The sequence below is a fragment of the Botryllus schlosseri genome, chromosome 1, assembly GCF_051294905.1.
Source record: "Botryllus schlosseri isolate E-star chromosome 1, Bs_hap1, whole genome shotgun sequence".
NCBI classification, from domain to species: Eukaryota; Metazoa; Chordata; class Ascidiacea; order Stolidobranchia; family Styelidae; genus Botryllus; species Botryllus schlosseri.
The window spans coordinates 38,093,510-38,210,331 of record NC_137236.1 but is presented as its reverse complement, the minus strand read 5'-3'; the positions used below and the strand labels follow the sequence as shown (position 1 = coordinate 38,210,331).

The following is a 116,822-nucleotide window of genomic DNA, read 5'->3' as shown; positions in this document are numbered from 1 at the left end:
CCTAGATATAGACTTCGTGTGTCAGGATGGTTATAGAGAATATCATTGATCTCAGACGTATTCATATTTCGACGACTTGTCTTTTTTGATTCAGTTGTAGAAGATGTTGAAACTCCTTCAAACATAACAAGGTTACGGAGGTTGGTAACGGCTTCGATGTAGTCAAAACCAGATGCACAGTTCCTGTCTTATGAAGTTGATAACATCCCAAACTATTATCGGGCGTCAAATCAAACACAAAAAGAGTGTATCCATTGACATAATCTTTGCGTGAAATATTTAAAGGTGCCTCGGATTCCCAGCGACCTGTCTGAGAGAATAGTGCCATATATCCTTCGAGTCCGCCATGTTTATCAAAATCGAAATGAAATTCGCGTCCGTTAATTTGACGCCCATCCACACTTAACGAAAGATTTTGAACATCAAAGTGTTTAAAGTTGAATGGGTTTTTGGTCCGAACACCGTTAAATGTCGTGGTCTCAACTAAACCAATTACGATCTTCTTTGGCATGGTGCCGCTAACTAACTCTCTATCAATTTTCGACAAGCCCGCCGCGAATGTATGAGTCGACATTTGTAAGCGTATCCAGGGATACTTTGCAGTATTCTTCTGTAATACAGACTTGTGTGCCAAGCTTACACTTTCAGCGATCTTCATCTGTTTGACATACACCTCCATTTCGAGTAAAACAATTTGTACATCTTCCGCATCACCGAGCAGACAGAAATTATCTTCGTTACGTGTAAATTTTAATTTCATGTCGACATTATCCAACATACATCTAGACTGTTCAAAAAGACCCATTCGAATTTTTCCGATCAACTCTAACGGAGTGCTGTTTTTTGTAAGGTCTTTTCGTTTAACATATCCAGTATTCGCTGCACCAAGAACATCCATAGATCCAGCGACATCTTTATAAAAACCTTGTCCTTGCACAAAACTCTCCGAGGCCTCGTGAGTATCATTCAACAACCGAGAGATATAAGCTTTGTACGCATGACAATTATCCGAATTTGTGATAACCTCATTTGAAATAGTTACATCGATTTGTTTGAAAAGAGAATCCAACATGTTATTGACCAGGCCCACTTGTGTATCGTTTGCTAAATCAGTTCCATCGCGTTTAGTGAGCTTCAAACGTAATCTCAAGAACGTGTTTTGTAGATCCATATATCGATCCGTCCTTGGTAATTGTACTTCCATGACATTACCTAAACTATGGGGTTTGACGACGACATATTGCGATTCCTCAATACTGGTTTGTGTGTGGGGTATACTAAATATGTTTAATCCCGAGTTATGACATTCTCGGGAACCTGCGTGCATCAACATAGTTCTTAGTCGAATATATCCTGTTGTTTACGACGACGTTTGGATGAAGTGTTCTTTGACTTTGTTTTTTTCCTTTTTATAGCTTTTGGGGTTAAAATTTTATCAATCACTCGACCACCAGCTTGTTTACTTCTCTTGACAACACTAGACTTGATCGAGTTACCCCGTAATAGATCTCTCGCTATTTCACCTCCAGTCCGTAACAATTGACCGCCGGCGTATTTCGCAATAGGTGTCACTAAACGACCGAGTGATTTAAACAAACTCCCAATACCGGAACCGGCTTGAACTCCACCGCTAAAATATCCATAACCATCACCTGTCTGGTTATAATGACGATGGACAGAATGATGATCACACGTGAAAACAACTTTCATAATCGCTTCCTAATGTTAAATGTAGCTTGCAATGAACGACTTATTATATTTATAGGTTCCCCAAACTCATCCCTGAGGTAAAGACATACAGAATCTACAACATCTTTTGAAACAGGGAAATAATACGGATTTGTCGCTACCCAATTATGCGTGACATCACCAGGTGTCAGCGGTATAACTCGTAATAAACGCGCTAACACATCTCCAAGTAAGTGAGGGTGAATAATATCGCAATACACAAACAAATATTGACCAATCACCGGTTCGGTTAAAGTGAAATCGATCTCCATGAGGGCTAATTCACAATATCTTGTCGGGATGTTGTTGATGGTGAGTAGTCTGTGTTCAAAATCAACACCAAGCATAGAGGTGGTTAACGTCACTATTTTCATCGTGCGTGGAGTGTCAATGTGGTCTCTATATCATGCACTAACTGACCGTATTGATCCCGGATGGTGATTTTTATATCGCGGATGTGGTTAATCGATACTGGGAAATAAAAAGGTTTTTCATATACAACTTCTTGTCTCATACACGTCTCGTTATTTACTTGGATCACACGAAGCAATTGACTCATGTAATCACCCACCGGATGATGTCGTAGTACATTGATATACACAAAAAGATATCTGAGGTGGGATTGAGTTGGTTTAGGTTTGATTGACGTGACATTACATACTGGCGTCGACACTTGATCAACTACACTGAAATAATTCGTGAATATATCCGTGGGGTGGAGTGTGATACGTTTCGAGTAACGAATTCGGAAAAGTTCATCGTTGATTCTTTCGGTGAAACAGTGTTTGAAACTTTCAGCTAATATTCTTCGCGTCAACTCGAGGTTGTTTGCATAATTCCCAAGTGGTGTTAGGTACGCATCTACTATTCGATCTTTCTCATTATGTAGCTCCCAGAGTGCTTGATCGTGATTGATTATAATTCGATCAAGAGATTCACTGACAAAACTCATATCCATCAATGCGAGTTCATTACAAATAATTTCATTCGGTAACACCACCGAGAATTCACCTTGGGTGCCAGATAACGTGATGTAACTCATATTGAATCAACAGCTCTACGACGGAAGCGTAGGGTCACTGTCACTGGTGCTTTTCGAAATTTAATAGGGTTGCCAGCCGCATCACGTAGATAAATTCGTATTGTTCTAAAATTGTTTTTCGCTAAAGCAAAGAAGTATGGTTTTGGGAATATGTTGATTTGGTTTTCATTCGGTTTAGCGGTTACAGTAACCACCCGTAAAAGTTGTTGCAGCTTGTTACCGTGTGGTCTTGGTTGTATCAGATCACAATACACATAAACCTTATCAATCCGTTCCAACTTTATCGCGGGTGTAAATATAAATTCTACCACTCCGCGGCGACGAGATACAACGCGTCTAAATGTTATTGTGTCCAACACAGAACCAAGTGGTATCAGTCCGTAAGGCTCGGGTGAATCATGCGTGGTACGGGGTATGTGTTTGACGCTAGAGTCTGTGGTATCGGTATTTATGGGTACACCCCGCTTGTATCTTTTTTTACTCGTGACTAATCTTCTGAATGTGATTCTAAAGTCTCCGAATCCTTGTAAAATGAAAATGTCCCCCATGTAATATTTCTCGTACGATTCTAACATTTCACCGATGCTGTAATACGAGCCTTCGGGAATATAATACCGATCGGTGTATCCATTCGCATCGACAAATCCAAAACCGATACTTTTCGCTGTCACTTCAATTCGCGGTTGAAAATCATTGGGGAAGGTCAGCTCACATAATCCTAGCTCATGGCGATTCATTTCTAATTCTTTGTAAAGTTCCGTTTGAAAATCTGTGCTAGTATTCGGAAATTTATCCAAACTCGCATTCGAAGGTAGAGTCAACAACATTTTATTGTTTCTTTCAACATATACGATGAGGTGATGGATTCGGTAATAAATACCCAAGTGAAGAAGACAGTAGCGTTAAATATATCTCACGATCCACCCCGACAGAAATTTGATATAAGGAAAACACGATTACACACACTAACATACAAATCTGTACAATAAACACAATCTGGTTTTTCAGACTGTTCGAGACTTGGCCCATGCGAGATGAGACGGAATCAGAATCCATAGTTTGGTTGAACAACATTTTCGGTGTCTATTTATACAAATCCGAGACCCAAGAATTAAATGTAGACGGATAACCCAACCATTTTACAAGATATTGCGTTTTCTTTCCTTTCCTGCGAGTAGACAGGATTTTTTCGATATTGTAAATATTATTATTTTTCGTTATTGGTTGTAACTCTTCACCCTGAAAGCGACCGTCTATAACTTCACCATGGTAGTCTTTCAATTGATAAGTAGGAGGGTCACCTTTACGACATTGAGATACGAAAAAGATTTCTTCGGTCCAACTCGCCAAGGCACTTTTTACAAAATTACCACGTGATTTCGAAATCCTGACCGGTGTGCCGATAGTTAGTTTGGGTTTTTTAGGGGTCATGTCACCGTATAACCTGTGGAAAATTTGTTCTTGATTTGAATAATCAACATCTGCTGGAGGACACCCTATAGCAACGTGAAAAGTAGTGTTATACCCCCGGCATATCTCAGACAGGACACTGACATAATTCAAAGTCTTATTATGCGTGAAATAACGGTATAACACTTGCTTCACAGTACGAATAACACGCTCGCATATCGATGCTTTCAGTTCACTATTTGTATGAAAATGTCGCACATTGTTCTCTTTCAAGAAAGTCTGAAACGCACGGTTAGTAAACTCAGAACCTTGATCACTTTGAATAACATGAGGTATACGTTCCTTAAATATTTCCTTGAATCCGCGAATAATACCTTGCGAGGTTTTGTTCTTGAGCGGATACAGATATAAAAATCGGCTGAAACAATCGATCGTCACCAACACATATTTAAAATTATCGTTTTCTTTTGAAAGGTTTTGCATATGCATGAGATCGGTTTGATACTGAACACCAAGACCGGACGTAATCACTCTAGGTCTCTTAAATTTCTTTCGATATGGAAAATGTTTTGTGTACGCGTCCTTGCCCGAAAGAAACTCCTTGACTTTGGTTCTATTCCGCCCTCTAGAGAATACGTATGCACCGCGGTAACTACCGGGTAGCCCTGGCGTGAAATACTTAGTATGGCTCCCATCCGTATCGTCTCGGGGTCTTGGGTGTACGACCGCTTTTCGTCTTGGCATGCTGAGTCTTTACTTTGCTTCGTTGGCTACTCGGTGATGGTATAGGAATCCTTGATGGTTCACCCTTGATCAGGCGTCGCAGTGCGTCCAACTCACTAGCCGAAAATAGATTCCTTTGTTCTGATATATCGATTTTCATCGGTTGATTCAGTGTGTCGTGTTTTGTTTGATAACGATTTAGTGCGTCGTTATATAAGGCTAATTTTCGTTCTTGGGGTATGTTCATCTGTAATATGTCGCTCATACATTTGTCGATATCCAAATTCAATTTCTGAACGTCAGCTCCGTTGATCGGGCTCGGATTTATGAAGATTTTTTTAAAAGAAGTCATTTTTTGAAAAGATTACCGAGTAAACCAGTGACGACGGGTAGGATGCTTGATAATAGAGTCATAAACATACCCCCATTCTGGTTGACCATACGTTTTTTATGTCGAATAGGGATGTCTTTCCTGACAAGTCGACGTAAACTACATTTATGAGCTGATAGTCGCTTTCTTTTATACTTTGAAAGAGGGATGTTACCGTTTAAAATGTTCTTTGTACAATCGCATATACACTCGATCAATTCTTTGCTGGCCCCCGATATAATTTGCTTGCGTATCTCGGGTTTACTTTTATGTAGGAACTCTAGTGTGGGAATATGCCGCCGTGTCCGAGCTGGTACCTTGGTCATTTTGAGTTTAAAGTCGTCTCTGTGCTTGGCTATTTATACCATCGGGCTATAAACCACCATGGTTTCACCAGGGAATATATTGGTCATAACGCGTCGATTTTCAGGTGCTTCTTGCGTGAGATCGAGGAATAAATAACTATGAGGTCGTCTAGCAGCGTCACGATAAGCCTCTGTTAAAAATCTAGAGTTTGGGTACATTTGTCGACCAAGAAAACTGATCTGCTGTTGGTCGCGCGGATTCTTGAAAATCACCATATACGAGCTTGAAAGACTCAAGTCACGTGCTCCTTTACCCTTGTGATACAGGTTCTGTGTGATATAGCAAATTGACTTTGCCGAATGATGAGAAAATCTTGTAAAGTAGTCTGCAATTTTCGCTGTCTCAGTCATGAAATCATCCACTATAATCAAGGTGTCTTCAGAGCAAACCTTCAACTCTTCTAAAATATCTAGACCAGCGTGGAATTCTACGTTATGCATCGTCTTGAAAACCTCCTGATAATTATTGTAACAATATACGACCCTGGACACACTAGGTTTAATCATTGATGTCGCATGTCTAATCAGCTTGGCAACGAAAGTAGTCTTCCCACTTCTTGAAGGACCACTCACAATACACGCGAATGGGTGGATCAATTCCATCGTTTGTTGTTTATTGAAACTCGATAAAGTGCATGTGTTTATATATCAACAAGGTTGGGAATATCCACTGTTGTAGTCATCTTGTTCTAGCGGAATATATAAACCCAGTAAAGTTCGATTTAGCAATTTTCGCCGGGTTATGAAATCTTCATCTGTTTCTCATCGTCAGTGGAAGTTGTAGCGTTACGAATGCTTCAGGTCGTCAAGCAGCTGATCCCAATCTGTAAAATAATAAATCACATAAGAGGATTCATAATACGTTCATAGCGCTTTAAAATCTAACAGTGTTACTATACCAAACTATAGACCTTACCACGATCACAAGTTTTGGTGGTCTGCTTTTCATCAATCGGGTATCATCGACATTGGGGGTTGTTTGGTAGAACCAAGAATCGTGAACTGTGGTAATTCCCGCTCCAAGGTAATCATCTCTACATGTAAACCATTAAAATCTAACGACATGACAGACTTTAGATAGGTAATAGTGTTATCCATCTGGAAAACAAATGATACATGAACACACAATACAAATAAATCACATCAAACATACAGTATATACAAATAAATTAAAGTCACACAAAATATATACAAGTACACCACAATAACATTCAACGCCGTGATTTATTTTATCTTGGGTCACTGTGAAAGCGATTGAGAGCGTGGAAAGATGCATCGGCGTCGTATCTCACTTCCATCAAACCAGGTTGATGAAGATAATGAGCATACGCATCTTTACAGCATTGTCTCGAGCGGTCAAAAGAAATCGGATCAGTCAAGAATTCGTTTCGATGCTCATCACAAAAATAACGCGGAAACCAATTCTCGTAATCACAGTAAAATTCGTTCCTTTTCTCGGAAATGAGAATATCATCGAGCGGTGCTGAATGCGCGATGAAAAACGAGTTGATATCCATCGAAAGTAGCATGAAGCAGTCGGCTCGAAAATATTTGCATAAACAATCATAAAAAAACGACAACATCCGTAATTTGACATTATTATACAACCAGAACGATACTTGAATGCAGTTATCTTGCTCGATCTTTTGAGGATGCTTCGTTATTTCAAATAGATCTGTGTTTAATTGTTCACACTTGATGAAAAAGCGATCCTCCACATTTGCGTCCAATTCACTTTTATCACAGAACGTGGTTTGTTTGAGTTTACGCGGATTCATTAACTCGCAATCATAACAAGAATTCGCAGCGAGTTTTTGCGTTAGCTCAATTATATCCATGTTAGGCTCGCGATCCCCAGCGCGTCGACAGTCTGAGACATTTTTCGCAAAGTTGTCTCGAGTGACATTCGATCTACATCAAAATTACCGGTTATGATAATGTCTGTGGATCGATGTTTGTATACCAACACATTGCATGCAATGTCACACACCTCCATTTGCGCGTATACTGGTGTGGGCAAACAAGCGCGATGTATGTCTGGATGGTATTTTGTCGTGGAAACACAGGGTGTAACATGTTTACTTTGAATATTGTTCATTGGTTTATCGATTCACAGTTGATATCCGGATCCGGTTACGTACTTTATCAGGGTTTCCGATTTCAAACTGAATGTCGAGACATACAGTGACCAATAAAGACACAATATAGTAAACGTGCGGGAGGAAAACTCGACCTGGAGTTGTTATCGCGATGGGTTACATAAATCCAACCGTTTTCCGAACACCGTTATCCACATACCAACCATCGTCAAGGAGGTGTTTTATTCAGACATTTTGACTCTGGAAAATCCAAAGCACGAACCCGGACATCACAGAACTATCGAAGCCTATTGTCCAATTTTCCAAAACATGTATTTCGGTGTACAAGAGCATATTGTATGTGGTTAACCGATGATATTGATGTGATACGACTGATGCAGGTATACTCTGAAACCGGTAGTCTGTGTATATTTCCGTCACTGTTCGTTGTAATCTATTTCAAACTATCGTCAATACAACAAATACCAAATTGTCAGGCGTGTTTGTCAGATTTCAAAATGAAAATGGTTTTGTTACTCTAGGAAAAGCTAGATGACCAAGAGAAAATGTATTGTTACACTGGGTAAACGCCAGATCCCCAAAGGAAAATGATATTTTTACTCAGGTAAACGACGGACCACCAAGTGAAAATGGCTTGTTGCTCAGGGAAAAAGGTTTGTTACCCGGGGGAAAAGGTTTGTTGTCCAGAGAAAAAATATATTTCCAAGTGAAAAAGGTTTGTTAACCAGAGAAAAAATATATTTCCAAGTGAAAAAAGGTTTGTTAACCAGAGAAAAAATATATTTCCAAGTGAAAAAGGTTTGTTACCCAGGGAAAAAATAGATTTCCAAGTGAAAAAGGTTTCTTACTCTTGGTAAACATCAGATCTCCAAAGGAAAATGATATGTTTAGCCAGGTAAACGACGGACTGTCAAGTGAAAGTGGTAATTTTACATAGGTAAACGTCGTGGGTTCAGTGTAGTTGGTCTTGTTAAACGCCGCTGTCGATGAACAAAAAAGCCGAGTTGGCGGTATATGACTACGAAGGGAGAGAATGAAATTGTTATTTTGAGTACCAGAAGGTTGTTGTATGTAGATTTGACAGTAACCCTATCATTCGCATATGACAAACACAATCATGGCCATTAACTAACTTGCTCGGTCTAGATCAACGCAAAAGAGATGATTCGTTTTTTGAAACCATAGCGAAGACCACATGTAAATCTATGCGATAGACTTCTATCTCCTTACATTCAGTCGTGTCGTGTCCATTTTAATACGGTCCCCACGTGTATGACATGCGCACACTAACACCGTAAACAGAAGTCGATGATTTTGATTAATAAAAATTTTTCTTGACTACAAGTATGTTTTGGGAAATTAAAATTTATTTTTCTGTAGGCAACGAAATGAAAATAGATTCGTGGTTTTAATTGAATTGTGACTGTGTTGTTTTAATGTACGTTTCAACAGGTAGACTTGGCACTGAACAGCAATTCACCTCACAAAAAATGTTTGTTGTATGATTTGTCACTGGTGCGCAAAGGGTTAGAAATATTTTTGTATGATAATATCTTCTAGCTGTTTTGTTGTGAGGGTAATCATGTGGTGACTCAGCACTTTTCGTTAGCAAAGTAGATTGATCTATGTGAAATATGTAAGGACGGTGACTAGAAAACATATGTACTTTGTTGTTGGAGTACTGCTATGGCGTTGAAATAACCCTCTGGAAGTGAGTATGCTTTTCTTTCACGAAAGTTTACGTGGCTCCGTTGTAATAAATTTGTGTTAACTAAACTCGGATGGATACCGCAATTGTGCTGGACTTACACATGGTATTCGCATACTGTACACATACAAACTTTTGTGCAAACAACTCTGATGTTTCTGTTGGTACTAGTGCTGTGTTGAACTATTCGGTTCTTAAGACACATGAACAACCATTCAGACAATAAAGGTCTTGAGGTAACGAAACAGTTTGTAGAGTCAAACCAACCATTCTTTAGTTTCGTAATGTGAGAATATCGAGTAAAGTTGATTACTTTGTGTGATGTAAATATCTTTCGTACTTTTGTAAGAGTAGTGGGGGTCTCATGAAAAAGTAACTTGTTGACAAAAACAAAATATTGAATGAAGGTTCGTCTGTTGTTTTCGTAAGTCAAGAGAGTGAAAATTGTTGTTGTTGTTTTTGTTACAGTAAATCGAAATAGTGTGAAAGCGTCACCAATCATTGCGTATGTTCGTAGCATGAGCGAATATATTCGTGTACCATGAACATCTTTCATATACACTTAGTATGAAATGAGATGCGTGGAATAATAATTAGTGTCCTACAAAAGTAAAACTTGTTGCGTTTGATTGTATACTTTATATCGATGTCTTTGTGATGTTGAAAGACAGCTGTGTTTACATTTGAATATAGTAAGCGGAGTAACTCAAGTAATAAATTTTACTCGTTTGAAAATACCGAACAAGGGATAACAGTATCAATATGAGTGGTAATTATTTTTCGTGATATACAACCAATCTTCCAAGCATAACTTTTCCAAAGATCGTCGTGTCATAGTCGGCTGTTACGAATTCGAAACAAATGTACTTCGATTATCACGATGATGGAAATTACGACCAACACAGTATTTCGTAAGTGAATGTGTATCGTTTGGTATGTTTAGCAGTCACTAAATGACAAAAATAGCAAACTGATGCAACCCGGTAGTTAAACGATACAGTTACAAGTTGGATGTAATCTTGATTTACAGATGACAGCTTGATGAGTATTGTGATGACATTTACTTTAGCGAATGACAACGGAAAAATTTTCGATTGCATTGTCGGCGTATGTGTTACACAAATAATTCTAGTACACCTAACTATAGGATGCATTTGACAAACATCGTACAAATTGTTTCGTTGTGATGGTAACGACTTTCAGCGGTTTGGTTTCATGTCGGGAATTATTATTTGGGGGTTCAAAAACAATCAATACTACAAATGAACAACAATGCAAAACACGTTAAGTGAATTACAGTGTAGCAAGTATTTCTTTGATATTACGAGTGTTGTGTACTAGACACTTCTAGTTGAACAGGATGCTTCTAGCAAACATATACCAATTTGCTTTTGTAATGATCAAAGTGTTAGAGTGTAACCTCACGATATTTTACATTTAGCGCGTTCTATAGAGAGTGTGGACGGATTAAGTATTAATCACCCTTCGATATCCAAAGTGATATTTTCACACTGTGTAATGCGTGTATGTTTCAATTCGCCGTCACGAATTCCGACAGCAACGACACTGGTGCTTCATCTTTACCTTAATTCATAAATACCGCGACAGTCGGTACGGGAATCGAACGCATGCATACTTTTAGATAGGCGACACACCTGTGAAATACTTGAAACAGCGATAAGTGATTGTGTTAGCTATATTCATCCAAAGATTTCACAAAGATTTCTTAACTTTGGTTGCAACTCGCTCGTAACGAATTGGTCCGTGCAATCTAGAAAAGACACAAGTTGAAGACGAATGATATGAATTTAATCAACTAAAAAGTCCTTTTGTTTTGGTGTTGGGTGTAATACAATCTGTATAATCATGAATTACTTTGATTATAATCGAGTTGCCACGACTATTCGTATTTTCGTTAAGAGTTGATTTCGAAAATGGGTATGATGGGATTTCAAAATGTGTATAATGAGAATATCGGATTGTGAATCAATGTCATCGTAAAGGACTTACTTGTCTTATGATAGCTTACATTAAAGTATACGGATTCATCTGCGAAAAATTAATTCTCGGTTATTTTTCGTATATTCAAATCTCGTACACTCAATGTTAGTCGCAAGTCGCAAGCATTGATTTGTAGTTGTCGCGTCGTGAAAACTATCAATCGCTTTTACAGTACAACGGATTTACTTGGCAGTGTTTTCATAATTGACTCTTTCGAGTGTTGTAAGATGTTGAGATGTCGAGACGAATAGAGTTTGCATTTCCAGTTTCGTAAAAAATAACTAGTTCGTTAATAAAGTTGTAGGTTCTCATGAGTTGTTATTATTCAGATCAATATGTGAATATTACAAGCAAGCAACACTATTCGTGTTCACCAGGATGAATTAATAAAGTTTACAAGTTGTAGTAATATAATCAAGTAAGTGAAAACTATATTTTTAACATCGGTTAATATTATGAATAATTCTTTTGAGTATGGTAAGATGTTAAAATGTCTCTTTGACAAACCGAAAGTCGGATCGTGAATAGAGTTGTAATGTTCCATTACTTGTTTCAAATCAATGTGTGTATAATATCGAAATGGTACTTGGAAAGATGGTAGTCATGTTTGTCAATCCTATTTCAATTCACACTACGCCAAAGTCAAAATATTCGGTCTCGGATTATCTCAATTTACCTATAGAACATCTCGCGAATGGATTCCGACCCGTGCTATAACTAGATCGCTATGTCTGATGCATTGTCATGTCAGTGGCGTAGGGTTTTACAATTATTTCACACCTTTTTGAATAAGCGTCAACTTCCCAAAGGATTAGGGTTGGATCAGAAATAAGTGATAATTTGTCGGTATTCCAATCACCCGCTGCAACGGTTCTGTTATTCGTTACTTATTAAATTTTACCAGTGAAATCCGGTTCTGTGACAAACTACTTACGAAAATTTCAACGCTTGAGCGATCGATGTCTGTAGCGCCAAGTCGCAAAAGATGGCTATGACCGAGACATTATGTTGTCAGCGATTGCGGGGCTTTGCAAACTATTTCACACCTATTTGGAGTGTTAGCATGTTGTTGGTATTGGAATCACCGTCTACGCCGGCTCTGTCTGAGATTAATGATATTCTCTATAACCATCCTGACACACGAAGTCTATATCTAGGAACTTATCCAGTAGACCAGTTACCAAAGAAACCAACTAGCGGAAAATTCGCTATCATCATTAATTACGACGAGTCGAGTTTGCCTGGGTCTCACTGGGTGTGTATATACAGAGATGACGATACTCATTTTCATGATTCGCTAGGTTTCGGACCACTAAAACCTCGGATATTCCAATTCCTGGAGTCGGATGAATTTTCTGTGACTGGGAAACAGCTACAGAGTAAAACTTCGGATGTGTGTGGAGATCATGCTATCGCATTCTTGATAAAAAGAGCTCAAGGGTTTTCAACCGAGGAATACTTGGATAATTTTGGTGATGATAAAAAAGTGAATGATACGATTGTACGTGCTTTTGTGAAGAGTTTGATTTCAGAGTAATAAACGAATGTGTAAATGTGTATACTTGTGATTCTTGTTGCGACTGTGAACAGCAGACTATTCTATAGGTGCGAAACAGCGAATAAGTCGAAAGTATTATTCAGGTGGCAATCAATAGCGAGGAACACGATCGGTCATTTGACACGACTAAACTACATCATATATTATAATTTACGATCAAATTATTTCACACTGACCGGTCTATAGTGTAATCATCGATAGTAGCGGCTGGACGAGAAACAATTCCGCACGCAGGTCATTCGAAATATAGGTCGCACTGCTTAATCCTCACAACAAACCGCGTTTCCGTTTGTGCGGTTATTGTTGGTGACTCGTACATATTCAACACCACGCGAGAGATGTCTGAAAGTGCGAATCACGACCGCACCCATAAGAACACATGGTGAATCACCACAGATACCGTAAGAATACACGACAGACACATTTATCGTCGTTAGCATGTCGCCGCACGTATACCAAAAACATTAGCATGTCACCACGAGTTTCGCGTTATCATGCGACTGCACCCATAAGACGAAAACGTTAGCATGTCACCACGAGTTTCGCGTTATCATGCGACCGCACCCATAAGACGAAAACGTTAGCATGACACCCCCACCATAAGACGAAAACGTTAGCATGCCACCCCCACCATAAGACGAAAACGTTAGCATGCCACCCCCGCCATAAGACGAAAACGTTAGCATGCCACCCCCGGTTTCTCGTTAGCATGCCACCCCGCCCATAAGAGCCCCATAGCCCGTCACGACCGATCTATATAACTACTCGCGAGACTGTTATGCAGACGAACTTTTGGATGTCATAAACATGATGCACACGGAAAAATTTGTGAGAAGAGTCATCCATTCTCCAGCAAAAGCATCCAGCATAATTGTATACACCGATGATCAAATAACAGATCTTAAAAAGATGTGTTGTACTGGAAAAACTGTACTTGGAATTGACAAGACATACAACCTAGGCAATGTGTACGCTACTGTAGCAGTTTTCAAAAACGTGAAGATGATTAGCACCAGAACGCAGGAAAATCCGATTTTCATTGGTCCCATATATCTCCACCATAGGTCAGATAGAGGGACATTTAACGACTTCTTCAGTCATCTTAGCTCCGTTATAGGAGGTACTTTCGATCACCTTGTCGTGGGGACAGACGACGAAATTGCACTACACTCAGCAATAGAAAATTCGTTCAAAAACTGCAAGCACGTTCTCTGTGTCAATCATTTAAAGACAAATTTGGTCGACAAACTTCAGCACGGCATCGGTGCAAGCAAGCATTTGAGAAAAAGTCTGGTGAATCAAGTCTTCAATCTGTTGGATAGCAAGGACGAAATTGAATTTAATCGAAGAGAAGAAGACCTACTCACTAGGTGCCATAGCATATGCCCAATGCTGGTCACATACTTACAAAATAGATTGCTACCGTTGTTGCGAAAAAAGGTCTGGCAAATGCGTAGCTTTATCGGCGCCGAGCACAAATGGTTCACCAATAACAACTGCGAGAGCATGAACCATGTTCTCAAGCGATTGACAGATTGGAAAAAGAAAAAGTTACCAGATCTAATTAATCTACTCAAATCAGCGATCACTTCACAATACTTGGATGTACGAAAGAGTATCACAGGCCGTGGTACTTTTACCCTTGCTGAGAATTGTAAAAAGTATTTGGTATCTCCTTGGGATTGGGACGACATGCCAAAAGACGAGCAAGACCGTTCATTTCAGCAGTTAATGAATTTTCCCGCCCCGACAGCCTGTAAGCTGCCTAAATCATTATCACTCTCCACTGATGGGCAATTGATGGCGCATAATCCTTCGAAACGAAGTGGCAGCAAGCCAGGAGGAACTAAATGCAAAAGAAAAGTTCGTTGAGCTGTAACTAAAGAAAATCAAGTTCATAAATGCACTGTACATTTGCAGCAATTGTGCCTATACTGCCAGCATGAACAATTGAACATATACAACATGTACAACATTTTCTGTCTGCAAGTACTGAAATCCCTGTCCATTTTGGCGTATTTCCTTTCGTTGTCGTAATTTTCTGCAAGTGAATGCTCAGTTTCGTTTTATATGTTGCTATATTTTTCAATACAGTGTTACGCTTGCTCGTGTTTCAAAACTGAAAATTATCACCCAATGACATGAACAGCAAGGATGAGATGGCGTATTTCGGTTTCTCCCGAATGTGAGGTTGCCTCAACGAACCGGTGATCCGCTAAATGAGTTGACAGATTTTTTCACGACGGATTCCTTTTCTGTCGTTATCGTACCTTTTTAACCAGACTGGATATCGGCACTGATGTTACGCGCCTGCGGCTATGGGTTGTCGGGACAGCTATCGTTTGGTAGAGTACAGGTTTAACCAGAGCAAACAGTTCGCAGGAGAGAAAAAGTTCTATAACTGGTCTAGTTAAGCAATGTAGGGTCAATATATTTTGTAAAGAGAAAGCTACGTTTTCATTGGCACAATGTTCAACCTAAAATCGGCGATGTGTAGTGGTTCCAAATATAATAATTTTCATAGTCATTGGGAACGATAAAGTAGCAACATTTTCATAGTCGTAAATGAGTATATCACGAGTATTTTCAATAATATCGCGAGATAGTACTCGCAGCATAGTTTATTTATAAACGAGGCTGGCATTGATGTCGGTTAATAATTATTATTTCAAAGATACCAATTCAGCGTCAATCAACAAACGCACACATTTAGCAATTGCAATCAGCGAAGTTTTTCGATGCGTGGTGTTCAATTAGCTTCCTTGTTACATTAGCTTCATTAGTTTTTCATTACCTTGTTTCATTAGATTTTGATTAGCTTACTTTTCATTACCTTAATTGCTTTTAATTAGCTTCATTAGCTTTTCATTAGCTTACTTTTCATTAGCTTACTTTTTCATTAGCGTAATTAGCTTTTCATTAGCTTAATTAGCTTAATTAGCTTTTCATTAGCTTACTTTTCATTAGCTTACTTTTTCATTAGCTTAATTAGCTTTTCATTAGCTTAATTAGCTTCATTAGCTTTTCATTAGCTTACTTTTCATTAGCCTACTTTTTCATTAGCTTAATTAGCTTTTCATTAGCTTACTTAGCTTTTCATTAGCTTAATTAGCTTCATTAGCTTTTCATTAGCTTACTTTTCATTAGCTTACTTTTTCATTAGCTTAATTAGCTTTCAATTAGCTTTTCATTAGCTTACTTAGCTTTTCATTAGCTTAATTAGCTTTTCATTAGCTTTTCATTAGCTTAATTAGCTTCATTAGCTTTTCATTAGCTTACTTTTCATTAGCTTACTTTTTCATTAGCTTAATTAGCTTTTCATTAGCTTTTCATTAGCTTACTTAGCTTTTCATTAGCTTAATTAGCCTTTCATTAGCTTAATTAGCTTTTCCTTAGCTTAATTAGCTGCATTAGCTTTTCATTAGCTTGCATGTACAAAATAAAGGCACCCCTAGAAACTATTCAGATTTTCCGAATTGGATTAGAAGTTTAATTATTGCCATTTTTTTTACATATAAACGGAAGATTTTGACCTAAAAAATCAAAATTTTAACATTTTTTATGTTAATAAGCTTATTTTGACCTCATGTATGCAAATTAGTTGTTTTCCCTCATAATGTTAGAATTGTACTGCTTATCTTCATTTCTGGTTGTAACTGTCTGTCCTTACGAAGTAGTTTCGCCTGAAAAACTTCTTTGACTCGAAAACTGATAACTTTTTACAAGAAAAAAACATAACGGTAGAAATAATTAGAATTCGTTGTAGTACAACGAATGATACTTCTCTACAATCTCGGGTTGAAAGTGTCTGTCCTTACTAAGTAGCTTGTCATGAATGGAGAAAGAACGTTCAACAGCGGCAGTTGTTGGCGTACGCTGCTGGTGACACACCGTGTTGCTTCATTCTGGCAATGGCGTCTACATCACAATTTTCATCACGCGCTTCTTGATATAACAACCAATGCCCATGCAGTCTTCCCTCAGTTAGGATATCGCGGTACGTTGAGCATAACACCATGTCAACCTATTTGTTTCATTTGACCGTTTATGGTTTACGGTGATCAGACAATGGTAGGCCTATAAAGCAGGCTACAAGCTGTAAATTGTCAAATGATAAGTTCATCGACAGTGCAAACATCTACGATACAAACGAAATGCAGATGAAAAATTTCTTTGACTTCGTAAACAATTTTGACATGTCAAAAAAATCGCCCTGATTATAACTAAAGTTATTTTCTGAACTAGATTAGAATTAGAATAACTGAATTCGTAAACTAAATTCGTTATTCATGATACAGTTCTCCTGTGGCATTTTCAGAAGTGCAATAGAATTAGAACATAGAAACATTTCACAAATTAGATTGGATTTAGATTACCGGTATTTTACTTCAAATTACTTTAATCATACAATTATAATTATCTAGTCCAAGTGTGCTTAGCGCGCAATTTCTGCCTATGTGCGTCCAGAGCAGTGATTCCCAAATGCGGCTCCAAGGTAGCCTTGTTGCGGCTCTGATTGTCTTCTGGATATGCCACAAAAATACAAAGACAATTTCTGTGAATGAACGCTATAATGAGGGGATATTAGTTATGTCTAAAGCCGCCCAAGGTCGCTTCTAAAAGCTGGGAAGAGAGTTCTTGCAGATTGGCGTCAAACGCATAGATGAACACTCATCAGATAAGGACATATCTTGCGTTCTGCTGGTCAGTGGTCATAGATCTATAACAAGGGTCACCAACCCGCGGCCCGCGACCTGATTTGAAATTTCGGAAGAACGCTTAGTAAAACATTTTGAAATGCTGATGATTTCAGTTTGGACATATTGTTGCTGTCATTCAATGTGAGCTATTCTCCTATGCCTCATCTTACTATTGCCTACTAGCTGTTACGGCTTCGGCGATTGTAATAGCATTCCATGGAGGAAGAATTTCCTGATATGAATGAGCATATTGCCGTGACGTGCAATGGCCCACCACTGCCCAGACCGAGACGCTTAGAAAACGACTTCGGGCTCTCCAAAACACCAAGCTTTACGAGGAGATAGTTTTCCAGCAAGTAAAGTGTCTATCTAATCACAGTATCGATTCTTTAGTCCATCGATGGTAAATCTGAGGCAGTAGAAGGGCAATTATGCGGCCGTAGACACTTATTTTGAATAGGATGTGTTGGCAGCCGTCAATATTCAAATTGAATTTACGAATTGACTCCCTAATTGCTGAGAGGCTTGCATTATTCTTGAAATTCTGAAAGGGACTATAAACAATTTGGCCACCCAAAGATGCAGCAACGGCATTAATAACTTTGCTAAATTTTCTTAGACACCCCCTATGCATCAACTCTACCGATGAAGGATAAATATTTGATGTAATATGTGAAAATTTACTAATATTAATGATGAAATACACTCAAGAACATGAGAAATTTTTCGCGCTTCGCGCGACTATAATACGTATGCTTGTGGTCATTCATAAATTGACTAATCACGATGTGCTCGTCGCCCAAGTTATCGTTGTACTGACAGAGTTATCAAAACGTCGCCGTTAACCAGCGTTGCCTGTTTTTATATCGATATAGAAGTCATGCGGCCTCGGCAAATTTTGAAAAGTGGCCCGTGACCCGTTTTGAGTTGGCGACCCCTGATCTATAATATGGATCGTCTTTGTGAAGAGTACATTTCGACTCAATTTTACTAACGTCAACATAATGTCTCATAGTGAAGTAGAAATTGGGTTTACATGAACAGGGGCGACGTACCTGAAGTGATGCAGCAGTTCCATTCAGATTGAGCTCGGGGAGTGTGCTACGCCAGTTGCAACCAAGCGCACCTTGCCTATATTTATCCTGGTTAATGTAAACACGGCGCAGGCCATTTACGCCCATGCGACTCGCCGAAGTGGGCTGCCAAACAGATCGGCGGCGATTAAACTTTGACAGCAGTGTGTTGCCGGAAGCCTCTTCGAATTGATATGTATACACTGTACAAGCCCCAAAATAGCCGTGGTCGAACACTATTATGCCTACAGTCCGAGCCCGTGGTACAATTGCGGTACGCAAAGGCGAAGAAGCATTTGAAGAAATACGAATTAGCTATCGCGCGCCTCTCACGAAAGATGTTTTTTTAGTTTGAGATTCCATTATAAGTTGAGTAGGCTATAGCGAGAAAGTAATGAATAGTCTTCGCCGCTTGTCATGGACAGTGGAAACGCTCGACGACTGGTCGGATTGACGTAGAAATATCGTTTCACAATTGTAGCCCGGCGTAAACTTGATAGTTGGCAACGACTGCGCGCGTGTGTTGTCTGTAGGGTAGGGTGGAGTGAAAATGACTTTTTTTTCAAATCAAAAAAAAGGCCTTCCTCAATCCTGACAAATGACCTAAAACTTCAATAAAAAGTGACTTCAGGGTGTTGCCCCCATTTTCCAGCCGGCAACCCCCCAATTTCTGCGCGTGGGGGGGTAAAATGGCCCATCTCGGCAACCGCTGGTCGTAGAGTCATGATATATAGCTCAAAATCTACGGAAGCATCATGTTTCTATCTGTCTTAAGAAGAAAGTTTTCTCTATTGTGAACACAAAATGAGTTATAGCCAAAAAAACAATATATACGCACATTTTTGTTGAAATTCAGCATTTATTCTGACGAATTGTGATCTGTCATCAGTTTTTTTGAAACTAAAAGTAACACACTGGCAATACCGAATATTGGGTCCATAATACAAATATATTCATAACACAGTCATTTTAAAATCAGTTCAAAACATCATAATGAAACACCCACATTTAACAGCTTATCGAAAAAGCATTTTTGTGTCAAATTTTTTCATCAGTTTACGAGACTTAATTTTTTGGCAATTGAGAGGCCATCTCGTCTTTGAAATCCCGAAACTTGTGCTGATGCTTCTGTTACGAGCTTTACATGTCGTTCCACTGTTTGATTGTGACATGGATGAAACAAAATCAGAGGCTTCTCGCGGCATTCTTCCAAATCTGCATCAGTTAAGTGCTCAATCGTTGGAGGAAGTTGTTGATAAGGTTCAATATCAACCAACTCGTGGTATGCCTTGGCTTTGGGACACAGAATAAACGAATAGGACCCAAGTTCAATTGGTTGGAACTGTTATGACTTTCAATATCCACAAGTGAATTTCATTCAGCGGCATGTTTTCGAAACGCAAGCACCTTGGTCACACCCTTATTTCGTATGTCTTCATTATCATCTACCAGCATTGCAATCATAATATTTTCGGGGTGTGCGGAATAACCGTTTCTTATCACCACATTCAAAGTAATTTTTCGAACGTTTCGGTCAGAGAAATTCAAAACCTGTTGAATCAAGTTGAAGATGTTTCTGGGTCCATGTGTTATATGTTTGTTTCCCTTGATCTCAAACCAAGTCGGAAAATATACTTCAAGGCAAAAACGAACCAGAATCTCTAGGTTCAAAGGCGGTTCATCAACTGTTACATAATACCGTAAAACTCTGCACTGCATCCTGTTAGCCATCTTGAATGCGCAACTGGTGGTCCAACCTCCAAGTAAGCCGGATCATCATCAGCATTTCCTTGAATAATTGCCCAGCACATTTATAAGCATATAACTGGTCCTTAAGTCACCAACAATTTCCGATGGGAGCTTTGGAAAGGCCATAAGTGGTGGCGAGAGCTTTTTGAATTGAGTAACTGGCCAGCAAGATACACTTCCACGTAGTTTTTTTCCAATTGGGTGTGACCAAGGTGCTGGCGATTCGAAAACATGCCGCTGAATAAAATTCACTTCTTGACATTGAGAATCATAGCAGTTCCAACCAATCGAACTGCGGTCCTGTTCGTTTATTCTGTGTCCCAAAGTTGAACTTGGAAGCAAAGGCATACCACGAGTTGGTTGATATTGAACCTTATATCAACAACTTCCTCAAGCGATTGAGTTCTTAACTGATGCAGATTTGGAAGAATGCCGCGAGAAGCCTCTGATTTTGTTTCATCCATGCCACAATCAAACAGTGGAACGACATGTAAAGCTCGTAACAGAAGCATCAGCACAAGTTTCGGGATTTCAAAGACGAGATGGCCTCATTCGCCGAAAAATTAAGTCTCGTAAACTGATGACAAAACTTGACAAAAGAATGCATTTTCAATAAGTCGTTAAATGTAAGTGTTTCATTATGATGTTTTGAACCGATTTTAAAAGGACTGTGTTGTGAATATATTTGTAATATGGGCCCAATATTCGGTATTGTCAGTGTGTTACTTTTCTTAAAAAAAAACTAATGACAGATCACAATTCGTCAGAATAAATGCTGAATTTCAACAAAAATGTGCGTATATATTGTTTTTTGGCTATAACTCATTTTGTGTTCACAATAGAGAAAACTTTCTTCTTAAGACAGATAGAAACATGATGCTTCCGCAGATTTTGAGCTATATATCATGACTCTACGACCAGCGGTTGCCGAGATGGGCCATTTTACCCCCCCACGCGCAGAAATTGGGGGGTTGCCGGCTGGAAAATGGGGGCAACACCCTGAAGTCACTTTTTATTGAAGTTTTAGGTCATTTGTCAGGATTGAGGAAGGCCTTTTTTTGATTTGAAAAAAAAAGTCATTTTCACTCCACCCTACTGTAGGGTCGCGTTTAAAACACTTTGTTTAAAATATGTTTTCAACAGTGTTTTAAACAAAAAACAAGTTAGTGTTTTTTTTTTCAAACGTCTAATTATTCCGCAATTGTGTAAATATACGTCCATAAAGCCATGTAGAGATGAGCCTACGGACGATTTGCACCCATAATAGTTGACGTATACGATGTGGGGTGGTGGAGCCCTCGAAATCGTTGTCGGTGCAACAGATTTAGCAACCTAGCTAGACATAGATCATTGGTACGGAATGGGTGTTCTGATAATGATTACCGCCGACTGTAAAAATGCAGCATAACGGTGTAGTCCTGGTTAAATATATTTTTGGTTTGTTTATGACAGTGGTTGGAAGCCATTTTCGTCGAAAGAGCCATATTTATCCAATATTTTCAATTGTCAATGTCAATCAACTGTGACGTCACAATTAAATATTCGTGACGTCCTGAGTTGAATAAAAAACATGTTTTAAACATGTTTGCTTTAAATTGATTTTTGTTTTAAATGCAACCCTGGTTGTAGGTAGCCTACTTATGCGCTTGTTATGATGGGGCAACAATAAGGCAAGGAATTTTAACCACGCATTTTTGCCTTAAACGACACTAATAGTTACGCCCTGGGTGGGTTGAGCGGTTTGATTTTTTTCATCCGGATTCAAGACCGTAAATTTTAATTTTGTGAGGAGTAAATGGATACTGGACAGGTTTGTTCCTGACTAAATGCTTTCATTTGGACGTGAAATATTAGTCGGTTATTGGTTTAGCGAGGTTTCTGTTTCTGGATGCGTTAAAGCCCCCCGACGTATAGAGATGGCCTCACGTTTTGAAGTTTGCGAATTCCGTGACACATCGCTACGAACTATTTATTTCATCGCCCGGTTAGAACAAATCCGGAAATGTCTAATTGATCTTTTGCATCGGCACGCGGAGTAACATCAGTTCGCTCTTTGATCGCCTTAAAAGATTGCACCTTGTCATAACAGCGCGTTCACTGTTGTTTGAATCCGACCGGTGCACTCAAAACAAAGGCACTCCCGCCTCCTGATAAACATGTCGCTGAAATTATCCATGAAATGAAGCCGCGCCCTGTTCGTGGTTTGGAATACCACGTCTTCGGCAATATTTCAAAGTGGTTGAGATTGACCTGAAGGAGAGAGGGATCAGGGTTATTTTCGTCTGCGCCATCGCGGTGCTTTGACGATTAAGATGTGATGCAGCCTTTATGCGAGGTTATCTAGTTTACATCGTTATTATTGAAGCAGAAAACAGTCCGCATGTTCTGTTTATTGACGAAGCGGATCCGGTGTTTTTGTTACTCATCAGTTCAAATTTTTCACTTTTCTTCGAAACGGAATTTGCAGAGTGCTTTGACATCCTACTATCTTTTTTGATCGCTGCGATTCACCGGCGACGAAAGTATTCGCCTCTTCGAAATAATCGGTTCCGTCGTGGGATGCCCGACATTTGAGTGATACAATGAAATCGACTTGAGCGTGTGACTTTATTAGCGAAAAAACGTTAACCCACGTACTCAAGTCCTCTCTTTCTGGTCAATATTTCTTACTTTGCCGTGATTATACAATTCCGCAATGATGATCGGTAGGTCGTGGGTTCGATCCCCGGCCGGATCAGACCAAAGACCTTGTTGGTACTGGTATTCATGACTTCACTGCTTGGCGCTCGTGCTGGTTCCCCAGAAAGGGCGACAGACACTTTAGCATGAATATTTGGCGTCCCGCTAGTTCATTTCGACTATGTCCCGGAATGCGGCCGTAGGCTACATCAGTGGTCGAAATGCGGCCGTGAATGGCAAAACGATTGGCGCCCCTATTATATACTTATTGTAGATATCTGTTCTGTACCGTGTAAAATCTTGTCGCAGTTCAAACAGTTGCTGGGAAATAGGAACTCGAATCGTTATATCGCAGAAATTCACGGCGTATTTTCGCTGTATGCTTGATATGCGCACACTCAAAAATGATTAGTGATGACTTACTCGTAGGATAATTCAAACACATATCACACATATTCGAGCGACTAAATGAGATGAGTGCATGTAGCCGTAGAATTGCAGTATTATAGTTGACTCGTCAAAAACTTTGGCTGTTTAGTTTCAGCCTTTGCGTTCGACTGCTATCTTGCAAAATTTACGCAGCAAACAATCCAGAACACCACACGACTGCGATGATAGGCTCCGTGGATATACTCAGCTATCACCTTGGGATAAGGGTTGGGGGAGACGATAGGAGGGAGTACTCCCAACCCAAATCTTGGCCCTTGGGATACCCTAACCCACCCTAATATCCCGTTCACTAGCCCTAATATATCCCACTCCGACTCGAATATCCCCTTCCCCAAACCTAATATCTGTCATCCCCAAGACCCCAAAACTAGCATGCCTCACCTATATAACCCCAACATTAGGATGCCCTAACCCACAGGCAACCCTAATATACCGCACCTCTAACCCTAATCCCAACGCGATAGGTGAGTATATCCACGGGGCCTAATTAAAGATAGGAATGTGTCGAAACGATTTGGAGTAACTCTTGGAAAATCAGACTCATAAATCATAACAAGTATATCAAATAACACCAACAAGACGTTCTGCGTGGGGTTGATCGACCACAAGTACAAACCGCATCGATTGCGACTTTGCGAGATCCGAGCAGCATGTATACTCAAAGGTACACGCTGATCCGACTTCACTTTCCGGCTTAGCCCGGTGGTTTATCAAAAAATTCAAAACATACTCGCTACGCATCACTGGAATTATTGCGCAATCACGGTATCGCATGTCGCATTGTAAACATTGTTTACATTCTATAGTCGTGATGCATTAGCAGCTGCGGCTACGCTGCATTCGAAATCGAAGCAATGATCGCTATATGAGCTGAGTTTTAAGTCGAGTAATTGATTTATATGGACACGAGCGATGTATATATTATTGATTCGAGCAGAAACTTGCGCGCTGTTCCTGATGTGAAATCGGCGGTAATATTGGAGGCGGCATGACCGGTTTGCTACTGGCACTAGCACCATATTTTCAGATCATAAAAAGAGGACACTCTTTTCAAGTTGCAGTAACAGATATAAAAACTTTGGAATTTATACACGTACTTCTGATCGCGGGTAAGCAGTAAGAGGGCGTCCTCATCATCATCATCATTGGTTTATTAGCAATTTTATCAGTTCAATACACCACAAAAAATGCGATACAATGAAGAGAAAGGAAGATGTCGAAGCGACTAGGAGTTGTCTAGATAAAAAGAAGACATTTGGGGACATATTACTTAAGAAGATTGCAATATTGGGAACGAATCCGATTTGTTGTACTATACCATTTAAGCAACTGGTTATCAGACTCCGGGAAATCAGACCAGACTAGGTTTAATGACGGTAATCTTTTGCTGCAACTGCTGGAGTTTTTCAATTCGTCTCTCTGCATCTATCCTGACAATGGAACTGTTGGATTGCTGTCACAGTGTTTTTCCTGTTTTACAGGATTCTAACCGAACTGGAGTCCGGCCGGTTTTCTGAATTAGAATTCGATGCAGATTTACATTTTCTAAATTGACTGCTGAATAGTAAATACGCACTCATTTTGTTGAAAATAATGACTCGCGATTTGAAAGTCTGACGCAAAAAAGAAAAGAATTGGATTTGTGCATCAAACAGCTTGCGGATATTGTCACGTTGCTCGGGTCCAAGGATGTTGTGAGTGGAACGATATTTAGAATGGTGTTTGGTATAATTCAAACTAGTATAATATGTTTTTTTCAAATAGGGATCTATAAACGGATAAGGAAGTGGTGAACACTAGCCTATATGTTTCAGGCTCTGATCCAGACGATTATTCGACTTCAAGATAACGGTACTCCACATGCAGTGCGTGATGTGGGTATTTTTATTTGAATAATATATTCCAATTGAAATAAACCTGAATATTTTTGGGTGTCACTCTATAGCAGTGATTCCCTGCCGTGGCTCCCAGCTTCCCAGTCTTCTTGCGGCTCTCATTGACTTTTGAAAATTCCACAAAAATATTGAAAAATTGATTTATTTAACAAAGAAATGAAATTGATATAAAAAAATAACCCTTGCTTCCTAGGCTTGGAGTCTGGAGTCCTATAATTATGGGGAGAGTTGTGATTAGACTGCCATACATCACTGTTGTTTCAAAGCAATGTCCCATAACTTTCCAGTTGAGCAGCAGCTATATATATTTAAGGCAAAACCCAGCAGCAGCTGTCTAGTTCTTCTCGATTTTACTCATTTTTGTGGACTTTTTATTGAACTTGATATAAAGTAGTTACAAATGCCATGAAACTGCAATAGGATAATTAATAAGCAGTCATTTGCTCAAGTCTTACATATATTCAAGCTTCAAATTATGTCTGAACAGCCTTCAAAAATAGCACGTTCAGGACAAACGTGTTTTTCAAAGCGATTGGAAATAAAAGTATTTTCAAAATGAGGTTGACAACCAAGCCCGTTGCCTTCTTTGTCATGTGGTGATAAGCAGTGCAGCTGAGTAATACTGCAGTAACACGGTGCATTGAATGAAAAGCAAACGACCAACATGATCATCTTCTTGTGAAATCAAAAATTAAATTTGTGCTACTCTGTCGTGCGTAACAGCTCAAATGATCTCACTGACATCGAGCAATTAGCTGTGTATATTGAGGGAGTCATCCCGGATTTTACGATTTGTGAAAAATATCTCACTTTGCTGTCCATTCATGGCTTAACTAAAAGAGCAGATATATTTCGTGAATTTCGTGCTACTCTTGAAGAATTACATTTCAAGCAAGTCTGGTTGCTAAGTCACTCTACATGTCTAATGCGATGCATGTGGTAATAACAACAGTGAAATGGATTAGAGCAAACACACTTGAGCATTCGAAGGCTAAGCGGCGCTTCATGGCTCAAAAGATTGTATGACCTTCTTCCACAGATTAAAACGTTTGCTGAAGGAAAGAAATATGTAGCTGACGATTAGACCTTCAATTCTTAGCGCTTCTCTCGATATGCCCCTAGTTCAATCGAGTGTTCCCAATGACATCAATAAATGTTTCCCATTAAGGTGTCAAAATTTATAAACATCAAAATAAATTGTTTTTCTTGTTGGGATTGGAGTTGTGGGTGAGGGATATTAGGGTCGTGGGTGTCGGACATTAGGATTGGAGGATGACCGATGTTAGGGTTGGGGTGGGGGGCGTTAGCGTTAGCTTAGGGATATTATCAAGCCTACGCATGATGTCGCTAACTCCATCTCCGACCGAAAATACTGAAGTTCATGTAGTGTTTTTATATTATCTAGTTGCATATTGAAGTTCTCTATCTCCAAGAGTCTTGTATCTATAAAATGAATCCATATTAATTATTCGTATTTCAGAATTTCTACAAAGTAATCAACCTCTCCGAGTTGTACGTCTGGTGCATTTACAATCTGGACTCGGAATGCGATAAATGCACAAAAGCGGCCCATTGCATTTTGATGCATGCCAAGGAATTAAAGGTATGCTTCTCATGGGTATAGTGCAGTGGCTCTGAACCGCCGGTACGCGGCAACATTTCGGCCTGATATATTGAAATTTTACAACTTTATTGCAATTGCAAATGCAAGATGTTGACGTCTTGTCCATTGATAAAAAAAATGAAATATCAAATTTAAGCTGATTCGGAACTTCGTCAGTTCCTTAATTTATAACATTGTGGTGTAACATTAGGCCTTGTAACATGTTCGATTTGACGTTTAGTTAAATCCGTCTCCGCTGACAAGTTGAATCCGTCTCCACTGACCACATGCGAGCGACAACTTAAACTAAACCTAAACCGCGCATTTTGCATGATCATTCGTTTTTGATTCAATAATTTTGTGAATATCCGTCTGACCCTGTGTAGGGTGTTTTCGTGTGTCACATTGCATTTGTAGTATGTCTAGATAGCGCGACGAGGTGTTTGGTCTGTTTTCAAATCTTAATATTGTCGAAAAGAAGAATATTATTGGATTTGGCGTAGTCGGTGGATCCACAGCCATCTACGCGGAAGACTAAGCAAATCTCGACGAAAGCACGTTTATCTGGCAAGGCAATTTAACTTCGATTCAGCAGACACACTACCATAAAATTACACCGTAAACGTAACGAACAAAACTCGCAAAATGTTACTCTGTTGAGACTGTGATGCCATTCTTGCAAGAAAATGGTTGCATATTTTACACATTTTGGGTTGATTTCAATTCTTGAAGGTCCACTGGTCCGCCAATTATTTGTGTAATTTTGCCAGTCCGTGAACTGAAAAAGGTTGAGAACCACTGGTCTAGTGTGCATTCTTACCTACAATAACATGACGATCGGCAATCAGTGTTTCCCATCAACATGCCAAACTTCTGACGTTTATAATTGGGGTTTAGGTGTTGGATTAGGGTTGTGGTACCGAATCAAGGTTATTGTTGATATTTTCTCAAAAGGTTGTGAGCCATAAAAATACCAAAGGAATGTGAATCAGTTTGAAACGTGTTATCAACGGCACCCTGTTATGTATGCTTCGGAAAACTGTATTTATACTGGTTGGTCTGTGCTGCTCCCTATATGCCATGGGGTGTCTGCTGACTCGATCCCGCGAGAGCCTTGAAGGTGTGGTTTGAAATACATGGATCAAATGTAGACCCCGAGCGATTTATCAGGCTGATGATAGTGTCGAGTCTGTATCACACTCTGGAAGAAATATCGGTATAGGCGATCGGAGGTAAAAAAATATCGGCAACTTCCGTGCAGGCACAACATAGTAGAGATAGAGAAATCATCATTTTTTAGAATTTACATCAAATCAAAAGACCACATGTTCAAGCATATCAAGTGCTGTAAAGTTGTTTGGATAAATTTTTTGAATATTGGCTGAACATATCGCGATTTTCAGAGAACGTGCTAAGTGTCAGTATTGGTATCGGTCCAATTGCGGCCCTCATCTAATCAAAATGCGATGCGACAAAAGCCTGAATTTTCACTATTACTAAAGGGAATCAGTCACTCTCTATATATCCTCTACATGTAGGCCTATGATAGAGGCTCACATTGCCTTACTTGTGACCAATCAACTATCCTGTAATAATGGGGTTCTTAAACTGGGGTCCACCACCTTGTTTTAGGGCAGTGGTTCTCAAACTGAGGGGCGTGAAGGCATCTGAAGGGGTGTGCGTCTGTGCGAAGCGGCAATTACCCGAAAAAATTTCGCGCTCCACACGATTTACCTTGAACTCATGGTTATTGTTCTGTATATTGTCCGAATTTCATTTTGGAGAATTCTCTCATCAACAGACATAGCCTTTCCCGCCATCAAACTACCCCTTGGGATCGCTAATATTCTGATTGCTCTCTTAAATATTTTATGATGTCACTGTAAAAAAAAAGCGCACAATTTTTCAATGTCATAAAGTGGGGCGTGTCTAAAAACTTTGAGAACCACTTTTTTGGGGGCTCCGTGAAAGTGCAATAAGTCGTCAAGAAACGACAAAAACAGATTATTCTTTCAGAATGATGTTCTTCGTAGGAATGGTGACTACATTTTCTAGTCATTAGTTATCTTATTGTAGGCCTGGAATAGCTTAAATAGAGTTGAGTGATGTGATGACCTTCCAGTCATCCGCTCTTCTGAAATGTTGGGGGTTCTCGTAACCGCCAGCAAAACTTGAAGGGGTCTGCAATCAAAAAAGTTTGAGAACTCCTGCCATAATACTTTATCTACATTTGCAATGTACATAATTTACCAACTCACAAGATTGATGGAATTCGAATGATATACGGCAATTTGTCGGGAATATTGACAGATGTGTTAAAAACGTAGCTACTATTATCGTACTGCTTTGGACTACATTTGGATTAGTAATTATTATCCAAGTGAAGTATCTTGTATGTTAGAGGCTGTTATCATGACTAAAAACAGTTTTACCCGCGGCTCGAGCATTCATTGTTCCACAAAAATTTAGAATTGAAGTTATACTTGGGCATGCGTCACTATTGGATCGAATGGATTGTGCGATAAATAGCATTGTGGTCCCGTCACATATCATGAATTACGGATTAGTTCTACTTCCATATGCGAATACGACTCGAATTAGTGAGCGCCCGTTAAAATTTACTAATGACTCGCAGTAGCTCGGTTTATAAAACCGCGAAATTGTCGTGATTGAACAATGTCTTTCTTCTAAACGGGGATCCTAATTGACATTTTACATGAACCGATTGATTTCGCGATTGTTGGAAGGCTGATGAATTGTGACTTGTTTGTTGCTGTAATTGCCCGGGGCCGTCGCATCTTGGGACCGCAAAGATTCTGCTGATTTCGTGTGATTATTTACGAAAACACAAGCTTTATCGAGAAGTGTCGACAGCCTACGGGGATTGAAAAACGTGTGATCGCGCGATACACAGATACATAACGGAGAATATGATCTATACAACATGCGTTAAACATAGAGGGTGCCTGATAAATTTCTCAATTCTTAACCATGCTTATTTATGGATTGACCATTATGATGTCAATTTGCATTCAGTGCGAGAATATTTTCAGCTGTTGGCAATTAGATTACAGTTGATATTGTAGCTACACATTTAGAATTACTGAATTCGCTAAAACCTGGAAATTGAATTCAGTTCCGAATTAAAATGCAGTCGCTTCTACTCAATCTCGAGCATAAATTCGTGAAGTTACTTCTAATTTAACTTGAGCACAAGTAAGAGTAGCCATTTCTAAGACAGGAAGGAGTAAGCATTCTAGGCTTTTAAGTTTTATCAAAAGAACTGAGGTTTACTAAGTCACAGCTTGCGTCTCGTCTAAACTCATAACTCGGGCGATATTTTTACATGTCAAGAAATTGTTGCCACCTGCATTCGGTTGTATCGTAGATATTTGCACTTTTGGTATTGACATTTTACAGCTTTTAGCCTAATTTATAGGCCTACTGTTGTAGACGGCTCAATGTCTGCTCATTGTAAATCAGAAACGGTCAAATGAAAGAAATATGTTGATATGGTATTATGCTCAACGTACCGCAATATCCTAACTGAAGCAAGACTGCGTTGGCATTGGTTCTTATATCAAGAAGCGCATGATGAATATTGTGATGTAGACAACATTGTCTGAATGAAGCAACACGGCGTGTTACCAGCAGTGTACAAACAACTTCAGTGTTGGCAGCCAATAACTGCTTGTTGAACGTTCTTTCTTCATTCGTGGCAAGCCATTTAGTTAGGACAGACACTTTCTACTTAGGAATGTAGGAAAGTATCTTTCCAGATTTCGTCAAAATAAAGTACCGGTATACATGTATTGCTATATAGGTTTCTTTGTGAAATTCAGACGCATATTAGCCCAGCAGATCATAATGTAAAATCTGCGTTTATGTTCACGACCTATCATCTCTTACCTTCTTAATGATTTGAATATCTTATAGTAAGTAAAATAATTGGCTAAGTAGCTTGTGTTATTGAATAAAGTAATTAGCGCGAGTTAGCTTTTTTGCTATAAGCACCATACCATGATTTTATTTGTCAATATTAACAATATTCTCTGACCTAGAGGGATAATTGATTACTAAAAATCTACTAATACTAATGGTATGTTCATAGATAGCTTGGTGTATATGCTCTACCGTGAAAAATTATCCTGCATAATCATTTCTACACACCTAATCAATTCATGTCATTAGAAATTATGTTAGCTTATTAACTTGGTGTTGGCCGTGTGATGCGGTATCTGTATCAGACACGCAACATGTTTTTATACCCCAGAATATTAATGTGATTCGGTTTCGTAGTTACCGTAAACCGGGGTAACTTTGGACTTAAGGGTAACTTTGGACACTAAGCAGTAAAAGATTTAAATGGTTATTGATGGAAAAGGGTTGCCGCTGGATGTCCAATTCTTTTTCATGTGGCAACAGTGCCACAAGTAGTCTCAATAGAAGGTGGATTCATTTCACTACCAGATAAACTTGACCCAACATTGATAAATTAATGGCTGGGGTCAATTTCATCAAAATTAATGGCCATTCAACTTCTTACAACCAAACATGGATAGCATGTGATTCATCGATTGAAAACTTGGCAGCAGATACCTCTCAGCAGTGGCGGCTCGTGACAATATCGGGTGGTGGGGCAAGGGCTGCATGCGACTTTTTATCAAGATGACGTCACAATGGCGTTTTCCTTAACGTGAACTGGTGAACAAGTAACTTAATGATGGTACGGTAACATGAATTTCCTGATCCCGAGATTCAACACGGTTGACGTTAGCACTAGACCTGACTAATTATCTGCAGAAATGGAAATGACTATAACTCGAGAGATTGCGTAAGCCTAATTGGAAAGGTCAACGAGTTCGGACACACACATACGCAATTGTTATCTCATACATTGGGCCTGCCATATTGAATCCAAAACATCATTCTGAAGAACTAAGAATAGCAGCCTCGGAAATTCGGTCTCGGTACAGCATAGGAGATTTTGGCCTTGAAACTGGAGACTGTAACACGACACATACGGCTTTATTGCTGTCTATAGGTCTGCTGCGAAATCGCCTTTAGAAAATATATTACCGAATAAATACGTGGATGAAAGCCGTAAATTTAGTGCACTGTTACATGACATCATCGAGAAGTAGCCTCATGGCCCTTTCGGTATGGTACACTGTCAAAATTATTGCGAACGACCGAATTTTGCGTAAAATTTACTGAGGAATAGGCTGATCAAGTGATCAGCCGTTAGCCGCCATCGAAAACGAAATAGCTATCGCGCTTGACAGGGGGTTGTAAGCAAATGGCTTGGTGAAATTGACATTGGAGAATATAATATCAAAGTAAATATTTGAATGCAAACTGAGAATGATATCATCATCTCTTCACCTATCTCAGTATGGAACACAGTTAACGTTACCACCGATACACCGGCTTTTGCGGGAAATCCGCAATGCGTTGTAGGCTAAAGTGTCAGATCAGAGCACATCTCTACCATACTCGACCTTGATAACGAAATTACTGCCCTAATCATTGAGCGTCAACCTTGAGACTTGGCACAGTGTTCGATACTAAAATCAAGACATACGCTGCAAAAGCTTATGACGGATCTAAGTAAGGAGCATCGTTAAAATCAATAGAGACCAATACCGGCTTTGCGTAAAATCTGTTAGCGATAAATGACGAGTCAGCTCTCACTCGACTTACGAAACGAAATTACCACTAACGTAGTTCAGTGACAAACTTAAAACTTGGTACAGCGTTCGATACTAACATTAAGACTTACCGTACCAAATGTCATGACCGATCTCGGTATTGAACATCGTCAAAATCAATGGATACCAATACCGGCTTCGGAGTAAAATCTGTTTGCGATACATGACGGATCAGCACATACTCAACTTCGGAACCGGAATTACTACCCTAAACTTTAAGTAGAAACCCTGAAACTTGGGGCAGAGTTAAATATCACCATCACGACTTGACATACCAAGTTTCAACAGTTTTCATGCTGTGAAACACCATCAAAATCGACCTATACCAGCAAAGGTCGATTAAAAGCATATGACGGTAACCGAGTTCAGATATAGATACGATTGTTACATCACACCTTAGGGGCACAGACCTATTGTGCCCCGGTTGCTCGGTAATTTTATGAATATGAGAGAGTAAATTAGTGTTTCTTTATTGTGCGCGGCTTTGAGAGAATAGACAGTGAAAGCTTGTTATGAGCGCTACCGGGGCATGCCCCGGCTAGGCATTCGCAAAGCGAATACACAGAAGAGAATTCGATTTTCGCAGAGACTTCGCTATTTATGGGCATTTACAAGCGAAAGGACAAGAAGAATACGATTTTCGCTGTGATTTCGGTATATATAGATTGCTGTGAGTTTATAAATGGTAAAGAATTGTTATTGAACAGAATGTTTGGTGGGGCAATGCCCCAGTTGCCCTATAGGACGAGCCGCCACTGCCTCTCAGCAGTCTTAATCCATGGCAAAAATCTCAGCGGGCTCATCCTTAGATCACTACAAGAAAATGTGATGTCCAAAGTTACCCCATCAAATTTTATCAGAACGGGGTAACTTTGGACAGTGGAAAATGTGATATTTAGAGCTCTGGAAAGTGGCTGCTTCATCTGTGTCAAAGTGTATGGTCAACTATATTCCTTATTACCGGTCTGATGGCTTTTTAAAATAGAATGAGAAGGTTACTAAATAAGAGTTTTCCAAAATATTAAAAAATTGGTAGGCAATGAGCTGAGAGATTGTAATCCGGTGTAAGCTACTTCAAAAACTTATCACATACTCCTAAAGATGCGCCTGCTGAATATGGGATATTGTAAATGACGACAAATATATCCATCAGAGGAGATAGGAAAGGGAAAGTGTATCTTTTAAAGAACAGTAATATATTTGAAATCGGCAATAAACCACGTTAACATGTTTAACGTTCGCTGTCGATTGCTGACACTGCCAGTGGGATACCCCTTATCACCATACGTTATTTATAAGTTCCAATTGGCGAAGGCATGAGGGAAAATTGAGATAAGAGATGAATAAGAGCCCATTAGCCTTCATAAACTACCTATATACTTTTTTTTTGGGGGGGGGGGGTAGGTAAATATCATGCAATAGGCCAGACATATACTATTTTGTTTCAGTTTTTGCCACTGCTCTCATCAACTCTTACCAAATAAGCCTCATTTACTAGGTTTCATAAACAATTGAGTGTAAAGGCATACAAAAAACTACATTGTCCAAAGTTACCCCACATGCAGGGATAACTTTGGACACGGATAATTTACAAAAATAAGGTACTTATTTATGACCATGAAGATTTTGGATTAGGTAATTCTAATCTATGCTCCATGACCCCTAAAAAACACAAAACTTGCCTCCCCTACACTCCAGCATTTCCGAGATACAAAGCGGAATTGTTGAAAATTGTCCAAAGTTACCCCGGTTTACGGTACTAAAGAATACCGGTCCGAATTACATATTGGAAGTAGAAAGTAACCTGCTAATTATCTTCCGCATATTGATCTTCGAAAAAATGGAAAATTGTATCCAAGTCGAGAAATCTATGAGACAAATTCTAACATTTTTTTTTCTCTTGCGTACGGCAGCTGATATTTTATAAAATATCTCGGTACGCCAAGAGCCAAATCATATAGCCTAGACTTGAATGTAACGAATGCTCAATTTTACTGCAAAATCTAAGAAAACTGGAATATACACAATACTATGCTCGATATGCGGATGCGGATATTATATTCACTATGCATCGTAGCAATACTATCAGCTTCAGGAGTCTTCGCTGAAGGTAAAAGTTCATTTTTTATTCCGTCTGTTGATTCTCATAGTATTAGCCGCTGCCTTTGGGAATTTCATGATGAATATTCCAATTATGTCATAAACTTTATGTGGGCTGACATGTTTTAAAATGAATACTTTCCGTCAATGGTTGTATTTCGATACTATTCGTAAGTTAATCACTTTTTGTACCCTACCCCGGCCGTGGCTTGTAGCAGCCTATCAACTTTAGGTTTAATACACGGTAAGACTTAAAAATATCGGAAACTCTGTCAAAAGTATAAATGAAAGCGATTTTTGGAAGTATAAGAATGCGATATCAACTACTCTTGAAATTTCATGCTCGACTGGATAAAATATTTTGTTTGAAAAAAATTGGAACATGATAATAATACATTAAAAAAACAAATAAATAGTAATAAATGGATTAATATATAGGCTAGGCCTAGTAAAACTGTATGTAGAATTTTGCGAATGAAAAATAGAAGAAATATTAGCTTTCGCTGCAAAGCTTCGATTTTTTTCATTCCATGTCTGACAAAACAATAATAACGTGGCAGGATCAGCACATTCATTATGCACTGATACCAAACTCGCGAATATCATAATAAAATCTCATCTCCAAAATTTAAAGAGTCGACAGATTCTTTGGTGAGCAAATTGCGAGCTGATACGTTGAATTATCATCTTAAAACCTCACTCGAGTCCGCAGATGCAATAATACGCTTTGTTCACCAATAATCAGCATTATCGCACTTCATTGTGGACGAGTTATTAGCGACGCACACATATTTCAGCAAGCCTTATCTCGGGAAAATCACTTTCAATGATACGTAAACATACATTTTGTCATCAACTTGAGTGAAAGGTCAGTATTCAGAGGCACGCCTCGATCTCACACTCGAGTCGTGCTCAACGGAGCACAGGCTGAGTCCAGCTCACTTCGAGAGAGCGTTTGGTATTCGATGAAGATTTTAAGCAAGGTTCAGTTTTGAGTCTTTTTTCAATGGGTTTGACAGCTGATGATTGCTTGCAGACGGCTGCAGTTTTCGTTAATTGTCTGTGATCTCGCACTCCGTGGGTGTGGATGTGATGTTGGTTGCCTAGTATTGCCTTCAATTATGTCACCACATTATATTAGGATTATACGAAATAACACCGTGCTATCTGCAATTACTACCCGCACTGTCCTTATAGCTCTTATTCAAGTATAATTCGTTTTGCAGTCCACATACTATGCATTTTATGATTGGTAAATATTATGATATGCGTCTTCCAAGTTCAATTGCTATTTTATGGACTATCTGTCATATTTATGACAAAGCGAATCTTTTCTGATAATGGAACATCACATTTCAGGCATAAGCACAAGTTATTCATTGGTTTACTGGTGACTTGGCAAGTGTTCACCTGTGGCTGTCCAACTGTTGGCATCAATGTTTGATCGCTTTCGTCGCAAATTTCCCGAAATGTTGATTGACACAAATTCCCATGCAGAAACATTTAAATCATATATCGTTATTATTAAATCCGATCCACGGTTTCATAAAAGCCCGTTACTTTCAGACGAGGAAGAGTGTCCGCTCGGAGGATGTCACGGCGACCAGAAAATGATTCGCGACAACAACCTAGAGGCGACTATCCTAAAACCCGAAAATAATACTGGCTCGAACGCCGCAATCAGCCACTTCAGGCAAGTGTTTGAGGACTACGAGGAGACCGTAGAAGAAATTGAGGAGAAGGATGAAGACTGGGAGAAAATTACAAGGTTAGGATCACATTGTATATTCCTTCTGATGAATACACCAGTCTGCATGTGAAATTCGTTTATGGGCACAAAGCATCCCTGTTAAAAATGGCTGGAACACAAAACACAGCTAGAGAAGGCGGATGGTTTTTCTCGCGTTCTCACCCAGTCTTTTTTCGTTCTCCTAACCGTATCAACCCATGCCTTGTTCCATACGGGTTCAGACTCTTTTATGGGGAACGCATGCAACGAAACCTTAGTTTCTGTACTGGGATATATAGAACTCCGGGATGGCTGACTTCTTTTTGGCCGTTACCTAAGTGGGTCCAAACACTATCCTGAAACCCACTTTGACGTATGCTTCTTTTTGGAAGCTAATGATACAAATATTCAGAGAGTGTGCTTCCTTAACCCTTAGCAGTCTTCTTAAAACAGTTAATTAGTGACTAAACTAGTCAAGTAGGTAAACATTGGCTTTTCCTATACCCCAGGCCCAGTAGTAGGCCTATGTACAGACGACCAAGCAAACTCTGCAGACTACGAATATAGTCAGTTTGATTCAGTAAACCATGAACGCAGTTGTTAATTTCAAATCAGCCTATATTCAAGATTAAGTCATGATTATCAGATTCGATAAAGAATATAATAGCATTTTCATGGGGTTTGAACGCAATTCCTTGAAATTGTTCAGTCTTGGAGGGCGTCTGTAACAGGATTAGTAATCAATGCTTTGGCTCACATTTGGCAATGTGTTTCAAATTTCCACATTGTGGTCAGTATTTGATGATATCAATCGGACCTCGGAAGTATAGTTTACTATACACCGATGATGTGCGGTACAGGCTGCAACATCGCATTTCTTTTCTGGAATCTGCGATAAAATATCTTGAAAAATACGCATTTTCTGCCAAAACGATATATATTTCCAAAATCAGTGGAAATATATCTACCGATTAATGGAAAGTCGATTTAACCGATAAAAACCTTCGAGCGTTTTACCTCGCAGCGTCGCAGGCCTTATTATATGATTGGGTAGGCTATCGGTAAAAAACTAGTTGACTTCCTGCTTGAGCTCGAGGCTTATTTACGCTCCTCTCTGACCCTTGATCCGCATAAGCAGTCGCTTACAAAGTCCTAGAAGGAAAATGGTAGAGAGCAGGGCTGTAACCAAGTCACAAGGGTCCGAGTCGCAAGTCAATTTTTCATTTGTAGTTTAGACTCGAGTCAAGTCATATTTGATTCATGAGTTAAGCCCGAGTCAAAGTCATGGTGTTTACTGTTCAAGTCGGGTTCACTTGACGTCAGTGAAACTCATGGGTGATATCGAAGGCCTCGGATTCATAATATACTCATTTTTGTCACTCTTAATATGATCACGCGTAATATAAAAAAAAAAAACATAGATATAATTATTCATTGACAATCAAAGCATTAGGATAGTACAAATTGAAAGCTGACAAAGAGTTCAGGGAGATATGATGGCGAAGAGAGAGAAATTAGCCAACCAAGTGCTGGGAAATTGTTCAGGCATGGCACACCAATGATACACCTGTGCATGGAAAACAAATGGGCCGTTTTAAAAGTCGCCAGCTCATAAATCTTGGTACAGAATTTAGGCGTGGTGTAATGGAAAGACCATTAATACTAACATTAGAGTGAGGAGTGTGTGTATGTGAGTTACCAGCAGCAAACAAGGGAGTCTCCGAATGAATAATAAGCCGAGCATTTCTTTCAGAACTGTCGAAATCCGTCATTTTGAGGAGTTCGGACAGCAAGTGTTTGAAAGCCGTCCTATCGACCCGAACAACCCCGAAGAGTTGTCGAAGCACAATCAGTTACGAACCACGGACACATTTTCACAGATATTAAAGGAAAACGAAGGTGTCATTATGAATGCTACGATTGGTGTGTTTGAAAGTGTGTCATAGTGTGACGTTTTGTCAACATTACTGGCTTACTGGTTTGATTCAAGCATCTGATTTTTCAGCTGAAGTCGACAGCGATAAAATGAGCGGCTCGGTTTTAAATTTTACTCAGAAAAATGCCAGTTTATATTCTCTCTAGGGAATAATTCTTTCATGCCTTCCCTAATCGTTGCTGTTTATGATTTCAGGCATCAGCGTGTCTGGCATCGTCGAAGGAGACATGCGTTTCAATATTGTAAGTGTGTGACAACGGTATTGGCATTTATCCAACCACAGGTGATCCAAGTAATCAGTGTAGCTACGCAAGTAGAAGTAATGCTGTAAATTATAGCAGGAGTAGTAATTTCCAAAACACGTCAGAATAACTTCAAGTGGAGGTAGTTTCAAATAGTAGAATTGATCGAGGGTGTGAATACTTTCAGCAGTTTATTGGCGGGGGGGGGGGGGGGGGCTACTTTCAAAATTGCAGGATGAATCCCCGCTACCAGCAGCCAATGACTATATTCACTGTAGAATAGATACACGATAATAAATTCATTATTCAATCGTTGTGATACAGGGAATATTTCACACGATTCTTATGGCAGTTTCATTCACAAAAGCATATGCGGACTTATCACAAAACTATTTCCTCCTATTTCTTAATGCAGAGTGTGAGAGGTAAGCAGGTATGCGCCAAAATCCGCGAAGAACAAGTTGAATTGTAGTCTGAAAACAGAACCACTTGCGAAATAATGCAAGCTTGTTAGTAGGCTACATGACTACGACGAGATAGCGTAATGGTGGAGAGTCTAGCTCTCTTTTTGATCGCTCGGTCGTGGGTTCAATCCTTGGCCGGGTCAGACCAAAGACCTGATCAGTCAAATTGGTATCTGTGACTTCCCTGCTTGGAGCTCAGCATTTCCGGGATAGCATGGAGGGGTAGTGCAAAATTTTGAAAGCCTTACAAGGCTATATCTGCACCTTGTTGGGTGGCATATGCTCTTCATGCACTCATGGTATGCATACGCATATGCGCAGATCGTGTGTATGTATATCGTGATTCGTGAGTTAGTTTATACGCCGCAAAAACATCAAGAACAGAAGCTGTATAAAGTACTTTTAAATATTAAACTGAACTGAAGTGATAGTCTAATATTATATGTCGGATCATAGGGATTCTAATCTATAGCAACACCGTTATCCGTAAATAACGTAATTGGCTGAATACGGTAATTGGCTGGTTAAATACAGTAGCTCTAACGATGATATGAGTTGGCATATTTCAATGCTCCCTTTGATCTCGAGTTAGCCATGAGTGTACGTTATCAGGAATACAGGAAATTCAACTGCAAACGTAGTCTGACCATTTTGTGTAACTATATTTTAGGCCCCATGTACCCGCCATATTATTGTTTCCCATTGGCGTCTTCGCTTCTGTGAATAACTACATTTTGTTCCTCATTTCCGTAAAACTCTGAACTTGATGTGCCATTTTTGCCTTCTTGGGAATGGGTCTCAATACCACTGACTTGCTCCTAATGAGGACTATATAGTGAAACGATAACAACACTGTCGTATGGTAATAATACGGCATATGTGAATTAGGGGTGTTCAAAAATGACTTTTTTTCTCAAATTGTACTGGCTACTTGATAAATTTGTTAGGTTACCTAATTTAAACTTACACACCGAATTTGGTTCAATTCCAGCCAGTAGCCGCATTGCTACAGGAGAAAAAAGTTTCTATTTATTATATAAAAATAAATAACAAAAAATTTGAAAATTTTCTGTTCACCCCGTGAAAGTGTTAGGCTGCCTATAGAAACGATGCTCACCAAATTTGGTTCAATTCCAACCAGTGGAAGCGGAGTTATTGCCGTCGAAAAAGTTGGATTTGAATAAAATAGTATTTACGGTGAGCACCACTTTCATAAATAATTAAAGAATTGGTCACCGTAAATTAGGCTTACCATATTTTGGAAATGTAAAAAGAGGACACTTTTTCAGAAATTTCAGACATGCAAAACTGGAGAAGAATTCTCAAAAACCGGTAAATTTTTCCCACTTCGTGATCGGTTGACTAAAAAAAAAAGGTCATCACTTCCGCTCAGAGCTCAAAATAACGTTTTTCTCTCCACATTGCTAAAAAAAGCTAAAATCACCGCTTTTCCCTCCGAAATACCCGCCGCAGCTCCACTTTTGCGCTAATTTGCGGCATATCACTCGCAATTTCCTCTAAATCTGACCTAAATTTTCAAAAATGAGGACAAAATCTCAAAAAAGAGGACAAAAGGGCGTCCTCCGAGGACACTTTCAAAAAAGTCAAAAAAGAGGACAAATCCTCTTAAAAGAGGACGTATGGTAAGCCTACCGTAAATACTATTTTATTCATAATCCGAATTTGACTTAATTCCAATTAGTAGAAGCGGGGTTATTAGAGTTTTTCGTTGATAATTCTCGGCTTATGCTTGATCGGTGGATAATCCGAGAATTATCAACGTAAAACTCAATAACTCCGCTTGTACGGATTGGAATTGAGTCAAATTTGTTTTGCAGCCTTTTTGAAGACAACTCGACAATTTCATGGGGTTGACAGAAAAATTTGAAATTTTTGTTTTATTTTACGTAGTAAATTGAAATTGTTAATTGGCTCTGCGGACGCTTAGACTTGTTAGAATTGAACCAAATTTGGTGTGCAGCCTTTGTTATGGTAACCTGACAATTTAATCAGTGAATGGCTGGAATCAGGAAAAAAAGTTATTTTTAAACAGCCCTACTGTGGAGTGGAGCTGGTTTCTTTTATCACAGACTCCGACTCGAGACTTTTCCAAGATACCGACTCCGGGAATTTTAAATTCATCGACTCCAGCTTCAACTCTTGATATTTTCTTCACAGAACTCCAACTCTGGCATTCCTGTAAATCTACTCGGAAAATTATGCCTCCATTACATTTTTTAGACATGTATGGTTCACAGAAATTATGAAAACTGTACTTACAGAGAGAAATTGAGTTTGTGGTGGTTCAAAGACGTAAAAACTTGAGGAATTCTTTAGTTGCAACGGCACTTTTTGGTAACATTTGGTTCGATTTAGTCGGAGCATTTTAACAAACTCGACTCCAACTCCAGCCAGTGTATGCTTCCCCGGCTCCGAGGAGTGCTACAAATTTTTTGGGCCTCCTACAACAAGAGAAAATTTACCGAAACCCCAACTCCACGACAACGCAGCCCTGCGTGACGCACACGATAATGGTTGGCGTATGGTAATCACCAAATTTTCAAAATCATTTTTGATTTCAGTTCCGCAACGCTGCTGGCGACACTTGGCCGAAAAGCAGATTTGGAAGCCTGGCCGGAATGGTTCCGATTCCCTACAAGATTAACAAATATTACAGTGAGTTGAGATCGCTATCAGAACATCGTCGTGCAAACAGCCGTATTACATCTGTTTTAGACAACACTGAGCGAGCGATCATAAAGAGCGCAATGTCTCTTTTCCACAGGCACACTTGCATCAGATTTGTGCCCGGCAAGTCGGAAATATCCTACATTTACATCACGGATAAAACGGGGTGCGCGAGACTTCTCAACAGCGGTATCTGTAGCTGAATTCAGTTTCTACTGAATAATAGAACGTTCTAGATTACTGGACCACGATCTGTATCAATCACCGCAAGTAGTCTAAACCTGCGGGGTCGCATACATTTAGCAGTTATCAAAGGTGCCTACTTGTGAGATTGCCAGACTCTTCGCGAGTGACGGTCAATGAATAATGACACTACAAATACTGGCAGTTTTCAAACACGGTACCAGGACTATTTTGTCCTATTGGTCATGGTAGTTTCAATCTTGCGATGCCAGAGACGCCTTGTCGCGAGTACCATTCAATTCACGAATGCGGTTTTCATTCAATCACTGATGCTCATTTCTGCAGGTGCTGGGCGTACGTCGGCAAGACGGGCTACTCTGCTCAGACAGTTTCTTTGGGAAGGCCCGGCTGCCTCACGAAAGGAATAATCGCTCACCAATTCATGCACGTACTCGGATTTTTACATGAACATTCTAGAAGTGACCGTGACAAATACGTCACCATCCTGAAACAGAACATTCTTAGCGGTAAATAGCAGACTGTAGCTTTGGTTCGGCAGTTTCTCAGACATTTCCTTGACATTCAGATATGTGGCCAAATTTCGAAGTGCACAAGAACACGAGAAACTTGGTCATCTACGATTACAACAGCTTGATGCACTATAGCAAACATGCCTATTCAAAGTTCAAGTATCTACCAACCATTCAGGTGCGTGTGTTACACAAAAAATCGATACACTTTACTAACGATATGAAAAAGTTAAAAACCACTGGTTTAGAGCTTCGAGCTTCGTCAAGGCATGCGATAAAACAGCTCTCAGACTTTCCGCAGATAACGCCGAAACGTAGGCCTGAACCGGACATCGGCCAAAGTCAAAGAATGAGCCCATATGACATTGAAGAAGTCAAATATCTGTACAACTGTGGTGAGTTTTCAGTGATTATTTACCCATGATTAGATAATTTCATGCCCGCACGCTGTTCCTACTTATAAATACTCATATTAAAAATCTTGATATGTCGAGTTCAAATACATCATAAATCATAATGAATTGTTTTCATCAGCTCAAGACACACAATCATTTTATCTTGAGGGCGTAAATTTGTGTCTATGCTTTGAATAACAAGAATTAATGTTGTAACTAACTTTATTGACCTTCATTATCTCGATTGTGCACGTTGAATGGTGCACCCCTGGTTTACGTTTCTTTTCTGGAGAAACCGCCTTTTGAGAGCTGAAGTTTTATCATTTACGGACAAACTATCCAATACGGAAACTGTCATCTGCCTGATTGTCTTGTCTATTCACTATCCCATTTTCCTTCCTAGAATCCACTTACTTGAGATGCTTGTTATAAATAAGTAGCCACACAATTAATCCAGGTGTTATCAAGTAATCAAGTCCCGATAGTATTTTCTACTGCGAAAGCCTTGAAACGGGGTTGTCAAACATACCGGCCGCATCCGGCCCGTCAGACGATTCTATCTGGCCCACGAAGCAATTCTGATTTCATTGGAAAATGCCTATATTATCCGGCTCACACATTTGTAATGAATGTTGAGATGTTTTGATGGAAATACTTCCGTTAATCATCCCCCAAGACTACAAATGTCGAGTATGTTCATAGGCCACATTATAACCACCTGACTGCGGTATCGTGATTTCATTCTAGTTCCCACTAGGCACAAATCGGTGTCATTGGCACCCCCAAGAAGGAAAAGCGCACTCTAAGTTGAGAGTTTTATGGAAAATGAGCCAAAGGTAGATATTCACAGAAGCCGAAACACCGATGCGAAACCGTTATATGCAGTTGCAGAATATATTAGGTACACAGAAATCTAATTCAATTATCTGTGGTCACGCAGTCAAATCAAGTGAAACCTGAATTGTGATTTTACAGCTGAATCTCTTGCATTCCTCAGAACGCATACACAAGGCTAACACCACATTAGGACTAAAGGGAAGGGAGCATAGAAACATGTCAAATTATATTGTCGTTACCGCCGCTGTTTACATATGCATTCGACCGGTCCGTCATCGTATTTTTACGATTCCATTGTTCGCGACTGAAGGTAGGCTACTAAAATAGTGAACTGATGCAGCCCGCGAACAATTTAAAGGTTTGAACCCGGCGCTCGGAAGTCGCGATCAACTCTCCGCATTGTCACTAAAGTGAAATCAAGTAGGTATGGTTGGAAAAATAAGAAATTATCTGTAAATTGATTTAGAACAGGCATTATATGCTTTGAGGTCGCATAAAAGGTATATGAGTGATCATTAACTGTTCCCTGAATTAATTCGCTCTATGCAAGATAGCCTCGCAACTAACAGTTTGTTGATCGGTAAAAAGAGGCTGGATTGCGACCTTTAAACCAAATTAGGATTACAGCCTATTGCAGAACTACTCAACTATTTTAAGAAAACGTCCAGTTACACAACTTGAAAACTGGTTAGGTCCTTTGTAACTATCATGAAATGCGGTATCAGCAAAAGCAAGAAGCGAAATGTATTTATTGTTCTGTTCTAGGGTAGAATTGAGATTTTTTAAATGTCTGGCTCTTGATTTAACGGTTTTCACTGGTCATACAGATGAGAAATCTATTCTTTACAGAGCTCGCGTTGGAAAACGCTCCCTGGCAGCTGTAAGTAGAGCAAAACATAGTGAGAATTTACACTCTTGATTTGCGAAAAGCAGAAAAAGTTATTTTGGATATTACCCTGTTAAAAGACTACGTAAACTGAGACAGATAAGGTCGGAACGGCTTGCGAGTTCACCAGCCCTGACCTATTTCCCATGTTCTTCTTTGGCGGATAAAAGATTTTCAAAATCCTTAACCCTCGTGCTACAAGGAAGCTTTGAATTCTCATAAATCAGAACAACTCTTAATCTACAAACTATGTATTGTCTTCATTCCGCAGCTGACAAGACTTACGAGCGTTGCGGTCGAGATTTCCAGGCCGTCCGAAGCGGCACGTTCACGAGTCCAAATTTCCCGAAACCGTACCCGACAGAAGCCCACTGCACCTGGAATATCACAGTTCCGAAAAACTCGTACGTTTCGCTGGTGATTACCAATCTCGACATTGAAGGCAAGCATTATTGCTATCATCACATCGCTAGCGTTATGGTGATTTTCGAACGATTCCAAATGAAATTATTAGAGCCAATTTGGTAGTAAAGTTGGATAACTTGTAAATTTTCGTAATTCGTAAAAACTTGGATATTGCATTTAATTTTGAATTAGGAAGAAATGCAATAAAACCAAGCTCAGCCCATATCAACTCAATAGCTGATTCTGATAAGCAAGGGAAAGGTAGATATCTATAGGTCAAGCTTGAGACTCTTTTCGTAGTACACAGTTTTGTAGAATTTTCGTTAACCAGAAATTAGAATAGAATTGGAATGAGAGCTAGAAGCCTTCCTCAAATTCGATTAAAACTAAATGACCGGAATTTCGCCCTAATTAGTCAAGTTAGACAATGAAAATTATCTAGTTGTCCTAGTTTGTTTGGTATAGGGACTGTGCAATTGTTCATCTCGCTCAAGACCTATATTTTCGTACGTTACAGATTCTAAACTTTGCCAAAAAGATGCGATCTTAGTTCACGACGGAAACAACGCTGCTGCTCCGAGACTAAAGGCTGTCTGTGGCACTGACAAAAAAACGACCACGGTGAGTTGGGTCAAGATTCACGCTGATGAACAACAGTACAATAATTGGTGCCTTATCGCAACTTTTTATCACTCATATGACGTCTGAACGGTGTGATAGATATTGAAAGTCGAAATATGTACCTTTTATGCTATGACACCACCGGTCTGGTTTCAAGGCTGCTAGAATGGAAATTACCGTGGAAACTACAATTTTTGTTCCAAAAGTCATCAAAACTTGAACCACTAACCATTTGCTCCAGCATTTTAGTCTGTAATGAACATACAATATGATTGGATAATATATTCAAGTTTATTATGCCATTACTGTAACAATGTTCTTTTCCATTTTCTGCTAGTTGCTGACGATAACCCCTGACAAGTGTCAGCAGATAATATTTGGTTTAATTTCAATGTGAATGTCGTCGGACCTGTGGTCTGTTCTACAGCCTTAGACACTCCATGCCGCGCTGGGTCACTAAATCCTTATTCCAATCGAAGCTACAATATGGTATCATCTGCTGGGGAGCTGCCAGAGTTATCGCACTCAAACCACTGCAACAACTTCAACATCAGGTCCTCCGCATCTAACTAATCAACGCTCAAAAGATTCGATGTCATAAACATGAAAGATATGCAAAAACTAGATGATTGCCAAGTATCAGTTCCATTGCGGTCACTGCCCCGAAAATTTCCAATACTTCTTTGCCTCTGTGTCAAAAGTACATAAGTACAACACACTTGCGTCCTCGTCGTCCAAGTATCATATGATCGATGCGTTTTATCAAGTATACCGGACCTGAATTGTGGAACAGTATCTCGCCGGCTATCCGACAGTCGGCGAGCATGTCCTGTCCTCATTCAAGTCGAAATACAAGCAATTTCTACTAAATCAGTAGTTCCCAACCGGCGGGGAATTCGATAGTTTCTGGTGGGGAATAGACGCATTTTTTAAACATTATATACAGGATAGTCTACATATTTACACAGACACATCCGCGATAACCGTTACAAGATAACTGCTCCGGAATGTATGTATAGAAAATTATAAATTGAAAGCGTCCTCGGAGGATGGCTAAATGTCCTCTGTTTTTGGGAACTGTCCTCTTTTTCTCTGAAAAGGATTTAAATGCCGTAAAAAATGCGATTCCGTCGCGGCGAACATCAGAGTTCCGCGAAAAATCGGGAGCCGAGTCAAATTGATGACTTTTTTTTAGTCAATACAATACTATCGGTCGAAAAAATTTCAAAATCAGCAGTTTTCTTGGAGCTTTCAGAATTTATAAAAAGTGGCCTCTTTTTAGGATCTCAAAATACTGTAACTCTATTGTAAAGAGTATATAGGAGTTTTGGGTAGTGGGGAATGAACACTCGGAATAAATCTGAAGCGGGGAATGAAGACAAAAAGGTTGGGAACCACTGTACTAAATGAATACTATCAGGTATCAGCCTTCAACATGTGCCGGACTACGACCTGACATCGATCACGCCTTCCGTCACATGCCACCTGATTTTGTTGTTTTATACTATCTTCTTTACTTTTTATTCAGTGAGTATGCCTCCTCTTTACATCGCTTAGGCCCATGTGGGTGTCTGATCTCAAAGACTACTCCAAGTCGTTTCGGCACCTTCCTATCTTTCTATCATTGAACTTGCGTGAATAATGGAAAAAAAAGTTGCAACAAGTTGCATGAAAATTTGAAAAAAAAAAACTTACAGAAAGCTGCATGAAATATCGAAAATAGTTCCATGAAAAATCATGAAACGTTGCAACATAAGATTCCTCCAAACAGCATAAAACACGATAGTACGTAACCTCTGATTATTTAGAAGGCTGCCGCCTGCCGGAAGCTGTAAAAAAAGTTGCCAAAACTAGCCCTAGTGATGATACTAAAATCTCTCACTGTACCGGGCACCGGACACTTTGATGCAGGTCTACTTATTTGTGATATTCCTGATCGTGTTTTTACAGATTGTAAGCACCGGCAACACCGTGTTTGTCATGTTCACTTCTGACTCGAACAAAGACGGAAAGCACACCGGATTCAAGGCTACTTTCAAAATGAGTGAGTAACCGAACACTTTGTGCGGCTCCCGGTAAATAAGTTACAGCTGGGATGTCCACGTGTAGGGGAGCTTTTTCATATTTGATAAGCTGCATAATTATAGCTACACATTTTTTCTAAATGAGATTAGAATTGGAATTCGCAAAAAACGTGGAAATTGAATTAAATTCTGAATATGAAAGAAATGCAACATTACCTGAGTTCAGTTCATGTCAAATAACAGTTTGTTTTAGTAAGCATGAGATTGTCAAACGTCCGTACACCAAAAAGCTGGGCTTGTTTCGCACTGTAAATCTCTTCTGCAGCATTTTCAGGAAAACCAGAAATTTCATTAGAATTGAAAGGATAGCGTGGAAAGATTTCTCAGATTATATTACCGTCAGTTCGTTGTTAATTAGTCTTTTTAGATAATTAGAATTATCTAGTTTCCCAATTCCGCATTCCAGCACGATTGAGTGCCATTTTTGAAGCAATATCCGATTTTCAGCAAGCAGGAAAGGAAAACTAACGGTGCAGCCCAGGGCACCGACGCTGTCACGGATCGCCTCAAGATCGAAGTGCTTTTCGTGCGACTTCGAGTCCGATATTTGTCAAATGACTCAAGACAAGCTGGATCAGACTGACTGGATTCGATACAAAGGCTCCACACCGAGCACAGACACCGGGCCGAGCGGCGATTATAACACCGGGAAAGGTGAGATTACGTGACAGAGCAGTTCAAGTTTAACCTTGCGCTGTCATTTCCTCTGATTCAGGGTATTACATGTACGTTGAGTCATCCCTGCCTGTGAAAATGGGAGATAACGCAATCATCCGTACTCCATGGCTTAAGAAGTCGCATGTGACCATAGAGTTTGCATACCACATGCTCGGCCAATATATGGGAACGTTGAGGTTGTACGCGTTTGAAAAGAGGTGAGCTTGTATGGAAACTCTGTGGCGGGCCTTGTTGCAGATGAGACACAGCCTGAGTTGGACAAGTAGAAAATGTTTAGCTTTTCACAATATGATTAGAATTGGATTACATCATTTCGCTCAAGTCGTGTTCCAAATTCAATTTGAGTGCGCAACAGAATGCCGTCGAAAGGGGTGCTGACAGCCGTGTAGCCAGGGGGGGTTTCGGGGGTCGAAACCCACTCCTTAAACGCGAAACCCCGGCCTTTTCAAATGACCGTTCGCTAATACTAAGTTGCAATTCAATAAGTCGTATGCGCGGCCAATTAACGAAAGGCGTGTTGCCAATTTGCGAGATTCGCCTGTGCGCATTGCACTGCACAATGTAACGCGGCATGATCTCCCGCTGAGATGATTGCGTAATTAGGTCATTCGCTGCCGCGCGCTCGGCAATCGTTGCTAGCCTGATTTATCACGTCTCCAACAAGCCTAGTTCCGCTGGCTTGAAGAATCATATCTGCAATAAGCGTGGTGCGAACGATATGATATCATCGCTAGCCTACAACATCTGCATTGGCTTGGTGGGCACGATATCATCGCTGGCCTACACAATCGCATCTGCAATAGCCTAGTACGAAAGATATCGCTAGCCTAACTGCAGCGTCTCGGGCCTACCATGCTTTGGCTCCTATTTCCCGATGGCTTGGATAAAATGCCGTTGAGTATATGCTGATTAGCGATTGTGATTAAAGAGTGGCGTCTCGAAACTGAATGACACCGAATGTCCGCAAACATGTGCGACGCGTGCGTACATGCGTAATTGATATCCGCTATTACTTGAACATAACCATCAGAAGCTTTGTGTCAAGGCTTGAGTTATAAAAGAGGTAAGGTATGAACCACCTGAAATCGGCGTCATCATAGCACATATTCGATAAAAACTCATACATTTTGACTTGTGCAAATGTTCGCTGAGGCTACATAAGACGTAAGACGCATTGATAAGCGGGCGGATTTAATTGTTCGACGCGTTGATAAGCGGGCGGGCGTATTTAATTGTTCACGTCAGATCATGGAGTCGCTAATTAACAGCACTTCCGGACTCGTCGGCAAGCTTATCGTACGCGTGTAATTGTCAACACGAGGATGATGTATAATCGGCATTTACGCATGTAATTAACCATAATGAATTGATGCTATATTACTAAATTCCAAAAGAATCGAAACCCCCCCTTTTATTTCAACCCCCCCTTATTTTCCGGCTGGCAACGCGCCTGGGTGCTGATATAACGTCTCTATTTCAGGAGATGGAGTCCGTACGGGCATGAAGTTCTGCTGTGGGAGCGTCACGGAAACCATGGCGATAAATGGCATCTTCAGTCCTACGATTACAAGCCGACCCCCGATGTCCAGGTATTTGATTTAATGCATTGACATTGGCGTAACTGCCTGTTACAAAAGCCCAGGAAAGAAACGTACTTCTAGCGAAAAGAGTGATTTTTGTACTACCTTAACGACGTGGATACACATGCGCATGTAGTTTGACTAAATGATGTATATTATGTGTTTGTTTTTTTCGGGAGGGATACTAAAAACAAGAATTCTAGAGGCACATCATCGTAAAGTGCGAAAAAAAATGAAATTAAATTAATCTACCGCTAAATACTTTATGTTAATGTACAAAGATTTAAGAAAACCTGCGGATGTCCCCTGTTAGTAATCCACATTCCGAGTTTTTAGATCAGGACATGGAAATAACCATAACGACGCCGTAAATTGCTATGGTCAGGCCACTCAAAGTTTTTGTTGGCTTTGTAAGCTCACACTATATTACGTAGGCAGTTCATTTTTTGAGAGTATATCTAATTTCAAAAATCACCGTGCGAGCCACTCAAAACCTTTCCTGGTTTAGAGTGTACCTAACCTGATTTTCGGAATTGCTTACGTGCTATCATTAATGCCACAGTTCGTGCAATTCTACTGGGAAGCATTCGTGCATTTTTACCAATCTGACTTTGGCTTGGACGACATCAAAATCTCGGACGCCAAAATGGGCACGGCGTGTGTGGCAAACGCTAAGGCACCACCGCTTCAATCATCACCAGCCCCACAAACGACAAAGCCAGCGCTAACGAAGACAACAGCGCCAGGATCGACCGATCCTGTTGCTGGTGAGTGTACGTTCAATAGCTGCTTTGATACGGCATTTATCAAGTGCATAGAAGAAGTTGCGAACAGTATTGAACAACTAAAAAATTCTCAGTTTTTTAAATTAGATTAGAACCAGAATCATACCTACACAGTTTTTTCCAAATTATATTTGAATTAGAATCATAGCCAAATATAAATCTGGATGTTGGCTTTCAAAAACGCCAGGAGTGAGTCATTTACGGGGATAATTTCATACTAATTTTCTGGTTGATAATGAAGCGATATAACAAAATTTTACAGAGAAAAACATGATTGAACATTTGACGGTATGCCCAGTAAAATTTAAGTTCTGCAATATCAGGGTTTTAATTAAGTCACAAGGCTCCGAGTCACAAGTCAATCTCAATTTTATAGTTTTGACTTGAGTTAAGTCGAGTCATTTTCAATTTACCACCGAGTCAAGTCCGAGTGCAAGTCAGCGATCAGCGGGTCGGGTCCGAGTCATGGTATTATGACCCGAGTCCGAGTCGTTGTGTTGACTGCTAAGTTTCCAGTTAAAGTCTTGTTAAACCCACTTTTTATAACTCTGTTTGGTGATATCGAATGGTTCGAATTTATAATATAATAATGTTCCTCACTTTAAGCAGTTTCTGGTCGCATTTTCAAGTACCAGTACCAATAGACGAAATCCCAATAGTCTGGCTCTATTACTATTTTTCGAAATTACAATGAAATGTCGGTCTTGACCGTCCGAGTCTCGAGTCATATGACTTGGTCCGAGTCATGCGCAATGACTTGAGTCCAAGTCGAGTCAATACACAATTGACTCGAGTCGAGTCATTTCCGTATTTTGAGAATTAGAGATCACCAACATTTCGTTCTACCAGTCTAATCGGACAACTTGAATCGTCCAGTTGCCCAAGTCTGAGGGCAGATATGTAGGCATATGTAGACGTATGTTGTCTTAAATATGGTAGGCTCACAACGACCTTGTGTTAACAGATGCGACAACGACAGTATCGCCACCCATCACAACAAAGCAATTCACACGTCTTACCTAACGGGGAGCAAAGCCAGCGCCAAAAACCACCCCTCGGACAACTACCACACAATACACTATAGCCGTGACCAAGAAAATAACAAGACCTAAACAAATTACTGTTATGTTCGTGCATTTTACGTTGGTGTCGTTTATCTCTAATTTGTCTAGGATTAGTAATTACCGCCAATCATTATTTCCTCGTGTGTCGTGCTTCGTATTTATACCCTGTGTTCTGTTGTCTCGTGCTCTTTCGTTTAACTGCACTCTGGATCGTGTCGCCTGTCCTAAGTTATTCTGCTGTTAATATACTGATTTCATATTGCAACCTCGTCGTATTGAGTTATTGTTCAAACAAGATCAAGAACATAACAATTACACGCAGACAGACGCACACTACAAAACAACCAACGGCTATAAAATGGTTACAATGGAGAAGAACTGCGACTACAGCTAAACCAACGGCCACAACTACAACAATCAGAAGACCTACTACTACATAACAGTGTTGGGATCAAGTCACTACCTTCGAGTCACGAGTCATTTCGAGTCATTGCACATTTTGACTCAAGTCAAGTCGATCGATTTTCAAAGATGACTCGAGTCAAGTCAAGTCACTCAATTTTTGCAGGTGACTCGAGTCAAGTCGAGTCAAGTCAAGTCAAGTCACGAGTCAAGTCACATTTCAAGTCAAGTTGCCTTTTCGAAGTATTTATGAGGCATGATTACGTCATTGCAATTTGCTAGCAGTCTGAAATACAGTTTGAGTGGTCATTGTTTCCGAACCGATGAGCGAATATAGAGTTAAATATACACACAAGAAGACGCTTTATCACTCACATATAAGTAGAACTGGTAAACTACGCAATTGCCTAGCCACAGTTTATATAGTTACCCGCCAAAATAGAGAATAGAGAAACGAATTGATAATATGCAATACATTACCCATTTACAAATACATATACAATTCGAGCCTACGCCAATGGTTCAGAACTATATAAACTATATTCGAATTCAATTTCAATAAAACATGTGGTTTGGTTAAGGTAAGAACAGAGAACAGAAATAGACATTTTGCTATTAAATTACTTTACTATACTAGTTTAAGATAACGTTAACTGTAAGCTTCGATCACTTCGTTTGCGGTCAATTTATTTGTGAGAGAACAATGGACTCTCAGTAAAACTCACGACCATTATTTACTGAATGGTCACCCTTACGGGTTACGTCAGCGTTTCGCGAACAATCCGAACATATGCAAGAAACAGTGATTTTTATTGACACCGATTACTTGATGACTTGAAATTGACTCGTAAAATTTACTTCGAGTCACGAGTCAATCCGCATTTTTGAAGCGCCGAGTCAAGTCAAGTCAAGTCATTTTTGCCAAGTGACTCGAGTCAAGTCGAGTCATGCGAAAAAGGTGACTCGAGTCGGACTCGAGTCAAGTCATGACTCGAGTCATCCCAACACTGCTACATAAACAACTGCAACCAGAAGACGAAGAACTGAATCAATTGGAATTGAAAAACATGACGTTTATTAACTCCAAATATCAATATATGACTGACTGCTCAAAATAAGACTGAAATTTTGAACTTTTTTTTAAATATATACACTGCAATTTTCCATGTATAATACGCACCCTTGAAATGACATGTCAAACTGGAAAAAAAAGCCTGTACCCATGTATGATACGGGCGATTCGCTGTCATCTGTTTAACCATCATGACATAACCATCGCTGATCAATGTAATCATTATACACTTATCGACATTGTCTCTAAACGATGGAGGGATAGGAGCTGAAGTATGCGAGGCCAAGGCGCGATAGTTCAGGCCGGCGACGATATCTTGCGCACCGGGCCTATTGCAGATGTGATTGCTCAGGTCAACGATTATATCGTGCGCACTAGGCCTACTGTAGATGCGATTGTTTAGGCCAGCGATGATATCAAGCGCACCTGGTCTGTTGTAGATGCGATTATTCAGGCCTATTCTTGTAGCGATATGCTGAATCAAGCCAACGAGAATAGCGCGGTCTTACAGCAATCAATGACCCAATTTCGCTGTGAACAAACTCAGCAGGAGATCGCATGCTGTCAGCACGGCGCAAGCGAATCTCGCTAATTGGCCGCACGCAACACTGATAATACAAATTACTGCTCATGCAGCATGGCTGAATGTGATGTGCGATTGACAGCAAACAAGAAGAAAGGTGTGATTTCAAGTTTTATTCTGAGGGAAATTTTTTCAAAAATGTTATGCCCATGTATCCTACGCACCCCCCGATTTTAGGACAAAAATGGGTTAAAATGTGCGTATTTATACATGGAAAATTATGGTTTTACTTGTTTCGTATAGCTCAGTGGTTCTCAACGTGGGCGATATCGCCCCCCAGGGGGCGATGCCACGTTAAAACGGCTATATTGGAGTCGGGACCGTAACTACCGCACCTCAAACCCCCCAATTGGGGGTAGGGGGCCCGAAATAGAAGGAAGCTCAAAATTATTTCGTGGATTAACATGAATGATAGAGTAATTTTTCAGAAATTAATGCGACTTCTTCAAAAAATTTTCGCGCTGGGCGCGATTTAATATTTTCATGTATCTTGATGTTGGGGGCCCCGTCACCCAACAAAAATACGCATGATTTATGGAAATGGGAGACTTCGGCGTCGGCCATTACTGCGTCACGACGCACCAATACATATGAAGTTAGAGGCCATGTAACATGCGACTCCGAGAAGTGTGCCAGAACGATCAGCAGCGAGAAGACCTTGGCCGAAAAGGAATGCCCTCGTGCTGACCGAAAACTTCGATATATATACATATTAGAGGTCGACCGATTATCGACATGGCCGATTATCGAGGCCGATATTTAGAGCTTTCCCGATTTACCAATATCGGCCTATGAAGGCCGATATTGCGGCCGATATTTTATATTTAAAAAAAATCAAAAATTTCGAAAATTCAATGCTCCGTAGTTCTCAATCTCAAGAAATCGACGACGCAAAGGGCGATATATGACAGATTTACCCTTGCAGGACGAGTTTAGATGGGTGAGCATGCAGAGAAACTATGCTTCCTGCATTACAATCTACCTTTTCTGGACTGATCTGCAATTCTGTATCATATTTTGCTTTTTGGCTTATCCCAAATTTCATCGAATGAGCACAATTGGGCAATAATTCTTTTCAATTTCAGTTTTCTCGTTTGTTGTTCAGTTTTCTGTGGCATATACAAGTGCCATCTTGCCTAATATATAATATATTTAGCGAAATGGTACTCTGCTCCTTCCATATTAATATCGGCCTATGATATCGGTTATCGGCCTTGTGAGTGTGTCGATAATCGGTATCGGTATCGGCTGCAAAAGTCAATATCGGTCGACCTCTAATACATATGTGTTTAATTGTCCGTAGGTGCCTCAATGACTGACGTCGAATGTTCCTGTCCTGGCGACCTTAACCTAGGGTTACCATATTTCTGTGATCCAAATTCCGGACACTCTTTAGCGCCCACTACTGGACTTCAATATGAGCTGTGAAGTCACACTAGCAAAAGCTTTACTCACAGACCAGAGGTGGTCACGATTCGGTTCAGGAGTAGCCTATGTGGCTGTGTGTTGTGTAACCGGGACCGAAACCATTTTTTTCCATCCCCTTCCCGCCCAAATAAACAATGTTTTTGAGCCCACCGTAGGGCAATCGATGCCACTTTCGGGTGGGTGGGGTGGGAGGGGGGTCGTTGCTGTATGATTCTTACCTATGATTTTTTGAATGAATTCTGTCAATAATATTGGTTGTTCCATATATTAGTATATAGTTACTACTCTCCGCCCGCATGATCAGAGTTAGCGGTAGAGCTGGTGGAGGATGATGAATTCGAAAATACAGGGAGCGTAATTGTACATCGTTAAATCATGTTCAATGAACATTGTTCATGTCCCATCGATAAGATTGTTCATCAGCCTTAAGCCAACCTTTTATGGTCGCGACTCCATCTCCAATTTGAAAATGTTCCGTGGCCCAGATCAAAATTTGACGAGCTGATTACTAAAAGAAGTCAGCACCTTTGCCCACACTTACTCGCGGGCTATTTTGGAAGCTGATTGCGTTCAGCATGTTCACGAACCCCAGAATAAAGGCAAACGACCCCCACGTTTGGAACCACTATCTTTGAATGAAGAATTTATACTGCCTGAACGATTTTAAGGAATATACCGTTCTCGTATAATTGCGATTAAACTTATTCCAGTAAATGAAGGTCGTTTTTTCTTCATATTTTATTGCAGTTTTGGCGAGGGTGGTAGTGCCCATATTACAATCAATAAATGTGATATTGAATCGCGCGCGGCGCGAAGAAAAATGTCGTGTATCAGCATAAATCAGGGCGTAATGACTCGAGTCATGACTCGACTCGAGTCCGACTCGATGAGTCACGTTCTTCAGATGATTCGACTTGACTCAAGTCATTTTCTCAAAATACGGAAATGACTCGACTCGACTCGAGTCAATTTGTGTATTTACTCGACTTGGACTCGAGTCATTGTGCATGACTCGAACCAAGTCATATGACTCGAGACTCAGGAGGCCAAGACCGACGTTTCATTGTAATTTCGAGGAATAGTACAGTAATCACACTATTAGGATTTCGTCTGTTGGTACTGGTACTTGAAAACACGCCCAGAAACTGCTAAAAATGACAAAAAATAGTATATTATAAATGCGAACCATTCGATATCACCAAACAGAGTCATAAAAAGTGGATTTACCAAGCCTTTAACTGTAAACTGGGAAGTCAACATAATGACTTGGACTTGACTCGAGTCATACTACCATGACTCGGACTCGAACCTCTCCTCGGTGACTTGGACTCGGACTGGACTCGGTGGTGAATTGAAAATGACTCGACTTGACTCGAGTCAGAACTAAAAAACTGAGATTGACTTGTGACTCGGAGCCTAATGACTTGGTTACAACCCTGGCATAAATATTCCCCAAAATAATGTTTTTATGTTGATTTACGAAAAAATTATGAACCTACGTAAAAATTCCGGACATTTGGCCTATTTTATAAATTCCTCCCAGACGCTACTTTGAACAGTGAAATTCCGGACATGTCCGGGAAATTCCGGACGTATGGCAACCCTAATGTACCCTCAAATTTATAAGTCCGAGCCTAAATCGAAACGTGATTTTATGACGACATTTGAGTTAATATTTATTCTATTTTTTGACGGTTGCGACCAAACATTCTTTTTTGGCTTACTGTAGCTTAGATTATAATACTGAGCAAGAAAAGTTGTCACATCTGAGTTTTTTAGGGTATATGTGTCATAGGTCCCAGGGTTGTAATGACTCGAGTCATAACTCGACTCGAGTCAGACTCTAGTCACGAATTTTTGGTGACTCGACTTGACTCGAGTCATTTTCTTGAAAATGGAAAATGACTCGACTCGACTCGAGTCAATATTTGGATTGACTCGACTTGTACTCGAGTCATTACGCGTGACTCGACCCAAGTCATTGACTCGGCACATTTTATATGACTTGAAGATGAAGAAATTTGCGAATCGTACTGGCTAGATCAACGCATATGACGAATTCTGCCAATATCGCTATTTGACGCCACTGCTTTCGTTGCACTCGTCTGATATCAGATATGCCGCCGTAAAATAAACAGACAATGGCACATATAGGAGCAAAGCATTGTACAAAATTATCCTGTGATGAAGAGGTAATAGATCCTCCGCAATAAAAGTACTCGATACTTTTCAATTGTACAAGCGAGCAATCGAAGCAAAGTTCAATTAGAGGCAATGAAATGACTCAGATGGTCAAGTACTTGGAAGAGACTGATAAGCTCATGTGTAGATTTGAAGGCGATGATTCTTTGCATTATTGGGCGATCAGAAATAATGAGTATCCAGTGCTCTTCAATGTGGTTCAAAAATGCTTGTCAATTCCTGTATCTAGTGCACCAGCGGAACGTGTTTCAGTAGATGTGGATTTATTCTAAGGTCATGCCGCTATAACATATATGAGGATCTCCTTTCCACTTTAGTATTTTTGAATTGTAACTCATCATTGATTTGATCTGCTGTCAGTGAAAACACACAATACACTCCATCCATTTGACGTTTTGTTAGGTATGTGCATTGTGCACGTGAGTAATAATGAATGCCTAATGTTGTGTGATTTTTTTACAATAGGGTTGTTCTGAAAAAATAACTTCTTATTTATTTTACTGGGTGGCTACTTGGTAAAATTGTTATGTTGCATAAAAAAAACACTGAATCTGGCTTAATTTTAAAAAGTAGAATCAATGATATGAAAGGAGAAAATTCTATATTTGAAAATAAAGGGAGTGTTTTTGGTGAGAAATTATTTCATATAATATAATTACATGCTAGTAGTAAGCCGACTATTTTTTCATATCCAAAATATTCCACTCTAATAAATTCGCTTTTTCTAGTTGGAATTGAGCCAAATTTGCTATGAATCATATTTTTACACAATATAACAATATCATGAGGTGGCCGATAAAATTCGAAAATCTCTATTTGTAGTTAATCCAAACTTTCCTCTCATATTAGTAACGCTCCGGGGCTGAGCAGGAAAGCTGACCTTTTTTCAGTCAACCACCTGACAATGTGAAAGAAAAACTGTACGTCTACATAAACATGCATCTGTTGATTCTCTATCAGCTGGTATCTAGACGTGAATTCGTTGGTTCTATATCAGATAGCATGTAGATGTAGAATGAATTCGTTGATTCTCTATAAGGTATAAGCTAATTCAGGATTGAAAACATGAGTTGAACATGACTTCAATACTGTGACTTGGACTCGACTCGAGTCATAGCACCATGACTCGGACTTGAGCCTTTAAACGGTGACTTGGACTCGGACTCGACTCGGTGATGAATTGAAAATGACTCGACTTGACTCGAGTCAAAACCAAAAAAGTAAGATTGACTCGTGATTCGGAACAATGTGACTTGGTTACAACCCTGATAGGTCCCCGGGTCGTGTGCCATTGGACCCACCGGGTGAGGACCGATGACACGTTCGAGCAACAAATTTTAAACGTCCATAAATATTTTTCGAAAAGACGGATATTCATGTATATGGGCGCGATAGGTAGAGCTTGTATCAAAGTGCTGAGCCAGCAAAAGATCTGCTGTTTTCGGCTGAACATTTTGGGGCCAGCGATCATTTTCCAATTTTTGATCCATCAGTACCACATCTCCCCTACGTGCAATGTTAGTGGAATTCGTCTACAAACCAATCCGCCAGCAAGTTCGTAGTGCAGATGGAGAAGATCTATACTTGGGTATAGTCAGATTGGATGCAAATGGAGGATTTTGATACAACTAGATGCGCCAAAATCACGAACTGGCCATAAACTCGTGGCCGGCCACGATGAATTCATATGGCCGGCCATGAAATTCACTGTGGCCGGCCACGAGACAACTCTCGTTACTCTCTCGTTTCGCCAGACAGCATTGTTGCGTCCCAATGCCAATCTCCATAACAATGAAAAATTCGAGGCTGATTGTGGGAGTTCCAGGGCCACGAGCGGAATAAAATTTATATTTTCGTCATCAGTGCAGAGTCAGCTTTCGATTGATACACGTTTTACCAAATTTAATGCTCGGCAAGCTGGTCAAAAATGACCGTCAAATTGCCTGTAGCCAAATGGAAATTGTGACGTGATACAATTTCACTGAGCCGTGAGATTTGCTTGTGTCGACACCATATAGGACACTATGGTGTTATCTATATTTTAATTATACAGGGTGGGATATATGCCGTGTTTGAATGATTCATACATATTATGTTATAGTTCATGTTATAAAAACTGATAAAATATGAAAAAAGCAAATATTTCATACATAGTGAATAATTCGAGCTGTGCCACAATGAAACAATTTCACATGCCATCGTTAATCCTATGTTTGCATAGATCTAATAGGTATATGATAGTCATTTATCCGTCCATGTGGCATAAAATTTTCGAAGTAAATTGGTAATACTGTTGGAGTCAGGGTTGGAGTCGGAATCGGAGTCGGAGTTGGAGTCGGTAAGTTTAAAGACTCAGGAGCTGGAGTCGGAGCCGGAGTCGGTACGTTTAAAGACGTCGGAGTCGGAGTCGCAGTCGGTCCATTGAAAATATGTGGAGTCGGAGTCGGAGTGGGAGTCGGTGGTAAAATTTACCGACTCCGCAGCCCGGGTGTGTATGGCTCCTCTCTTTACTTCACCTATGCAAAGGTGGGTGTCTGATTTCAAAGATTACTCCAAAGTCGTTTCGGAACCTTCCTATCTGTTGATTTGTATCACAATCTTGTATTATATTGACTGGTTGAAACTTTAATATTTAGTTCAGCAGATTGATGAAGCAAATAAAATAAAAATATTCCCCGCACCGCTTGGGAAACAAACTTCGAGTAGGCCTACCTGAGTGATTGTGTTATCGGGAATCGAGCAATAGAATACTCATGTTTCTCTAGTTTATAAGTTGACCTCAGTGGGAAGGAGCGTATATTACACTGGTCAACCCAATTTTTGTTGACTTTGATCAGACAATTAATTTTGTCTAACTTTTGGGCGCTGAATTCAAAAATGACTTCCGTTTCTCTCTATCACGTCAAGTTTTTGGGTTGGACACCCACCACATTGTCTCATAACCCACATAAGACGACTACTTTTAATATTTTGTGTTTATTGTATAAAACTTCGCAAAAGCCACATGCAGTCGAAAATAGGCCTAATATAGACTATAGCTTTCTTTGGCTGATTTAAACTGATATTGCTTCTGCAGGACAAATAATGTGTGAGTTTCAGGCAGGGATATTTAGAACTATATAACCCTGGTTTCAGGGTCCACATTTCCGCTAATAACTCATAATTCAGTGGATTGTCTCGTTTGATAACAGAGCAATAGTCAGCTAACATAGCCTACGTAAGCTCCAATCTACTCTGGTATCGTATATACCCTCCATCATCTTCATATATTGGGCGACACTTTGTCCTTGTCCATCGCTGACTATGCCAAGGTTTTCCGTGAAATTATTTAGATACTCAAGCCTTTTTGAATGTCTGCTGTCCGACATAACATCTGGAATTCGCACATGTGTATCAGGGTTACATGTGCATGTCCCATTGTGCATTTTTATTGTCTGGTCACAAGAAAACACAATATTTCAAATGTGACACATATAATCCAATCGGGAAACAATTCAATGTTTCTGTATCATTCACGAAGACTAACTGAAAGTGCAATTGCTACCGCGCCTAAGACGTTACTATTTTTGACAATGCCACACTTTAGGATCCTTTATGACAGTGGTCGGGAACCTTTTATGTCCGAAGAGCCATATTGGCCCTATTTTTTCCATCTCAACTTCCAAAGAGCCATACATGCCAATCAACAGTTACGTCACAATTGAAAATTTGTGACGTCATAGTAGCAATAATTCGAACTCACTACATGGGATTCCTCGTGTGCGCCATATTTTCTCTGTAAAAACTGGAATTTATTGTTCGAAAATAAAGCTCGAAGCGAGAGGTAAGTCACAGACGGGCCAAGCCTCACCATTGATAACGCAATTCATCGTAAGTAGCTTAGAATTCGTTATAACTGATATTAATCGAATGTGACTGTCACAGTGTCACACTGATTCCGAAAATCTAAATGCGTATAGACTTCTCAATTCTCAAAGTATTCGGCGGTAACATAACGCTGCGCGACACGCATACATTTTATCGCCGGTACTACACAGAGCTATACTTACCAATCACGTTCGTGGATAACTATGGCGTTGTTTGTAATTCAGTTTTTAATTGTGAATGTCACATCCACAACAGTTCATTTCGCACCGTAGATCAGGAACAGAATGGGTATTTGAAAACTTCGTTTCGAAATGGTCGTCGCCATGTCTAATGCTCTTTGATTAATCAACGTATCGCACAGTTCAATTTTTCGAGTCGGTACATAGAATTCGCGAGTGATATTGGCCGCTGGCGTGACAGTAACCTAAATTTTATGATTTTGAAAAGAGGGGGTCCGAGCCCCTAAACGTGAAGACGGCATTGTCTTTACCTCTCAAAGACGTGTTTATACTGCCACGATCATAGTTATTTTAGCCGTGATGAAAATTTACCAACAAGTCGCTGCAATATTGATCAATTCAGTACAAAAATAAACATTTGGCAAAGAGCCATATCTTACACCCAAAAGAGCCATATATGGCTCGCGAGCCATAGGTTCCCGACCACTGCTTTATGAGCTATACCAATAGACTTTTGCCATTCACTTGAGTTGTAAATCGGGATTCCTAACTCCTCCAGCAGCCCATGGTAACAATATCGTGCCACTGCCAGTATCCCAGCAATGCACAAGTTACCGAAAGTAGCCCTACGATAAAAACACCGTTTCTCATGATCGAATGTGAGATATCTTCTCTCTCTCTCTTGCCAAGTAATCTTTTCTCAATTCGCAAGGATGCTTGTAATGTTGCGAATATTTCTATTCCAAGACCCAAAGCCCAGAGCCCATGTCAGCTCATTTACCTTGTGTTGATCGACTAGCCTACTCTACTTTCTGAATCATCTTCGATTACAAAATCTTCATCATTATGCCCGCTATCCGTAAGATCTGCTTCTTCTTGATCCAAATTATACAGCGTATATAAGTTTCAAGTTACACTAGATAAGCTGAATGTGGCATTGGACCTATAGCGGATACTAAACACGAAATAATTTTCTTCCTATATCCTGCAGTTTGCATGGAATACTCGGATAATTGTATCCAACGACAGTAGCTACCAGTTCTAATAGCGCAGTCTGCTTCCGCCAAAGGTGACGACTGCACCGGACTTGCAGGAAGAGATACGGATCGAAAGTGTATAAATCGCCGGTCGCATAACAGTTTCAAAGTTTATGAATGAATTTGGTCACAAATATTGTTACTTGCATAAATGCACATATCACAGTACATGACGAGATTTGTAGTCTTGTCCTATAGGCAGTGGTGGCCTTACGAACGGGGGGGCCCTGGGCGAGACTTACCGGGGGGGAGGCCTATAAGTAGGCTATCTAACCGTAACTTATGGGGGGCTCCGCCCCCCAGACCCCCCTTTCCCGCGGTAAGGTTGAGCTGCTGGATTCGGCTATGTCTATTATTGTATGTGTCTAAGGATAGACTACATCAAGACTAAGTAATTCTATCGCATGCAGAGACGTGATGATCATCGGGATACGGGACTTTTCTAACAAATGCAGAGATTTGATGATGATTGACACATCCGTACGGAATCATATTCTTGCTTCGTACACGGATTTCCATGTTTATTCGTTATTATCCTTAAAAACGCGAATAATCCGAATAGGGGGGGCCCCTTCGACCAGGGGGGCCCCGGGCGACCGCCCACCTCGCCCACCCCAAAAGCCACCACTGCCCATAGGGACATATAGTTCCAAGGATAAACAGGCTGGGTGCCAAATGCCTCAGTCACCCCCTTCTCCCTATAGTTTCATATTCGCCTAGCTAGACATATGCAATAGCTTATTGTATTTGAAACGCACCGTCGTACGTTTATTTTTATATAACTTTTACTTGAATTCAATACAGTGCAGAGCCCTGTCTCTCTCTCTCCTATCCGTTATGGAATATTACCAGATCACGTGACTTATATTCGCCGTTGGTATAAAACCAAGTGCATACCGTATATTGGATCACTGAGAGGATGAGATTTATGTGTAATAGAAAACGTATACTGATTGATTTATCCGTACAATATATCTGGAAAAGGCAAATGGTCGTCTGTTGAACTACTAGTCAAGAACTCATTCGTCAGGACGTTCGTATCAGCTATACTTCCAGTTGAGTAAATGAGTATATTTGTATGTCGCTATCCGTAGACAACGGACTAGCTGTACACCCTCACAGGCCATCGGACACGACAAACGCTCTATAACAGTAACTTCCACGAAAATGCGTACATTGCATATTAGCCGACGTCGTTAATACCTCCGTAGAACCTTATCTGCCTATAAGACTAATATCTTTATAACCTCTGGCGTTGCAAACGATCCGTTGTGGCATTGCAGCCCGATTTTTAGGGTGAAAATCCGTGTGTTTGTTTATGAAGGCGCAGGCTCGATATCAGTTCCGTTAATTTTTGAATCGAAAGATCTTTTTTCGCTAATTCATTGCGTGAAAAAAAACGATCGCATCCCGCACGGAAACTGCACTCGTGTCTCATTTTGTGCCTTGCGTTGACAGCAAATCGGTATTACGTATAAAAGATATCTGTTATTCGTAGTGCCGACGATAATTAAAACTAATAGATGTTGAAAAATTAATTGCGAATAAACTTTGACAAGGAATTAACAAAAATTCATTTCTTCTTGAACTTCTTCCTGTTCGTATCCGGTGAAGAGGAAGATGAAGAAGAGGAGGACGAGTTTTCCTCCTCACTCCTCTCCGCCATCTCTCTCACTTCTTGCGGCGCCAACGACGGAACTATCTCTTGCTGGATAACCTGTAAACAGAAAATGCTGTGATGTTACTCTCAGACAGGGCAGGCCGACCCGGGAAGGTTTTGAGTGACCCCAGTCATAATTTTCGAAACTACTATTATTATTACAAAAATGAATTGCTGGGTAATTTATGGTGAACCAAAATTTTGACTAGTCTGACAACGAAATTTAGGATTTTTACGAGTAAAAAAATCAACAGCATCAACACACTGACCTGAATTTTTTCGCGTCTCGCGCTTAGATTTCTTGCCCCCGCAAAAATTATTAAAAGCTTGACTAATATTCGCAATTATGAGAAAACGAAATAGTCCCGGTATATATCGAGGCCGTTTGGATCCCTCAGGCTAGTGGTGTCCTACCCGCGGGGCCGGAATTTCAGCTCTAGTCATCTCCAAGTCAGGACGCACTAAGGTAGCCTATATAAAATTTTGGTGCACTTGCGACTCCGAGATTGAGCTCCCAGAATAATCGTCAGCGATCAAGTGTTTGCCAAAAATGATCGAGCTAGCAGTGTTGGCACAAATCTGTCAAGGCGCCATGTACTCTTGTCATTCCACTATGAGCCCCGCGGTACAGATGTGACCCGCAATATATGCAAGTACTGATATTATTGATCGAATTCATGCGTTACCTGAACTATCTTTGCGCAGATAGAACACGAATGCATGACATAAATGTCAACGATTTTGCTGCACATAGTAAGACAAGTCTTGCGTTCACAGTCTCCCAATCTAGCTCCAAACAAAAGGTTTTCAAAGCTCAAGTGGCCCGCACAATAGCTTGGAAAATGGCATGCGGTCACTTGGTCAAAAGGTTGGCCACCCCTGCTCTAGTACCAATCAGCCATGACCTACCTGCGACGTCACAACGTTGATTTCCTTGGTCACGTATTTGTCATCCGCGATGAAAGTCTCGGGAAGATGCAGCAATGCGACGCGGGCCATTTCCCGTTGCTCTTCCAAGCTCAAATCTGCGAATCTACCTGAAAATGCATTCTAATATAAAATATATTATTGAAAAAATATTACAATACTAAAAAGTAACAATACAGAAACAATATTAAGCCGAAAATGCGTAGGTTTATGTCAATGTGAATATATTATTCAATTTTACCTACAAGTCTCTTCAAAAAATATTATTGATCTAAAGAAATCCCAAATCGCTTTGTTTCAAATTACAGTGTCGGAATTATCGTGCTGATTGTAATTTTATACTAACAGTGACTCTAGTAGACATACAACATGCGACACTCAACCATTTGAGTGGATAGTGCGAGTAGAAGTAATTCTTAATGACCCCCCTCTGTATGTGGGTTGCGGAAATTCAAGTGCCTAACTGATTTGGACTCGAGTACGAATGACTTACAATGACTCGAACGACTTGAATATACCTTTAAATGCCGCTGTAGTAGCGCAGCGATTCAGCTGCAAGTCACCAAAATTCATATTGTACTTCTTTACCGCGATCATTTCATTGGGTATCATAAAACAAAAGTCCATTCCATCGACATACACAGCCTGGTGTCACATGTTATGCATGCTGTGACGTGGCCAGTCGAGGCTTAAAAGCGTCAATATTGAAAAGAAAGTATCGAAACTATAATTATCGGTAATAATATTACTCTTTGTGGAAAAGGTGCGTGTCATCTTAGTACCTACTCGATAAAATCGATTCGATCACTATACTTGACATGAATTTCCGTCGCACAAATATTGGTAGCCTTGTGCAATGGTTCCCAGCCTGGGCGATATTGTCCCCGAGTGGGAGATTTTGTAAAACAAGGGGGCGAAAATACCTAAGGGGCGATAAGGAAGTGAAAATGTTAGAGCTTCAAGGGAGATATATTCAATTAACACGGGCAAAAATGCACGTGAAGACGCGAGTTGACTATAAAAAGGTCAACTCATCGGAACGTAAGACGCAGAACCCTGTTTTACGACTTCCTACTCGGAAAATGACCATTTTAGGAGTCAATTCACGAGCGTTCGGATTTAGGCGAATAAATTTCCAGTTTCTAATCCCTCTTTTTCGAATCCGAACATATTAAAGGGGGCCGGAAGTGATTGGGAACCAATGACCTTGTGCAACATATTTGTCGATGCTAAACTACGGCTAATAGTGAATTCAATGCTTACTGCTCGACAAGATTCATTACAATCGATACCAAAATCGTTGAGCCAAAGATAAAGTTATGGTGAGGCTACTGTTAAAATGATGGTTTTAGTCAGGGTTAATTTGAGGGTTTTAACATCGCGTGCTCAAATATGGTCAATCATATTTCCGCTACTCAGCGACTAATTCTGCATGTGGCCGAGAAGATATTCACATTAACAAAGTAACTTTACTTTTTTTGAGTATTCAAGTGAAATTTTTCGTAGTTTCGCTACTTCTACAGCAGCTTTCTTCGTTTTTCAAGGCAAAATAGGCTTGAAATGCTTGCGTTCTATATACGCGGAATGCCCTACCACTACTTTCCCTCGTACTCGAGACGATGCTCCTATTTTTCGGAGTACGCGGGTAGGTTTCTGCTTATTTGTTTTACTACTGCTATTGTACTTGTATTGTTTTTTAGGCAAAACCAGGCCTAAAATGCTTGCGTTTTACTTGGAAAGCAGGGTTGTGATGACTCGAGTCATGAGTCAATTTTTCAAATGTGTAAAACGACATTGTGCATGACTCGAACCAAGTCACGTGACTCGGGACTAGGACTGCCAAGACAGACATTTCATTGTAACTTCGAACAATAGTAAAGTCACCATATTATTGACGTTTCGTCTATCAGTCCTGATACTTGGAAAATAGTGCCAGAAACTGTCAAGACTGAGGAAAATTACGGTATTATGAAGGCTTGAACCGAATTGAACTCAAAACTGAACAGTGAACATGAACATAGTGACTCACTGACTTGGACTAGGACTTGAGTCAGTGGTGAATTGAAAATGACTCGACTCGGGTCAAACTATTATAGTGAGATTGACTGGTGACTCGGAACCTTGTGACTTGGTTAAAACCCTGTTGGAAAGAGTTACTTTTACTTGTAATTGTACTCGAATGGGAATTTCGACAGTAGTACTACTTCTTCGGAATACCTCAAGTTTGTTTTACCGACTCGTAATATTTATACTTATGTATTTTTCGTTTTGGGGTCAAACCTTATCTACGTTGCTTTAATTTTAAATATTGTACGTGTACTCGAGTAGAACGAGCAGAACTTAACGACGTTCCGTCTACATCTTCGTCGTAAACGAGTGGTTTTTGCCTTATTGCAGTACACCTACTACGATTTTTTGATATTTCGGGAAAAGCCAGGCATAAAATGCTTCATTTCATGGTCGGGGTTATAAACTCGCATGCTTAACTGTCCCATCTAATTATGTCATCATGTCGCATGCTGAAATGCTCGTGAAATATTTCCGCTACATCCATACTTCTCCGCTTGGGTTTGCTTTTAGTTTTGGCTGTCTCTAAACGTAGGCAGAAATGCAAAAATATTGGTAAACACGCGATTTTGCAAACGGATCTACGTTCCGAAATTTCTCACTATTTTCCAAGCTGCTGGTAGATGATTTTTTGTGGGAGTCGATTCCTGAAAAAAAAGAAATTCGTTTCCGATATCCAGAAAGACTACAACTAAAGTAGTGGTTCTCAAACTGGGGGGGAGGGTGGCGCGAAGATGCCGTCAACTTATATTTGTTTCGCGCTGATTTACCTCACTTCACAGTTATTGTTCAGTGTATAGTCCGAATTTCATATTTGACAATTCTCTCATCAACAGTCATAACCTTCCACAGTCCCACAATCAAACTATCTGTTGGGATTGCTAGCGTTCTGGTTGCATTTTGTGATATGACGATAAGGGGGGCTTGAAATTTTCCACCATAATAAAGTGGGCGTTTCCAAAAAAAGTTTTAGAACCACTGAACTAACGGCATTCACTAATCAAGTGCTTTTTGCCGTAACCAAGTAGGTTCTGGCTGCTTGAACCAATCCCTCAAGTATGTAACTTTTTCAATAACTTCCCCTTTTATGTAACAGTATTTTTCCAGCAAAACTAGTTTCATTAGGCCTACACACTTGGGGTTTATAAAGCAGGAAATAGTTTAGGTCGCGGGCCGGATTTAGACCTTTTGATCGCTTGCGGGCCAGACCAGTAAATTGATTCTAATCAGTAAAATGATTCTAATATGTTACTTCCAAATCCATACTTTCGCTTTTACATGGAATGCCGTATTATCAAGCCTATATGATATACGCAGGGTTGCAATGACTTGAGTCATGACTCGACTCGAGTCACGACTTTACGACGACTTGACTTGAGTCATTTTCTCAAAATCTGGAAATGACTCGACTTGGACTCGAGTCATTGCGTATGACTCGAAATAAGTCATATGACTCGCGACTCTGACCGCCAAGACCGACATTTCATTGTAATTTCGCAGAATAGTAAAGTACCACGCTATTGAGATTTCTCGTCTATTGGTACTGGCACTTGAAAATGCGACCAGAAACTTCTAAAAGTGATTAGAATTAGTGTATTATAAATACGAACAATTAGATACCACTAGGGCAAGTTTTTGCAACTTTTGCAACTTTCAACTTTTTTGCAGCTTCCTAAATACTCGTAAAATATGTAGAATGCTGTTTTAAGCTGTTTGAAGGAATCTTATAGTGCAACTTTTTGCAACATTTTGCAACTTTTTCGATTTTTCATGAAAGTATTTTCGATTTTGGTGAAATACACGGCCAAATTCGACTGAAACACCGTAAATCAACACCAAAGTAACGTTTTCACGGGTATTTCGGAAGCTGAGCCGGAAAATTGACCTTTTTTTGTCAACCGAGCAAAATGCAACTTCTGCAACTTTTCAACTTTTTTCAAAAATATATGCTACTTTCCACACGGATTTAACTGCAACAAAAACTTGCCCTAGATATCACCAAACAGAGTTATAAAAAGTGAGTTTAACAAGACTTTAACTGAAACTGAGCAGTCGACACAGTGACTTGGTCTCGGATTCGAGCTATAAAACCATGACTTGGACTCGGACTTGACTCGGTGACGAATTGGAAATAAGAGAAAAGTGAGATTTGGCGCATTATTCCAGTAAACTGTTAGGCAGTTTTCCATTTACTGAGAATATTGCTTCGCGGGCTGGATGTTTGACACCCATGGTTTAGGGTCATGCATGCTTGCGTCAAGTTTAATTGTGGAATTGTCATGACGACTTGGCCATATGTCTGTTTGTTCCCAAGTAAATGCAGTCCATTTCTTAAAACTACTTCGAAGTAGTTTATGGAAAATCGGTAGTCTCGAGCTCAGGCTAGTAGTAGTAGTAGCCAGTAGTAGCATAAAATCCTTGCTCACCGTGTGCGCCCTTTTTACTATCGAGGCTTGATCGCGAATCTGTCAAAACAGAAACAAATTAATCGTTAGGAATAATTCATTAAAAATTTGTTGTGACAAAAACAAAACAATAGAAATTAGAATATAATTTGAATGCGTTGGAATTGAAATTCACCTTTCTTCACCTCCGCGACGTCACAAGAACTCCCCTTGGACGAGGCCGATTTTTGGCTGCTTCGAGACCGAGAGAGAAACTCCGACACGAGATCTGAAAACGTGACCCAGTTGAAAAAAAGTTGAAAAAAGATTGAAATTTGAAAGAAAACACACTTTTCGAATCTTTCAGCGCTGCACCCGATTTATCGAGCTCCTCGCCAATCAGAGGCTCCGTGTACTCGCTGCCTGACGAGCTCGACGAACTTTCACCTTTTGATTATAAAAAGATTAAAAATTGAAAGTAATTTCAAGTCTATAATGTCGAAAACATTGAAAGTGAAATCGAAATTTACCTTTCTTCGCTTCTGTGACGTCACACGAGCTCCCTTTCGACGAGGCCGATTTGTGGCTACCCCGCGATCGAGAGAGAAATACCGTCACGAGATCTGAGCACGTGATAAATTTATTAAAGTTGGAAAAAAAAGGAATTCAACAGAAAACGAACTTTTCGAATCTTTCAACTTGGCATCGGATTCGTCGAGCTCTTGACCAATCAGAGGCTCCGTGTACTCGCTTCCAGACGAACTAGACGAACTTTGACCTTTCGACGAATTGTCGCTTTGGAATTTGTTGAAACTGACAGCTGGAATCACTTCCGATTTTTCAGCTGCGTTTTCAAGAGGGATAAATGGATTTGCCGTAAGATATAACCAGACGCGGTTAGTAACGAAGTACTTCTACAAAGTACTAGGATTGTGATGACTGGAGTCATGACTCAAGTCGCGATTTCTTGGTGACTCGGCTTGACTCGAGTCAATTTCCACAACATGTAAAATGACTCGACTTGAGGCTATTATTGTATTGACTCCAACTTGTAGTCAAGTTATATGACTCGAGAATGGGACGGCCAAGACCGGCATTTCGTTGCAGCTTCGAAGACTGCATTGCTGGTAATTCGTCCATCAGTACTGGTTATCGTAAAATAGACCAGAAACTGCGTAAAACGCGGGTAACTACCCTATCATGAATGGGAGGCAGTCAATATTACCCAAACAAAACCTGAGTTGAACAGCGTCTAACTGGAACAATGAACACAATGACTTGGACTCGGACACGAATCTCAGCACTGTGACTCGGACTCAAAACCTTTGAACCCTGACTCGGACTCGAGCTCCACTCGAGTCAAAGCTATAATAGTAGATTTGACTTGTGACCTGGTTACAACCCTGCAAAGTAATTTTTTCGAGTACTGAAGCAGTTTTCACCGGCTTGTACTACTTCTACTTCAGTTTGTATGCTTGAATGTACTTGCGCCGGAGTAAAAATTTACAATGCTACTTCCATGATGTCTACTTGAGCCGGTTGTAGTGATGAGCGTGGAATGGAGAGTGTGGGCCGCATTTACATCAGATATGGATTTATGATTTATTTGCAAGCTACATTTGCTTGAAAATCTCAGCTATTACTGGATTTGGACATGAAAGAAAAGTAATTGAGGATTTTGATTTGACTTTAGAATCTGGAAACTAGTTTGAACTATTTGAAAACAATAAATACGGTAAGCTTTTACTACTGTGAGCAACTAAGCTTAAAAAATACACGGCGTACCCGAACTCTGGCTCGAAATCTCAAGTTTTCCCGAACTAGTTCTGTCTTCCTCTTCTTCCTGAATTGGCGAAGGCCCTTTCGGTAAAATGGAATCGTCCACGGGAAAGCCTGAAATGTGAAACATTGATTATGGAAGAAAACTGAGGCTACAATTCAGACAGATATCAATGCCATGTAAAGCAGGCATGCAGGTATTTTCTCAGGCAGATTAATAGGTGGCCGGCCATACTAAGCGTGAAGATCGCTTTCAGTGTGTTCAACTCGAAGATATTCCGTGTGCCTGGCCTGGGGTGGGTGAACTATGACAATTTTACTCCCCGAGAAAGCTTCCATAACTGTTTATCAAATATTGATAAAATTCGTAGAAAATATCGAATTTCTCTCGAAGTTTTTCCTAATATATTTGACCAAAATATCCCTAAGTTATCGTCTTAATATAGCATTTTTTACATGATTACTGCCGCAATAGCATGTGCTCGGGGTTATTTAAAAGGTTTCCAATTGAATAATATATTCATATTGAAATGAACCCGAATATTTTCGGCTGACACTCGTCAGGGGTAATCGTCAGCAACTAGTAGAGGTTTAAAAGGTTTCGGTTCCTAAACGTCCTAGAAAGCCAAATCAAATGACATAATTCGGATAACCAATGTGATTTTAGATTGAGTGCTTCAGCAAGTCTATTACTTTCAGTACTGTATTCGTAAAAACCGATGTGTGCATGTCTCGGGTAGATTCGTCCCCTGTATGTGCATGTGCAGTTAGGTACAGTTAGTTAGTAATGAGCTGTTTAAAGCTAGCTAAAAGGGAAAACTTGATTAGCTGAATGCTTTGCTTTCCATAAAGAATCGACTGAAAAGCATTTCAGTTTCGGCGTCGGAGGTAACGAAGTTTGTATGACTTGTCATATAATGAATCCGTTGTCGCAATTTGAGTAACCAATTTAAACCGGAATTCCTAATTACATGTACGACTTATCAAATTATGAGATGTCATATAAAGCAAACGAATTTTACATGATAAGACATTACACATTGGCTGAAACTTATATATTCAAAGGTAACATGGCTATCAGGCAGTGTTCAGCATCGTTCGCAGTTGATAAGTCTTACGTGTTATTTGATAACTTGTCATTGCAAACTTGTCGATTGCTTCACACATAAATGAAATGCAGATCTGCCTTTGGAAATTTCAGCAAAGACGGCAAGATTAACGCGATAAGTCAAACGCTACTACAGAAACGTTGTGAATACCTGCTTGATACGTCATAGCGTCGGTACTATCTGCAAGTGCGCTTGGCAAAGAAGAATCCGAGGAGCTGGAGGAGCTTGACGAATCGCCGGCTAGGCCTGAACAAAAAGGGTCACGCTGGTACGAAAAGAAACAATATCCATTCGAATCGGCAGGTCAGAGAATAATAATGTTAGAGTGGGGACGAAATGGGGCATTCATCCTTAGGCCAAGATCTAAACATAAACCAATTTATCTATTTTGAACATAATAAGGCTTAGGCATAAATACAGTTCTCTCAAATTCACATCCAAATAAACGGCACCTGACTCGTCACGCTCCACCGGACTCTCGCTTCTTGATCTTTGTAATCTGAAGGGATTTTCTGGCGGCGTGGTAGAGTCTGCAAATTTTTATCAGGAGGTTTTGAAGATTTTTTTCAATCTTGTAAATCGATGTAAAATGCCGACTTACCGACGAAATCTGTCGCCGTCGAGTTGTTTGCGTTCAGATTTGCCTCCAAGCGTTTTCCGATGTACGGCATCTGTCCTACTCGTGACGAGCGACTCAATATTGACGCGATCGTGGCTGGAACAAACGGATTTTGAAATCCAGATTTCAATTCAAATTCCGAAAGTCCGAAACAGGAAATGGTTGAAATTTGATTTGAAAGTCGAATATCGTAAACGATGAAAAATTCAAGGTCCAGTAACAATAATTCAGGAATCCACATCTGGAGATTGTCGAAGTAACACAGAAGGAACGACGTGAATTTTTACCCAATTTCATGATATTTAAGAACTATTTCAAATGAATATCTGAATACTGCACATGCAATTACTTTAGTACAGGGGCGGGCAACATATGGTATGCGGCAGGATTTTGAACGGCCCGCAGAGAGTTTCTACCTCGAAAGTGAAATTCTGATCTGAAAGTATTGACAAGTTTTATGCGTCACAGAATCAATCTAAGTTCGCCAAGCCGTGAAAGATGGTAATGAAACTACTTGCTCTGTTCGGGGCTACTATACATACATTTGCGAGCAAACATTTTCGGCCATGAACATAAACAAGACAAGGCTGCGTTCCAATACAACTGATGTTCACGTGCGGTCTTGAATTAGGGTTGCTACATCCTACAGCCAGCCAGAGCTCAAATAACTTGTTGACAACTTTGATCGATCACAATTGTTGGATTGATCTCAATAGCTATTAAAGTAGCCTACATTAGGTTAATAAAGTCATTAAATACTGTTTATGGTCTCTATGCTTCAAACTTGAGGTGTACATTAAAAACGATTTATTCCGTGGATATGTGGATACATCCTACATGCAGCCACAATTCAAAGAACTTGTTGACAACTTTGATCGATCACAATTGTTTGATTGACCTCAGCAGCTATTAAGGTAGCCTACATTAGGTTAATAAAGTCATTAAATGCTGTTTTTGATCTCTATGCTTTAAACTCAAGGTGTACATTAAAAACGATTTATTCCTTGTATAAGTGGATACATCTGACATGCAACCAGAGTTCAGAGAACTTGTTGACAACTTTGATCGATCACAAATGTCTGATTGACCTCAACAGCTATTAAAGTAGCCTACATATGGTTAATAAAGTCATTAAATACTGTTTTTGGTCTCCATAAAACTTATGGTGTACATTAAATACGATTTATTCCTTGTATAGGTGAACGAATACGCGATTAATGTTTCGATTCTGTATTCCGGCCTGGCAAGTAATTCATTTCCATATAACAGGCCAGCCGACTGGAGAAGTTGCCCGCCCCTGGTCTAGTAGGTAGGTTTGGTTGATGTTGCGCACACCTTTAGCAGTTAATTTAAGGAAGCTGCTATCGTAATTGCAATACGTATCCTTGTAGCAAATGTAAAATGATCAATTACAGTGATGAGTAAGCATTTTTCGAAAATATATTCAGCAGTCACTATGATACACATTGTGACGATTTCGCTCATTAGAATGTTTCATACACGAATGCACAGCCTACTCCAGCACTCTAAAAGAAAGAGAGGAACAACTTTGTGACCGACCAATCACGTCAATTCCGAACCTTCTAATTCGTCTCCCCGTTTGGGTTCCTCACGTTTCGCTCTCTCCAACGATACCGAGCGTCCAGCATCACTGAACTTTGCTTTTGGGGTAGATCGCGAAACGGGACTCCCGAAATCGGATGACCTTTGACTCGGCACGACGGTAAACGTGTTTCGCCACATCTTAGGCGGGGTCTCCTTTACGACGTCATCATCGGTTGCGGTCTGTCGAGTCACACACACACACACTATTACACTCGATGACGCCACGTGTTGAGAAAAGGCAAACCTTAGTCGTGACGACAGGCGAAGAATCCAGAGACGCCAACCTCTTGTAATGCCGTAATCGGGGGTTTCCCAGTTGGGAACTACCAGTTGACTTTCTGAAACCACCTCGGTCCACTTCGAGGCCAGCGCCCCTCAGCTCTCTCAGGATGGCTTCGATGGATTTGCCCTGTGGACAATGGGTAAGGTGTTGCATTTGAAATTATTTTAGAATATTTCAATTTTTAATTATTTTTCAATTATTCTATCGAATACATGTCGTATTTCTACCATTTCTACCAATAGCAGTGGTAAGTGAATATGATTTTTAATTCTAATACTGATTTACTATATTTGTAATTATCTGATCTATTTTAAGTCATACTTCTACCAGTTGTTGGGATTTCAATTGATTTATTTACATGTATGTATGTAAATATGTGAATAATTTTAACGAAATATATTGTTCACGCCATTTAAGATTTGAGCAATAGGGAGTGTGAATACAGATAAGACGATAAATCGTACGATGTTTGGTGCATGTAATCGCTCGTGGATATTCGAGATGTACGTGTGTAATACCACGTAGAGACATTGATGATTATTAGCTAGTTCGGAAGTCGATATACATGCATGATTATTAGCCGGTTCGGAAGTCGATAGACATTCATAAGTACTTCGCTGATTGCGAGAAATATATACTGCATTTTGAACCATACGTGATTGGCAATAAAATTACGAGTTGTGGAGACAGAAACAAAATATATTCGTCCGTGTGATTCATCGAATTCGTGTGCAATAGACAGGCTTCGTGGTACGTCAGCCAACAAGGTCGTACGGCGTGTACGCCGGTCGTCGAACGAAAGAAGAACACGCAGCGAATTGTGAACGCAACCTTCTTGGAGTCAGATATACAATTATACAACTACAAACATTCGCTCGGCGTTAAAGTGGTTGACATTCCGACGTTCAATCAATCAAGACCGACCGGCCGACCGAAGACAATCAATATAAAGATTCGCCTTGCACGACGGCGAGAAATAGAAATACAGCAACGGACCACGGAAACGATCAATACAAAGATTCGCCTTGCAAAACGGCGAGAAAGACCATTCAGAGTAAACGACTATACGTTATTGCCAGGAAGAAATGCAGCGGGGTTGTGCTTTCGATGATCAATACGCCAGAGAGGAGACAATGATGAAGACAACGTCTGCAGTGTCAGAAAATGCTCGTAAATTGCAGAAGCTTGGCAGATTTGCGGACAGTGGTGCTCCAAGCATGTATCACACGGATTAGAAAAATTTAAGGTAGATCGATTTTATTCTCTTGCGCTACGACGTTAGTTGGTTACTGTTATTGGGATATTGACAAAGTATAGTTTTGTAAAGTAACTTGCAATCATTGGTTTCTAAACCCAGGTAGGGGTCGCATTTCCTGGGAGTCTAATCCTCCGCTGCTAGAGCTGTAGGACGCAGGTGCTTATATAGCATGATGTTTTGATAAGAGATGTGTGCGGGTAAACCCGTGGCAAGAAGGCTACCCTATTTATTCGATGCCATGATGCATCCAATAGCTGAATAGCTTGATATGTATGTGTGATGAATGATGATATATTGCAAGCCTTATGAAGAGATATTAGGCCTCTACCATACGACGATACCCTTATGTTGAGTATATCATTGAGAAATATGCACCGCGGTAGTGCATGATATTTGCAAACATTGCTTTGCATGTAATACAATAAATAGGGCACACTCTCGTTCTGTCGGTATATACCAATGTTAAATGCTACGTGATATGAATTAGGAAGTTTTATATCAATTTAGAATAAAATTATTGCAGGTGAATATTCGATTTTTTTTATACCCATAACAGTATCTTGCTAATTAGTTCGTGTGCGAGTGATATTATCGGTTTTCTGAATGCCCAATGTAATGTATCCTTTAATGTTGCCGTTATATCATGTATGTATTGTTTTGAGGTATTAAGTGATGTTTGTGTTTTTTGAGCGCCTAATGTCGTGGATTTGTATTTCAGTAGTCTGCATAAACAGAATGATGTTACTTCGAGTCATTTCAAGATCAGCCGAATACTATGTTATGATGGTATTTCGTTTTATTAGTTACTTTTCCCCTGCATATAAAATTGTTAACTGTCTCCAGTCGCTATGATTAGTTATGACCCTAGGTATGACGTTTTGAACGATATGTTCGGTTTTTTTTTACACGAAGTTCTTTTGCTGAAAGGGGGGAATTTATAACCGAACATTTTGAACAATATATTCGTTTTTTTTTTACACCAAGTTCTTTTGGTAGCAAGGGGGAACTTTCAACGAAATATATTGTTCACGCCATTTAAGATTTGAGCAATAGGGAGTGTGAATACTGATAAGACGATAAATCGTACGATGTTTGGTGCATGTAATCGCTCGTGGATATTCGAGATGTACGTGTGTAATACCACGTAGAGACATTGATGATTATTAGCTAGTTCGGAAGTCGATATACATGCATGATTATTAGCCGGTTCGGAAGTCGATAGACATTCATAAGTACTTCGCTAATTGCGAGAAATATATACTGCATTTTGAACCATACGTGATTGGCAATAAAATTACGAGTTGTGGAGACAGAAACAAAATATATTCGTCCGTGTGATTCATCGAATTCGTGTGCAATAGACAGTCGAACGGAAGAGGAACACGCAGCGAATTGTAAACGCAGCCTTCTTGGAGTCAATAATACATCTTGGAGTCAGATATACAATTATACAACTACAAACGTTCGCTCTGCGTTAAAATAATTGAGACAAAATATTAAATATAGCAACACCAAATTGCGCGAATAGCAAAGAAAAATGTCTAGTTGCACAACTCTGCCCACGAATATTCTACTTCATGTCCTATTCATTTACGAATTAATTTTGGGCCCATCCCTAGTCGAGAGTTTCGGGCGAGGTAGTTACAGCCCTGATTACCGATATACACCAACATCACAACAGTACTTATCACAACAATTCCAAAGGGTTGACAAAGGGATACACTTTCGGATCACACAGCCTTCACTACCAACTAATGAGGCTTGAATTTCCAATATAACAAGAAAAGAAATTCAACCGTCAACGAAAATCTCTGGCAAGGGGAGTTGATCTCAGAATCATGTCGCAGAATCAAGACCCGAATTCAAGAACCGCTGCGATCGAGTAAATCAATGATGACGACGAATTGATAACACTCGCTCACCAGTGATTTCAAATGTTTTGTCATTTATTCGCGTTCTCTACCATTGCTACCAATTGGAGTGGTGTTAAAATTTTCAATCTTTTCCAGCTAAGTTTATAATTCACGTTTCTTTCAAAATATTCATTGATTTCGTGTCACAATTCTACCGTTTCCACCAATCAGAGTAGTTCATAATTTCAATTGATTTCTTTCATTAGTTTCATTTTTTCAATTAATGTGGTAAAGTATCTTCATTCATCAAACAAATGCATGAATACAATACGAAGATGATAAATCAGTAACACTCGTAAATTTGATTTGTGGATTTGATTATTTGCGTCTTACGGTCCGAAGTCTCGAAGTCTGTCCGGCTCTGTCCGTGATCGGTGTTCGCTGAAGCGTGAAACAAATTTAATAACGCGCATTTTACAATTTAGAGGCACCCCCATCTGGGGGGGGGGGCCTGGCCGTATATATGTAGTGCTCCCGTGAAACTAATGAGGTTGATCAGGAACGTACGCATCACACCGTAATGTGATGTCATGACATGAGGGTACGATTCTTTGTGTCATATTTTTGAAAGCTACATATGAGACACATCAACACTATAATCTTATCAAATTCGGCGAGGTAGTCAAAAACTAATTGCGATATCGCCCAAAATCTCTACGCAAGTAACAAGGACATGCAGAAATGAAAGATCTTGAACGTAGTCATCGTCAGGCAGTTTCATTAAGTGGAACCCCTCGACCAACTACGTAAGCAATTAAATTGCCAGAATATTTGGATTTATTGTAAATCTGACAGTTTCCGCATTTAGCACTTACCCCTCGTCTGATATCTGCGACTTGCTTCTCTGCTCTGTCGATCTCCAACTCGATGTCGTTCATCACGGCTTTGATTGACGCGTCGCTGCGTTCCGCTTCATTGACTCTGCGTTCCGTTTCATCGAGTTTCTCGCCCATCGCGAACGTAGTAGCGGAATTGACGAGAATCTGAAAAAATAACCGTGGCGGTAGCAATCAGTTTGGACTTGAAAGAAAACCGATCGAATTTAGATGGAATTTAGGAATATATTGAAGCAGGATTTCGTTATCAAATTTACAATCGTTTTTGCCAATAAAGGTTATGCACTTTGCTTTAAACATGAAACTAATTAAATATGGCTTTGGATCCAAAATTTCTGATACTTTCTAGTTTTCATGCTACATTTGAACAGATTTCTGTTGCTATTGGATTCGCGATCGGATTAAGTAATGGATTGAACCAAATTAATTATGTATTTTCAGTAAATCTCTGACTCACAGCTTCTTCGGCTTGGTTGAGTTTGTGAATTCTCTCGAAGTCTTCGGGTTTCGACGAGCTACTGGAGGACGACGAAGAAGATTTCTCGATAGCCTCTGACAAAATCGTGACCGTTTTGGAATTTATCATTCGGATTGCGACAGAGCTCTGGAACGCGCAATTAAAAAGTCATGGTGCGCTCTGCGAGTGTGAAAACACTCACCTCGTCCACTTGGCCGCTAGCTGATGACGAAGAGCTCGTGACGGCCTAAAATCAGTCAATCAGACATGGCACAATTTGGAATGTGAAAATTCACAATTGGAAAACTCACAATTTTTCGTTCTCCATCAGATAACAGGCTCTTGGATATTGCCGGAATGGTGTCCTATTCAAATTGAGGCAATATTTATCATAGTGGCAATAAAATTTGATAACAATCTTTCACAGGTAACGACATATAGAAACAATTGGTATTGCTGTGTCAAAATCATGTTTTTCTTCCATAAGTTAGCTTCTAAAGCGGGGGTTCTTACACCAATTTTTAGCGTGGATCGCTAAAGTGCTTCAGAAGTCTTCGCAGATCTCCGAGATATTGTTATGACCATTGATATCAGCTAAATAAACCATTATTCGTCAAGACCAGTTCTTGTTCAGGGACCACAATAGCAAAGCTAGCACGGTAGCTCATTGTATGCTGCAAAATCAGTCTGTATTCAGTCAAGTTTACTTTGGTGTCGACAGTTATGGTTCACATCTAACAGTGCCAAACTACGAGAGGATATAACTCTCAATATGTGATGATAAAATTTCCACGTGTCAAGAACACAAGTTCTAGAGCAGTGGTTCTTAAACTCTTTTCGACGAGATACCCTTGATGACAGTGAAAAATTTCGCACCCCCCTATATCGTCACATCAAAATTATTAGATGAGGATCAAGAATGTTTGCAATTCCGTTTGGTATCATGGAAGGTGTTATGGCTGTTGAAACACTTCCAAATATAAAATTCAGACTATGCACCATGCAATTCTTTATGAGCTGAAGGTAAATCGCGCGTAGCACGAAAAACGTCCAGTTGAATGTTTCGTTAAACATAACCATATGCAATGCTCATATGTATGTATGTACCATATGTAGCTCGTAACATGTAGGTATTTTAACGATTTGGGTGCCTAATTCACTTGACCTTAGCTCAAACGTACCTGACCATAAATCATCTAAAACAAAAACCAATGACATACACCCATTCATCAGTTAAGCTACACTTCATTCAAGGACATCTTCTGATTAGTGCAAGGTTCGGTATCGGTCAAAATCTACCATCAGCGTGTTGGTGGTACGACGCAATTATGACATTTCAAATCGAATTATAGTTAGGTTAACAACATTATTGAAAGGGGGAAGTTTCAGCACAAATTGAAGTCACCACGCATCAAGGATTGGTCGCAGTCAGAGAACCACTGATACATAGATGACTTGTATTTTTCCGGCTGTTGTAATTTCATTCCATATTCCCATAGATGATGGGTTCCATTTCCTTTTATGCTTACTTTGTTGTCGTTAATAATTGATTTATATTTGTATTGATACGTTGTCCAGTCGTTTTATAAAATTCCATCAGGTGAAGAAATGTTGCCTTCATTAATGTTCCTCGCTTGTAAATACTGTTATAACATCAGTGTCATGTTGAAATGTGATTGGACTCACTTCCTCTTGGCTTTTGGCGCTCGGTGGCTTCGAGGAGTCACTGGAGGCAGACGAAGAGCTGGATCGAGATTTTTGAATCGATTTCGTCCGATCGAAGGGCTGGACCTGAAATATTTTGTGACATTATAATCTCGACAAAAGTGAAATAAAAGTTCAGATATACGTTCTCGATGACTTCCTCCAAGCTGTCGCGTCTCGAAGATCCACTAGAGGATGACGAAGAGCAGGATTTCTCAACCTCCAGAATTATGTCACCCTGAAAGAAAAAGAATCGTTGTAAAAATACTTTGGTTGAAAATAAAAAAAAATCTTACAGCTTTCTTCACGATATTGACTTTTCGCGGTCTTTCAGCAATCTTCAGCTTTGAAGATGAGTCCAAGGACTTATCAGCAATTTCGCGCTCGCTTGGAAACGGCGAAGAGTTCGCGACAGCCTTTGTAATCAGTTTAGTTCGACAGATAAATGAATTTGATTGAAAGAAAAAACTTACAATCGTTCTTTTGCCATTGTCAGACTCTCCACTTGAAGAAGACGAAGATGAGATCTCAACCGCCTTTGTAACGTCACCAGCCTTCAGGATAGGCGGTAGGTCCTACAATCACTTCATTGTGATCGATAAATAAAATTGAATATCAGAAAAAACTCACAATCTTTCTTCCTTCTTTTTCAGACTCCCCACTAGAAGACGAAGAAGAGCTTTCAACACCCTTTGTGACATCATCAGTCTTCAATCTTAGTGACTTTGTGACGTCGTCAGTTTTCCAGATAGGTGTTACGTCCTGTCAATCAATTTACTGTGAGATAGATATAAATTAGGTTAGAAAAATAACTCACAATCTTTCTTTCGACTTTTTCAGAATATCCACTAGAAGACGAAGAAGAGCTCTCAACATCCTTTGTGACGTCATCAGTCTTCAATATTAGTGACTTTGTGACATTATCAGTTTTCCAGATTGGTCGTACGTGCTGCAATCAGTCTGATGTCAGAGAGGGATGAATTTGAATATAAGAAGAAACTCACAATCTTTCTTCCTTCTTTTTCAGAATCTCCACTAGAAGAAGATGACGAAGAAGAGCTCTCAACATCCTTTGTGACGTCCTCAGTCTTCAATATTAGTGACTTTGTGACGTCATCAGTTTTCCAGATGGGTGTTACATCCTGAAATCAGTTTAATGTGAGAGAGAAATAACTTTGAATATAAGAAAAAACTCACAATCTTCCTTTCTCCTTTTTCAGAATCTCCACTAGAAGACGAAGAAGAGCTCCCAACATCCTTTGTGACGTGATCAGTCTTTAATATTAGTGACTTTGTGACGTCATCAGTTTTCCAGATTGGTCGTTCGTCCTGCAATCAATTTAATGTCAGAGAGGGATGAATTTGAATATAAGAAGAAACTCACAATCTTTCTTCCTTCTTTTTCAGAATCTCCACTAGAAGAAGATGACGAAGAAGAGCTTTCAACAGCTTTTGTGGCGTCATCAGTCTTCAATAGTAGTGACTTTGTGACGTCATCAGTTTTCCAGATGGGTGTTACATCCTGAAATTAGTTTAATGTGAGAGAGAAATAACTTTGAATATGAGAAAAAACTCACAATCTTCCTTTCTCCTTTTTCAGAATCTCCACCAGAAGAAGATGAAGATGAAGAAGAGCTTTCAACAGCTTTTGTGGCGTCATTAGTCTTCAATATTAGTGACTTTGTGATATCATCAGTTTTCCAGATGGGTGTTACATCCTGAAATCAGTTTAATGTGAGAGAGAAATAACTTTGAATATGAGAAAAAACTCACAATCTTCCTTCCTTCTTTTTCAGAATCTCCACTAGAAGACGAAGAAGAGCTCTCAACATCCTTTGTGACGTCATCAGTCTTCAATATTAGTGACTTTGTGACGTCATCAGTTTTCCAGATGGGTGTTACATCCTGCAATTAGTTTAATGTGAAAGAGAAATAACTTTGAATATGAGAAAAAACTCACAATCTTCCTTCCTTCTTTTTCAGACTCTCCACTAGAAGACGAAGAAGAGCTTTCAACAGCGTTTGTGGCGTCATCAGTCTTCAATATTAGTGACTTTGTGACATGATCAGTTTTCCAGATGGGTGTTACGTCCTGTAATCAGTGTATTTTGTGATAGATATAAATTTAAATAAAAGAAAAAACTCACAATCTTTCTTTCTGCTTTTTCAGAATCTCCACTAGAAGACGAAGAAGAGCTTTCAACAGCTTTTGTGGCGTCATCAGTCTTCAATATTAGTGACTTTGTGACGTCATCAGTTTTCCAGATGGGTGTTACATCCTGAAATCAGTTTAATGTGAGACCGAAATAACTTTGAATATAAGAAAAAACTCACAATCTTCCTTTCTCCTTTTTCAGATTCTCCACCAGAAGAAGATGAAGATGAAGAAGAGCTTTCAACATCCTTTGCGACCTCGTCAGTCTTCAATATCAGTGACTTTGTGATGTCATCAGTTTTCCAGACTGGTCGTACGTCCTGCAATCAGGTTAATGTCAAAGGGATGAATTTGAATATAGGAAGAAATTCACAATATTTCTTACTCCTTTTTCAGAATCTCCACTAGAAGACGAAGAAGAGCTCTCAAAAGCTTTTGTGACGTCATCAGTTTTCGAGATAGGTGTTCCGTCCTGGAATCAGTTCATGTGACAACAGGAAATATTCCAATATATGAGAAACTCACGATTTTCCCCACTCCTTTGTCTGCAGATTTCCTGAAATTTCCGCGGTGAATTTCCAAACCCGCCTGCCTCAATTCTGCCATAATCAGATCGATCGGTTTTCCCGCCATTATGTCAGAATCCGCACTCGAGGAGCTTGAGGAGCTTGAAGAGCTCGAAGAGCTTGAAGCATTCTGAATTTCAAATCGAGGGGATTACTCGCCTGACATTACTCTCCTATATGATATACTGGTAATTTTAATCAATGCATAATTGGTAAATACACGCACAATGCCAAGAGCAATCTTTCCTCTATGGAAAATGTCGCGATTGCAGTCAACGTTTGGTAATAAACTCAGATTCCTACTGCTATGCAATACTTGAAGATACCCAGGCGGCTGTTCGTGAAGTGGCAATTACTCCCATAATGTTTCCCTCATATTGAGGACTGCATTCTTGTGCTGAGCGCGCCCCGCTTTTGCACATCTGTAGGTGTATCAATGGTGTTTTCTTTTGTGTACTGGTTTGCTGTTTCCATATTGACTTGTCTGGCATAGGCCGCTTGACTGAGCATATTCAAGTGAATATCAGAACAAGCACAACTTGCAACCAAACACTAACAACGAACTGATACCCCTAAATTTGTCTACATCACAGCACATGCATCAGAAGCGTAGTATATTATTGACATCAGAGAACCACCAAACTTGTTTTATGATTTATAGCAGCTCATTCGAAATGAAACGCTTAATATAGAAAGGTATAGAACTGTGTCTTGGCAATAAATTTTGATAAAATACAGCTAAACAGTGCGACGCAATCGCCAGCTAGATAGACCACAAACTCTGAACAAGCTCCATCGTATTAGTCGATCAGTAGACTTCGTCGGTACGCAAGTAGATGTAGAGTTCCACTTGCTTATGAGCATAAGTAGCGATTTCCAATACCTAGGAAAGAACTACTTCCAGTGGAAGTATAAATGAAGATTTGGTTGAAGGCTGACTAAATTAGCAATCGTACAATTTGTGTTCACGACTAACTAGCAATGAATAATCACACTACATCTTGTTTGTTTTAAAAAATACGGGCAGCCACCGCGTTACACGGGCTCCGTCCTGTATCCTTACGTCAATATCGCTCATAAATGAAATATTCCGACGTGGAGGAAGTAAATGGTTATGCCGACAACAATGTTCCAGTAGAAGTTAAAAGCAGCCCACAAGCATAACAACTTGAGTTTATATTATGGTTGCCATACGTTCGGACTTTCCCGGACATGTCCGTATTCCATATTTAAACGGCGTCCTGAAGGAAACGCTGAAATATGCCTAAATGTCCGGACTTCTGAAGGCTTGAAGGGAGATGAAAATGTTTTCGTAAATCAACATAAACAATATCTTATTTTGAAGATTTATGCTACTTGGAAATTTTCTTCGCGCTACGCGCTATTTACTGTTACATATATTGATTTCAATGAGTGTAGCCCTGTCCTCGCTAAATCTACAAATTAGATTCATTTCAGTTTGTTCTTTCTGTATTTGTTAATATATTGCAGTATGATTTGATCCTGGTAAATCTACACGTTTCTGACCACTAATTACTACTATTTGGCTGTTCTGAGCTATTGAAGAAAGCTCCTTGGATCTGCGTGTGTGATCAAAATTGCAAGTGATCTCAGAGCGGTCATTCGTCACTTGGCTAGTGCGTACAACAGGAACTGTGGCCGTAGCATCGACTCCAATCAAGCACTATACGACCAGCGTGTCTTGCAACAAGTCGTTGCATCGACCGCTACAGTGACAATCTGTTATGGTACTGCAGGTTTCTCTAATAATAGGCCTACAACCTTAGGTAACGTGCTTATGCACACGCAATGGCGAGTGGCGAGATCTTCGGGTGCAATGTAAAACGATACACTAATTAGTCCCGCTGTCAGTCACAGACGGGAGATGAATAGGAGATAAATGGGTTTCGTCGCATATACTGTTCTGTGAAAACGCTCATAACCACGAATGAGAATCGAGCAATCTAATCACGAATGAGCAATTATACTAAGATATACCAGGAAGGAGGGGTATTTGAGCTTGGGAACGGGGGATATTGGACACCGATTACCTCCCCCTGTCTACGCGCCTGCGCGTGACATGAGCATGTCTTAGCGATGTACAATTACGTTTCCTGCATTCTCAAAGTCATCATCTCCATCAGTTCTACCGCTAACTTTGATCACGTGGGCTGAGAGAGGCTAAAAATTTTATAGTGATATATCGAAAAACCAATTTACGGACAGAATGCATTCACAAAATTTAACAACCAGTCGCATATAGTAAGCTAACCTGAAGTTGTATCGATCACCCTGTGGGCCTCAGTTCAGACCAGTGTTTTTGGGGCGGGAGTTGGCACAGAAGTGTTGTTTCGGTCTGGCTACAACACAGAGTCACATATCTGCACCGACCTAACAGTACAGCAGGGCTATCAAACACATGGCCGACGGGCCAGACAATTTCATATGGCACATGAAGAAGTCTGTTGCAGACCAGAAGAGAACACCGACCCTAGCAATCACTAGAGCTCAAATTCGAAATAGCATAAAAGCGCTTGTTAAAGAACCCAGCCCTGTATACAATCGATAGGCAAAGCATTGTCAGTGTGACGTCATATGCGTTCATACGTCATTTTGAAACCAGCCAGGGGGCGATAAAGAGTGTCCGGAATTCGGCCCACGAAAATATGGTAACCCAAGTATATAGTGGGGCATTGATGAAAGCTAGCTATGCTTATATTTCGCATTCTGCAGTTCGCATGTCGCAGTCAACCCTGTGCCGTTACTTTAAGACCAAGTGGATACGCAGCTGCAATAGACGATAGTGACTGGTTTGCAGGTCTTGTAATGGAAAACGACAAAGAAACAGGTGGAGGTGACATGAAGTTTACGGGTCCAAACGGCCGGCCAACAACTTTTCGACTTCCTAAATATGAAGATGTTTGCTGGCTATGTCATAACCATACATCTGCTGTATTTAGTCAACAACATTACAAACAACTCGGGGCAATTACGCATTTACTATAAAAGTACGGAAAAGATTTCAATTGCATGGACATAGTTTCAATTACTTTAACGTAATTCCAGTGGCTATGTGTCTCATTTCTATGTAGGGTTACAATACGTTCTCCTTCAGGAGGATTTGTCCTCCTTTTTGGCAATTTGTCCTTCTTTTAAGCCTAAAATGGTCAAATAGACCACGAAAAACGTGAAATGTTGGGCCGAACCCACGGGCGACGGATATTTCGGGAGTCGTGTTGACCAACAGAACTAAATTAGCTCTATAAGTATAAAAATCGCCCATTTTCTCGTCCGCTATTTGTGTACCCTGTGAAAAGAGATCCCCCTTTCCGTATCTCAAAATATGGTAATCCTATTTATATGGTAACTCTAATCAATTTTTTTAAGCAAAAATGGAATTCCAAGACAGCGTAATGGCTTCCGGATCGGTAGCTCGTGGGTTCAATCCCTGGCCTGGTCAGACCAAAGACCCGATTAGTAAAACCGGTATACATGGATCCTCCGCTTGGCACTCGGCATTATCAGGATGACATGGGCAGTAGGGTTGTTTAAAGATAACTTTTTTCTGGATTCCAGCCATTCAGGGTTTAAGTTGTCAAGATAGCCTAGAAAAGCGGCACACCAAATTTGGTTCAATTCTGACAAGTATCAGGCTCCACAGATCCAATTAAAATTTTCAATTTGTTCGGAAAATCAAAAAAAAATTCAACTTTTTCTGTCAACCCCAAAGAATTGTTGAGCTGTCTTCAAAGACGATGCAAAACAAATTTGAGTCAATTATAACAACTAGAAGTGGAGTTATTTGAGTTTTTCATTGATTATTCTCGGATTACCCTTAATTGGTGGAGTACAATATGCAATTATCTGGTGAATACTTCACACTTGACAACTGGCACGACCTTCATAACTATCAGCCCCCGCCCAATGAGAGGAATATTATCGGCGTGTCCCTATTACCTAAAGGAGGACGTATGGTGACCCTACCTAGTAATCGATTTTTCTAGCAGTATAATTACACTAGTGGGTGCTAAAGAATGGGTGCAGAATTTGAGCCACAAAAGTATGGCCCCCTATGACATAATACAACTCACACTTTGGCATAAAATGACTTTTAGATCGGATTTTAAAGTTACATGGGAGAATATATACACACCACGTCTGTATACAGACCAGTGTTGGGACGACTTAACTTTTTCTGATGACTTGACTTGAGTCACTTTGCAGAAATTACTTGACTCGGTGCGGTGTGAATTGACTAGTTTCTCGAAGCAAAATTTTCGAGCAAATTACAAGTCTAGTAATCGGTGTCGCCTAAATCGCTGTTCCTATAAGTAGGCTACATGTTCTCGAAACGCGGATACGATCAGTGCGAGCAACGATTGCGCCGCCCGGTTTTACTCAGCCAGTATGTCACAAATATATTGACCGGAAACGAAGTGATTAGAGCAGGGGTTCTCAGCCCTTTCTTGGCCGTGGCCCATTTTCCTGGTTGAAAATGTGCTTTGGCCCACCTCTAATCTTAAAGTCATAATCCTGTTCAATGCGTGGTAATCGACGGCGCCGATATGCCTATTTCTTTAAAATATGCGCATTTTTCTTCTTATTTAATGATGAAATCAAAATATAAACATGTCGGAGCATGAAGTCGCGCGGAGCGGCGAAAATTTTCAAGTTCAATGATTATCTTCCAACAATCGACCAACGAAATAATCTTGGGCCCCTTCTATCTCTCATGATTGGGGTTCGGCAGTTACGGCTCTGGTAGATCATATGCTCAAACTTTTGAGTATTTTATGATCGTCCGCTGCTCCATTCGCTTCGCGAAACACAATGATCGGATTCCCGTATACACTGTGTGACTGGAATTTTAGTTTCACTATTGAGGGGAATGGTATAATCAGTCTGAGCTAGCTTCAAACAATTCATTGCTTACGGGGTACTACAGAGGAGCGGAGAAAGATCTTCAGATTATATGCATGCTGTATAGCCTACAATGTACATTGTATGTCACGTACTGAACCAACTGAAGTTGCGATGTCGGAATATTCCATCCACTATCAATTCATGTGACTCTCACATTATGTAGGCCCTACATTGATTTCCAGGCATGACATTTTAAACAGACTGCAAATATTAATGCGCTCCGCTGAATCCCCAATCCATTACTATTCGTTGCAGTGGTGCAGTATACCTCCACCAGAAGTTGCTAATAATTTGTCATTATGGCCATTTTTAACTTACAATAATACGACCTGCCGAAGTACAATAAATTTATACATCAATTACACTTCATTCCGAGTTTATTGCACACCCCTTTCAATGGCATACGACATTATGACCCTGCCGGAATACTTGGTTACTTCAGCATTACCTTCCAGGTATTATATACGCGCATATTAGTTTAGATGCTGTTAGCGATATGTAGTCATAGCCAGTGCAATAAGCCGCCTTTTCTGCCTCCCATTTTAGACTTGAAATGCTGACTCCATACGTACCACTACGTCTCATCAGAGTCGGATGAAAAGCTTTATGTAGCCTACGTATAATCAACTAATAAGAATTTATTTTTTTAGCTATTAACACATCAAATATTACTAAACTTACATTATTTCTAAGATTTTCCAAATAGCTCCGTGGCCCGCACTTTGAGAACTCCTAGATTAGAGCTTTTGTTGGCGCAGATTAGTAGTGTTCTATCTATAGCAGTGAACTGCTCAGTGCAAATCTTAACGAACCCATTGCGTTATTTGAATCACACTGATACACTATATTAGTTTACAGATTTAGATTACTCGTCAACGATTGGTTCAGGCCTCAATTGTTGTATCGTATGGATGTGTTGGTGGATTGTGTGTTACATCGTATTAATTAGTTTCAACTTTCTGAGGTTTCATATTCTATTACCTATTTGGTGGACTGTTGCCGACGTGGCTCAGCAGGTCTACATATATGCGAGCCATTGAATGTGCAATTAACACGATATTCGTTACTCGATTCACAGTTAATAGTAGATCAATATGTACTACATCCATCTTGCAAGATGCAATAGCTAGAATCATATATCGAACTTCGAAATGACTGAGTGACTTGACTCGTGTCACCTTCACAAATCGAATGACTTGACTCGAGTCAAAACGAGCAATGACTCGTGAATAGAAGGTAGTGACTTGATCCCAACACTTGTACAGACTGCCCATCTAGTTAGTTAAACCCATCCCATCTAGAAACCCCGACCCTTTGAAATGCCGATTCGATCTCAAACATTTTTAGCTCATCAACAATTCATATTGCGAGTTGCGCAATTTGACAATCCAGTAGTTTGTAAAAGTCTGTCATTCTAAGCTTGTTTTCACTGCAGCTACCTATTCTACCACAGGGCCAGCCTGAAGCCTGAACCAACCAGGGAACTGTAAGACTGCCGTGCTGCTTTGGACTTTCTCGCAGCTATCTTTTCTAATAGCTCATTTGTTTAACTTTCTTGCAGGAGCTCGGTTTCCTATCATTCAGTCAGATAAGTAGCAGAACTAAAGTATAGCAATAGCAAGTTTGACTGAATGTCCTGAGCAGTTAAACTGGCTACTTATATAGCCCAGACGCAGTCTCTTCCATCGAGTTTGTATTGATGACTGACAGTGCTGATATACTGGGTGAACTACCACTATACTTTGGTAATCACTAATCAGTTCCACACACCTTAGGATATTCCCAGCATTGCAAAAGATTTTCCTGCCTGTTCCTGTCACCACTCTACCAGTCTTGTGCAAAATTCAATCATGTTTATTGGTGTCACTATATGGAATAACTTACCGTCTGATCTCCGTAATTTACCTTCACGTGACCGCACAAACCAAGTTTAGACTCTGCTCTCAAGCTCTACCTAGGATGGCCATGTCGGGAAAAACCGAACGATCAAAATAAAGTTAGTGGTTTATAACAAGACTCGCAGAAACTTCAATAGAACTGTGCCTAATAATAATAATATTGGAAAAGCAGTGTAATATTTCTGATCCGCAAAATTATTTTTGAAATTGTGCCCTGAGCTAAAACAGCCGAGAACCAAAACTGTCACAAAACTCACATCGGGTGTTTTGCTGGTCATTTCGGTTGTCACGGAAACGTGCGATTGCGTCTCTTTTTCTGCTCCAGTCCGAGCCTCGGCAGCCAAAATCAGAGAGAATTTTTCGTCCAGGTCGTCGTTGTCAGCCATGAAGTTGGCGTCATCTTGCGATATTCTGCAATTTTTCATCATTTTCATCAATTTTAAGCATTACCGGTATCTGCTGCAGAAAATGAGAGGCTGATACACCCGACCCGCTACTTTATCACCCCGGATGACGTGAGGTGCTACAACAGAGTTGCATCGGACTGTATCATGTACTTAGTATTTCCTATCCCTCTGCCTTAATTATATACGTAAATTGAATCTTACAATACGGTAACTACCAGTAAAATTATTGTTACATGATAACAAACTAAACGACTGAATCCATTCCCTTCCGTCGTTAAGGTCAAGCCTGTTAATGACATTCTACGATGAAGAGATCTTACAATAAAGCATTGGAATTCGCGCCAAACCAATTTATTTCCTATGTTCTAATTCAAGGGTCAAACTCGCTGCCTGTGGGCTGGATGTAGCACACCAGGACATATTCTGAACGATAAAGGTGGATTGTGGGACTCGGCAGTATTTTAGAACCTTTGCCTTCGATATTGCTGTTTTCGTCGGCAACGCCAACCTACCAGGTTGAAAAATTGGCTAATTTTGATTTGGTGGCCCATGTTCTAATTCATTCCAAGAACTCCAAATGGATCTAGTACATGAGCTCTACACTGCGCAATAGCAGGCACAGTGCAAGTTCGAGTTTGCCTTCGGCAGTTCAAGACAGTCTAGCGGAACATTAAGATGTTTGATTTCATATTATTTCTTGTAGGAGCCTCTGTTTTGATGCCTTGTCACAAATTCGTTTTTCATTTGATTTTATTCAATTTCAAACTCACGTGTCCTGGGCCGGGGATGAATCAACGACGTCGCGATCGACAGGGCGGATCAATTCTTCGACAACACCAGGGGGAGCCACAGATCCAGGCTGAAGGAAAATTTACAGATTTAAATAATGGGCATGTTCACCGAAGTAAAAGCCTGTCAAACTATAGATTACTAACCTAAGGATAGATACACAAGCGCATCTGGTAAGGGCAATGTAACCACCCCGAAACACCCTTCAAAGTCTGAAAATCTGCATTATTCCGAACAATTGCTTGAAGAAATTAGGCATTGTTATGGTTATCGTGTAACGCCGCTCCCGTTGTTAGAACAATGTCGATTTCATAATTTGAGGGCCGTTTCTAATGCAATGACTACATTTGATTGGTATTTTCCAAATTAGTGCGAAACTATCTTTCGATTAAGATCAGTTGCATTAACTTCTTGCGCATGCTGCCTTCATATTGCTCACTAGTAAATGAAACTGCTTGACGAAGTGCAACAACGGGAGTTGCATATCTATCTGTGGACTAGTAATCTATAGACAAACCGTAACCAAAATTGTCTGACCTCTTCGTTTGGAGCCATGTGATCAATTTCCTGACTCATGGACCGGATCAGCGCAGGGCTGTCGGCGACATCAATTGGCCTTGGTTGTTTCCGGGGCAGATCGTCTACGATTTCAAATTTCGAGCTCGACAGGGATTGAGGTGTGTCTGTCACGTTTGACCGCCTGTCACGCAGAATTGGAAATCTAAGCAAAAAGTAAAATTAAAAAAAAAGAAAACGGACCAAACTTGAGTTGCCGGAATATGCTGCTCCCCATTTGAGTCGTCTCTGGTCGACTCTGAAACTTCGGGGTCCGACGAAATTCGTAACCCCGAAAACGTCCAATTGTCGTCCTCTGTGACGTCACACATGCTTTCTGGCTGGCGATCGATGGCGGTGAAAGTGATGGAAGTTCTGAATTGTTGTGGCGAGCTCGAACCATCTAAACAGAGCAAATGGACTCGTGAATCAAGTTGTAACAACTTGACTCGCAGATTGACTCGGAACAAATTAACCTAAAAATTGACTCAAAACAAGTTAACTTGAAATAAATTGACTTGGGTCAATGAGGGACCAGACTAATATCTTTTTGATGAGAAAGTTGAGACATGAAGATTCATTTCATGTTATTTTTATAGCTGAAATGATCATATTTTTAAAGCTGTATTGGGACATAAGCTACTATTAATCAGGAAAACGACCCTCACCTATTTACAAAAATAGTGGACTTGAGCCAAAATGCAAGCCAATATAAACAGTCTGCGTGATAACTGTCATTCAGGCGATTGACTTATGGTCGCGAGTGTTTCATAATTATACCCATTTCACATTCCATTCTACGATTTAGAAAGTAAAATGAGCCATGTATTCAGCAATATGACAGCTTAATTTAGCATATATAGGATTTATCTTTCTCTGACATCACCTCAGTGCAGCTTTTTCACTTTTCTGTGCACGGTGTGCTAGGACAGCGGACTTCCGCCTTTTTCAGAATAGTACACCATTTCAACATTCACAAAAAACTATACGCCCCATTACAGTAGTGTTCAACAATAACCGTGACAACTATAAATAAACACTCTTGCCTTCACTAACATAGTGATGACTAAAAAAGGTCTTCATCACTTGCACTTGTATCCCTTAGAAGTGGTGAACCCTCGAGTATTTCTGGCACGGTACGCCCGGCTGAAGAGCACTGCTCTAGGAGACCTGTTTCAAACCCTGGTAACTCCATAAAAATAATTTCACATCTAATGATCCCCGTCTCTCCTCGGTTACTTACTTTTCAGCATAATAGGTGCCCTAGCACACGTACCAATCTCTGACCTCACTATTGAATGTTATGAATAAATCTGTATTGCCAATATATAAACGCTCATGACAGTGAATGACTTCAGGCAATTTGCTCTAGAAACCTTGTTCTTTCAATCCCAATATGACAAAACTTCTTTCAATCTGCATACTGTCATTGCAAATCCCTATGAAACAGCTGAATTATCCTGCACTGAACAGTTTCTTCATGTCTAAAAAACAATCTCTCCTTCCTGTAACAAGATGGGCTCCTTCTCAAACCCTGACTGAACACACAGAGCAGTGACCTGGTACACAACCTTCTAATCTGAAATGAGAATTCCATCCTCCATATCACATCTCTCTCCTTGCACTAGGTTCCAGGTTCATTGGTTGAACCTGTCCCTCTGCAAGTTGGATACATCGAATGTGTTGTGGACTGCCGATCTCCCATTCATCTTTCCTAGGGTTGCCATACGTCCGGAATTTCCCAGACATGTCCGGAATTTCACTGTTAAAACTGCGTCCGGGAGGAATTTCTGAAATATGCCCAAATGTCCGGAATTTTGAAGGCTTCAAGTAAAATCATGATTTTCTCGTAAATCAACATAAACAACATTACTTTGGCTAGATTTATGCTTCGTGAAATTTTTCTTCGCGCTGCGCGCGATACAGCATCACGTATATTAGATTTAATATGGGGACTACCACCCTCGCAAAAAATTGCGTTCATTTACAGAAATAAGTTCAATTATAATCGCCGTTTATTTGATGCTTTGTTCAAAGATAGTGGTTCTAAACCTGGGTTAGTTTGCCTTTATTCTAGGCCTCTGGGGTTCACGATGATGTTGAAAGTAATCAGCTTTCAAATTCGGCTGTGAGTAAGTCTAGGTAAATTTGCGGACCTTTAATTAGTAATCAGCTTATAAAATTTGGAGCTAGGCCACGGCAAATTGAAAATGGAGTCGCGCCCATAAAAGGTGCGAAGCCACCGGATTTAGGGTGTTTATATAGCTCAGTGGTACAGTAATCTCAGGCTTTAGGCTGATAAATAAGCTTGTCGGTGTGACACGAACATGACTTAACAATGTATAATTACGCTTCTTGCATTTTCGAAGTCAGCCTCCTCCACCAGCTAGCTGTGTACTGCTAAATCTGATCATGTGGGCGGAGAGAGGATCAAAATTGTATAGTAATATGTGGAAGAACCAGTATTATTGACATAATTCATTCAAATCATTTACCGACCATATGCATATAGTAAGCCCCCAGAAGTTGCATCGATTACACTATGGTGGGCCAAAAATTAGTGTTTATTTGTTGATGATGGGCTGAAAAAATGGGGCTTAGGACCTGGTTACAACTTACAACACACAACCATATACTCCTGAACCGGATCGTGACCACCTCTAGTCGATAGACAAAGCATTGCTGGTGTGACGTCATAGTGATCGACAATATGCTCATACCTTATTTTAAAATCCACTAGTGGGCGCCGACGAGCGTCCGGAATTTGTGTCGCAAAAATATGGTAACCCTAATCTTTCCGCTATTTATACTGAAAACCTTGCCAAAGCATCCTGTCCCATGGCCCCCTGTGATATCAGACCAAGTATATTATTGGTAATTGGTTGTCAAGTTCATACCGAAAATCTCTCCGAGTGCATTGTCGATGTCGGCCCGAGCAACGAGCTGGTTTTTCTGCAGCACGACGTCCTGCGTCCTCCTCACCGAGTCCGGACTCAAACTTCTCACCAGACTCGACTCGATTTCAGAGTCCGACGTCTCGGTCATCGTCGAAACTTCTCGTCCACTTTTCGCGTCCTAAGAAAAGTAGATGCGAATTTCCAGTTGACAACAAAGCAAATTACCAAAACTTGAGTAAAAATACTCTGAACGTCTTGAGTAAAAACTTCCGAGTAGAAATTACAAGTGGGAACCATCGTCATACCAACTTGAAAGAAGCTACTTGAGTTTTCAGAATTTAGTGGCACGGTACTTGTACTGCTACTTAAGTATCATTGCTGACAACTTTGAAAAATTTTGCACAGAACAAGCTGCAAAGGTTGAGAACAGCCATTCAAAACTACTAGAGTAAGCAGTGTAGAATGTGGCAGTGGTTAATAGAATTAGTTTTCGTCACTTTCAAGCAGACTAGCACCTCAACAAAGCTATCTCGAAAAGAGCTACTTCCATCACCTTGAAATTTTCACAGCTGCAAGGTGTCGCTATGCTATAAACAGAATATCAAAAATTGTAGTTATAGCCCCCAAAAATTTGGATTTGATAAAAGAAATAGTGCTCTGACATGCCAAACCCCGTACCTAAAAATCGTAGTGTCCCATTTCCTATCTACCGTCTGTTTTAGGAAGTACCGTAGTAGGACAGTCCTACATGTTGCTAAGGTTGGAAGGATTACGTGCAGCTGATCTTGGAGAAATTTCGTTTTGAAATTCCAAATTTCAATATTGTTTTTCAAAATTTCACCGTGAAGTTATGTTCTGCGAAACGAAAATTTGTAAAATATAGATATGAACGTTGTCTTTTACAAAATCAGCGAGTCATTTACGACAGGAATTTCGTACAAATCCTCGTTTACGATGAAGCGAGATAACGAAATTTTACGTGTGAGAAACACGGTTTCGCAGAGCTATCTCGTGAAGCGGCACCCTCATCACCTTGAAACTTTCACAGATGCAAGGTGCTGCTATGCTTCAAACAAAATATAACAAATAATAGTTCTAGCCCACAAAATTTGGATTTGACAAAAGAAATAGTGATATGAAACGTCGAACACCGTACCTTAAAATTGTGTCTCTCCTTTTGCAGTCACTCTGTTTTAGGAAGTAACAGAACAGTCCTACTTGTTGCTAAAGTTTGAAGGATTATGTGCAACTCATCTCGGCGAAAATTAGTTTTGAAATTTCAAAATTCAATATTTTATTAAAAAGTTCTGTAGCTCAAAGCATGGCATACCTAGGCCGAACAAAAATTAGCAAAACATAGATTTGAATGTTGGCTTTGCAAAAATCAGCGAGTCATTTACGACAGAAATTTCGTACAAATCCTCGGTTTATGATGCAGCGAGACAACGAAATTTTACGAGTGAGAAAAACAGTTTCGCAGTAAAAGAAAATACTGGCGGCATGCTCAGTAAGAATGTAATTTTGCAATTTTGCTCATTTTGTTTGGTGAGACAAGGCCATGATATAAGAACAAGGGTACCATGTTAGGATTTCCAACCGAAAAAATTTGAAAATTTCGATAAGTTATCAAATTTATAGGCGCCAGTCCCCCTGAGTAGCGCAAGTTGACACTACCTACTTGAGTACTTGACCAAAAAGTGTTAAAGCCAATCTAAATGTAGAACTACTCTAAACTACTCGAGTGAAAAGCAGAAGTGGTTAGTAAGAAGACCTGGTCATGCATTTGGCTTGTCACGTTCCTGACGAGTTCCTGCCGGCTGTCGGAAAGATATTTCGCCAGAAGGAAGTTTCCGCCGTCCGACTGAGAAAAGAGCGACTGTGTGACGACACAAGGCATGCAGAGGTGACGTCATCTACAGGTTGACAAACTTGTGCAAACTACCGATCTCGCTTTTACGGCTGTCAACTAACTACGGTTATTTTTCTAGCATTTCTAGTTCTAGTTCTAGTTGCGAATTTTTAAAATGGTGTGCTTGTGTACTTTTTGAAGAGCAAGCAGTTCTAGTTCTATTTGCAAATTTCTAAAAGTGAGTGGTTACCGTTCTAGTTATGCATTTTGAAAATTGGGCAGTTTCTAAATGTAGTTCTAGTTGCAAATTTCGAAAACTGACTAGTTCCATTTGGGTGTTTTGAAAAGTTAGTAGTTCTAGTACTGGTAGCGTATTTTGAAACAAAGTAATTCTAGTGTTCAGTTGCGCATTTTGAAATATGAGTAGTTCGAGATAATGTTCTAGATGTGAACTTTGAAAAGTGAGTAGTTCTAGATCTAGTTTTAGTGGCAAATTTTGAAAAGTGAGTAGCAATAGATCTAGTTTTAATTAGAAATTTTGATAAGTGGGTGGTTCTAGATCTCGCTCCAGTTGCGTATTTGGAAAAGTGAGTACCTTGTTAAAGTTAAAGTTCCAGTTGCACATTTTGAGAATGGAGCGGTTCTAGATGCAGTTGTTGTTGCGAATTTTGAAAAGTGACCAGTTGCAGTTCTAGTTAAATTGCGCATTTCGAGAATCGAGTAGTTCTAGATCCAGTTCTAGTTGCGAATTTTGAAAATTGAGCAGTTCTAGATGTGGTTATCGTTGCGAATTTTGAAAGTTCAGTAATTCTAGTTCTACTCCTAGTTACGAATTTTGAACGGTTAGTAGTTCCAGATCTAGTTCTAGCTGCATATTTTAAAAAAATAAGTAGGCTAATTCTAGTTCTACTTCTAGTAAAGTATTTTGAAAAGCGAGTAGTTCCAGATATGGCCTTTTTAAATAGTATTTTTTACAAGCCCGCTACGAACCAACCTCCAGACTCTGCTTCGCTTTCGCGCTTTCCAAAGCCCTGTCGATCATCTCCTCCGCCAGACGAACCGCGGACTCTATTTTCTCGCTACGTTCCACTTCGGATTGATGGTGCGACTGTTTCACTGAAAGTAAAATTTGCCTTTTACTGGATCAGATTACCGTAAACTTCTGCATATGTAAACCGTAACATGAAACTACAATCTGTAGCTTGCAGCTTGGCATTTTCAATTCACTACCAGAATAGCTTGGCTATTCCATAACATAATATTATCTTGATTTAATCTTATCAAGGAATTGACATTGAACAGATTTAGTCCTATTGCGAACGACTTCGGAAACTACATTCAACGCTCAGGATATAGATAACCAACTATTGTTTTATTGGCATAATTGTATTTACTGCTAGCCAACGATGTGATAATTGGCTAAGATACCCTATTGCAGTGCTTTAGTTCCAATTTCAAAAAGCAAGGTGGACGTTTGTCCACTGTCCAGTCAGTAGAGAAATGAAACATTAAATTTTAAATTGATTCAGAAGTTGCAAAGTTAGTTTTCTGCGTGTCATCGTAATTAAGAGTTCACCATATACTTCGGGCGTACGACACAACGGCGTACGAAACTGTCTAAAAGTAGCTTACAACTTGTTTCAGACGAGTTCAGCGTGAGAGATACAGAGATTTTGAAATTCCGACAGTGCAATCAAGCGACACTTGGCAGTATAACAGAAACTATAGCAAACATCAAAGTCGCATTTCTTTAAAATGATACCGAACATTCGCAATCAAGTTAGTGAGAGGTCTTTAACAGGACATGGCGAGCTTCACCTTGAAGAAACTTCAATACAACCACGTACCAATATATACTATCAAGTAGCCAGCATTAAATAAAGTTTCCAATGCTACATTTCAGGTGCCTACATTTGTCGTAATTAAAATTAGGTCTAACTTTGATTTTTGAAGTTTTACCGCTCCGCATGGTCAAAAAGGTCAAGAACCACCGTCCTAGCGTACATGGCTATAATAACAGCAAAAAAATAGTCTCACATTCCTCCAATTTTGGCAACAACAATGCGGAAATTGCCATTTCGAGCTCTGCTTTGATAGCAGCCAGATAGTCGTCTGCTTGCTGTCTGTCCGTCTGTACCTGCATGTCAGTCACGGCCCGTGTCGACATGTCCGCTTCCACATGAGACTCCTGCATGTAAAATAAAAAAGAGTAGGTTCGCGTACTCGTACAGCTTACTGAAGCGCAGTTCTGAAGTACAGTTTCTATGGGTATGGTAGCCCTCGGCCAAACATACTCTTTGAAACTATCTCAGTACTATTCAGGCCTCTCATTTGCAATTTCCAATCAAAGCAATGTAGGCATGTACTCCTTGGATGTGAGCAGAGATTCACATTACTTGTGATGAGAAACGATACCTCTTATGTCTTATCGTTAGCACTCGAGTTGGATTTGCATATTTGAAGGGGCACTTTGGCCGAATGAAAAGTATGCCGTAACCCAAACGCAGAGAGTCGTTCGATTTTGCTGTGTCCACATCATTGCATGACACTATGGTTTCGCTGTCTTCAAACAGTATGGTACTACAATTGCAGCAGACAAGACAATTCCTGATGGAGCGTGCATTATCATATTACTACACAGCACGATATGTCAATTTCTACTTCGGCCTGCACTAGTTTGAATAACATTACCTCTATTGTTTCTTCGTGTGACAAAACAATGGCGGGTGAGTGTCGAATTGACGCGGGGCTAGAATCAGCAGTTGACGTCTGAGACTCTGAAACATCAGATATGCTTATGGCAGGCTTGCGACCAAGCGTGACTCGAGTCATGACTCAACACCAGTCGCGATATTTTGGAGACTCGACCTGACTCGAGTCCCTTTCTGAAATGCATAAATTGACTCGACTAGAGTCAATTTTTTCATTGACTCGGCAAGTCGTATAACTCGAGACTAGGACGGCCAACACAGACATTTCCTCGTTAACTTCGAAGTATAGTAATCACAACATCATTAGTATTTCGTCTATCGATCCTGATACTTGGAAAATAGGGTCAGAAACGGTTTAGCCTGAGGAAAATTACTATATTATCAATGCGAGCCATTCTATATCCGTCGAGCAAAGTTGATAACAGTGGGTTGACCTGGATTGAACTATAAAATGAACAGTGCACAGAACGACTTGGACTCTGACTCGAGTCAAAACACAATGACTCAGAACCCGTCCTCTACTTGAACTTGACTAGGTGGTGATTCAAAAATAACTCGACTCGACTCGAGTCATAAGTATAAATTGAGTTTGATATGTGACTCGGAACCCTTGCGACTAGGTTACAACCCTGCCACCAAGTCACGAGGTTTCTATTCACAAGTAATTTCTACCACAAGTAATTCGCCACCGAGTCAATTCCTAGTCCAAGTCAAGTCCAGTCATATCTATATTACTGTTAAGTCTCCAGTTCAAGTCCCGTTCCACTCCCGTCATAGAACTCTGCTTGGTGAATCCCTCACATTCGTGATTAGCGCTGAGTAAAACCGAGTCACTGAATGATTCGAATCTGAGTTTAGTATTAATTCTGATGAGTCGAGACGAGCAAAGAGATAGATTTTTTTCTAGTACTTGAAGGGGCACTGCACTCTAACAATGATGTGGTCTCAAATTGAAAGGCAAAACGAACTAAAAATTTTGGCCGCAGCCATTTTCTTCAGAACGATACCGTGAAAGAGCTGCAATTTACTTAAATTTCCACAGGACCATCACGCTCCAGCAGTCACGCAGAGATCGAACTTTATATAGTCGTCAGCCGATGTTATGAAAGGAATATGTCGTACACGGCAAGGTGGTCTAGATACCGCGTCAACGGAAGATGTCCAGTCAGGAGATTCATGTCAGAATCGGGCCTAGTGTATTCTATTTCTTTAGGACAGAAGTAGAACATGTCTAACAATGTTTTATACATAAGAATAGGACATGATATATTCCTGTCCTAAAGAAATAGAATATACAAGGCCCGATTTTGACATAAATCTCCTGACTGGACATCTTCCGTTCAAAGCGGTATCTAAACCACCTTGGCGTGTACGACATATTTCCTTCATAACATCGGCTGACGACCTTATGAACTTCGATCTCTGCGCGACTGCTGGAGCGTGATGGTCCTGTGGAAATTTCAATAAATTGCAGCTCCATTACGGCGGCGTTCTGAAGAAATGGCTGCGGCCAAAATTTCTATTTCGTTTTGCCCTTCAATTTTAAGACCGCGACATTTTTAGAGTGCAGTGCCCCTTTAAATTACACGCATCTTGCTGGAAGGAGTCAATTTATCAAGGAGAATCATGGTTTTGATGCAATTTCCCACTGCGGAAGGCTGTAAACCTCGATCGGTCGTATGGTAGCACACGAAACAGGTAGTACAAAGCAACCCACGTTTGTGGAAATGGCATACCTGTTAAGTAGTGATCAACCCAAAGAATTTCACCAAATTAATACTCGATCCATATTATACTCATATCTTGCCTACTTCCTGAAATGGCTACGAGTCAGGACTACTCTGCGCAAAATTCAGTTTTCAGCTACAACCAAAACTAGGCCTAGAATATCCACTCTTTCACTTGCTGGGATATCGATACTTCTACTGGAATAGGAGCTTTCATTGTTACTGTTACTTCTACTTGAGTACAAAACGATGACTTCTTGGAATAGCTCTACTCTTGAGAGTCGAGTCGTTGAAAATTTGCGCCTCGAGACAGACTCTGGTCACGACTTGAGTGATTACAACCCCGGGTTTCCACAACATACGACTTACCGCTCGAGTGATCTGCGTTCTGTCTTTGCAGGGGTGGCGACGATTCTGTAACACATAAGTATTCTGTTGTTTTTTTTCAAATTGATATAAAAAAATTCAAATTTTTTTATGAAAACTCGCCGCTTTCTGGTTTCTGAGATTTCCTTCGCTTCTGTATTTCTCGAGACACTTTGGCGCCGCCGTGCCGCCTGAATTTCCCTTTCAATTTGGAATAAAACCATTCGCCGGCCAGCGTGGCAAGATTTCTGCGGAATCGATTTCAAACCATTTACATTGTTATAATTAGTAGCCTGATATAACAATAATTTATAAATGACAACAAAAATAAATTCAAATTCATCTAAATAAACTTTCCGAACAAATTTTCGATGTAAGAGGAGGATGCAGATTGACAATCACATTATTATTGTCTTGTACATCGAGTGTTCAAGTATCACACATTATGACATCGCAACAGTATATGTAAAGTTTAAATATGTAACTTTTATGCTACACCGACCACAAAGAATATAACGCCAGTTCTTAATCGCATTAAGGATCATCTGGTATTTTTTTACCATACCTTTATGGCAATGCTGTGGATTGCTGTGAATCCACTAACGTGTGTATCTTTCTAGCAGAGTCGTAATGACTCGAGTCATGACTAGACTCGCGATTTTCTGATGACTCGACTTGACTCGAGTCATTTTCTCAAAATACGGAAATGACTCGACTTGAGTCAATCGATGTATTGACTCGACTTGGACTTGAGTCATTGTGCTTGCGCATGACTCGGACCCAGTCATATGACTCGAGTTTCAGACCGATGTTTCATTGCAATTTCGAAGAATAGTAATATAACCACACTGTAGGTATTTTGCCTATTGGTACTGGTACTTGAAAATGCAACCAGAAACTGTTAAAATTGAAGAAAATTAGTAGGCCTATATTTTAAATGTGAACCATTCGATATCAACAAACAGAGTTATAAAAAGTGGCTTTAACAAGACTTAATCGAAACTGAGCATTCAACGCAACGACTTCGACTCGAGTCATAATACCATGACTCGGACCCGACCCTCTGCTCGCTGACTGGGACCTGACTCGGTGGAGAATTGAAAATGACTCGACTTGACTCGAGTCAAAACTATAAAAGTGAGATTGACTTGTGACTCAGAGCCTTGTGACTTGGTTACAACAACCCCGCTTCCTACTACAGTTTCATATTTCGTTGTCCGTTCTGATCAACTACTTTTCAAAAAAGACTCTCGGAGGTAGAGAACTTCAGTATACAATTGAATAATAAAATCGTATCCAAATAAACCTTGAAAGTTGCCAGTGATTACCCCTATTGCGTGACAGTCGAAAATATTTGAGTTTATTTCAATATGACTTTGTAAACTAATGCGGTAACGTAGTTGCGTACTGTCAAGCTGACTTGAAAAAAGGTTGTCCGTGCCGAATTGGGCAAACTGCGATACTGGATTTTCAAATCGCGCAACTAGAACAATCCGTTTTCAAAAATTGCAAACTGAACTAGAATTAACGATCTTTAAAAATCTGATACCACAATTAAATAATTTCTGATAATACAAGTTACTGGATTGCAAATGAGCTAAGAAATATTGGAGATAGAATTCCTATTTCACAAGAAAGGGGTTCCGAGTTTGAAATGGAAGGGGTTCCGAGAACCAGGGTTGTAATGACTCGAGTCATGACTCGACTAGAGTCACGATTTTCTAATGACTCGATTTGACTCGAGTCATTTCCTCAAAATACGGAAATGACTCGACTCGATCTGTGTATTGACTCGACATGGACTCGAGTCATTGTGAATGACTCGAGACTCAGACGGCCAAGACCGACATTTCATTGTAATTTCGAAGAATAGGAAAGTAACCATACTATTGGGATTTCGTCTATTGGTACTGGTAATCGAAAATGCGACCAGACACTTCTAAAAGTGAGGAGAATTAGTATATTATTAATGTGAATCATTCGATATCACCAAACAGTTATAAAAAGTGGGTTTAACATGACTTTAACTGGAAACTGAGCAGTCAATACAATAAATTGGACTCGGACTCGAGTCATAATACCATGACTCGGACTCAAACCTCTGCTCGATGACTTGGACTCTGTGGTGAATTGAAAATGACTCGACCTGACTCGAGTCAAAACTATAAAAGTAAGATTAACTTATGACTTGGAACCCAGTGACTTGGTTACAACCCTCCTGAGAACCCCAAAACCCAACCCCGGCTCCGCCACTGTTATTAGTGATGACTCTGAGCTAGCAATGGCAGCAAGAACATTACACAGCAGAACACCAGCATCACGTCAAGCGACGACACATGTTTTCTAGTTGTTAGGCAACTAATTTTTTCTAAAATCCGCAATTGGAATTAGAACTACTCAAAGAAACAGTAGTGGGTTCACTGATTGATAGTTGGTACAAGTCTGCGTTCGACCCAACACAAATTCTGTAAATTGGTTTCGGGTCAAACCTGCATGGTAACCAGTCACCATAAATGATAATACTGTCCCTAGCGCATAGTTTATATATTTTTGTTGCATATAATGACTGATCATCACACCGTCCAATTTACCAAATGTCTAGCAGATTGTTAAGATCGTTGCCTTACAATACAATAACACAAAACTTTGTACCATAAAAAAAGTTTTGCTTACTCACGGCCAATTACAGAATATGATATTTCTTACTCAAAGTATTTACAACGATTATGTAGGCTAAGAGGAGAGAATTTCACCAAACCTTTGCTTCACGCAGGCTGTGCAAAAGCATTTCTTTGAGACTTTGTCGTAGGTTATGCAATCGATCTTGTTCTTGCAAAAGAACAATTCGCATCCGTCGCATTGAGACTGGGAAAAGAATTATAACGATTTTTCAGCATTCTTTTCTACGTAACAGGCATAAGAGACCCCATGGAACCTCGGTTCATTTTTTGAAATAAATCCTGTGTGATGAGAGATTTTCTGCATAGAATAATTAGGTAATTAAACAGAAAGTTGTGCGTCACGTCGCCACTAATTCCACTCTAGATACGAGATATGTGTATTATTGGGAGCAACGTGATCATTACCAATCAGCAGGGTTGTAATGACTCGAGTCAGACTCGAGTCACGATTTTCTGATGACTCGGCTTGACTCGAGTCATTTCCTCAAATTACGGAAATGACTCGATTCGAGTCAATTTGTGTATTTACTTGACTTGGACTCGAGTCATTGCGCATGACTCGAACCAAGTCATATGACTCGAGACTCTGACGGCCAAGACCGACATTTCATTGTAATCTCGGAGAATAGTAAAGTAACCACCTTATTGTGATTTCGTCTATTAGTACTGGTGCTTGAAAATGCGACCAGAAACTGTTAAAAGTGAGGATAATCAGCATACCGGTATTATAAATGCAAGCCATTTGATATCATCAAAAGAGTTACAAAAGTGGGTTTAACAAGATTCAACTGGAAACTGATCTGTCAACACAATGACTTGAACTCGGGACTCGAGTCATAATACCATGACTAGGACTAGAACCTCTGCTCGCTGACTTGGACTCCGACTTGACTCGGTGGTGAATTGAAAATGACTCGACTTGACTCGAGTCAAAACTACAATTAAGTGAGATTGACTTGAGACCCAGAGCCTTGAGACTTGGTTACAACCCTGCCAATCCTGATTGGAATCGCTGGCCTTTTTGCCTGATGTATCAGGTGAGCAGCGATGATTTTCCAAGTTAAAGTAATTTAATAAAAAATAATTAAAAAATGAAATATAGTGTGAGCACAGGACACTGATTCCAAACAGGCTGCCAATCAGGGTTGCCCACGGTGTTTATATAATCAGTTTACGGCTAGGGTATCATAGGAGCATTCATTACCAGACTTTTACGAACGACTCGATTTTTTATAATATGCAACAATATATATATATATATATCTACTCACTTATCAAAATGCGCAACTACAACCAGAACTATAGGTCATCGGACTTTTCAGAACTCAGAACTAGAAATAGAACTGACGTTTAAAAATCTGAAACTAATCAACTAAAACACAACAAGATTAAATTCGGAAGCAACTCATTAATTTTTATCTTATCGGAATTGGGTCGGCTTTCCACACAAACATGTAATGGCCCGACGCCCCAAGTGCATGGATTGAAATATTTACAGATTTTAAACGTTTTCTCCTTCAAAACACAAACAATAACTTGAGCTATCCAATGAGTGTCTCGTGTGCAATGGCAATCAATCCCACGCATCACAACAGCCAATAAATGGTAATATATTCCTGATTTACCTTGGGATTTATCAGCCACACAAATTTGCTCCCGCATTTCGCACAAAGATCGGAGACTTCGGCATCGTTGCGGACCACTTCCTCTTTATTGACATCTTCATTCAGTTGCCTCAAATCACAGAAGATAAATTTCAATACAACAGTACACTGGTATAGAGTCAGTGACAAACAGAATCAACGTTCAATATAACTATATAGTTATTTCTTATTAGCAACAAGCAGACACCCCCCTATTACATTCGTATAATCGTATCCCACTGCAGTGTTGTTGTGCTGATCATAACAAATTACGCGCGCAGGCATGAGCGAGAGAGAGCTAGCAGTTTAGAGAGAGTTGAGTTTATTGTTCAATGCAATCTATTGTTCACTAATGAGTAGTCTTTGAAATCAGACACTAACCTGGTCTAGGCGATGTAAAGAGGAGGCATACACATTGCACAGTGTACACTGAATGAAAAATAAATGAAGACAATGCAAAAAAGACAAGCGACAAAATGAGGTTACATGTGACGGAAGGCGAGATCGATATGTCAGGTCGTGGTCCGGTAAACCTGGGGGCTGACTAGTATTGTATTGATTCAGTAGAAATTGCATGTATTTCGACTTGAATGTGGACATGCTAGGAGAAACACCGCACAGCGATACAATAAATTGATTGGAAGGCATAGAAACCACTTGGAGTAGTCTATGAAATCACGCGCCGAACTGGGCCTGGGTGATGTAACAGAGAGGCGTGCGTCTTCCTATCTTTTCATTGTATCGCAGTCTTGTGATGATTTGAAATGGTGAAAATATTAATAAACTGATACTGATAAGCACGGATTTGGGTTTGGAATCGGTAAAGCGGATTTTTTTGGCCGGATTTATCAGATCATCGTCCGGTAATCTCGAGCACTGACTAGCATTTGTTACTAATTTGTTCATTGGCCTATGATGACATCAACATGAAAAAGAATTTAGGCACTGCGCGGCGTACACGAATATATCCAATCCCGTTCCAGTGCTATATTGTTGAGTGACGATGCTGCCGGCGATCATAATCCGGCCGTGACATATTTCACAGGCAGTGTTCGATCCGAGATGTTGACCAGAGAAAAGTTGATATATTGCACGTTCACCTCACACAATAGCAGATGTCGTGGAATGTGAAGGCAAACATCTCCGAGTCATAACCAAGTGCTGTCGTATTGACTTTGTGGGCGGGACTAAAACAGCGCCCACTCGCTGCTAAAAAATCAACCTCAATGTGAGCCGAAGATAAACAGTTCATCAAGTTGATCTCAATGAAGATGACACTATCAGCGATGTCACTATTATTGTTACTTTCGTGGACTTTACTACTCACAGCCGACATGATTACGAAATGCTTTCAAACTCACCCAAGGTTTCATAACGATAAAATCCGAGACTGGGAGATTAGCGAGTAGATATAATATATTTTATCATAAACCATATCACTCACTCGATTCGGTGCGATTCGACTCTTCTTACATCATAATCACGCTGGATGACGTTCAAAATAGTTTTCTCCTCTTCTTCGGTAAGTTCTCCGAGGTCTAGTTTACGTCCCATGACGTCAGCAAAAGTACCAGAAGTATCGGGTATCGGCTAAAACCTAATCATCGACAGGACACATAATATTACGTCAAAGCGTTGGTCGTTGCTATCGGGATTCATCCATTACTACATTGTAACATCTACACAACACCCTGAACGAAACGACCTCGCCGGATACTAATAATCCTCTTGCCTTGAAGATCAAGGTGTTTGAAATGCAAGGCGTGACCAAGAACTAAATGGATCGAAGCCTTTCAAAACACTGACAAACTGCAACGCGAGCGATTTGCGACCGCTTTACAACTCCACCGTAGCGAGCCGCCATGCTCCGCATTCAGATAGCTATGTAACAAATTACACATGAAGCTGATTATATCCCGTTTTGTTGGGTACAAGTTGAAATTGCGATATTTCACGAACTACAGCGTTTAGCTCTCATAAATTGCTGCGCGCGTTCTTGGTACTTTACTTTCTGTACTAATTCGTTGAACCCAAATTAGAGGGCGATCTTTCAGTCGGAAGATCAGCAGCCCGTCGCTTCAAGGAATGATTTAAAAATACACATCATGATAAATAAATAAATAGTCTTGAGGCCTCTAAGCGCCGCGTAGAATGTTTGAAATTACAAGTCGCGGAGAAAAATACCATTTAAATACGGTCAGACGTAACCATATCATAACTAACTAGGCTACTCCAAACCTATATAAGTTTGCCTAGCAGGACAATGACTACATATATTGACGTAACGATCGCAAAACTATACCTCTGAATCTGAGTGCTGTTCCATACTATTCTCATATAGTCCGTAATACAGTTGCAAAGTTTAGCGAATCGAGAATGTCGTACATTGAAATTCTATGGTTTAGCAAACAATGGCCTCCGGCCGAAGGGTCCAGCATTCTTATGAAGATATTTTCCAATATTTGCGGACCGAAATGGAATTTGCCACGCCCGCGTTGGTCTTGAATCGGCGATCTCAGCATAGAATATTCTTTCTCACTTTGCAATAAATCACCATCAGATGAATGTCTTCGCAACAAAATACGCTTTCAACGTGTATTTGCCTTCGTTACCACAATATAGTGAGAAAAAACAGCTCGCCCATGAGCTTATGAATATCAAGACGAAACATTTATAACAACTATATATGCATTCAACAACTGAAAACCGATACCCTACTTCCGTGCTGTCAAAGATCTGTTCATAGCTCGTTGCTATTATGAGAGGCGGATAATTTTCAGTTCACCGATCTTTGGAGATACGACGCAAGTGTTCAGTAATTAGGAATGCTGAAAAGCTGACGTAAATAAATATATAAGCTCCATCCTAAACAGACAATAGCCTACCACTCTGTCAAGAAAATTGAGAATCGGCATTTTGCTCGCCGACCCATCTCATCGGCAAACAAAAGTATTTTCAAGTAAACACTGTCATTTCTCCTTTGGCGTTTATTTGTCGAGGTAACATCGCCTACAAATTCGGCGCGAATTGACTTTAATAAGCCCTCTAATTGCATGTTCCAGGATTAAATGCGTGACAAATGAGATCCGTCTATGTTTGGATGATAAAGTTCTAACGTCAGATAGTAAAGCGATCCCGGTCCTAGAAAATGAAGCTATATATTGAGACGGAAACGCATCGCTCTATCAAGTAGGACGGACGGACGGACGGACTGTGTATCTGTATCCGCCAAGTTTATGTACCAAGAGTTCAAATTCATTGATCAAAATGCAAATAGATTCTCTTGAATTAATACTAGATACAATTGAATATATATTGCAATTGTATATTGAAGTTCTGTACCTCCAAGAGTATCGTTGAATACTATAGAGCAGGGGTGGGCAGAACTTAGGGTTACCATATTTTGGAAATCTGAAAAGAGGACACTTTTTCAAAATTTTCAAGACTTGCAACACCGGAGGAAAATCCAAAAAAAATGGCAATTTTTTTGCACTTCGTGGTCGGTTGACTAAAAAAAAGGTCATCTTTCTGGCTCAGGTCCCAAAATACTGTCGTTATCAGTTGGTTGATTAAAAAAAAATAGGTCAGCTTTCCGGCTCAGCTCCCGACATAGCCGGCGGAGCGTTACTTTAGTGCTGATTTAGTGTATCTCAGTCGAATTTTGCCCTATATTTAACCGAAATTCTCAGAAAAGAATGTAAAATCTCAAAAAAGAGGGCATTTGGGCGTCCTCCGAGAACCCTTTCAAAAAAGTAAGAAAAAGGACAAATCCTGTTAAAAGAGGACGTATGGTAACCCTGGCAGAACTGCGTCATGCGCGAGCCGCTTATCAAATATCCTAGCTAAGAGCAACAACACAAAAATACGCATTTAGTACGTCACAAACCCATGTAGGCTATCGATTGAAGTTTATTGTTGTGCGTGTGGTGACAGGGTGTGTCTCCATCTCCACCTGGGCTGTAAGGTGTTTGAAATCAGGCTGATATGACGTCAAAGCAGTGTGGAGCAGTTCCTTCAAGCGCTTTTAAGCATTTAAGGAAAATTTCAGCACGGTAATCTTATTACTCCGTATATCTGTCTTCGTTGGGCAACTCGTGGCAACTTTTTTAGTTTTGTTTCGTAATAATGACGTTTCAAGGTACTGTTCTATTTTCCTGTTCATACTTTCTTTTCTTGCAATTATCGCCCGACGACGTATTCTTGGCCAAACTCTGCAGCTATTGCTAGACTTTACAATTAAAAGGGAAGAGCCGCATTCACAATTACTAGCCCGGAAATGATGGTGACCTGCGGTAGCGTGACTAATTATAATCAAGTTCATTTTTGAACACAATGATTTTTAATTGATTGATGAACAAGCACCATTGTTGCGGGTGAAACGTTTATGTGAACTCGATTCGAGAATTCAGTTGCAAGGTTTTAACTCTGTAGCGCCACCTACCCCTAAATTTTACAAGTCTTTCGTAAACCACGAGGAAAGAAACAACACGATAACGGCATATGCATATTGTTATTATATGATAAAATGCATCAATATATAATCAGGTTAAACCTCTCTAGCAAAACGACGAAACGCATGTGCATTGTGCAATCATTAAAGAGTCGCAGTCAGAGGATGATAGAGGCGAACTTTGCCCACGCCTGTAATGTAGCGCTCGATATCACGGCCCAACGCAGGAGCATTCTAAACTAGGGTTCGCGACCCCAATGGGGTCGTTTCCTATTCTCTGGGGTCGCGGAGACGAAAATTAAATAACAATGACTATTACAAGAATGTCTATTAGGCTGAATATTTTATTTCATTTTTCAAAATAGAAGAAACACACGACCTCTGAGGAATGCGAACCCGCTAAACAAGGCATCAGATCAGTCGAAGCGTCATTTTAAAGCGCCACCTACTATAACGTAAGGTTGGTGTCTGTCCATTAGTATGAAAATTAAAGTGTCGGGAGCATAGAAACCAATAGGACGGTAATTTTTCCTTCCGGGAATATTACTAGCTGACCGGTAGTGCTACGTGTTAACAGTAGGCCTATAATACTATATGATTCATACACAGGACAGGACAGTAAGTATGGGTTTGGGCGATGATGCTGACCATTTTTCTAGTAATCAGCACTCCAAACTGAGAGGTGTGGTGGCGGAACATTTTCAAATCGAAATTTGAGGTCGCGACCATAAAAGGTTTGGGAACCGCTAACGTATGGACTTCGCTTACCACCACATATGCTACTTCATTTTACATCGCCTATTCTTTTCATTATATCTTCTGTTACTGTTCTTTACGTGAGTATGCCTCTTTCATATTCTGCGTCAAGGTGGGTGTCTGATCGAAAGACTACTCCAATTCGTAGTAATCTTGTGGTGCTTCGAACTGATGAAGTGAGTAAGTGACGAACAAACTGAACTGACTCAATCGACGATTTGCCAAACAAAAGCAGCGATAAGAAGGGATATCCAAAAGACACTGAAAAGGCTGACTCCTAGATACGATGCACTTGCAATATATAGTATAGTAGCCTACGTTGCTTCAATTCTATACAATGCATGAACCATCGCATGCGAGCGTGACATGTTTAGCAGATTTAAGACACAAACGATGTCGTTAACCTTCTCACAAGACTGGTCGCTACTGAACACTCGACCGTAGGCTGCAACTACAAATAACTACCTTATACCTACGCTTAGTAGGTCAGTTATCGATAGTCCTACACTATTACGGATGCTGTCCGTCGTAATTGCGGCTCAATATCTCCGACGATCAGCTGTGATTTGATCTGCCGCGTAAAACGAGAATGAGCGACGTCACTCATCCGGTTGCATGGCGACAGAGAAACAGCCGCTTGAGAAACGCTATGAGCTTGCGACTTCTGCGTTCCGTGTCTCGCCTGCATGACGGTTTGATGTTTGCTGCTGTGGGCGATTATACGCGGCGTTTGATGTTACGTGCGACTTGGACAACTAGAATAAATTGTAGCGTAACCAGTGTTGCAGTGTTGGGATGACTCGAGTCACCTCTCACTATGACTTGACTTGACTCGAGTCACTTTGCAAAAATGACTTGACTGGACTCGACGTTTCAGAAATTTGGATTGACTCATGACTCGAAGCAAAATTCACGAGTCAATTTCAAGTCCTCAAGTAATCGATGTCGACTAAATCGCTGTATCTTTTATATGTTCGTACTGTTAACGATACGCTGGTGTGACCTGACCAGTGAGAGCAATCAATCACTCAATAATTGTACGTATGTTTTACCAAGCGTTTGTAATATCACAAATAAATTGATCGCAAATGCAGTGATCGGAGCTCACAGCTTATACGTTGTCGTAAACTAGTAATAAAGTAATATACTAGCAATGTATTGCTGTGCTATAAACTGCTCACATTGCCCAGTGCTCACCTCAACGAACAGTCTTGCATGATTTAAATCGCACGGATATCGTTGTACGTTTATAATTGTATATCTTGGATATGTAGCCTACAGGTGGGTAGAGTATTGCACCATATCCTTTTTTGCACTTTCTCTGGTTTCGTATTTTATCCTGTATTTTGGCTCATATACTAGACTGGGGCTACCGCTACTTGTGTAGTTTAGCAGTTATGCGTATGCGTGAGCGCCTTTTTTTGCGTGTATATAATCTACTCCTTATTTGTTCCTCGATTCAGGATAAATGGGGACTCGCCATCCAGTTACCATAATGCAATGACTTTGAATAATGTCGCCTGCTTTGAAAATTAAACTTGACTCGACTAGTGAATTCACTCGTGACTTGAATCGAGTCACCTCCACCCTAGCTTTGCGCAGTGACGTGCGGTCCAATGAGGCAGTGCCTCGGCCTGTCGTCTGGGTGAGTAAGTGAAAATCGTGAAAACGCTCGATGTTTTACATCGATGTTCATAAATGCCTAAATTTGAACATTTTTTCACCCAACATCATCAATTTGCATAATTAATTTCAAAAATACAGCGCGAAAGAGGAGGTGAGGCACAGGTGAGGCACGGGCGGGTCGTGCCTCACCTGCGACATTGCAATTCATCATAAATAGCTCAGAATTCAAAATAACTGGTATCGATCAAATGCTATCGTCACACTTATTCCGAAAATCCAAATATTAGCAGTGTCAGAGCACCAGAACCCCCCCAAAATCGCCAATGAAGGTGACATTCGACTTTATATTACAGACAATGCCATCGCAGAGAAACAATAGCCAGGTGAGGCACATACGAATCAGCCTTATGCACTATTCGCTGACAATTGGACAATCGAAGCGCAGTGAAACGCGCTATCGATTTCGGAATCCCACAGTCTTGTAGGAATAGGGTTCCGGTAAATATCAATTTGCCTCCGATTCGAATCGATTAAATCGAACAATAATAAAAACCATGATTTTTTTGATTTTTTTACTAAAACGATGAACTTGGGACGATCAAAAACCATGCCAATCAAGGTGCTGATGCAAATCTCATCAACTGAATAATTCGAGGCTCTAAATCTTCATCCGCAGAGTGGAAAATGTTCAAGAGTTCAACCCTACAGGGAAACAGTTGGTGGCTAGAATCGTCCGATATCTACTCTAATATCAAGCCAACATGTCGCGTCAAATCAGAAGCAATCGTAGCAGTAGCATCATCATCATGAGCATAGCTGTTGATGTCTGGAGTGGTCTCTGCCAGCAAAGCGTTTTTCTTTCTCATCGCCTTATCTGCTTTGCCAATACCAGAGTCAATATCCACGATGTGATCTTCCACTCGCAGCATCACTCCAACATTTGTGTGTGTTAGGCGATTACAACTCTTGGTTGCAGTTACTGCTCCACATGACCAAAGCCTTTCAAAAGACGCAGCATGTGAAACGCACGAAATAACAGTCCTGGCGAGTTTGGGAATTTCTTGAGAAACAACAGCTAGATCCATGCAGATTAATGCCAGCTGCGATGTTAGATATGGTGCCCAGATACAGGATTCTGAATAAAAAATATCTAAAAAATCAGGGAAATATCAGAGACATGCAGTGTTAGGTTCACACAGGTAGACTCACCATCTTTACGACAATATAGTAGAACCAGTGCTTGATGAGGTTACTAGCAGAATCATCATTGAAGCTTGGTTCTATCTTTGAAAATAATTTCTAGGCCCGATTCCTTTTGCCATTCATGTTCAAGCCACAACCTTTAACTCGGGGATCTAGAACCCAGGCATCTTGATGATGGTCATCGACGTAGTTTTGTTCTTCGGTGCATCTTTGATAAAACCAGACTCTTTTCATCAGCAGTAAAAGCGGCAGTCTTTTTTACCTCAAGTTTGAGCCACGTCCAGCCTGATAGGATTAGCCCAGCGGAGGTATTGTCCAATTCTGAGATGGCTGTAAAAAAATGCAAGATTTACGATTCCATCATGTCACTTTGCAACTCTGAATTAAACGTTGGGGTACCAAACGAACTGCAATTCTTGTTGTTTTGATTAGGAACCATGATGGTCAAATTGGTAACGTATTATAGTTTTGGGTGGTGACATAGCATCAAGGAATGCAAATTATTTGCAATGAAGTCACATAGTTATGATTGCCAGTATCGAATAGTCGTCACATTACTTTTTTGCTCGCAGTGTTGTTCAACTGCCGCAATATAAATATTGTAGGCATTTTACACATACCCTACCTGCCATTTCCTTCTGAATACCGTTATATCATCATTGATTTCAACGATAAAATAAGCAAAACATTTTGTATTCTGGTACATTTACATATCAGTCGGGGCTCTTTGCCTCTTTATGTTTTGGTCAAGTAATCTAGTTTGCTAGTATGATACACCATAGTCCACACTCAATTTATTAGACACCATTGACCAAAAGGGGTCAAGGGAGCCCAGCTGGGGTATAGTGTATACTTACTTATCCACAACATGACCATCACAAATCAAGGTTCCCCTTGTTGTTGTTATCATTGACTCATGGTTACGGTATCGTACGAGCATTTATTACCCTTGCCCAAGACCAAGATACCCCAACCTAGCCATAACCCCAACCTAACCCTATCCTCAACTCTAATCCTATCCATATACATACAATATCCCAACCCTAATTGTATGATACCCTAAAATTAACTAATTATTAACGCCATAAGCTTTGACATGTTTATGGGGAACACCATTTGTTGATGGTCATGTTGTTGTGGATCCAAAGAAAGTAGGCTATTATACGAGACACAAAAGCACGTATGGATATTTAATTTGACGCGTTGTAAAACGTAAGTAATAGTAATAATTGCCTATCATACCAGTATCCTTCAAGGGTTCTTATCTTAGCTATGCAAAGAGAATTCGGTAGCAATGCGGTTATCTGCCCATGTCCTGTCAACGCATTACCAGTATTCAAGCGAGTTCATGAATTGGTTTTACTCACAATAATAATAATATGGAATCTTACCTGCGTGTGTTTATGCATTCTAGCTACTTGACGCATCATATCAACACCGCAACGGCGTTTTTGTATCGCTTTGGCATCAGAGATGCGGGAATCTCCCGATATAGACTCCACATTGAGTTTCGTTTTCTGGGTCTCGCCCTCCCACCATCACAGCACAGTGGTCAAAAAATAACCACGAACACAGCGAATCCACAGCAAAGCACTATCACAATCACCGCGAGCGCAATTTTCACGGTTTGCTTTCGATTCGCTGAACTGTACCGGTACCGGTGGCGAAAAATAATGTCCGGTTTATGCACAATACATAAGGTTGTCTATAAATAAACTATATTCACGCATCTTTCGAAAAATAATAAAAACCAAAAAATCAAATAAATCAGAACGGTGGAATTAAAATCAAAAATCAAAGGAAAAAACCTGATTTAAATCACACTGATTTAAATCAGCCTGATATTTACCAGAACCCTATGTAGGAATGATATAGTAACAACGGTTAATACGTAATGCGGAGCCAATACATTCCTTTCTAGCTGTTATGTATTTTCCATCCATATAACGACGTTAAATTGTGGTATGTGACATCTACTTGCATAGGCCGCATTGTCGTCGTTTGTGTCCTTTAGGCTGTGTTCGACTGCAATACCTCTAACCCCTAATTGTGGTATGTGATAGCTATACTTACACAGGCTGCGTTGTCGTTGTTTGTGGTCAGAGGTGCCACTCCTAGTGCTTTTACATTAGATCTAGTGTATTTTGACTTGACCTAGTGTCCTAGTGCATTTCCTTT

At 40.1% G+C, this 116,822-nt stretch overlaps 3 protein-coding genes and 4 long non-coding RNA genes across 15 annotated transcripts; 2 read left to right on the top strand and 5 right to left on the bottom strand.

The window, feature by feature from the left end:
• Positions 1–6,223: 6,223 nt before the first annotated feature.
• Positions 6,224–7,462, bottom strand: LOC145449209 (uncharacterized). The gene is made up of 2 exons (XR_013918179.1): positions 6,555–7,462; positions 6,224–6,462 (listed from the first exon to the last, which is right to left on the bottom strand). It is a non-coding gene; the product is annotated as an uncharacterized LOC145449209 (long non-coding RNA).
• A 17,659-nt stretch (positions 7,463–25,121) lies between these two features.
• On the top strand, positions 25,122–53,795 carry LOC145449156 (astacin-like metalloendopeptidase). 9 transcript variants are annotated; one of them, XM_080327640.1, is made up of 19 exons: positions 25,122–25,349; positions 25,420–25,529; positions 27,031–27,153; positions 36,531–36,732; positions 38,447–38,592; positions 38,825–38,871; positions 41,918–42,011; positions 42,072–42,189; positions 42,552–42,733; positions 42,793–42,914; positions 43,038–43,131; positions 45,126–45,296; positions 45,777–45,880; positions 47,831–47,924; positions 48,412–48,618; positions 48,680–48,839; positions 50,123–50,231; positions 50,785–50,995; positions 51,972–52,336. In XM_080327640.1, the coding sequence occupies exons 3-19, from the start codon at positions 27,105–27,107 to the stop codon at positions 52,028–52,030; spliced, it is 2,169 nt and encodes a 722-aa protein (XP_080183766.1). In that variant the 5' UTR covers positions 25,122–25,349; positions 25,420–25,529; positions 27,031–27,104; the 3' UTR covers positions 52,031–52,336. The 9 variants fall into 9 exon arrangements, 7 of the variants coding, with proteins under 7 accessions (XP_080183766.1, XP_080183773.1, XP_080183801.1 ...); XM_080327647.1 differs by lacking the exon at positions 25,420–25,529; XR_013918162.1 differs by lacking the exons at positions 25,122–25,349; positions 25,420–25,529; positions 27,031–27,153; positions 51,972–52,336 and adding exons at positions 34,755–34,974; positions 52,394–52,503; positions 53,488–53,795 and having other exon boundaries at positions 50,785–50,989.
• Positions 52,193–53,617, bottom strand: LOC145449204 (uncharacterized). Its single transcript, XR_013918171.1, has 2 exons — positions 53,488–53,617; positions 52,193–52,503 (listed from the first exon to the last, which is right to left on the bottom strand). It is a non-coding gene; the product is annotated as an uncharacterized LOC145449204 (long non-coding RNA).
• Positions 53,796–64,309: 10,514 nt separating the features above from the next.
• Positions 64,310–102,333, bottom strand: LOC145449113 (uncharacterized). Its single transcript, XM_080327591.1, has 46 exons — positions 102,289–102,333; positions 100,173–100,258; positions 99,519–99,669; positions 98,476–98,597; positions 97,404–97,493; positions 95,633–95,810; positions 92,940–93,138; positions 92,718–92,880; positions 92,162–92,250; positions 91,242–91,395; positions 84,123–84,293; positions 83,983–84,069; positions 83,777–83,917; positions 83,590–83,721; positions 83,403–83,534; positions 83,216–83,347; positions 83,020–83,160; positions 82,827–82,964; positions 82,640–82,771; positions 82,447–82,584; positions 82,260–82,391; positions 82,073–82,204; positions 81,916–82,017; positions 81,739–81,858; positions 81,588–81,680; positions 81,425–81,529; positions 80,050–80,103; positions 79,941–79,985; positions 79,739–79,885; positions 79,261–79,428; positions 78,779–78,826; positions 75,236–75,400; positions 74,967–75,171; positions 73,369–73,482; positions 73,220–73,297; positions 72,918–73,013; positions 71,665–71,772; positions 70,562–70,723; positions 70,410–70,502; positions 70,231–70,326; positions 70,076–70,168; positions 69,922–69,960; positions 68,098–68,142; positions 67,985–68,020; positions 65,411–65,538; positions 64,310–64,558 (listed from the first exon to the last, which is right to left on the bottom strand). Exons 3-46 carry the CDS (start codon positions 99,646–99,648, stop codon positions 64,415–64,417), a joined length of 5,217 nt encoding a protein of 1,738 aa, XP_080183717.1. The 5' UTR covers positions 99,649–99,669; positions 100,173–100,258; positions 102,289–102,333; the 3' UTR covers positions 64,310–64,414.
• Positions 102,334–102,373: 40 nt separating this feature from the next.
• LOC145449135 (rab effector MyRIP-like) lies at positions 102,374–108,513 on the bottom strand. Its single transcript, XM_080327605.1, has 4 exons — positions 108,054–108,513; positions 106,592–106,700; positions 105,044–105,150; positions 102,374–102,533 (listed from the first exon to the last, which is right to left on the bottom strand). Exons 1-4 carry the CDS (start codon positions 108,161–108,163, stop codon positions 102,395–102,397), a joined length of 465 nt encoding a protein of 154 aa, XP_080183731.1. The 5' UTR covers positions 108,164–108,513; the 3' UTR covers positions 102,374–102,394.
• A 2,037-nt stretch (positions 108,514–110,550) lies between these two features.
• On the top strand, positions 110,551–112,182 carry LOC145449106 (uncharacterized). Its single transcript, XR_013918136.1, has 4 exons — positions 110,551–110,661; positions 111,425–111,519; positions 111,719–111,895; positions 111,964–112,182. It is a non-coding gene; the product is annotated as an uncharacterized LOC145449106 (long non-coding RNA).
• A 1,753-nt stretch (positions 112,183–113,935) lies between these two features.
• Positions 113,936–116,497, bottom strand: LOC145449100 (uncharacterized). The gene is made up of 3 exons (XR_013918134.1): positions 116,036–116,497; positions 114,651–114,974; positions 113,936–114,591 (listed from the first exon to the last, which is right to left on the bottom strand). It is a non-coding gene; the product is annotated as an uncharacterized LOC145449100 (long non-coding RNA).
• Positions 116,498–116,822: the final 325 nt, after the last annotated feature.

Coding starts and splice junctions, on each gene's coding strand:
- LOC145449156 (XM_080327626.1), top strand. CDS start 34,896: ATGCTCGATATGCGGATGCGGATATTATATTCACTATGCATCGTAGCA. Junction 38,593..38,824: donor GATATTAAAGGAAAACGAAG/GTGTCATTATGA, acceptor TTATGATTTCAG/GCATCAGCGTGTCTGGCATC. Junction 48,619..48,679: donor CGATTATAACACCGGGAAAG/GTGAGATTACGT, acceptor CCTCTGATTCAG/GGTATTACATGTACGTTGAG.
- LOC145449113 (XM_080327591.1), bottom strand. CDS start 99,648: ATGTCGACACGGGCCGTGACTGACATGCAGGTACAGACGGACAGACAG. Junction 83,348..83,402: donor AAAAAGAAGGAAGGAAGATT/GTGAGTTTTTTC, acceptor AACTAATTGCAG/GATGTAACACCCATCTGGAA. Junction 75,172..75,235: donor CGCCTGTCGTCACGACTAAG/GTTTGCCTTTTC, acceptor GTGACTCGACAG/ACCGCAACCGATGATGACGT.
- LOC145449135 (XM_080327605.1), bottom strand. CDS start 108,163: ATGGGACGTAAACTAGACCTCGGAGAACTTACCGAAGAAGAGGAGAAA. Junction 105,151..106,591: donor TGTGGCTGATAAATCCCAAG/GTAAATCAGGAA, acceptor TTCTTTTCCCAG/TCTCAATGCGACGGATGCGA. Junction 102,534..105,043: donor ACAGCCTGCGTGAAGCAAAG/GTTTGGTGAAAT, acceptor TCGATTCCGCAG/AAATCTTGCCACGCTGGCCG.